We start from the raw sequence: 114,990 nt of genomic DNA on the forward strand, positions 1-114,990 counted from the left end.
TCACAAGTAATGCTGAGCTCAAATAACTGCATACTGGATGGAGACTATATTATAATGTATTCACACCATAACCACATTGTAGCTTAGCCACATAGTGATTTTTACCATTAAGGGCATTTTTCTCATTTGCTTTCATTAATACAACTACTACGCAACCCCTGCTTATAAGTATAGATAATTGGTTTTGAAAATTTCACAATAAAAACTGTAAAGCCGTTTTGTACTTGGTAATCAGGAAAGGTACCAGCAATGAAGAAGGGATGCTTTTAATAAAAATATTTTATACATCCACCTGAAAGTGCTCATGTGGCAAACATTACAACTCTTAATCATACCTAAATGTAAATCATCAGACCTGTAAATACTCTGGGTTATGTGAAAGTACTTTACACTTCTAAATGAAAATAATTTTGCCCATAAAGTAGTTATATCAAAGACATCTCTTTTAATCGATGGTTTAATAACCATTACCATTTTATGCATATCTCAGAAGTGTGTAACATTCTCTGGATCGGTGTTCCAATGTGTAACAAATTTTTCTAGGCTTATGGAATCAAAAAACTATTCCAAACAGGTTTTAATAAGCTAAAACTACTGCCAAATATGAAATTATATTTGGAAGCAAAGTCTCAAAAAAAACTAACATGTTCATTTATACCTTTACTGGAAGAACAAAATTTGACACAAAAACTAAATTACTATCAAGGGAAAACCATTCCCATTGGAAACAAATGTAAACTCGGGTTGAATTTCAAGATATATCATTCTCCTTGAGATTAATGGAGAAAGATTTTTACACATTATCTTGTCGACGAGAATGCACACTATTTTAGACTCATGCTTGGCATAACATTACATGCTGTAGAAATGTAACACAACATTTTCATAGAATGCAACTTATTTTCCAAGTTTATAAGTTAACCAAAAAAAGCACATTTAAAAATCAAGCTCTATAAACTTACAGCTCTTTTTGACCAAAACAAAACAAACGGAAGTCAAAATAATTGGGGAAAATAGATAACATGGTAAAACTTGTTTGAAAATTGAAATATTCTCTTTTTCCTTTCCTCATCTATATTCAAAGATGGCTACTTCATTTCTCACTCTTGTCACATTTTTCACAAAATATAACTATAAGAATAGTAAAATATGGTATACTCATTGGACCATTTTGTAAACAGTTAAATGAAACATAAATACAAGTTCAAATTAAAGATTTTTTTCCCCTGCAAGTTAGAGGATATTGGTCATGGAAGAAAATTCAGAAAAAAAAACAGGCACAAAAAAGCGCATGCAAAACACGTTTCTCTCGGGCTTCCCTGGTGACGCAGTGGTTGAGTCTGCTTGCCGATGCAGGGGACATGGGTTCGTGCCCTGGTCTGGGAAGATCCCACATGCCGCGGAGTGGCTGGGCCCGTGAGCCATGGCCGCTGAGCCTGCGCGTCCGGAGCCTGTGCTCCGCAATTGGAGAGGCCGCAATAGTGAGAGGCCCCCGTACCGCAAAAAAAAAAAAAACAAAAAAAAGAAACATGTTTCTCTTAGAACTTTAACATTTAAACTGCAGTGTGTATAGCTTTTAATAAAGAATTTTAAACATCCTTGAATCCTGTACATTATAAATAATGAGTTCTTTACTTCAGTCAGTTGGTAGGGTATATTAAATAAGGGCTAATTAAAAATCTAATATTTGTTTTGGCATTCTTTTCAAAGTTTCAAAACACAATATATTGGTTCCTAAAAGCTTTATTTTTCAAATTAAGAAAATTAAGGCATAAAAATTATGTACATGTTTCAAATGAGGACTTTTCATTTTCTTCTTATATCTTTAAAAATTAACTTAAGCTATTTGCCCCAGAATTTTCCCTACAGCCGTATAAACTGAATAACTGCTAATATAGAACTTAGATTAATGAATAATTTTTATCAAGTTTAATTTTTCGTTCCATGCTTTTTTTTTAAACCTTTGATGTCTGCCTCACTTTTCTAATAGGAAGTAGTAGTAACTGACAAATGAATAAATGAACAGCTAATGATACTAACAGAAAAACTTAGATGTACTGGTTTTGATTTTACATTACATTCCTTCACATAAGGTGGTTACATTTATTGATAATAAAAATGTCTTAGCATGGAAGAATTGAAAATATGAAAATGTCATGATTCTATTACATGTTCTATTACAAGCATCATGAATGACATACAGGTACTCTACCAGCTGAAAAAGTCTGAGAATCACTGACTTAGCATCTATTATGGCTGTGTCTAAATATGCAAATAAAATCCTAAACCACTAATAACAGCATTTCCATTTTCTCTGGCCTATAAACATGGTGGCATACGCAGTAGGAGATTAAAATGGTAGTCTTGGCTCTCATACTTCCAACTCCAAGGCAATCGAATATATAAGATTTATTTCATATGACTATTCCATACAGATTCTTTCTCATTATGTTCAATAAATATTAAATTGATTTATAACACAATTCCCCTTCTGAATGCTGACTGTAGCGGTACATTAATATTGCGTATGAGTGCATAGGTGCTGAAAGATTTGCTAACTTTCCTGCCCTATTTTATTATTATTTTTTTGCGGTACACGGGCCTCTCACTGTTGTGGCCTCTCCCATTTTGGAGCACAGGCTCCGGACGTGCAGGCCCAGCGGCCATGGCTCACGGGCCCAGCCGCTCTGTGGCATGTGGGATCCTCCCGGACCGGGGCACGAACTCGTGTCCCCTGCATCGGCAGGCGGACTCCCAACCACTGCGCCACCAGGGAAGCCCTCCTGACCTATTTTAAACCACAGATCAATAACCTTTCCATTTTGTACTTAAATTTCCATACCTTGTAAACAATAATCAAATAACAATAACACTAACATTACTAAATTTATTCTCTTTTCAACATCTCATCTAACTTTTATTGCTATTATAGCCCAGTTGAATTTCAAGGATAATACTGAAAATAGCACTGAACCAGGGAAACAGGGGAAATTCATTTGACCCCTGGATCTGCCCCTAAATAAACTGCATGATTAGAGCAAATCTGAGTGTCAATTTTCTCAAAAGCAAACTAGGAAAAAAAATATTTGCCTCAAAAGTTTGCCACAGTATTAAAATTAATTGATGTAAGTGAGGATTGTAAATTATAAAGTACTATTCCAATGTATGTTATTACTACTATGATTTTGAAAATCCCTCTATTCTATTATAGCACTGCTATTTTCAAAATGTGGTGGACTCCTCCTTTGGGGACAAAAACAAGCTAAGTATTTCTGGACAGAATTTGCAATATATAATCCTTCCAAGTAAAGTAACAGGCTGAGACAAACATTGTTTGGATACTCCTTTTCTGTATTGGCAATTCTCTTTTCAAAATGAAAGTTTATTAACAAATATGTAAGATTCTCATTAAAATGAATTTATGTGCCCATGAGATGCTCAAAATCTAAAATTAAAAATAGGATATTTTATACATATAAAAGAAGTATAGCCATGCTTCTTTCTTTCAACCACTGCCATTAAAAGAATTTCTTTCGTATTGAAATTATTTATCAAACTGTTAGAGGTTTTGTACACAGGTTTAGTTGACCACTAGCAATAAAGGAACATGAATTCTAGCTGTTAAATCTAAAAACCATAAATGGATAGAAATGTTACTCAAACTTCTAACTTTATCACCTTGTTTCAACCCAAACACTGCTCTTAAGTTGTCCATCCTCAAGATATGTCCCATGTTTGTTAAGAATTTCAGACACTACACATACACATTAGCAAATCTAGTATCCATTATGAAGTTACCTAGAAAATCCTGTTTTACATGTGAATTAGGCTTTCACTAGGAATTAGTATAAGCCATAATGACGAATCTTACATAATGCATTCGTTTATTTTCTTCTGAAAAGTCAGATCTTATATTTCCTTGATGCTAAAATCTTATAAAACATTTCTTGCTGTCTTTTTTTCCTCTGTGCTTAGCTTAACACAATGCATGCCCTATAAATGTCTCTGAGCCTTTAACTAAAAATTAACTTTTAAAACATGTCAAAATAAATTAGGAGGTCTCATCTTCATTTTTTATTGTTTTCAGCACCGAGTCTTCTCCCAAAATTTTACATAGTTCATTGAGTCTCTGCTGCATTTTGGGAATTCCAGCTAGCTGAGATTCTAGCTTTTGTTTTTCTTCACTTAGTGTTAAACGAATAGCAGTGTCCAATTGTTCAAAGCGCCAACCTCCTTCACCATCAAACTGTAATAAATGAGTGTGGTATTTCCTGCATAATCAAAATGAAATAATATTATTAGCAATAATTACAAAAAGCCATTTTAGTTATAGATTTATCATTCTAATTGATATCCAAAGGCAAATTTTAAGTAAGGTGCCTATTTTACATTTGATTTTCAAGAATCCCTCAAGAGGTAAAATATTGTGAATTTTTTTACTCCAAAAGTCATTAGTCTAGCCTCTAGGAAGTTCTATTGCTTGTATTAAATTTATTTTATATTGTGAATATACATGAATTGCAAAGGAAGACATACTGTTGCATTTATTTATATTCATAGCCCAGTATGAATAAATATCAAAGCACACTTAGAATGGGAATAAGGAAAGGAAGCAGAGGGAAGAAAGTAAAAATTTAAAAGGCTATTAAAAAAATAACTAAGAAAAATAAAGGAAATACAATACCAATTCATTAGTACACTATCCTTTGGGAATGAGTTAGTCAACATAAATAAAAATTTCTCAAAAATTAAAGTTTTAAAACATTAAAAAAAATGAACTGATAGAAATCTTCAGCTATCAATACTTCCATGCTTTCATATAATTTAATCTCTTTTCTCATGGCTCAAGTTCATAATTAGGAACTTCAGAGAGGTATAGAGATGACTTTATTGATGAGACAGAAGGCAGTTCACCTTCTCCTAAATGAAGGCTAAGGTCACCAATCTCTGGGAATTGTGGGGTGTGTGTAAAAAGGGTAATCTGGCAGAGCTGTCCTTGCATGGCTGAGCCACTGCATTTTGTCACTATGCTGAAGAGGCACATGTTCTTATGTGTCCTCAGTTTTTTCTCTTACAGTTTTTCTCACTTCTTGCCCTCTTTTAAGCTCTCATCAGTCATTATTTACTATGATCAGTGGGGGTATATCAAATAGCTTTTACCTCCATTTTTAAACTGAGATATGATTCATATACCATAAATTCATCCTTTTAAAATGTAAAATTCAATGATTTTTGGTATGTTTACAAGCTCATGCAACCATCAGCACTATCCAATTCCAGAATAGTTTCTTCACCCCAAAAAGAAAGCTCATACACATTAGCAGTCCCTCCCAATTTCTCCTTCTGCTCATCCCCTGCCAACCACCAATCTCCTTTATGTCTCTATGGATTTTTCTGTTCTGGACATTTCATATATATGGACTCATACAAAATGTGGCTTTTTGTGACTGACTTCTTCTACCCAACAAAATGATTTCAAAGTTCATCTAGTTGTAGTGTTAGTACTTCATTCATTTTTATGGCTGAATAATATTCCATTGTATACACATTTTATCCATTCACCAATTGATAGAAATTTGGGTTTCATCCCATTTTGTTTGGGTGGTTTCAACATGCTGTAAGATGGGGAAGCTAAACTAAGTTAAACTATGTCTAAAAGAGTAAATATCACTCTCAAGCTGAAGGCTGAAGTTCATATGTTTGATAACATATGACAGAGATTAATCTTTTCCATATGCTTTTGAGTAATTATCTTTAGGGTTTTAAGTTTTCCAAAAATTTGACCTCACAATGGGTGGGACCTGACAAAAATTAAATTGAAAACAATGTATTCCTAAATCAAGGGAAAAAATTTAAATGTGACAAAAGTGCTATTAAAATATGAGAGTTAAAACAAAAGTAATGGAAAAACAAAAGAAGGATGGTGATATAAGAGAAATAATAGTAAAAAAATCATTTTGTTTATTACATTCTCAACTTCTCTTGGGCTTTCCTAACCTTTGATCTACAACCAGGAGCAATTTTAAAACACAGTAGTTCAGATCTTGAGCAACTTCCATCTTCAATTTATATTGGAGGTTTGGCTCATCACTCTGGTCCTACAACATTATTTGGTTTTTACATGGGGGAAGAAACTGTATAGGTGTTTCATGACCTGATATTCAAAGGTGTGTTCTATATCATGGGCTAAAATAATATTTCAGAGTTTATCTTAGTCAGAGGAATTTAAAAGAAACTACTATTTTAACAGAGCCTCATTGGAAATAATCTGCAGACATTCTACACAAATAAGATAAACCACTGGATAGTGATAATTATAAAACTGTAATTCTATTCAAGAATCAGATAATTTAATAAACTTCTATAATTTTTGACCTCTTCTGATACTGGTATTGATTTTCATCTTTACAATCAACAATTACCCATTTGTTGTTATGGAGGAAAATATAATATATATTTTTCCTTTTCTGAAATCTTTTCAGGTAAAATAAGAATTTCATGTAGGAAGAAAGGATAATCAGAAATAATAGGTTTCTACAACGTAAAATGACTAAACTAGTTCATAAAGCAGAACTAATGCGCTTTTCAGTTTACGGGGAAATATACTATGGGTAGCTGCAATTAAAAACATGTTTTTCTTGTTAGAAAGTATAAAATTGATTTTATTATTTGTTTAAAAAATTGTCCACTACCTACCTATTTGAATGGACAAAATCCAGAATACTGACAACACCAAATGTAAAGCTGTGGACCCATAGGAACTCTCTTTCATTGCTGGTGGTAATGAAAAATGGTAGAGCTACTTTGGAAGAGAGTTTTGCAGTTTCTTACAAAACTAAACATACTCTTAACAGTATGATCCAGTAACTGAACGCCTTGATATTTACCCAAAGGACTTGATAGAACTCATGTCCACACAAAAACCTGCATATGAATGTTTATAACAGCTTTATTCATAATTGCTAAAACTTGGAGGCAACCAAATGTCCTTCAGTAGGTGAATGGATAAACAAACTGTGACATCAAAACAGTGGAATATCATTCAGCACTAAAAAGAAATGAGCTAGCAAGCCATGAAAAGACATGGAGGAAAATTAAATGATTATCATCACCAAGTTAAAGAAACCAATTTGAAAAGGCCACATACTGTATGGTTCCAGGTATATGACATTCTGGAAAAGGAAAAACTGTGGAAACATTAAAGATGAGTGGTTTCTAGGTGTTGCGGAGGGAGGGATAAATAAGCAGAGCACAGAGGATTTTTAGAGCAGTGAAAATATTCTATATAATACTATAATGATAGATACATGTAATTATAAATTTGTCCAAACCCACAGACTGCACAACACTAAGTGAAACCTAATGTAAATTATGGACTTTGGATGATAATGATGTGTCAGTATAGGTTCATCAATTGTAACAATTATACCACTCTGGTGGGGGATGTTGATAATGGGGGAGGCTATGCATGTTTGGGCAGAGAGTATAAGGCATATTTCTGTTCCTTTCAATTTTTTTGTGAACCTAAAACTAAAAAAAAGTCTTAAAAACAACAATACCAACAACAACAACAAAAACTTCTTTGTTCTTAAATTAAGAAAAAAATGGCTGAATATGCTTCCAATGCCTCTTTAGGCTACTTGAATAGGAACTAAATGACAGGAAGGCATAATAAACCCATTGATAAAAGTCAGAAAAACACCAAGACTAAGAGCCAGAAAGGACTCAAGAGTTCATCTGGCCTGGTTCCACAGGCATATGTCATGACTGTCTTAAACCAGTTCCTGTTGGTTTTATCCAAGGGGAAATCAGAGCAATCACACTCATTGACATGGACTCTACCTCATCCTGGACTAGATCCAGATTGCCTCTGGGGAGACTGGCAAATCAGGGTCCTATCACTCCAGATGCTAATTAATTCTTTAACAACAGAGAGACAAACTACAAAATTCTGTAGAAAGGGTCACTTCATGAAATCCTCTATTTTCAGGTAAACTATCTGAGGAAAGAAAAATATGAAAAATATGAATGTTTAAATAAAGTGTGAAATAGATTATTATCTTCTCTATAGAAGTAGAATTCAGTCAAAGAAGGTTGAACAATTAAAGCCTGATCTGCATGGAATGCTCAGCTTATTCACAATTTTAAAGTAAACATTTCTATAAGGTAGAGGGTCTGGAAAGGCTTCAAAGACCCAAAGGCTTTAACTCAAATAAAGCTTGCTACTTAGTCTAGGTTTGAAGTTGTGTATATAATGACAGATTTGGCATAAATGTGATCAGCCACATGCCAAAGAATGCTCCAGTCAGAGAGAGAGGAAGAATCCTTCCTGTCCCTTGGGAAATAGGAGGCCAAAGCATATAGAGTCCATTATATCGTTACTAACTTGTCAAAGGAAAAGATTTTGATTTATGAAATAGAAATGCGAATGTAGAGATAGAACTCAGTGTGAATGAAAAAGTGTTTTTATGATTTATGCATGAGATACATTTTGAGTTCCTTAAATACGTAGAGCAATATAGTAGAGTATAGGGAGTATGATCACAGTAAATTACTTTTCTCATTTTTCTAGCTCTCAGTTTCTTCATCTGTATAATGGGAATAATTAGACTACCTGTACTCTATAGTGTTGTTATTAGGCTTAAACAAAATGAGCTTGGAATAGAATAGGTGCTGAATCGGCATTAGCAACTATTATTATGATGATGAATCAATAAAAAAGTAGGGGAATGATAAAAATGGTATCATAATTTTTTAAAAAGGAAAAATACCATTAGGTTTTTTTTTTCTCCTGCCCATTTTTGGATTGGGTTGTTTTTTTTTTTAATATTGAGCTGCATGAGCTGTTTATATATTTGGAGATTAATCCTTTGTCCATTGATTCGTTTGCAAATTTTTTCTCCCATTCTCAGGGTTGTCTTTTTGTCTTGTTTGTAGTGTCCTTTGGTATACAAAAACTTTTAAGTTTCATTAGGTTCCCATTTGTTAATTTTTCTTTTTATTTCCATTACTCTAAAAGGTGGATCAAAAAAGAACTTGCTGTGATTTATGTCAAACAGTGTTCTTCCTATGTTTTCCTCTAAGAGTTTTACAGTGTCCGGTCTTACATTTAGGTCTCTAATCCATTTTGAGTTTATTTTTGTGTATGGTGTTAGGGAGTGTTCTAATTTCATTCTTTTACATGTAGCTGTCCAGTTTTCCCAGCACCACTTATTAAAGAGACAGTCTTTTCTCCATTGTATATCCTTGCCTCCTTTGCCATAGATTAGTTGACCATAGGTGGGTGGGTTTATCTCTGGGCTTTTTATCCTGTTCTATTGATCTATATTTCTGTTTTTCTGCCAGTACCATATTGTCTTGATTACTGTAGCTTTGAGGTATAACCTGAAGTCAGTGAGTCTGATTCCTACAGCTCTGTTTTTGACCCTCAAGACCGTTTTGGCTATTCCAGGTCTTTTGTGTCTCCATACAAATTTTAAGGTTTTTTTGTTCTAGTTCTGTTAAAAATGCCATTGTTAATTTGATAGGGATTGCATTGAATCTGTAGATTGCTATGGGTAGTAGAGTCATTTTCACAATATTGATTCTTCCACTCCAAGAACATGGTATATCTCTCCATCTGTTTGTATCATCTTTAATTTCTTTACTCAGTGTCTTATAGTTTTCTGCATACAGGTCTTTTGTCTCCCTAGGTAGGTTTATTCTTAGGTCTTTTATTCTTTTTGTTACAATGGTAAATGGGAGTGTTTCCTTAATTTCTCTTTCAGATTTTTCATCATTAGTGTATAGGAATGCAAGTGATTTCTGGGCATTAATTTTGTATCCTGCTACTTTACCAAATTCATTGATTAGCTCTAGTAATTTTCTGGTGGCACCTTTAGGATTCTCTATATATAGTATCATGTCATCTGCAAACAGTGACAGTTTTACTTCTTCTTTTCCAATTTGTATTCCTTTTATTTCTTTTTCTTCTCTGATTGCTGTGGCTAGGACTTCCAAAACTATTTTGAAAAGTACTGGTGAGAGTGGACATTCTTGTCTTGTTCCTGATCTTAGAGGAAATGTTTTCAATTTTTCACCATTGAGAATGATGTTTGCTGTGGGTTTGTCATATATGGCCTTTATTATGTTGAGGTAGGTTCCCTCTAGGCCCACTTTCTGGAGAGTTTTTATAATAAATGGGTGTTGAATTTTGTCAAAAGCTTTTTCTGCATCTATTGAGATAATTATATTGTTTTTCTTCTTCAATTTGTTAATATGGTGTATCACATTGATTGATTTGCGTATATTGAAGAATCCTTGCATCCCTGCTCATGGTGTATGATACTTTTAATGTGCTGTTGGATTCTGTTTGCTAGTATTTTGTTGAGGATTTTTGCATCTACATTCATCAGTGATATTGGTCTGTAATTTTCTTTTTTTGTAGTATCTTTATCTGGTTTTAGTATCAGGGTGATGGTGGCCTCATAGAATGAGTTTGGGAGTGTTCCTTCCTCTGCAATTTTTTGGAAGAGTTTGAGAAGGATGGGTGTTAGCTCTTCTCTAAATGTTTGATAGAATTCACCTGTGACACCATCTGGTACTGGGCTTTTGTTTTTTGGAAGATTTTTAATCACAGTCTTAATTTCAGTGCTTGTGATCGGTCTGTTCATATTTTCTATTTCTTCCTTGTTCAGTCTTGGAAGGTTATACCTTTCTAAGGATTTGTCCATTTCTTCAAGGTTGCCCATTTTATTGGCATAGAGTTGCTTGTAGTAGTCTCTTGGGATGCTTTGTATTTCTGCAGTGTCAGTTGTAACTTCTCCTTTTTCATTTCTAATTTTATTGATTTGAGTCCTCTCCCTCCTTTTCTTGATGAGTCTGGTTAATGGTTTATCAATTTTGTTTATCTTCTCAAAGAACTAGTTTTTAGTTTTATTGATTTTTGCTACTGTCTTTTGTTTCTATTTCATTTATTTCTGCTGTGATATTTATGATTTCTTTCCTTCTACTAACTTTGGGGGTTTTTTTGTTCTTCTTTCTCTAGTTGCTTTAGGTGTAAGGTTAGGTTGTTTATTTGAGATGTTTGTTGTTTCTTGAGGTAGGATTGTATTGCTATAAACTTCCGTCTTAGAACTGCTTTTGCTGCATCCCATAGGTTTTGGATCGTCATGTTTTTATTGTCATTTCGCTCTAGGTATTTTATGATTTCCTCTTTGATTTCTTCAGTGATCTCTTGGTTATTTAGTAACGTATTGTTTAGCCTCCATGTGTTTGTGTTTCTTACTTTTTTTTCCCTGTAATTGATTTCTAATCTCATACAATTGTGGTCAGAAAAGATGCGTGATATGATTTCAATTTTCTTAAATTTACTGAGGCTTGATTTGTGACCCAAGATGTGATCTATTCTGGAGAATGTTCCATGTGCACTTGAGAAGAAAGTGTAATCTGCTGTTTTTGGATGGAATGTCCTATAAATATCAATTAAATCTATCTGGTGTATTGTGTCATATAAAGCTTCTGTTTCCTTATTTATTTTCATTTTGGATAATCTATCCATTAGTGTAAGTGAGGTGTTAAAGTCCCTCACTATTATTGTGTTACTGTCCATTTCCTCTTTTAGAGCTGTTAGCATTTGCCTTATGTATTGAGGTGCTCCTATGTTGGGTGCATATATATTTATAATTGTTATATCTTCTTCTTGGATTGATCCCTTGATAATTATGTAGTGTCCTTCCTTGTGTCTTGTAACATTCTTTATTTTAAAGTCTATTTTATCTGATATGAGTATAGCTAGTCCAGCTTTCTTTTGATTTCCATTTGCATGGAATATCTTTTTCCATCCCCTCATTTCAGTCTGTACATGTCCCTCAGTCTGAAGTGGGTCTCTTGTAGACAGCATATATATGGGTCTTGTTTTTGTATCCATTCAGCGAGCCTGTGTCTTTTGGTTGGAACATTTAATTCATTCATGTTTAAGGTAATTATTGATATATAAGTTCCTATTACCATTTTCTTAATTGTTTTTGGTTGTTTTTGTAGGTCCTTTTCTTCTCTTGTGTTTCCCACTTAGAGTAGTTCCTTTAGCATTTGTTTTAGAGCTGGTTTGGTGGTGTTGAATTCTCTTAGCTTTTGCTTGTCTGTAAAGCTTTTGATTTCTCCATCGAATCTGAATGAGATCCTTGCTGGGTAGAGTAATCTTGGTTGTAGGTTATTCCCTTTCATCACTTTAAATATGTCATGCCACTCCCTTCTGGCTTGTAGAGTTTCTGTTGAGAAATCAGCTGTTAAACTTGTGGGAGTTCCCCTGTATGTTATTTGTCGTTTTTCCCTTGCTGCTTTCAATACTTTTTCTTTGTCTTTAATTTTTGCCAATTTGATTACTATGTGTCTTGGAGTCTTTCTCATTGGGTTTATCCTGTATGGGACTCTCTGCACTTCCTGGACTTGGGTGGCTATTTCCTTTCCCATGTTATAGAAGTTTTCAACTATAATCTCTTCAAATATTTTCTTGGGTCCTTTCACTCTCTCTTCTCCTACTGGGACCCCTATAATGTGAATATTTTTGCATTTAATGTTGTCCCAGAGGTCTCTTAGGCTGTCTTCATTTCTTTTCATTCTTTTTTCTTTATTCTGTTCTGCAGCAGTGAATTCCACCATTCTGTCTTCCAGGTCACTTATCTGTTCTTCTGCCTCAGATATTCTGCTATTGATTCCTTCTAGTGTATTTTTCATTTCAGTTATTGTACTGTTCATCTCTGTTTGTTTGTTCTTTAATTCTTCTAGGTCTTTGTTAAACATTTCTTGCATCTTCTCAATCTTTGCCTTCATTCTTTTTCTGAGGTCCTGGATCATCTTCACTATCATTATTCTGAATTCTTTTTCTGTAAGGTTGCCTATCTCCACTTCATTTAGTTGTTTTTCTGGGGTTTTATCTTGTTCCTTCATCTGGTACATAGCCCTCTGCTTTTTCATCTTGTCTATCTGTCCGTGAACATGGTTTTTGTTTCACAGGCTGCAGGATTATAGTTCTTCTTGCTTTTGCTGTCTGCCCTCTGGTGGATGAGGCTATCTAAGAGGCTTGTGCAAGTTTCCTGATGGGAGGGCCCATTAGTTTTATGAAATATTATTTATAAAACATTTTTGTTCATTTTTCCTTAAAACAAAGCAAAAACAACCATGCTTTATTTTCCTGTGCTTTCTCCAACTTAATCATTTGGAGGGATATCAAGTTGTGGTATTTCTTTTTCCTGGATATTTAAAAAAGAACTAAAAAGATGATGTAAATTATGTAATATATTCTTTCCCAGTGTATGCTATGGAATAATGACTGTTTCAGTTTTAAAAAATCAGTGGATTTTTCTACTTCCTTGCAGAATTATTGGAATGTGATGATAATTTTCAAAACATTTATTGTTATAATGTTAGGTTTGGTGTACCTTTTGTTCTTCCATTACTTTTATTTTAGCTCTCATATTTTAATAGCAGTATTTTCACATTTCAATTTTTCCCTTGACATAGAAATACGTTGTTTTCAATTTAATTTTGGTAAGGTCCCACCCATTGGGCAGTCAAATTTTTGGAAATCTTAAAAGCCTAAAGATAGTTACTCAGAAGTATACAGAAAAGATCACTAATCTCTGTCATATGTTATCAAATACATAAACTTCATCCTTTAGCTTGAGATTGATTTTACTCTTTTAGACATAGTTTAACGTTAAGAGAAATACAGGCAGAAAATAACTGAAATGTCTTATGCTCTATAGTAAAAACTTTGGCAAAGTTATTCTTTCAGAAATATAAAGAAAAATCATCTATCATAAATGAGCATTGGAAACACTTACCAAAGAGAAGGCCTGTGTGTTATAGAAAGTAAGGAAATTCCAGCCCCTTTCGCAGCCTGAAATATCTTTCCTTCAACATCAATGCTGACAGCGCTGGTGCATTCATCCAGCAATGCATATTTTGGTCTTAAAAATAAGCACAAATACATTAAAATTTTTCATTTTGAATTATAAATCTTTCTTTGGGCAATATGAGCTGCAAGGTTAACAATTTTAAAGGAGCAAAAGAGAAAAATGACAATATTAATGGTGATAAATAATAAAGCAAAAAAGAAGTCATTACCCCTCTTCAGACTAGAATTTCATATTTTCTTAGATTTTACTTTTTTAATTAATTTTTATTGGAGTATAGTTGCTTTACAATGTTGTGTTAGTTTCTACTGTAGAGCAAAGTGAATCAGCCATATGTATACATATATCCCCTCTTTTTTGGCTCTCCTTCCCATTTAGGTCACTACAGAGCAATGAGCAGTTTCTTGAGCTATACAGTAGGTTCTCATTAGTTATCTATTTTATTATCAATAATGAATATATGTCAATTCCAATCTCCCAATTTATCCCATCCCCCTTTTCCCCCTTGGTGTCCATATATTTGTTCTCTACATCTCTTCTTAGATTTTAAAATAGATTTTTTGATACCTGCTCATAATACAATATGCTTTATTGCAGATGGGTGAATCGTGAATATGAGGCAGAGGAAAAATAAGACAGCTTACTGAATGCACTTTCCTGCAGCATGCAGGTTCATTCTTGGTGACAAGGTTCTGACTAATTAACACAGAAAATACATTACACATAGTAGCTAACTATCAAACAGGTCACAATCCTGTTGGCAAACATTTATTGAGAAGATAATTTTATCAACAATGTGAGTACCTAATCACAATTAATGGAATTTCATTGATCGAAGACCCTACAAAAGTAAGTATGCTTAATCTGACAAATTTAGAGTAGGTATTTAACCTAGTAACTTTGAGACCATTTTCTTAAGGAAAAAAATCAGTAAATATTTTTCTGATTATACTCAACAATTTTATTTCCTAGCTCAATTTTTACTCTGGAAATGATTGTTTACTACTATCAGAGGCACCTATTATTTGCCACCATTTCCTCCTGATAACTCTCTCCCTTTCATTTTCACCCCACAGCTCTTTATCTTTTTTTCCTTTTCTCTGTTTTCTTTCAAGCCTGTCCGGGCTTATTTGGTACTCAGTAGCATGACTTAGTTTTGTTAATGGGACCAAAGGTCAACTCATGCCTGTCATTTATTGTTTATTTCAGGGTTGAAAATCAGTACCAAGTATTTACCAGGACAACTTCCTCTGAAGAAATTCTGATATTTTAGAATAAATGCCAATGAAAGTCCAGGACCAGATGGCTTCACAGGAGAATTCTACCAAACATACAAAGAAGAACTTACACTGATCCATCCCAAACTCTTCCAAAAAGTTGAAGAGGAGAGGACACTCCCAAAGATATTCTAACGAAGCCACAAGCACTGTGATACCAAAAGCAGACAAAGACACCACCAAAAAAGAAAATTACAGGCCAACAACTTTGGTGAATGTAGACACAAAAATTCTCAAAAAATTAGCAAACCTAATCCAACAACACATTAAAAAATTCATACACCACAACCACGTGGGATTCATCCCAAGTTCACAAGGATGGTTCAACATAAGCAAATCAATCAACGAAATACACCACATCAGCAAAAAAAAGATAAAACCACATGATCATCTTGAAAAATGCAGAAAAAGCATTTGACAAAATTCAACATCCATTCATGATAAAATCACCACCACTATTATTCAACATAGTTTTGGAAGTACTGGCCACAGCAATCAGAGAAGAGAAAGAAAGAAAAGGAATACAAATTGGAAAAGAAGTAAAACTGTCACTGTTTGCAGATGACATGATACTATACATAGAGAATCCTAAAGATGATACCAGAAAACTAGAAGGAGTAATCAGTAAATTTGGTAAAATAGCAGGATACAAATGAATGCACAGAAATCTCTTGCATTCCTATACACTAATGATGAAAAATCTGAAAGAGAAATTAAGGAAACACTCCCATTTACCACTGCAACAAAAAGAATAAAATACCTAGGAATAAACCTACCTAAGGAGATCAAAGACCTGTATGCAGAAAACTATAAGACACTGATGAAAGGAATTAAAGATGATACAAACAGATGGAGAGATATACCACGTTCTTGGATTGGAAGAATAAACATTGTGAAAATGACTATACTACCTAAACCAATCTAGAGATCCAAGGCAATCCCTATCGAACTACCAATGGCATTATTCACAGAACTAGAACAAAAAATTTCACAATTTGTATGGAAACACAAAAGACACCAAATAGCCAAAGCAATCTTGAGAAAGAAAAACGAAGCTGGAGGAATGAGGCTCCCTGACTTCAGACTATACTACAAAGCTACAGTAATCCAAACAGTATGGTACTGGCACAAAACTAGAACTATAGATCAATGGAACAGGATAGAAAGCCCAGAGATAAACCCATGCACATATGGTCAACTTATCTTTGATAAAGGAGGCAAGAATATAAAATGGAGAAAAGACAGCCTCTTCAATAAGTGGTGCTGGGAAAACTGGAAAGCCAAATGTAAAAGAATGAAATTAGAACACTCCCTAACACCATACACAAAAATAAAATCAAAATGGATTAAAGACCTAAATGTAAGGCTAGACACCATAAAACCCTGAGAGGAAAACATAGGCAGAGCACTCTATGCCATAAATCACAGCAAGATCCTTTTTGACTCACCACCTAGAGAAATGGAAATAAAAACAAAAATAAACAAATGGGACCTAATTAAACTTAAAAGCTGTTGCATAGCAAAGGAAACCATAAACATGACAAAAAGACAGCCCTCAGAATGGGAGAAAATATTTGCAAATGAAGCAACTGACAAAGAATTAATCTCCAAAATATACAAGCAGCTAATATAGCTCAATATCGGAAAAAAAACCAACCCCATCCACAAATGGGCAGAAGACCTAAATAGACATTTCTCCAAAGAAGATATAAAGATTGCCAACAAACATATGAAAGAATGCTCACCATCACTAATCATTAGGGAAATGCAAAATCAAAATTACAATGATGTATCACCTTACACCAGTCAGAATGGTCATCATCAAAAAATCTACAAACAGTAAGAGCTGGAGAGGGTGTGTAGAAAAGGGAACCCTCTTGCATTGTTGGTGGGAATGTAAGTTGATACAGCCACTATGGAGAACAGTATGGAGTTCTTTAAAAAACTAAAAATAGAACTACCATACTACCCAGCAATCCCACTACTGGGCATACACCCTGAGAAATCCATAATTCAAAAAGAGTCATGTACCACAATGTTCATTGCAGCACTATTTAGAATAGCCACGACATGGAAGCAATCTAAGTGTCCATTGACAGATGAATGGTTAAAGAAGATGGGCACATATATACAATGGAATATTAGCCATAAAAAGAAATGAAATTGAGTTATATGTAGCAAGGTGGATGGACCTAGAGTCTGTCATACAGAGTGAAGTAAGTCAGAAAGAGAAAAACAAGTACCGTATGCTAACACATATATATGGAATCTGAAAAAAAAAAACGTTCTGAGAAACCTAAGGGCAGGACAGGAATAAAGATGCCGATGTAGAGAATGGACTTGAGGACACAGGGAAAGGGAAGGGTAAGCTGGGATGAAGTGCAAGAGTGGTATGGACATATATACACTACCAACTGTAAAATAGATAGGTAGTGGGAAGCAGCCACATAGCACAGGGAGATCAGCTCAGTGCTTTGTGTCCACCTAGAGGAGTGGGATAAGGAAGGTGGAAGGAGACGCAAGAGGGAGGGGATATCGGGATATATGTATACATATAACTGATTCACTTTGTTATACAGCAGAAACTAGCACAACATTGTAAAGAATTATACTCCAATAAAGTTGTTAAAAAAAAGGAAAAAGTACCCCCCCAAAAATAAAAATAGTAATCCTTTAAGAAAAATTAAAATCCTCTCAAAAAGAGTACACAACTTTGATACTTAATACTCCTTGCGAAAGTTCTCCATTTTAGTTAGCTCAAGTGTTCCACATTACAACTCAAATCTTGTTATTAACCCTTTGAGAATGAGGGGAGGCACTTTCTCATTATTATACTTTTCCTTCACTCGATTTTTTAAAAATTTTACTTAAAAATTTTTATTTATTTTATTTATTTATTTTTGGGTGCATTGGGTCTTTGTTGCTGTGTGTGGGCTTTCTCATTGCGGTGGCTTCTCTTGTTGTGGAGCATGGGCTCTAGGCGTGCAGGATTCAGTAGTTGTGGCAGGTGGGCTCAGTAGTTGTGGCTTGCAGGCTCTAGAGGGCAGGCTCAGTAGTTGTAGTGCACGGGCTCAGTTGCTCCACAGCATGTGGAATCTTCCCACACCAGGGCTCAAACCCGTGTCCCCTGCATTGGCAGGTGGATTCTTAACCACTGTGCCACCAGGGAAGCCCTATTTTTACTTTTTATTGAAGTATAGTTGATTTACTATGTTGTGTTGATCATTGCTATACAGCAAAGTGATTCAGATACACACACACACACACACACACACACACACACACATTTCTTTTTTTCCCCCTCAGCCACGCTGCGTGGCATGTGGGATCTTAGTTCCCTGACCAGGGATCGAACCCGCACCCCCTGCATTGGAAGCATGGAGGCTTAACCACTGGACTGCCAGGGAAGTCCCTATACTTTTTTTTTTTTTTTTGCGGTACGTGGGCCTCTCACTGTTGTGGCCTCTCCCGTTGCAGAGCACAGGATCCAGACGTGCAGGCCCAGCAGCCATGGTTCACGGGCCCAGCCGCTCCATGGCATGTGGGATCTTCCTGGACCAGGGCACGAACCCGCGTCCCCTGCATCGGCAGGAGGATTCTTAACCACTGCACCACCAAGGAAGCCCCTATACATTCTTTTTTGATATTCTTTTTCATTATGGTTTATCACAGGATATTGAATATAGTTCTCTGTGCTATATAGTAGGACCTTGTTGTTTATCCATTCTATATATAAAGCTTACATCTGCTAATCCCAACTTCTTACTCCATCCCTCCCCCAGCCCCTCCCCCTTGGCAACTACCAGTCTGTTCTTTCTGTCTGTGAGTCTGTTTCCATTTCATAGAGGAGTTCATTTGTGTGATATTTTAGATTTCACATATAAATGACATCATATGGTATTTGTTTTTCTCTTTCTGACTTACTTCCCTTAGTATGATAATCTCTAGTTGCATTCATGTTGCTGCAAATGGCATTATTTCATTCTTTTTTATGCCTGAGTAGTATTCCACTGCATATATGTACCACATCTTCTTTATCCATTCATCTGTTGATGGGCATTTAGGTTGTTTCCATGTCTTGGCTATTGTGAATAGTGCTGCTATCAACACAGGGGTTCATGTATCTTTTTGAATTATAGTTTTGTCCAGATATATGCCCAGGAGTGGGATTGCTGAATCATATGGTAATTCTATTTTTAGTTTTCTGAGGAACCTCCATACTGTTTTCCACAGTGGCTGCACCAACTTACATTCTCACCAACAGTGCAGGTCCTTCACTGGATTTAGCAGTTCTATTTCATTTTATTTTTTTCTCAATAAATTCTGCTTTTCAACTTGCTCATCTCCCCTCATCTTTCTGTGGAGCACTAAATTCTTTCCACTGTTATAACTTTATTTTTATTCAGTACCACATTATATCCAAAATATTTTAGATACAAAAGTTTCAAGTACTTATTTTAAGTTATAGGTACTTAAAATCTATTTAGCATCTTTTATTAATGCCTGTTGTTTTTTCTTACAGAGCTTATCTTATTAACACACTGACACAGTGAGAAATTTATGGTCATACCTTACATTCCATCATATTACATTTCACCAATTATGCTGGGGATCATATTAGTGAGTATTTATGGATGAGGCTCAAACAGATTCAGGGTAATAGTGGGTAACAGCTAGTCATAAACGTCACACTGTAAAGTTTACTCTTGAATCTCACCAAATCATCTCAAAATGGTCATTCCAAAATGCACTTCACTAAAAATTCTGAGTTCACAAGTTTTGGTTCATACTTCTTTAGCTTGCCATATTCTTGAACTAACTGTGTCATTATTACAAATACCATGTTATTACACAATATTTTTTCATTAATAAAATCCAGGTATAACACAAAAATAATACATATTTGTATGATTTAATTTATATGAAATTGTAGAACAGGAGAAGTAATTTATGAGGATAGAAATCAGAACAGAAATTGTCTGCGGAGAGATTTGACTGGAAAGGGGCATGAGAGACTTTCTATGGTGATGGAAACATTCTTTATGTTAATTGGGATATTGGTTACATAATGTATATACATTTGTCAAAAGTCATAGAATTGTATACTTAAATACATTTATGTATTTGGTACATAACTGTTATAATAATAATAACACTAATGATAATACTAATAAATAAACCCTGGCTAGCTATTACATAATAGTACACATAATAGCATACAAAATAAAAAGAGAGATATAGGGAATTCCCTGGCAGTCCAGTGGTTAGGACTCTGTGCTTTCATTGCCACAGGCCTGGGTTCGATCCTTGGTCAGGGAACTAAGATCCTTCAAGCCGTGTGGTGTGGCCAAAAAAAAATAAGAGGGATACAAACTGCAATATACGTATGAAAGTAGTTACATTAAAAAATAGCAACCAACTTTTGTATACCAAAATAGAGAAAAAACTATACCAAAATTTTATGTGTTACAAGTAGTGAGACAACAGATTTTTTCTTATTTTTACTTATCATATTTTCTACTTTTATAAAATAAACATATAATTATATTTAATAAAGTTGTTTAAATTATTTTTTTAATGATAAATATTTTATGTTATATTCTTACCAAAAAGCCTGAACCTAAATATAATCAAGCTTTTAGCTCTAATTTCCAGTTTACAAGACAAATAGGAGATTGAGGAAAGAGGTAAAGGGATCTCATGAGGAAGGAATCAGACCAATCTACAAAGGACAACATTCTTACAGGACAACTGACCCAGTTTCTTTAACAAGTCAATGGCATAAAAGATGGGGGAAGGGGACAGAGGCAGGGAGAAGAAGAGACTCTTTAAAAAATAATTAAAAGATATATAACAACAAAATTCAGTATATAAAATTTGCTTGGATCTTGGTTTGAACAAACCAAGTATAAAAAAATATTTTTGAGACAATCAGGGAAAATGAATATGAACCAGGTATTAAATGATTTTAAATGATTATTATCAAATTTTTAGTTATGATTATGATATATTATGTAAGAAAATATCCTAATATTTCAGAGATTGATGCCAAAGTATTTAATGAAAAAATTCCATGATTTTGGATTTGCTTTAAAATGCTTCATAAATAAAAAATAGATAAATCAAGTGCTGTATTAAATCAGTGTGATGAGAATATGGGGTTCATCTTACAATTTTCTCTTCTTTGATGAAGTTGTAATGGTTTTTCCATAATAAAAGATTTTAAAAAAAATTGGTGGCCAACTTGTTGCTAAGTGTTTAATGAGGCTTACTTGATAATTTTTTTGTGTGTGGTTTTTATCAGCTTTTAAATGTTCCCTATGAAGATATTATTGTTTCCACTGCAGCTTCTTCAAGAGTATGGCATATGCCCCAGCTTATGGTCTATTCAGGCATTCATGTACATAACTCTTGGGCTTTTTTGCCCAAGATAAAAGTATTAAAAGTGAGTAACAACACAGGTTTTCATTGCCAGAGGCCTAATGTAAAAAAAAAGGGGGGGGAATTTATTTTTCACAGAAGAATAGGACAAAAAAGAGGAATAAATCAGAATAGCTTTAATACTTCTTTTCAATGTCTTAGGTTTGGTACCTTGAATTCAAAAGGCTATGAAGCTGGTTGCAAATAGAAAAGTTTTATCAGAGAAATTTTTTCCTGCATCTCTTTATTTCTGAGTCCATGAAGACTTAGGCTGGCTGGTTCCTTTTTCCATTGGATATGCCTCTGATTTTCAAGGAGGAGAGCACTACTAAGTTTTATAGGCTACTGAGTGGTTAGAAAGTTAATTTAGTTTGAATTTAATAATTTAATTGAGATGTATTACTGAATGTCTACCTCCTGTGTTCACACAGTATAACAGTGGTTATGTATTCTTCACATTTTAAAATTAATAATAATCCTATTTTCAAACTTAGGACATAAAAAAATTTAATTTTTTCATCTAACATTACTCAACAAAAAATTTTTTTTAAATACTTGGAGATTTCTGTCACATTAAAAAAATAACCTAGGAAATTAAAAAACTGTAAATTCTAAGCACTAGTTTTTCAGAAAAATATTTTCAGACTAAAGATGAGGGCACGGAATCCTATTCAAACATTTTTTGGTTACAACAATGGAATAGTCATTACTTGAGTATAATATACTTACCTATGGTAAAACATGCGAGCCATGCCCATTCTTTGCTTTTCCCCTCCTGACAGGACATCTTTCCAGTCCATAACAGCATCCCATCCTTTAAAATATATATAAGTATATATTTTATAAAGCATCTTTTAACTAAAGAGAGCATCTTTTACAGTTTTTATCTAGACAAGTGATTCCTAGCAAGTTTAAGTTATTAACACAAAGAACCTGATATTCCTCAGAAATGCTTGGATAAGCTAGAGAGCCTTATTTTTAAGCATTTTAATTTAGATTTGATATTTTTTACAAGTAATAATTACTTACATTGACAAAGCATCTTCTAAGAATTCCAAATACTGACACTTTGAAAATGTGTTTGTTTCTGAATATCTCCAAAGAGTTGATAGACTTATTTTGGAGGGCGGTGGGAGAAAAGATCAACAGATTTGCATAGGCTTACTGCAAAGTCTACAAAGGGTATGACAGGAGCTAACTTAAATGGTTTCCATCTGACTGGCACTGTATATGAGTTTTCTCATTATATATTTCACAACCTTATTAGGTAGCTATTATTAGTTTTATTTTATAGGTCGATAAGCTGAAATTCATGGAGAAATTGATATATCAAATTTTACACAGCTATATATTAGAGCTAGGATTTATATGCAGATCTATTTATATGCAGGACTTTCTGTTGGCTATTTATTCAAAAAGCAAGCCTTCTATTTTTTAATAAAATAGGTTAGATCAATACATACTGATATAGAAATGTACCTAGAATATTTTTTATATGGAAAACCAAATTGCAGAATTGTGTGTGTATTTGTATACAGTTGACCCTTGAACAACACAGATTGAACTGTGAAATACTTATACAGGTATTTTTTTCAATAGTAAATACTACAGTACTATACAATTTGCAGTTGGTTTAATCCACAAATGCAGAATGGCAGATACGGAGGAAACTTGGTTAAAGACAGCCTACTATAAGTTATATGCAGATTTTTCGATTGCCTGCTAAAACTTTTGAGTTTAGTGGAACAAAGGACATGATTTATATAAATATGTAAAATTAAAGTTTCCTTTGACTCAAATACTTTTCTCTTTCGCCTTCTCAGTTGGCAGGGGGAAAATTTTTTAAGCCCAGAACACTTATCTGCTGTATAGCAATCTGAATCTATTTTTCAAATCCTCACTTATGTTTCATAAATGTTATACAATTAAGTCATAGAGAAAATTTTCTTTCCATGATTTTCACTAGAAGAACACATATACATATATAAATTATGATTGCATTTCTGTAAATAAATACACATACACAATCTCTCTGGGGATAGAATTATGAGACATTTACTTTCTAAGCTATACATTTTTATAATATTTGAAAATTTTATTATTTTAAAATTATTTGTATGGTCTTTCTTAATTTTGTAATAAGAAAAAAATGTTACTTAGAAACAAAACCATGGGGCCTATTAGGAAGACAGCCATAGCAAGTATTTTTCTGAAGTGGGAATATCATAAAATGGAGCAGACTAGGCAAAACCTGATTTTCAAAGAGGAAAATGACTGTCAAAACTTCACACACACACACACACACACACACACACACACACACAAACACACACGACATTTCCAAATCCCAGAGTATTCAAGGCTTAATTTTTCCATTTGGAAAAAATCCAGGCTCTTTGCTTTCTTTATTCTTCCTCAGCTGAACTTTCATCTTTATTAAAATTTCTAAATAAACTTGGTCAAAGGGAAAGGAAATAAGAAGTAGAGTTTCATTGTTTCTTGTGCCCTGGATTGAAAATAAGACTTTCCCTGTTTCCCAGTGATACTCCCCAGTAGGGACCAGTGTTCATTCTTGGGCAAACTTCCAGGGATTTTCTATCTATTTAAAACCATAATTTTAAATTAGGAAAAAGCAATCTCTAAATGCCATGTGGTTCAAAGTTCTTGCTTCTAGTGAAAACTGTTGAAATAAAATTTTCTCTATGACTTAACTTTATAGCATTTATGAAACATAAGTGAGGATTTGACAAATAGGTTCAGATTGCTACACAGTGGAGAAAAATTCTGGACTTAAAAAAATATCCCCCCTCAACTGAGAATGCACAAGACAAAAGTATTTGGGTCAAAGGAAGCTTTAATTTTATGTATTTTAAATAAATCATGTCCTTTGTTCCACTAAACCCAAAAGTTTTAGTAGGCAATATTTCATGATCAGAGAACATATAAATCAAAACTCTAAGTCATAATATCATATTTGATGTTGAAATGGTGAGAATAAGTCAGCTAAGAAGTGAACGGTATTCCTGCTTCCTAAAGATGAACAAACTGCTTTAGTTCACGTCTATTCGTTAACACTTCTACTCCTTTCTATTTTGTAATATCTTTGATGGATAAAAACATAGTTTTAAAATTCATCTTTTACTAAAGCAAAGAATATCTCTAAGCAAAGTGTTAGCTAATCTTACTAGAACTTCAGCATGCTTCTTCCAGAGTAAGTGATGTCCTTGCAAATTTAAATGCTTTCCTGCTTTACTTTAAAACAAGTTTCAGGTTTTAAGGACTAGGCAAGTAAAGTGGGTTTCCTTAGCATTTGTTTTTTTATGTGTAAGGATATAGTAAATCTTATTAGTATCTAAGAACCTAAGATAGCATAGCGCAGTGGCATAGCCTAATATAGAATATTGACTTTCACGTCCCATCGGTGTTTGAATCCCTGTCCCACCACTTGCTGAGGGCCCTGGGGAAACTACTAAACTTCTGAATTTCATCTGTAAAAGAGAGTTGGTAAAACCCACATCATGAGGCAGTCACAAATATTAAGCAGGATGACACTGTAAATTGCTTAATATGTTATATTCTGCAGAGTAAGTACTCAATAAACCATAACAATTACTATTACATTATTAAGGTTGGAAAATTCTTAAAAACAGTTCCAGAATTTCTTTTGACTTCTAAAAGGATAGAATATCTCATGTTTACTATAAATTTCTATTCAGATTGTTCGATTTCAAACTTACCCAAAATAACTTACCCCAAATTAACAGGCAGTTGTTATTCAGCCACAGTGTTTTAAAACTGGGGAAAAGTTGACCATATGAAACAAAAAGACAACCTGCTTTCCATATTTACAGCACTTATGAATTATGATATTATAAACACAATAAAATAAATAGAATAATGCCTCTTTTGCCTAACTCATTTGCTTATTGTAAGGATCAATAAAATAATACATGTGAACTTTCTATATAAAATATCAAGTACCATCACACAAAGACAAAATATCATGGTATCAATATCAACTAGTTCTATTACCTTTAGCAACTGATTCTTGCACATTTACTATGTGCCACTGTTCTAAATACTTTACATACAGTCTAACTTAATCTTCACAGAATCTTTATAAGGTAGATATTTATCCCCACTTTATAGGTGAGGATACAGAGAACAGAGCTATTTAAGATTTTTTTTCAACATCTTTATTAGAGTATAATTGCTTTACAATGTGTTAGTTTCTGCTGTATAAGAAAGTGAATCAGCTATACGTATACATACATCTCCATATCTCCTCCCTCTTGCGTCTCCCTCCCAGCCTCCCAATCCCACCCCTCTAGGTGGACACAAAGCAGCGAGCTGATCTCACTGGGCTATGTGGCTACTTCCTACTAGCTATCTATTTTACATTTGGTAGTGTATATATGTCCCTGCCACTCTCTAACTTCATTCCCAGCTTACTCTTCCCCCTCCCTGTGGCCTTAAGACCATTCTCTACGTCTGTGTCTTTATTCCTGTCTGGCCCCTAGGTTCTTCAGAACCAATTTTTTTTTTTTTTTTGGATTCCATATATATGTGTTAGCATTCGGTATTTGTTTTTCTCTTTCTGACTTACTTCACTATGTATGACAGTTTCTAGGTCTATCCACCTCACTACAAATAACTCAATTTCATTTCTTTTTATGGCTGAGTAATATTCCGTTGTATATATGTGCCACATCTTCTTAATCCATTCATCTGTCGATGGACACTTAGGTTGCTTCCCTGTCCTGGCTATTGTAAACAGTGATGCAATGAACATTGTGGTACATGACTCTTTTTGAATTATGGTTTTCTCAGGGTATATGCCCAGTAGTGGGATTGCTGGGTCATATGGTAGTTCTATTTGTAGATATTAAAGGAACTTGCATACTGTTCTCCATAGTGGCTGTAACAAGTTACATTCCCACCAACAGTGCAAGAGGGTTCCCTTTTCTCCACACCCTCTCCAGCATTTACTGTTTATAGATATTTTGATGATGGCCATTCTGACCAGTGTGAGGTGATACCTCATTGGAGTTTTGATTTGCATTTCTCTAATGATTAGTGATGTTGAGCATCTATTCATGTGTTTGTTGGCAAACTGTATGTCTTCTTTGGAGAAATGTCTATTTGGGTATTCTGTCCATTTTTGGATTGGATTGTTTATTTTTGATATTTATTGCATGAGCTGCTTGTATATTTTGGAGATTAATCTTTGTCACTTGCTTCATTTGCAAATATTTTCCCCCATTCTGAGGGTTGTCTTATCGTCATGTTTATGGTTTCCTTTGCTGTGCAAAAGCTTTTACGTTCCATTAGGTTGCATTTGTTTATTTTTGTTTTTATTTCCATTTCTCTAGGAGGTAGGTCAAAAAAAACCTTGCTGTGATTTATGTCATAGAGTGTTCTGCCTATGTTTTCCTCTCAGAGTTTCATAGTGTCTGGCCTTACATTTAGGTCTTTAATCCATTTTGATTGTATTTTTGTGTATGGTGTTAGGAGAGTTCTAAATTCATTCTTTTACATGTAACTGTCCAGCATTCCCAGCACCACTTATTGAAGAGGCTGTCTTTTCTCCATTAGATATTCTTGCCTCCTTTATCAAAGATAAGGTGACCATATGAGTGTGGGTTTATCTCTGGGCTTTCTATCCTGTTCCGTTAATCCATATTTCTATTTTTCTGCCAGCACCATACTATATTGATTACTGTAGCTTTGTAGTATAGTCTGAAATCAGGGAGCCTGATTCCTCCAGCTCCATTTTTCTTTCTCAAGATTGCTTTGGCTATTAGGGATCTTTTATGTTTCCATAAAATTGTGAATTTTTAAATTCTAGTTCTGTAAAAAATGCCGTTGGTTTTTTGATAGGGATTGCATTGAATCTGTAGATTGCTTTGGGTAGTATAGTCATTTTCACAATGTTGGCTCTTCCAAACCAAGAACATGGTGTATCTCTCTGCCTGTTTGTATCATCTTTAACTTCTTTCCTTAGTGTGTTACAGTTTTCTGCATACAGGTCTTTACCTAGGTTTATTCCTAGGTATTTTATTCTTTTTGTTGCAATGGTAAAAGGGAGTGTTTCCTTAATTTCTCTTTCAGATTTTTCATCATTAGTGTATAGGAATGCAAGAGATTTCTGTGCATTAATTTTGTATCCTGGTACTTTACCAAATTCATTGATTAGCTCTAGTAGTTTTCTGGTAGCATCTTTAGGATTCTCTCTATATAGTATCATGTCATCTGCAAACAGTGACAGCTTTACTTCTTCTTTTCCGATTTGTATTCCTTTTATTTCTTTTTCTTCTCTGATTGCTGTAGCTAAAACTTCTAAAACTATTCTGAATAATAGTGATGAGAGTGGGCAACCTTGTCTTGTTCCTGATCTTAGTGCAAATGGTTTCAGTTTTTCACCATTGAGAACAATGTTGGCTGTGGGTCTGTCATATATGGCCTTTATTATGTTGAGGTAAGTTCCCTCTATGTCTACTTTCTGAGGGTTTTTATCATAAATGGGTGTTGAATTTTGTCAAAAGCTTTTTCTGCATCTATTGAGATGACCATATGGTTTTTCTCCTTCAATTTATTAATATGGTGTATCACACTGATTAATTGCATATATTGAAGAATCCTTGCTTTCCTGGGATAAACCCCACTTGATCATGGTGTATGATCCTTTTAATGTGCTGTAGGATTCTGTTTGCTAGTATTTTGCTGAGAATTTTGCATCTATGTTCATCAGTGATATCGGCCTGTAGTTTTCTTTCTTTGTGACATCTTTGTCTGGTTTTGGTATCAGGGTGATGGTGTCCTCCTAGAATGAGTTTCGAGTGTTCCTCCCTCTGCTATATTCTGGAAAAGTTTGAGAAGGATGGGTGTTAGCTCTTTCGTAAATGTTTGATAGAATTCACCTGTAAAGCCATCTGGTCCTGGCCTTTTGTTTGTTGGAAGATTTTTTTAAATTTTATTTTATTTATTTTTTTATATAGCAGGTTCTTATCATTTTTCTATTTTATACATATTAATGTATATATGTCAATCCCAATCTCCCAATTCATCACAACATCCCTACCCACCTCTTTCTCCCTGTGGTGTCCATACACGTTGGAAGATATTTAATCACAATTTCAATTTCAGTGCTTGTGATTGGTCTGTTTATATTTTCTATTTCTTTCTAGTTCAGTCTTGAAAGGTTGTGCTTTTCTAAGAATTTGTCCATTACTTTCAGGTTGTCCATTTTATTGGCATATAGTTGCTTGTAGTAATCTCTCCTGATCCTTTGTATTTCTGCAGTGTCAGTTGTTACTTCTCTTTTTTCATTTCCAATTCTGTTGACCTGAGTCTTATCCCTCTTTTTCTTGATGAGTCTGGCTAATGGTTTATCAGTTTTGTTTATCTTCTCCAAGAACCAGCTCTTAGTTTTATTGATCTTTGCGACTGTTTCCTTCATTTCCTTTTCACTTATTTCTGATCTGATGTGTATGATTTCTTTCCTTCTGCTAACTTGGGGTTTTTTTGTTCTTCTTTCTCTAATTTCTTTAGGTGTAAGGTTAGGTTGTTTATTTGAGATGTTTCTTGTTTCTTGAGGTAGGATTGTATTGCTATAAATTTCCCTCTTAGAACTGCTTTTGCTGCAGCCCATAGCTTTTGGGCCATCGTGTTTTCATTGTCATTTGTTTCTCAGTATTTTTTGATTTCCTCTTTGATTTCTTCAGTGATCTCTTGGTTATTTAGTAGTGCATTGTTTCGCCTCCATATGTTTGTATTTTTGACAGTTTTTCTTCCTGTAACTGATATCTAGTCTCATAGCATTGTGGTCCGAAAAAATATTTGCTATGATTTCAATTTTCTTAAATTTACAAAGGCTTGATTTGTGACCCAATATATGATCTATCCTGGAGAATGTTCCATAGCACTTGAGAAGAAAGTGTATTCTGTTGTTTTGGATGGAATCCTATAAATATCAATTAAGTCCATCTTCTTTAATGTGTCCTTTAAAGCTTATGTTTCCTTACTTATTTTCATTTTGGATGATCTGTCCAAAGGTGAAAGTGGGGTGTCAAAGTCCCCTACTAGTATTGTGTTACTGTCAATTTCCCCTTTTATTGCTGTTAGCATTTGCCTATATATTGAGGTGCTCCTATGTTGGGTACATTAATATTTACAATCATTGTATTCTTCTTGGATTGATCCCTTGATCATTATGTAGTGTCCTTCTTTGTCTCGTCTTTATTTTAAAGTCTTTTTTGTCTGTTACGAGAGTTGCCACTCCAGCTTTCTTTCGATTTCCATTTGCATGGAATATCTCTTTCCATCCCCTCAGTGTCAGTCTGTATGTGTCCCTAGGTCTCAAGTGGGTCTGTTGTACATAGCATATATACGGGTTTTGTTTCTGTTTCCATTCAACCTATCTATGTCTTTTGATTGGAGGATTTAATCCATTTACATTTAAGGTAGTTATCGATATGTATGTTCCTATTACCACTTTCTTAATTGTTTTGGGTTGGTTTTTGTAGGTCTTTTCCTTCTTTTGTGTTTCCTGCCTAGAAAATTTCCTTTAGCATTTGTTGTATAGCTGGTTTGGTGGTGCTGAATTCTCTTAGCTTTTGCTTGTCTGTAAAGCTTTTAATTCCTCTGTTGAATCTGAATGAGATCCATGCTGGGTAAAGTAATCTTGGTTGTAGGTTTTTCCCTTTCATCACTTTAAATATGTCCTGCCACTGCCTTCTGGCTTGCAGAGTTTATGCTGAAAGATCAGCTGTTAACCTTATGGGGATTCCCTTGTAATCTGTTGCTTTTCCCTTGTTTCTTTTAATAGTTTTTATTTGCATTTAATTTTTGATAGTTTGATTAATATGTATCTTGGCATGTTTCTCATTGGATTTATCCTGTATGGGACTCTCTGCACTTCCTGGACTTGATTGACAATTTCCTTTCCCATATTAGGGAAGTTTTCAACTATAATCTCTTCAAATATTTTCTGTCTCTTTTTCTCTTCTTCTTCTGGGACCCCTATAATTAGAATGCTGGTGTGTTTAACCTTGTCCCAGAGGTCTCTGATACTGTCCTCAATTCTTTTCATTCTTTTTCTTTATTCTGGTTAGCAGTCGTTATTTGCACTATTTTATATTCCAGGTCGCTTATCCGTTATTCTGTCTCAGTTATTCTGCTATTTATTCCTTCTAGAGAATTTTTGATTTCATTTATTGTGTTGTTCGTCATTGTTTGTTCGCTCTTTAGTTCTTCTAGGTCCTTGTTAAACGTTTCTTGTATTTTCTCCATTCTATTTCCAAGATTTTGGATCATCTTTACTGTCATTACTCTGAATTCTTTTTTAGGTACACTCCATATTTCCTCTTCATTTGTTTGTTCTGGTGGGTTTTTTACCTTGCTCCTTCATCTGCTGCATATTTCTCTGTCTTCTCATTTTGCTTAACTTACTGTGTTTGGGGTCTCCTTTTCACAGGCTGCTGGTTCATAGTTCCTGTTGCTTTTTATTGTCTTCCCCCAGTGGCTAAGGTTGGTTCAGTGGGTTGTGTAGGCTTCCTGGTGGAGGGGACTGGTGCCTGTGTTCTGGTGGATGAGGCTGCATCTTGTCTTTCTGGTGGGCAGGCCTGCGTCCAGTGGTGTGCTTTGGGGTGCCTGTGAACTTATGATTTTAGGCAGCCTCTCTGCTAATGGGTGGGATTATGTTCCTGTCTTGCTAGTTATTTGGCATGTGGTGTCCAGCACTGGAGCTTGCTGGTCCTTGAGTAGAGCTGAGTCTTAGCGTTTATATGGAGATCTCTGGGAGTGCTTTCACTGACTGATATTACATGGGGCCAGGAGGTCTCTGGTGGTCCAATGTCCTGAACTCGGCTCTCCCACCTCAGAGGCTCAGGCCTGACACCCAAGCGGCACACTGAGACCCTGTCAGCCACACAGCTAGGTACGTGGGGAGTTTCTTGCCTTTTTGGAAGCCTGAGGTCTTCTGCCAGCATTCAGTAGGTGTTCTGTAGGAGTTGTTCCACATGTAGATGTATTTTTGATGTATTTGTTGGGAAGAAGGTGACCTCCATGTCTTACTCCTCCACCATCTTGAAGGTCCCCCAGCTATTTAAGACTTGATTCTAGAACTCTGACTTTGAAGCTTACATTCTTAACTACTGTAGTATGCTGCTTCTTTTGATAATGTAAATGGGCTAAAAAGTAAAACATAAAACCCATGCAAAATTTAACCTAGAATTCTAGCTTGCTACTTCATTAGTTTTTCTAGGCTATCAAATTATATTTTTATCAAGTTATTTGAAAGTAATTCTGTGTTTTTGAAAGTAATTCTTTTTTGAGCTAATATGTATAACTGTTATTCCTACTCTTTCAAAAGTATGTTTTATGTTGAAATACTACAGTACAGAAGTTTCTATATTTTATCTAATTCTCTGTGTGTTGCTTTAGAGAAAAAAAAATGTATTGGTAAGACTGTGGTTCTGAAAATAAATAAGTTTGTGATACCTACTTCTCAAATTATTACATTTAATATAAGCCGAGAGCTTGACAGGAGAATATTTCTGTCATGAACTTTACATACATTTAGATTGACTATGGCCTCAGGGACACATGTACATTAAAATATGACCAAAAAAAAAAAACTGTTTTCAAATGCTAGCAGCAGACTTAGTAAAAAGCTTAGTGTGCTGCATGAAATATAACATAAGCAGAAAAGAGCATGTCAAGAATGGAAAAGCAACAAAAGCTGTAAACTCCATCTTTACTTGTGTGCTTATGTTCCAACAACAGCATACATTCAAATTAAACCCAAGTTTTCTTTTTAAAAGTTAATTTAAATACATGAAAAAAACACAAATTATAGACTTTACCTCCTTCTCTTTGAACTATATGATAGAGGTGAACATTATGTAGAATACAATCTAGATCGTGGTCTGTATAGCCTTTATCATGCATGTCATCCACTGAATCTGGATAAATGACTTGATCCCGAAGACTTCCAAGAGACATGTACGGCCTGTAAAACACCAAGAACACAAGAATCTTAGTACAAAATCAGTTTAGTTTACTCAATGTGACATCCTGGTGGTCTGAAAACTCCAGAGCAGACTTTAAATACCATATTTCTAGGATTATATTTATTACCTGGTGATGAGTATTTCTCTCTCAGGCGTGGCAGGATAAAACACTGTTATATTCATGTAAAAACATATAGAGACATAGCCACACGAAAAGTTTCTACAAGAAATACTTGTATGTTTTCAGCATAGAAATACATACTTGTTCTGTTGTATTTTATAAATGTTACTTCTGTATTTCATCTAAAACTATTTGCGTTAAACATAAAATCTGAGGTTTTGACCCAGCAATGTGAACAAACAAAACTTAAAAAGTATCATTCAAAATAAGAGAAATGCAAATTAAAACTATACTGAGTTTCTTACTTATCACATTGGCAGAAGTTCAAAAGTTTGACAACTCACCCAATTGGCAAGCCTATGGAGACACAAGGTATTTTCATACAATGTGAAAATGCAAAATGGTACAACCCTTTGGAGAGGATTCTACAAACCAATATATCATGTGGTCTTTGACCCACTTCTAGGAATTTATTTTAAAGATATACTTCCAAAAATACACCACCATCAACAAAAAAATGTGCAAAGTTATCCATTACAGCATTCTTTGTTATTGCAAAATATTGAGAACAACCTAAATGTGCATACAAAGGAGACTGACTGAATAAACTATAGAACCTGCACTATGCAGCTATAAAACAGGATGTGGAAGATCTCTATGAATTGATATAGGGTGATTTACATAATATATTGTTAAGTTGAAAAGCAAAGTGCAAAGTAGATATACAGTTGGGTTTCTCAACAGTGGTATTATGGAGTTATTAAGTCAGATAATTCTTTGTCACTGAGGTATATCCTGTGTATTATAGGATGTTTAGTGGAACACTTGATCTCTACGCACCAGATGCTACTAGCATCCACTGCAGCAGTGACAAAAAAAAAGTCTCCAAATATTATTTTGTCCCTTTAGGGGACAAAACCATCCCCATTTGATAGAACCACTAATATGTAGTATACCACTTCTATGTAAAATGAAAGCAAAATAAGAAAATATACATCTGTCTGCTTATATTTACAAAAGGAAACAGTAAACCAGAAACTAATGAAATCAGTTACCTATAGGAGATGGGAGGAACAAGGCAGAATAGATAAGGGAGGGAAAAGACCTCTTTAAGAATATTTTCTATATAGTTTTTACTCTTAGAATCATGTTAAAGTGTTATTATTTTTTTTAATTTAACCAGTAAAATGAAGGAATAAACCCTAAAATTGAGTACAAACAGAAACAAATGAACTGAAAAGTATATCAAATGAATAACATAACCACATAAAATGGGGAGGAGGGACTGATCCAAGTAACTTTCAAATTTGGTTACATAATTTCAGTTGAAAACCCTAAAGAAACCTTAAAACTAATTGTTCATGTTTCTTGTTGCTATAGGCTAGCAATTCTGAAACTATGTTGTAGGATTGATCAAATAAGTAAACATTTTAATAACGTTAGGAGGTAAGGTTCTCGCCGTGGAAGAAGGAAGATACAAATATGAAATGTGGGAAGGTGAGAAAAATATTCTGTAACGTTTAATTTGAATTAGAATATCAGCATGAATTCATAATTTTTTGAACAAAAATCTATTTCCTCGTTCTGTGTACATTTGCTGCATCCTGATACTACCCTTTGAGAAGATCACAACAGGATTTAGGAAGTATACAGGGTTGAATTGTGGACGTCAAAGATATGTCCAAGTCCTAACCCGTATTATTTGTGAATGTGACCTTATTTAGGAAAAGAAAAGGTGTTTGCAGATGTAATTAAGTTAAGGATCTTGAGATAAGATTATCCTGGATTAACCAGATGGGTCTTAAATCCAATAAATACCTTTAAAGAAGAGGAAAAACACAGGGAGGAAAGTCATGTGAAGACAGAGGCAGAGATTGGAGTTATGCTGTCACAAGCCTGGCACCACTGGAAGCTGGAAGAGGTAAGAAAAAATTCTCCCCTTGAGCTTCCAGAAGGAGGGTGGCCCTGCCAACACCTTGATTTTGGACTCCTGGCCTCTAGATCTGTGAGAAAATAAATTTCTGTTGCTTCAGACCAGCAAGTTTTTGGTTTCAGTAGATCTTGAAAACTAATGCAGGTAGTATTATTGCAAAAAAATGTGTAAACTGTATTGTTTCATTAGGAAGCTATCAGATAAACCCAAATTGTGGGATTTTATGAATATACAACAACAACAACAGTCCTGCACTCATTACAAATATCAATGTCATAAAAAACAAAGAAAGGCTAAGGAATTCTTTCACATTAAAAGAAACTAGAGCAACATGGCAACTAAAATACAATGTATGATGATGGACTGAGAAAAACAAGTTATTATAAAGAATAGTATTATGACAATTGGCAAACTTTGAACGTGGAAAGTTGTTGGAGGAGGTAATCAAGAGGACTTCACTGCCAGTTGACCTCTGAGCTGGACCCAGGCAATCTGACGCTCCAACCCTCTTCCCTGACCTTGGAATGTATGCTCAACCCACAGTTCCCACAGCTGTCAACTATTTTCAAGGACACAGACTTGAGGGAGCAATGTGGTGTTGAGACCATATGGATGGTATACATGACCGAACCCCATGAAGGCTTCTATATAAACTTTTAAGATTCTGGTGGATAGAAGTGGAGAGGCTCATCTTGAGGCTGCCCATGACAAGCCTCAAATGTAAATTTCCTTGCTTATTAAACCTGCCATCCACCAATCTGGAGTGGTCTGCCTCTTTCTTCTGTCTCTTCTTGCCCACTGTGTACAAGGGCCGGTTTGAGAACCAACAAAAGTATGTTCAGATAATATTATATCAGTGTTAATTTTCATAAATTTGATCATCATACTATGTCTATATTAGAGACTATTCTTGCTCTCTGAAAATACTGTTCCTCATTGAGCAACATGGGTTTGAATTGCATGGGTCCACTTATACATGGTTTTTTTAAAATAGGAAATATTATAGTACTTTACAATCTGTGGTTGGTTGAATCTGCAGATGTGGAACAGTAGATATAAAGGGCCGACTATAAATTATACATAAAGGGCCGACTATAAATTATACATGGATTTTCAACTGTGCTGGGGTCAGCGCCTCTAACCTCTGCATTGCTCAAGTGTCAACTGTACACCCTAAAGAAGTTGGGGGTGAAGATTTATTTATAGCAACTTAAAAAAAATGTGTGTGTGTGTGTGTGTACAGAGAGAGAGAATTAAAGGTTTTAAATACAAACTGTGTTTGTAGATCAATTCTCTACCTATTTTCCCATAACATGCAAATGATTTAGCTGAAGCACAAAAATTTATTTTATAACAGATTTAACAAATATTTGAAAATCAAAATATTTATATTTCAATTATACATATATGCATTCATGTAATAAGATTTTCAATGGAGTCTTTGCAAATATAAGGAATCTCTAGTCATATTTTTTAAATTGAGGTATAATTCACATTATAAAATTTACCCTTTTAAAGTGTAAAATTCAATGATTTTCAGTATGTTTACAAGCTCATGTAAATATCACCAGTATCTAATTCCAGAACATTTTCTTCACCCCCAAAAGAAACTCCATACCTAAGAGCAGGCACTCCTAGTTCTTCCCTCCTCCCAACAGCTGGCAATCACTAATCTACTTTCTGTATCTGTGGATTTGCCTATTCTGGAAATTTCACATATTTTCATATGTATGGAATCACACAATATGTGGTCTTCTTTCTATCAGCATAATATCTTCAGGTTCACACATGTTGTAGCATGTAGCAGTATTTCATTCCTTTTAATATCTGAATTAAATTCCATATTTTGTTAATCTGGATATTTCAGTTGTTTCCACTATTTGGCTATTATGAATAGTGGGCATACACCTAGTAGTGGGGCATATGGTAACTCTGTTTAACTTTTTGAGGAACTGACCAATTGTTTTCCCAAGTGGCCGCACCTTTCTAGTCACTTTTCTTCTACCATATTCCGTATGTGTTCTCCTGCTCTCTGATTTTTTTCCCTCTCCAGTCTAACCATATATTTTTTAAAAACAGAATTAGGACAAAAAGTTATTTGTTTATTTCCATCACTTTAAGCATTTATATAATGTGATATTATCTTAAATTAATATCTGGTAATAATAACAGTAGCATAAAATAGATACTGACCATCAGGGCCAGTGAACAAATTTTTAGTTGGTATCCTGAGACTACTAAGAAGAAATACAAGGAAATATTAGGAGTCAGTACTTTAGCTAACTTACAAAGTGATGCCAGTTCCAACTTAATGTAAATCAGAAGTATAGACAGCCTCAGCATAAACCCCAAATATAATTCAATCCACAGAACAGCCATGACACAATACATAACTGAGACTGCAATGATTAAAATACATCTGAACATTCACTTCAATGGTGTTTCTTCAGGATTCTACCATAAGACTTGATTAACTGGAAATATTTGATAAAATTGTATTTTATATCTACATTTTGGGGAAGACAGTATAGAGTCATGGTTGTGATAATAGGCTTTGGGGAGATGGTTCTGGAGTCCCAATGTCACCATTTACTAGCAATGTGACCCAAATTCTGAGCTATAGTTACGTCATTTGTAAAGTAACTCACTTTATTGCATTTGTTATGAGGATTAAATGAAGCAGTAGGTTTTTATAAAGCAATGTAGAGCACTTAGTACAGCACTACAGGCACATAGTAGGCATTCAATAAACCATTATGGAGACAAAAAAGTTCATTTCAACTTAGTTATCTACCTATGTGAAAGGGCAATATCTTAAAAAAGAGCATAAGTTTGTTTTCTATGTCTGTGTCTCTTTGTATTTTGTAAATAAATTCATCTGAAAACAAACTTATGGTTACCAAAGGGGGAAGGGGAAAGTGAGGGATAAATTAGGAGTTTGGGATTAGCAGATACAAGCTACTATATATACATAAACAGTAAGGTCCTACCATACAGTACAGGGAGCTATATTCAACATCTTGTAATAATCTATACTGGAAAAGAATATGCCACAAACCTACAGTCAATTTATCTTTGATGAAAGAGGCAAGAATATACAATGGGAAAAGGACAGTCTTTCAGCAAGTCGTATTGGGAAAGTTGGACAGCCACATGTAAATTAATGAAGTTAGGACACACCCTCTCACTGTACAAAAAAATAAAATCAAAATGGTTTAAAATCAAAATGGTTTAAAGACAATAAAACTCCTAAAAAGGAACATAGGTAAAACATTCTCTGACATAAATTGTACCAATGTTTTCTTAGGTCAGTCTCCCAAGACAATAAAAATAAAAACAAGAATAAACAAATGGGACCTAATCAAACTTACAAGCTTTGGCATAGCAAAGAAAACAATAAACAAAATGAAAAGACAACCAACAGAATGGCAGAAAATATTTGCAAATGATGTGACTGACAAGGGCTTAATTCCCAAAATATACAAACAGCTCATTGAACTCAAATACAAAACCAAACAAACCCTATCCAAAAATGGCCAGAAGACCTAAATAGACATTTCTCCAAAGAAGACATACAGATGGCCAATAGGCACATGAAAAGATGCTCAAAGTCACTAATTATTAGAGAAATGAAAATCAAAACTACAATGGGGTACCCCCTCACACCAATCAGAATAGCCATCATTAAAATATCTACAAATAACAAGTGCTGAAGAGGATGTGGAGAAAAGGGAACCCTCCTACGCTGTTGGTGAGAATGTAATTTGGTGCAGCCACTGTGGAAAACAGTAAGGACGTTCCTTAAAAAACTAAAAATAGAATTACCATATGACCCAGCAATCCCACTACTGGGCATATACCCAGAGAAAACCATAATTCAAAAAGACTCATGCACCCCAATATTCATTGCAGCACTATTTACAATAGCCAGGTCATGGAAGCAACGTAAATGCCCATCGACAGATGAATGGATAAAGAAGATGTGGTACATATATACAGTGGAATATTACTCAGCCATAAAAAGGAACAAAATTGGGTCAATAGAGACGTGGATGGATCTAGAGACTGTCATATAGAGTGAAGTAAATCAGAAAGAGAAAAACAAATATCGTATATTAACACATATATGTGGAACCTAGAAAAATGCTACAGATGAACCGGTTTGCAGGGCAGAAATAGAGACAGATTTAGAGAACAAACGTATGGACACCAATGGGGGAAAGTGGCATGGGGGGGCGTGGTGGTGGTGGTGGTGGTGGTGGTGTGATGAATTGGGAGATTGAGATTGACATATATAGAGGCTTACGGGAAGATGGCGAAGGGTAAGACGCGGAGATCACCTTCCTCCCCACAGATACACCAGAAATACATCTACACGTGGAACAACTCCTACAGAACACCTACTGAATGCTGGCAGAAGACCTCAGACCTCCCAAAAGGCAAGAAACCCCCCACGTACCTGGGTAGGGCAAAAGAAAAAAGAATAAACAGAGACAAAAGGATAGGGACGGGACCTGCACCAGTGGGAGGCAGCTGTGAAGGAGGAAAGGTTTCCACACACTAGGAAGCCCCTTCAACGGGCGGAGACTGCGGGTGGCGGAGGGGGGAAGCTTCGGAGCCGCGGAGGACAGCACAGCAACAGGGGTGCAGAGGGCAAAGCGGAGACATTCCCGCAGAAAGGATCGGTGCCGACCGACACTCACCAGCCCGAGAGGCTTGTCTGCACACCCACCGGGGCGGGCGGGGCTGGGAGTTGAGGCTCGGGCTTCGGTCTGAGCGCTGGGAGAGGACTGGGATGGGCGGCGTGAACACAGCCTGCAGGGGGTTAGTGCACCATGGCTAGACGGGAGGGAGTCCGGGGAAAAGTCTGGACCTGCTGAAGAGGCAAGAGACTTTTTCTTCCCTCTTTGTTTCCTAGTGCGTGAGGAGAGGGGATTAAGAGCGCTGCTTAAAGGAGCTCCAGAGACGGGCGTGAGCCGCGGCTAAAAGCGCAGACCCCAGAGCCGGGCATGAGATGCTAAGGCTGCTGCTGCCGCCACCAAGAAGCCTGTGTGCGAGCACAGGTTACTATCCACACCCCACTTGCGGGAACCTGTCCAACCTGCCACTGCCAGGGTCCCAGGTTCCAGGAACAACTTCCCCAGGAGAACGCATGGCACGCCTCAGGCTGGTGCAACGTCATGCCGGCCTCTGCCGCCGCAGGCTCGCCCCGCCCTCCGTGCCCCTCCCTCCCCCCGGCCTGAGTGAGCCAGAGCCCCCGAAACAGCGGCTCCCTTAACCCCGTCCTGTCTGAGCGAAGAACAGACGCCCTCTGGCGACCTACATGCAGAGGCGGGGCCAAATCCAAAGCTGAGCCCCTGGGAGCTGTGAGAACAAAGAACAGAAAGGGAAATCTCTCCCAGCATCCTCAGAAGCAGCGGATTAAAGCTCCACAATCAACTTGATGTCTGTGCAATACATGAATAGACAACGAATCATCCCAAATTGAGGAGGTGGACTTTGAGAGCAAGATTTATGCTGTATAGCTTTGCTTCCACCATTTGTCCTAGGGTTCTATCTGTCCGTTTTTGTTTTTTAAAAAAATTCTTTTCTTAATAATTATTTTTTTATTTTAATAACTTTATTATATTTTATCTAATTTTATTTTACTTTATCTTTTTTCCTTCCTTCCCTCCTTCCTTCCTTCCTCCCTCCTTTCTTTCTTTCTACTTATACTAATTCTTTCTTTCTAATTTTTCTCCCTTTTATTCTGAGCCGTGTCGATGAAAGCTCTTGGTGTTGCAGCCAGGAGTCAGTGCTGTGCCTCTGAGGTGGGATAGCCAACTTCAGGACACTGGTCCACAAGAGACCTCCCAGCTCCACATAATATCAAATGGTGAAAATCTCCCAGAGATCTCCATCTCAACACCAGCACCCAGCTTCACTCAACGACCAGCAAGCTATAGTGCTGGACATCCTATGCCAAACAACTAGCAAGACAGGAATACAAACCCACCCATTAGCAGAGAGGCTGCCTAAAATCATAATAAGTCCACAGACACCCCAAAACACACCACCAGACGTGGACCTGCCCACCAGAAAGACAAGATCCAGCCTCATCCACCAGAACACAGGCACTAGTCCCCTCCACCAGGAAGCCTACACAACCCACTGAACCAACCTTAGCCACTGGGGACAGACACCAAAAACAATGGGAACTACGAGCCTGCAGCCTGCAAAAAGGAGACCCCAAACACAGTAAGATAAGCAAAATGAGAAGACAGAAAAACACACAGCAGATGAAGGAGCAAGATAAAAATGCACCAGACCTAAAAAATGAAGAGGAAATAGGCAGTCTACCTGAAAAAGAATTCAGAATGATAGTAAAGATGATCCAAAATCTTGGAAATAGAATGGATAAAATGCAAGAAACATTTAACAAGGACCTAGAAGGACTAAAGATGAAACAAACAATGATGAACAACACAATAAATGAAATTAAAAATACTCTAGATGGGATCAATAGCAGAATAACTGGGCAGAAGAACAGATAAGTGACCTGGAAGATGAAATAGTGGAGGTTGACATATATAAATTAATATGAATAAAATGGATAACTAATAAGAAACTGCTATATAAAAAAATAAAATAAAATTCAAAAAAAAAAGATACATGAACCCCTATGTTCATAGCAGCACTATTCACAATACCCAAGACTTGGAAACACCCTAAATGTCCATTGAAAGATGAATGGATAAAGATGTGGTGTATTTATTCCATGGAATACTACTCAGCCATAAAAAAATAATGAAATAATGCCATTTGCAGCAACATGGATGCAACTAGAGATTATCATACTAAGTGAAGTCAGAAAGAGAAAGACAAATACCATATGATGTCATTTATATGTGGAATCTAAAATATGACACAAATGAACCCCTCTAGGAAATGGAAACAGACTCACAGACATAAAGAACAGGCTGGTGGTTGCCAAGGGGGAGGGGTTTGGGGGAGGGATGGAGTGGGAGGTTGGGATTAGCAGATGTAAGCTTTTACATATAGAATGGATAAACAATAAGGTCCTACTGTATAGCACAGAGAACTATATTCAATATCTTATGAAAAACCATAATGGGAAAGAATATAAGAAGAATGTATAGATATGTATGAATGTGTGTGTGTGTGTGTATACATATATATATATATACATATATATATATCTGAATCACTTCGATGTACAGCAGTAATTAACATTGTAAATCAACTATAGGTCAATTTAAAAAAGAATATGAAAAAGAATATATATGTAACTGAATCACTTTGCTATACACTAGAAACTAACATAACATTGTAAATCAACTATACTTCAATTTAAAAAAACAAAGAAAAAAAGAAGATACAAAAGAATTTCTATTTAGCCAGCTAAAAGACATGTGGTTTTATTCCCATAGTAAATTTGGATTATTCTCAACACGATTAATAAATAATAAATACATAATTACCTAGATTTTAGAGAGTATATTCTGTTAAACATTTAAGTATCTCGTTTACCTAGAAATATTTCTTTTAGTAACTGGAGCACCACTTAGTTCACTGCAGCAATTTATGGGACCTCAAAGGTATCAATATGCATAAGGCTGCCAAATGTTTTCTTTGTAAAAGGAATTTGAAGAAGCAAAACTTTGTAACTTCTAATTGGGAGATTGGGATTGACACATATACACTATTGATACTATGTATAAAATATACAACTAATGAGAACATACTGTATAGCACAGGGAATTCTATTTAATCCACTGTGGTGACCTAAATGGGAAGGAGATCCAAAAACGAGGGGATATATGCATATGTATAGCTGATTCATTTTGCTGTACAGTAGAAACTAACACAACATTGTAAAGCAACTATACTCCAATAAAAATTAATTTAAAAAACTTTGTAACTTCGAGACTTCCCTGGTGGTGCAGTGGTTAAGAATCCGCCTGCCAATGAAGGGGACATGGGTTCCAGCCCTGGTCCGGGAAGATCCCACATGCCGCAGAGCAACTAAGCCCGTGTGCCACAACTACTGAGCCTGCGCTCTACAGCCCGCGTGACACAACTACTGAAGCCCGCGCACCTAGAGCTGGTGCTCCGCAACAAGAGAAGCCACCGCACTGAGAAGCCTGCGCACCGCAACGAAGAGTAGCCCCGCTTGCCCCAACTAGAGAAAGCCCACACACAGTAGTGAAGACCCAACGCAGCCAAAAATAAATAAATAACTAAGTAAGTAAATAAACAAATAAAATTTATTTTTAAAACTTTGTAACTTCTTTAAAAGATTCATTTAATATGATTTATGACTTCTGAAATCTGTCAATTCTCTTTCATGAACAGATATGAAAATTTATCTCATAAAAACTCTTAATTATAATTGAGTTTTGCTTTGCAATGCTTAATTTCTTATTGTGTTTATAAGCCTAATAATATGTTGAATATGCATTCTCAAAATCTAAAAAAGTAAAAACAGAACTAAAAAGAAGACACTCTTAGCTACTAAGTTTTAAAAAATTCAGTCAGGATGAGATTTAAATTAAATGTCTACATAATTTGTTATTTGATTTACTGTTACTCAAAATGATTTAATAGAATATGAAAATTGCTATTTTGAAAATTTATGTGAATGGAATATTGGTGAAATTATACAAAAATATTTCGTAAAAGTATATATTCATTAAGGACCCAAAAAATATTGCTTTATTAAAGTTCCATTTTTTTCTCAATTGTTTTATGATCATGTGAAATGGTAAAAATAACACATTCTATATGTGTTTATTGAGGTACATAGCAACTAAGGATACTCTAATAATAGATTTTATTAATATAATTATTTAAAAATACTACTATAAAGTTACAACTGAATTCTCTGGAAAGGCTACATCAAGGAAATTTGGGTTGATGTTGAATCTATTTGAAAGCACAAAAAAATGGAGGACCCTATATCCCATGTTTATACGATTAGTTTGCATGTGATCCTTTTTCCTGCTCATAGGCCTGGAATTTAACATTTTAAGTTAGCTCAAGTTTCTCTAGTGCTACCACAGTTATACATAATTGATAAGGACTCAAAGTACTCTTTACTAAACTTTCCTTTCTAGATATATAGACCTATTCAGATTATCTTCTAAATATTTCAGGTAGATCAATTACCACAACACTTGCTCTGGCCCATCAGAAAGTATAAACGTAGTCCAAACAAAAGAAATAGATTGCTTACAATTAGTAGATATCAAAAAGAAACATTATCTAGTTTCAATTTACTTTCTCTAAGTAAAATCCAGAATTACCTCTATTTGTTGTGGAAAAGATATTGGAATAAAGCTACAGGTATCATACTATAATTTAGATTATCATTATTTGAGCAATTATCAAAATTTCCTTTGTAATCTGAAATTACTTTGAATGCATCTATGTTTAAAACTGTTAATTATAATAGCAAAATTAAAGTAAAATTATTAGAGATCAAATCCACTCCCAGGGATTATGGCTTTTTACAGTTATATTACAATGTCTCAGGGTACTTCTATAATTTGTATTATACTGCCTACTACTCTATATTAAATATCTGACAATATATGATTCTTGGCAAAATGTATTGACATTTATTAGGGTTTATACTATTCTCTCTTTTTCTCTTTAATAGGGACAAAGTAGGAAGAAGACAGCACTGAGAAATGTTAGCTCTGTACTTGAAGTCTTTGGAATGATCACCCAAAATGCTAAATATTTCATAGTCATCTAGAATTTAATTGTGAACAATATTGATAAAAATTTTACAGCAATACTCATGTATTTAAGGCATGAGATGTGTTAAGTTTAAGAATAAGGTACAGCTAAGTACTGCTGTGTTACCATAGTAATAAGTTAGCAATTTGAAAGCCATAAAATCTAGCTATTAATAATTCATATAAATGTACATTCTGGAACTAATCATGTCATCAGAATTTTTTCATGAACAGCAACAACTAGATTTGAGTCCTCAATGCATAAGTCACTCATAATAGTCTTAAAATAAATATGTAGCAAAAAAGAAGAAATTCCCAACTGAAAAGATATACTTACCATTCCTGAAATTACATTTCTAAGATAAGATATTTCTAGGTACCAAAGGAGATACGTGCACAGCCTTTTAAGAGCAGGGACTGTGTTTATTTCCAAGTAGTAATAAAAATACTGTTAGTGTAATAATCAAAGTACTCCCAAACTAGGAAGAATGCAAACTTTTTAAAAGTCAACTTTGTTGCATTTATCATTATATTAGATTACTGTATGAAATTCCTGATATTTGATCTTTTGACCTACAAAAATTGCAATTCCATTTGGTTTAACCTAATAATTGACTCATAAAATAATGAAAACTTTTATATGCAAAGGAAGATTTTTCCATTATCATTTTTATAAATTAGCCTATAAAAGAGTTAAATATAAAAAAAAAGTATCCTTAACATTTTTCCAAGTGATAAATAAAAATTAAAGCAAAAAAAAACTACAGGAAATCATTTTTATATTTATAGATCTCTAAAAGAGATTTTTAAAAACTGAACTGTACCAATTATTACACAGGACGTACTAAAATGTATAGTTTATCATTCTGAGCCAAGTGTCCAAAGATATTTATGCAAAGTTTACTTGATTTGAATCTAATAGTCAGAAAGCAAAGGAATAGAAGTGAATTAGCTATAGCAATACTACTGAGCCTTATTCATGGCTAAAATAATTTCTTTTAAAAAAGATATGTTGGACTTCCCTAGTGGCGCAGTGGTTGAGAGTCTGCCTGCCGATGCAGGTGACGCGGGTTCATGCTCCGGTCCAGGAAGATGCCGCAGAGCGGCTGGGCCCGTGAGCCATGGCCGCTGAGCCTGTGCGTCCGGAGCCTGTGCTCCAAAACGGGAGAGGCCACAACAGTGAGAGGCCCGCGTACCACACACACACACACACACACACACACAAAACATATATGTTAAGTGACAAATATTTATTGCCATCACAAAGAAGATTCTGTGACATATCTAGTGCAAGCAAGAAAATAAATAGTTTGCTTCCTAATTAGTATAAGAAGTCAGACCAATTTGGCAGTAGAAACCAAATCAGTGGAGATGTTCATTCACTCCTTTATTAAATCATTCATCATTCATTGCACAGTTACAGTATGCCAATAGGTATACTACAGACTTAGTAGAATACCCCAAGTGCTGTACAGAGTGCTGTACAGAGACATGCCCTTTCTAGCTTATATTCTATAAAGATTTATTCAACAGTGACTCAAAAAGGGCAAAATCTGTTCCAGTGACAACTCCCTCTCCTCAAGTCCAGATTTGTCTAATTTGGGGGCAACAAGATCAGTGTATGTATAACCTTTTAGGTATGGGGCTCCATGAATATGCCTGGATTAAGCCATATTACATTTTTCCTTTACTACAGTGCCCTTTCAGACCAACATTCCACTCAGGCTAGCCTGCATCTTACTTAAGTTAATACACTCCTTGTCCTTCAGAGGCTCTCCCTATCTCGTTTTGGCACCTAGAGATTCATCAAAAAGAATCAAAAAGTCTGAAAGCTAGAGACTCAATAGAAAACAGTCATCAAGATATCTAAAGTAGCACGACCCCATATTCTTATGTATGTCCTTTTCCAGATCACACCCTCATTTTTTAATCTGAGATCTTAGGCAAAAAGAAGAAAAGTAAGGATCACACCAAAAATTCTTTACTATGAGGGCACCCTCTCTTCCATGGAGAAAGGAGGCAAATTTGGTCTTCTAACCTCCTTTCTGGTCTCATGTGCTTTCTGGTTCCTTAATAGTCATTATCTAGTTTTAAATGTGTGGATTAAACAATGCTGTTGTATAACATAGTTCTCTTATCCCTCCAAAGAGGAAATCCTGGATTTGGAAGGCATTCATAAAGAAACAATTCAAAAGAAAGTTCATATTTTAAAATATCTACAGAACTTATTTGACACAGGCACATCTTAGCATGCAGTACAGTTGTGGCAATGCTGCTGTTACTAGTGTTATTTAAGTATTCTGTCCATTCTGCTGAACTTCCTAACACAAAACACAGTCTTTGTTGCAAAAGATAATCTCTTCTTGTGACAACTTAAAGGGTAAATAATAATTTTTTATGCCATAATGCATCATGAAAATTAAGATTTGCTTATTTTACATTTCTGCAAGAAGTCTGATTTAAAACTATGGGTATATTTTTGAGAGATTATTTTATATTTTATAGAGAAATAGATTTTAGAAGAATAGGAAAGAACAGAGAACATATTCTAATTTGAAAGTGATTTTAACATAGTTTAATTTAAACGAATTTCACTTTTACACAAGAATATAGCTTCTTTCACATTAACATAAATGAATGACAGCCAAGTATCTGTGCTAAACTTTATGCTAAAATTGGCTTGGATTGCCCTATACCCCAAGAATTATAAGGACCTCTGCTTCCAAACAATAGCTTGATATTAGTACAGATTCAGCATACCAAGCAAACAACCTTAACTGGTGATACTCACTTTCAAGGGCAGGCAGGAGAGTAGTAATTTTTCAGAAACATGTACCCTGCTGCTAGCAATAAGCAAGACAAGGTGACTTTAGAGTCAGACACACCAAAGTTCAAATGCTGGCTCCAAAAGTTATCAGTGGAATGACTTCAACCTCTCCAAGTTTTCTCATCTATAAAATAGGGATACTAACACCAACTTTATGAGTTGTCATACAGAAAAATCAGAAACATGTAATATATGTAAGCAGTGACTAATATATAGTAATTGCTTGTGTTAGTAGTAATAGACCAGTGATGCTCAGCCCTTGCTCAAGATGCCCTAGGATCCACCAATTATCTCAAGAGGTCATAAGATTGTCAAAATAAAAATCAATATTAACTCACCTTATTTAAAAAATACATAACCTATATTATTAAAGGGATGTGTGGAAATGCCATCAAAGAAAACAATGGATTACATGTTGGCACTTCTAAAAGATGAGATTTCATGTCATAAACTCTTCTAAGAGAAACAGTTGAAGAATATAGAAATTTTTGGAAGTGAATGCAAACTATAAAAGAATGATAGTTCGTTATTCCCCATACATTTGGGACAGTGTTAGAGAATCTTTTTATTTTATTAATTAAGACTGTCTGAGAAAATATTTTAAGGTCAAACAGTAGGGCTTTTTTATTTTCTACCTGAGGTAGATGTTTTTAATAAGATTATTTTATTAACCTGCAATAAGGGGCAGTGAATACAGAGGATTTGTATCCAAAGATTTGGTGAACTCTGACCCTGGCTTTAAACTGGTGTGCAACTCTAAGTACTAAAGTTTATAATCCCTTTGAACTCAAATTTAATCATTTAAAATAATCTATTTAGCATGACATGCAGAGAGTGATCAATAGGTACTGTTCATATGTTAAAAGATAGAAGTAATGTTATCTATATTTAATTCTCTGTACAATCTAATTAGTCATGCTATTATTCCTGTGTACAACCAAATTTAGGATTTTAATGTTGTATTTAATTTAAAACTCTGATTCATAACTACTTTATCTATTAAGCAGCATTTACATTTAGTCTAGAAGATTAAGTAACATGATACTTGAATATAATACCTTGTGAATGAAGTAGTTAGTAAATAAATACTGAGCTGATAATATGTTATTTATAATTTCAGAATATCTTCTGACCAAAAAAAAAAAATGAGTGTTGTAGAAACAAGTTACTGTCATCTTTTGCTATGTTTTGCAAGAAGCACTAGTAGACTAAAATTTAACCTGTTAAGACTACGTCATTTATTCAAAAAGAGGAGACGAGCTTCTTAGGTGGATACTAGGGAAAGGGCAGACCCCCAAAGCACTAGAGAACTTTAAAAAGTAATTCAAAGAAATTCAGCTGAAAGAACATCTTAGGAATGATTAAGGACCTAGGGGATGGATGCTATTATCTTCAGTATGTACCAATGACATAATATTAATAATAAATAATTGCTTTCCTCAGCTTGGTGTATTAGAAGGAGGGTGAATAGAACAGCCCTGCTTAGAAGGAAGTATCCAAAAAACAAAACCAGAAGACTCATGCTTACTTGAATCTGTGGCATTTCTGCTCTACTTAGACATTTGAGAAACATCCAATTTATGACAATTGTTAAAATTCTAACTTTCAAAACCCAGGTCAAGTGACATGCTGTTCTACAATATTTTTTCTCATTTTGAATATTTCTATAGCATTTCTTGTCTTTCTTGAGGCATTTGTTCTGGGTTTTTATAGGACATAGTTGCATGTTTTTGTTTATAACCAAATTAGACACAAACACACATTGAGAGTGACTGTGTCTTTACTCACTATCCTCTAAAGCATTTTCTAGCAGGGCATTAATAAACATTGATTTAAAAAAAAAGAGTAGAGCATTGACAAAGAATAAAGTACAGTAATTTTCCCAAGATATGAAATAAAATATCCCTACTATTCCACCCCCATTTTTTCTTTTCTTTTCTTTTTCTCTTTCTTTTAAAAAATGTTTAGTCAAATTTAATTCAATCCTTATAATCCTTTCACTTTCTTAACCTTTTACTTCTCATATTTCAAAGTCAAGTACGGGCAGAAATGTGTACAAATTATCTTTTCATGCAAATTTGTGGGAAGTCTGAATCTATTTTAGATCTGTTGGCATTAGTGTAAGTATTTGGGCATAAAGTTTACAGTAGTAAGAAGATCATGGTTAAAATTTCTGTCCCTAGATATTTCCACCAAGAAAGGATAGTGACAGCAGGAGCTTTGGGAACAGAATTACATGGTGGGTTGTTGCCAAACTGGAGACTGTTGCTGGGGAGAAATATGTGATGTATACAACTGATACCCTGGAGAGTTTTTTTAAAAAAATAGTACAAAGGAACCCAAGATTTTGCTGCCTTTTGTCAGTGAACACCTATTATCTTCTGTCTTGTTTCCTGCCCTCCCTTCCATCCTCCATCCCTTTCTTCTTTCCTTCCTTCTTCCCTCCTTCCCTTCATCTCCTTCACGCTCTGTTTCCCCAACCCCCACCAAATGTTTCAATTTCCCATTTTGGTAAGTGTTAGCATACAATAGTATTTTGTTAGCAAGTGAACTAAACAAATTAAAGATTGGGCTTCAGGGATTCCCTGGTGGTCCAGTGGTTAAGAATCCATCTTGCAATGTGGGGGACGCCAGTTTGATCCCTGGTCGGGGAATTAAGATCCCACAAGCCACGGGACAACTAAGCCCGCAAGCTGCAACTACTGAGCTCATGAGCTCTGTAGCCCGCACACAGCAACAAAGAGCCTGCGCGCCACAACTAAGACCAGACACAGCCCAAAAAAGAAAAGAAAAGAAAAAAAGATTGGGCTTCAGAGTCTTTAATGGCTGAAGACAGAGATGTACTAGGGAATTACTAAATGACTACTGAGCCATAAATTTGTGGATTAGTGAAAGCTAGAGCAGATCATAAATCAACATTTAAGTGGTTAAGACAAAGTGCACCAAGAACTGACAAAAGAAATTCAGGATCTGTATTCAAGTGTAAGAATTTTCCTGAGGGTCAGATGGCTAATACAGTAGGGAACAATAAGTTTCAACTATCAGTTTAAAGAGTATAGTCACATTGCTCAGGAAATTCAGTCTCAAACAGCCTAAGATTGCCAAAATAGTTTAAGAACTATCTGAGCAAAACTAAGAATTTTACCATCTACCATCCCAAATAACTTTTTATTTGTATTCTTGAACAAAGGCCAGGATTTTTTTTATCTGGTTCTCATTATTAACATTGCTGAAGTATCAGAAGATATTAACTGGGAAAATATTGAGGTGATTTCACAATTTCTCAGGAATTCAGGTTTCCCAACTTGAAACTGAGCCATAGCAACTCTTCAAATTCTCTGCAAATTTCATTAAAAAAATAAGCAGTGTCAATATACTTAATCAGAACATTTTTTCTCCCAGTTTACTTTTTCTTCTGTACACTACATGACATTATTAGAAATCCACTTTAACAAAACCCACTCCTTTTTCCCCATAAAAATAACAATTAATTTACATTTGATCATTGCATAAAGAGACTGATCCTCTACCAAGAAGTCTTTCAATCATGAAAAGTGAAAACGGGGATTATTATAAAGGTCTGTTTGTGACTTATGAAGTTTATTCTGTAGGTACATAAGACTCAATTCTATATTTAATTTACAGGTTTTTTTTCTGCCAAACTAGTACTTAACCTATATTCTATTGCTATAAATTAATGCAATAAGATACTAGATAATATTCATTAATAAGAATATCCTAAAAAGAAAAGTTTAAAATTACCTACTGACAAATATTTTGAAATAGGTTGTAGCAGCTTTCTTTCTTTTTTTAAAAAAACTTTTTATTTTATATTGGAGTATAGCCAATCAACAATGTTGTGATAGTTTCAGGTGCACAGCAAAGCGACTCAGCCATACCTATACATGTATCCATTCTCCCCCAAACTCCCCTCCCATCTATGTAGCAGCTTTCTTTTAAATCATAAAGACACATAAGATTATTTTCAAACTTTTTTGAAAAAATCAATAGCTTTTAGAATACTAGATGTAAATACTATATTTAGGCTCTCCTAGTTTACATATACATTTAAATAAATTTTATGCTCTTTTGCAAGATATTGGTCCTATAGGATTTTAAACAAATACAAGTTTTCATGTTTCTAGAAGCTTTATAATCAAGATAAAATGACTTTTAACATTATTAAAAAAATTAAGCCTTAAAAATAGACTTTCATTCTCATTTTTCTTAACTAAGTTGTAGTTGACCTTTTGCCTAGGCAACAGTAAATTTCATAATTAAGAAAAAGTTTCCTAGTGATTTATGTTTGTTGCAAAATAACATAGGTCTCCTGAGGGCAAAGACTAGAATTTTTGCACTTTTTTTCTTTTTTTTCCACTTTTAAAAACTGTGGTAAAATACATGTAAAATAAAATTTACCATATTAACCATTTTTAAGTGTACAGCTCAGTGATATTTTTTCCAGGTTTACTGAGATAAAATTGACATATAACATGGTGTAAGTTCAAGTTATAAACATGTTGATTTGATATACTTACATACAGCAAAATAATTATCACCGTATTGTTACCTGACACTTCTATTACTCACACAATTACCACTTTTTTTGTGTGGTGAGAACATTGGTCTACTCTCTTAACAACTACCAGTATATAATGTGTTATTAACTCTGATCACAATGGTGTGTATTAAATTCCCTGAGTTTATTCAACTTCTTACTGTAAGTTTGTACTCTGGACCAACATCTCCCCATTCCCCCCACTCTCCAGCTCCTGGTGACCACCATTCTACTCTGTTTCTACAAGTTCAGCTTTTTTAGATTCCACATAGAGGTGATATCAATACAGTATTTATCTTTCTCTGTCAGACTTATTTCACTTATGTTGTCACAAATGTCAGGATTTCCTTTTTCATGGCTTAAGAATATTCCATTGTATATACATACATACCATATCTCTTTCTATTCATCTGTTGACAGACATTTAGGTTGTTTTCATATTTTGGCTATTGTGAATCATGCCTCAATGAACATGGGAGTTTAGATCGTACAGTAGTTCTATTTTTAATTTTTTGAGGAAACTCCATACTGCTTTACATAGTGGCTCCATCAACTTACATTCTCACTAGGAGTTCATAGGCGTTCCCTTTTCTCTACGTCCTTGCCAATACCTGTTATTTCTTATCTTTTGAGATTAGCCACTCAGACAGGTGATACTTCATTGTGGTCTGACTTGCATTTCCCTGATGATTAGTGACGTTGAGCACCTCTTCATGTACCTGTTGGACAATCTGTATATCTTCTTTGGAAAAATGTCTATTAAGATCCTCTGCCCATTTTTAAACTGTACTGTTTTTTATTTCCTATTGAGTTGTATGAGCTCCTTATATATTGTGGATATTGACCTCTTATCAGATATAAGACTTGCAAATATTTCCTCCCATTCCATTAGTTGGCTTTTCATTTTGTTGATGGTTTCCTTCACTGTGTAGAAGATTTTTAGTTTGATGTAGTTCCACCTGCTGATTTTTGCTTTTATTGTTTGTGCTTTTGGTGTCATATCCAAAAAATCATTGCTCAGACCAATGTCAAGGAGTTTTTCCTATGTCTTAAGAGTTTTATGGTTTCTGGTCTTATATTTAAGTCTTTAATCCATTTCAAGTTCAGTTTTGTGAGTGGTGTAAGACAGAGGAAGTCCAATTTCATTTTTCTGCATGTGGTTATCCAATTTTGCCAATACCATTTATTGAAGAGATTATCCTTGAGTAGTCTTGACTCTCTTGGCAAATATTAATTAACCATATGCAGGCATTTATTTGTGGGCCCTCTATTCTCTTCCATTGGTTTATGTCTATTTTTATACTAGTACCATACTGTTTTGATGACTATAGCTTTGTAACAGAGTTTGAAAACAAGAAGTGTGATGCCTCCAACCATGTTCTTCTTTTTCATGATTGCTTTGACTATTCAGGGTCTTTTGTACTTCCACAAAAATTTTAGGATGGTTTTTTCTATTTCTGTGGAAAATGCCATTGAATTTTGATAAGAATTGCATTGACTCTATAGATGGCTTAGTGCAGTATGGACATTTTAATAATATTAATTATTTCAATCCATGAATATGGGATATCTTTCCAATTGTTTGTGTCTTCTTTAGTTTCTTTCCTCAAAGTCTTTCTTTCCTCAAAGTCTTATAGTTTTCAGTGTATAGGTCTTTCACTTCCTTGGTTAAATTTATTCCTAAATACTTTATTGTTTTTGATGCTATGGTAAATGGAATAGTTTTTCTTTATTTCTTTTCAGATAGTTTGTAGTTAGTGTATAGAAACACAATTGATTTCTGTATGTTGATTTTGTATCCTTCAACTTGACTGAATCATTGATTTTTTCTAAATGTTTTTGGTTAAGTCTTTAGGATTTTCTACATGAAAGATCATATTACCTGCAAAGACAATTCTACTTCTTCCCTTCTGGTTTGAATATCTTTATTTCTTTGTCTTGTCTGATTGCTCTATCTAAGATTTCCAGTACTTTGTTGAATGAGAATGTTCAGAGTGGGCACCCTTGTCTTGTTCCTGATCTTAGAGGGAGAGCTTTCATTCTTTCACCATTGAATGCGATATTAACTCTGAGTTTGTCAAATGTGGCCATTATTATGTTGAAGTATGTTCCTTCTAGATCCAGTTTGTTGAGAGTTAATATTATGAAAGGATATTGCATTTTGTCAAATGCTTTTTCAGCATCTATTGAGATGATCATATGATATTTGTTTTTCATTCTATTAATGTGGTATATCATATTTATTGATTTGCAATGTTAAACCATCTTTGCATCCCAGGGATAGGCTAAAGGCTCATCAATATTATCTTTACAAATAATCAGTTCTTAGTTTTATCAATCTTTTCTATTGGTCTTCTGGTTTCTATTTCATTTATTTCTGCTCTTCTCTTTATTATTTCCTTCCTTCTGCAAACTTTGGACTTTATTTGTTCTTCTTTTTCTAGTTCCTTTGAGATGTAAAGTTAGTTACTTGAGAGCTCTTTTTTTCTTAACTTATTGCTATAAATATCCCTTTTAGAACTGCTGTTGCCGCATCAGATAGGTTTTCATATACTGTATTTCCATTTTCATTTCTTTCAAGATATTTTAATTTCTTTTTTGATTTCTTCTTTGATCCACTGGTTGCTCAAGAGTGTGTTGTTTAATTTCCACTATTTGTAAAATTTTCAGCTTTCCTCCTGTTATTGATTGCAAGTTTCATGTTGTTACAATGGGAAAAATACTTGGTATGATTTCAATCTTCTTAAATTTGCTAAGACTTATTTTGTGTCCTATCATATAATATTCTTAGAGAATGTTCCGGGCATGATTGAGAAGAAGTGTATTCTGCTGCCATAGGATGGAATGTCTGTATATGTCTACTAAATCCATTTGGTCTAAATATTGGTTCAACTCCAATATTTCCCTGTTGATTTTCTGTCTGGATGATCTACCCACTGTTGAAAGTGGGGCAGTGAAGTCCCTGACTATTAATTTATTGCTGTCTATCTCCCTTCAGATCTGCTAGTATTTGCTTAATATATTAAGGTGCTCTGATGTTGAGTGTACATATATTACAACTGTTATGTCTTCTTGATGAATTGACCCCATTTTTATTATATAATGACCTTCTTTGTCTCTTTTTAGCAATTTTGGCTTAAAATCTAATTTTTCTGATATAAGTATAATTATCCCTGCTCTCTTTTGGTTTCCATTTAGATGGAATAACTTTTTCCATCCTTTCACTTTCAGTCTATGTGTGTCTTTAAAGCTGAAATGAGTGTCTTATAATGTCTTATAATGCAAATAAGTTGGGTCTTTTTTTTCATCCATCCAGCCATTCTATGTCTTTTGATTGGAGAAGTCAATATATTTACATTTAGACTAGTTATTGACAGGTAAGGATTTACTAATGTCATCTTATTGTTTTCTGGTTGTTTTGTCTCTTGTTCCTTTCTTCCTCTCATGTAGCCTTCCTTTGTGAATTGGTGATTTTCTGTAGTGGTATGCTCTGATTTCCTTCTCTTTATCTATTGTGAATCTACTGTAGGTTTTTGCTTTCTGGTTCCTATGAGGCGTATATAAAACTTCTTGCAAGTTTTACTCTCCCCCTTTTATGTTTTTAATGTCATAATTTTCCTCTTTTTATATTGTGTATTCATTAATAAATTGTACTAGTTATAGTTATTTTAATACTCTTGTCCTTTAACCTTTATACTAAGAGTTAGATGGTTAACACACCACCATAATACAGTATTAGAGTATTATGAATTTGACTATATATTTACATTTACCAGGGTTGTATATTTTCATATGTTTTCCTGTTACTAATTAGCAGCCTTTCATTTCAATTTGAAGAATTCCTTTCAGCATTTCTTGTAAGGCATGTCTAATGAACATGAATTCCCTCAGCTTTTATTTGTCTGGGAAAATATTTCTCCTTCATTTCTGAAGGCTAGCTTTTCTGATAATGCACTTTCTTAAGTCTGAGAAATGTCTTTTATTGCTCAGGGTATAGCTATATTTAAGAACTGTATCTATATTATAAATGAAATCTAAAATAGTGAAAAATATAAAATTTATGTATACAATTTTATCTGCATTAAAAGAGTAGATTCTATGATGTAACAGAATATTTTCCTCATGATTCTATGCTTTAAAACCTAAATAAGAAATTAAAATCGGTCTACTTAATGCATTAATGTCTGAAACTTAAACTTTGGCAGTATTATTTAGTTTTCAGATCCAGAACATTTCCCAAAAGTATTCTAAAGCACAGACAGAAAGAGACAGTGATTCTGCTGTCTGTTATCTATTTTGTGTTAAATATAAGTATTCATAGCACTGCTCACATCCAATATTTTTTTACTGCCAATACAGTTCTTCATCCTTCTACACTTCAGATAGCTTCCTACTACTCTGATAGGTCTTACTTTAAAGAAAAAACCCCACAAAGCCTCATCTGCATAATTACAACATATGATCTAAAAATTAGTCCATTGGGCAGGACTGTACAAACACTTTCTAACAAAGGAAGAAGAGGAAGAGAGATGTGATGGCATCATACTTGATGTAACTTTTATATTTGCTCTTGTAATATAATTTCAGCATAGGTGCTCTACTACGTTCCACAGAATAGTCCTCTAACACAGTAGGAGTACTTTTGTGATGTCGACCTAACCCAGGGTGATGACAGATGGAAAAATTACTGGGTCAGATGAATTTAATTTTAATTTTATTTAAATTTAATTTTCTCTCACCCACAATGAATATTCCAAATTTTCAAGTATAACTTTCTGTTTAGACATCTGTAAATTGTTATGAAGGCAGATAGTTTAAAACTTCAGAAGAAAAATGTTCCTTTTAAATATTTCTATGCTTACTTTTACCCTCATTATTAGAGTAAAATATTTTTAATTAAGGTAGTTTCAAATCATTAATTATATAACAGAATTGTGATAAAGATTATTTCACAGAGGCTCTTAAAACATAATTGAACAATTTTAGAACATATGAACATATGCAGCCTGATGGAAAGACTACTATACTATCCAAGAACTATTAATTTTTTTGTGAGAAGAGATAATCTGACATCTAAGGCAATATACTTACTCTTTGGACTAGCCTGCTACTCCTTTAGACTAACATCTATAGTCTTTGAATGTTCATTACAATGATGTGAAAATGAAAAGAATTTTTATTATCCTGGAAACTATTATAATCAAAGCAGTAATAAAACTTTCAGGATAATTTTTATTTCCTTAATTGCATCTCTCAATAAAAACATGCTTAAAGATTACCTACAGAAGAGCTTAAGGAATCAAGATAATTCAAAAGCAAAAGGAAATTGTTCATTGTGATATAAGAAACTTTACCTACCTTTGTGGAATATAGAACATATGTTGTGGAGGTGGTTTATATAGGATTCCTTCATACACAGGCCAGAGCCCACTTAAAATTCTGAAGAGAGAACTTTTCCCACAACCATTGGGACCAGTTATCAAAAGATGCATTCCTTCTTCTACCTAACATAAGAAATAAAATTAGAAATTACAATATGTAAAAATGGTTTCATTTGGCAGCATTTAAAAGGGATTTGTTTCTAAACTTTCAAACACATGATAACCTAGGATGGGCAAGGAATCAAAGAAAAATATATCGGGATTGAGACCATCAAATCTGGCTTTTGACTATGCTCTGACGCTAAAAGCATCACAAAATAATCCAATTCCAAAGAAATGGATCTTCTTCAAATGAGCACTGACTTCCCAAAATTTTCATTGAGGTCTTGCCATCACATACTACACAAATACATAGGAACATAACCACGTGGAAATAAGAAATTGGAAAAATTTAATTTAAATTAAAATAGATTGAATTTATTTTATTTATATTAATATTTGATTAAATTTACTTCAATTAAGATACAACTTTGTTGTATTTGTAAGTTGGAGTTCTACAAGTCAGCTGGGTTGTTTAATTCAGTAGTCTGAAATGTTACAGAAATTACAAAAGCCCATAATGAGAGACATAAAATGATTCTAATTTTGGTTTATTCACAGATGGAGAAAATACATTTATGAAATTAAGACAGAGACAAGCAAGAAGACTGTAATTTAGTCTTATGTCTAGGGATGAATTAAGCTATTTATTGATTGTTGATTGGATGATTCTCTTAGAATCTTTCAGCTTATTTATCATTTAAACAGTTAAATTTCATGACTTCTTATTCCACCCAATAGGATCAGGAAGTTGTCAATGTGCTATCTTAAAGGTATTGTAAGGGTCAAGAAAAAGGAACATTATTTGAAACTCTGATTTACTTCTAAGAACAAATGATATTTTATAATCAGTGACTAAATAATGAATATAGTATGAAAGTACAAGAGGCAGAAATTTACAGTATGCCTATATATATAGCTTTGTACAGTATTAGATACATATATCTAAGGTCCATGATGTAGAATACATTATGTTGAAAACTCAAAGGTGAAAGAGCATTATATTACTTGTATTATGTCAGTATAAGGAACCATATCCATGTATATCCATTACTCATTTGCCGTGTATAACATAAGCTAAAATATTTTTGCTGAAAGAAGGTGGTAGGGAGAGGAAGCGGGGGAGGGAGGAAGGGAAGGAAAAAAAGCTTGATATGAAGGTTAGATAAAAGAACTAAGAATGTATGTAATAAATATATGTAAAGCAAAAATGGTTCAGATTTATATTCTAAGTAATTAGTCATTTCCTCGGCAAACATTGATTGAATATCTAAATGTGCTTGACATTCTTCTAGGCACAGAAATTACAGTGCTGCTCAAGACAAAGTCCCTGTTCTTATGGAGCTTACATTTCAATGGCAAAGATGGCAATAAACACATGAACAAAAAATTAACTAGTCGTAAATGCTATTATGATAGCAAAAACGGAAGATGTGTTAGGGAAAGATGGTGGCATTGTGAGGTTGGCAGGGGAAGGGGGCTTCTTTTGATTAGGTGGTCAGGAAAGTCCTCTTTGAGGAGATACCATTTTGCCTTAGCCTGGTGACAAGAAGCAACAAGTAAGATCTGGTGGAATAGCATTCCAGGCAATAAAGATAGCTACCACAAGGACATAAGACAGGTGCAAGCTTGAGTCTATAAAATCTGACCACAGATATTTTTTCTCCCTAATTGTGGGCAAACTGAAATGCCATTTTAATAGAATAAAGTTAAAAAAAATCCTGGGAAGAACCCAGAAAGGGTTTTGTGATTTGCTCTGCTCTTTCAGTAGAGAGAGGATTAAGAAAGTTTAATTTTATAGAAGCATAAACACTTTTCAAATGATTTTTTAAAGGTATGTGCCATGGAAAAGGTATATAAACAAAATATTTAATAGGGTCATTCTCTACTAGGAATTCTCAGAAATTTAACACATTTTGAGTCATAATAGAAGACTTTTCTACATTCATATTATTTTTTAGCATAAGTTCTCTGATGTTTAGTAAACAGTGTGAGGCAAAAGAATTCCCACATTTACTGAAATTTTCTTCTCCAAATGGTTTTTTAATTCCAAAAGGCTAACATAAGAATGAGAATGTTTTCCTCTAGAAACCTGTTTATTTATCAATCCATGCAGAGGAAACAAAATTTTGTATTATACTTTGGGGACCTGAGACTTTAAATAAAACTCCCTGTCTGACTCAGAAATAAATAATTATCATAAAAGTATACTATATTAACATATACCTTTGTAGAACCTCAAAATTTATGACACTTTCACTAGATTAAGTATTTTAAAATTCATTTTATATAAAAATATACTGAGCTCTGAATTTTTTCACAGAAAGAGTGTTATGTGTCCACAATAATGTATTTAGTTAGTAGGTGGCAGAATTCAAGACTCTTCCTCTATTTAATAAATGGAGCAACAAGAATTGATATTATGAAACCTAACCTGATGAAAAACCTCTATACAAAATCATACATTAAAAATTGCTAAAGTATTAGCAAATAGTTAAATATCCCATGTAGGCCTCTTCAAAGGCTTTATTTTAAATCTACTTAAGATTATGCTGCATCATTAGCACCTTATTGCTACTCTACAGGTCCATTAATGGAAAAATAGAGCCCAACCAAATTGTAGTTAAAATACAATTTCTCTTACGTTTATTAACACAGAATTTCTCCCTTTTCAGTACTTCTCATCCTCTTCCAGCAGGCTTATGCATTTTCAAATATATCTTTAATAATTAAACCTAGGCTAAGGTCCATATTAAAATCATTAAATGCACATATAGGGTCATGTTTCTAATTCTGTTATCAAGTCCAATCATGTCATTGAACTAAGCACAGATAACTCCATTATACTTATCAGCAAATTATTTTGTACTTGAATTCCAAAATGTGTGTTTGAATTTTACAATACTTTAAATCAGGGTCTCAGATTTATTAGCTATTTTTGCACCTTAGTTTTTGTAATCAAGACAGAGTATTAAATAACAAATAACTATTATTCTCAACAGAATTAAAAGCTAAATTCCAATTCATGAATCTTCTGATCATTTTTTCCTAATAGAAGATGTGATTATTGAAAATATAAATTAAATTTAGAGAATATAAGCTTGCTGATAACTTCTCTCATATTTTAGTAAATATATAACAATATAGGCTTGTATTTTTTGAGTAACTCCTATAAGGAAAAAAAATAAAATGTATTTCCAGATATTAATTTCTGAAGAAATTTCCTATTGTTCCCAAAAGTTACTTTGTACAGGCTCTCAGTGTACTCTAATTTTGATTTTCAACCAGGCCATAAAGCGGTAGAAATCAAATTTTTCTTTCTCTCTGCTTTCTGAGGAAGTAACTGCTTCTGTAATTGAGCCTCTATGCATACCTTTCTCGATTTCCCCTCCTTTCCATATGCTCCTCCAAGTATTTAATATAAAGTACATGAATTCTGAGTTGTTTTGTATTATTGTGTTCGCAACAATCAGAAGATTCTTGAATATCATCTTACTTTGAACTTTAGCTTGGAAGCCACCACTTCTCCCGTTGGTGTAATTATGGGAACATTTTCACAAATAATTCCATGATCCACATCAATAACTTTTCCTATAAGTTAAGGAAGAGTTTAAGTTTCAAAAGCTATCATGTGTTATTGCTAATTAAATAACTTAAAGTATAATGTAGCATAACAGATAAATTCACTATAAAGATAATTCACATTAATGAATCATAGAAATAAATGTAAATATAGATATCTATATCTAAAGAAAGTCTAATGTAAATTTGCACATTTTGACATATCTATTTGGAAAATCTTTCTCAGAAATATTATTTTACTGTAATATGATGTTAATATCATAATGAGAGCAAAGCTAAACTCTATCTGGTATAACCCAGCCACACTGTTTATAACTACTTATTTCTCTCAATTAAACTTTCCTATAGAAAAAAACAGTTGTAAAAAGGAAATTGAGACATAGAAAACTATAATTTTTAAAACTATAATAACCAAACCAAATGACAGAATGATGGAGAACAGTATGACATTAGCTCTAATTCTGTTATTTGAATTTTAAATGCAAACAATTCATTTTGCCATATGTGCAGTTTCTAAAAATAATTCTAGACATTTTGTCCTAAATAAAAGTAGCATAATATTTTTTATGGTAACATTAGTCACTACTTCTCAAAATGCAGCACTAACTTTAGGAATAACTGTTTAAATAACTAAATGTTGGTTCCTTACATCTGTTCAAAGCTATCTTCTAAAAAACTTTGGTTCTGTTGATAAACATTTAAATATAGAAAAAATATAAAAACATTTGAGTTTAATACCTTTGATTTCCAATGTCTCACTGAGGGGTAATTCTATGTTAACTCCACTCTTGCTATGGTTTTCAGACTCTTGCAAGACAGCAGTTCTCTTATAAATGCCTCTTTTTACTTCATCAAAGACCCAAAACATGTTGTATACTCGAGCAGTATAGCCTGCTAATTCAGTTATCTAAAACCAACATAGGGAGATAAAACAGTATACTCAAGACAGACTTTTAAACAAATATGCAATCATATAAGCTTCTTGATTTAATGTTAAAGATCCTATTTTATTATACTTGAAAAGTAGATAGTACATCTGATAACTAAAGCCAGTAACACTAAAAAACTTACCAAGAAAGCAGCATAGCAAGTTGACAGCTTAAGTTTGATTGGAATTAAAAAACACATAAAAATTATTCATTCAAGTCAGGGTTCAAAGTGAAATGTAAAGACTTCAGAATATTAGTGAGACTTAAAAATCTTTCAATCAATTTTCTGATTTGGCCCCTGTTTGCAAGAAAATTTGATTTCCAGAAATTAGAAGTTTTGTGAAAAGCTTAAATCCATTCAGTGAAATAATGATTCTTTATTTTGATATCTTTTTTCAATTAAAAATAGATTTTAAATAGAAGAAAAATGCATATTTTTCTTATTATGAAATGACATTTCTTAGTCAAACTGATTGTCAAAATTCCTAAGTTTAGCCAGAGAAAATACCCATGCTAGTGGATACCAATATTGGGCGTGAGCTCAGTGAAAAGCTTTAAATCCTTTTCAGTCCAAATCCCACAAAATTCAGCTTCTTTTCAAGCCAAACATGATTTATATGCCCAAAGAAAAATATTAAATATGACTTTTTTTCTAGATGAGATAAATCTCTGCTTTAGTTCAAAAGGCTCAATAGAGTGGTATATTGCTCCTATTCTGCCAGTTGTCCAATTTAGGTTGAATCTCTGCTGCTTTTCTATTAAAAGAACACCTTGTTATCAAGGTGACTCATCTGAAAGGTGACTCATGGCCTGTCAAGACCATCTTTCTCAGTGAAAAGGAAGCAACAAAAACCATTCCCTTACAGAACTGTTTAGTAGGAAATTGGTATCAATAAGCAAGGCATGTCACTAATAAATGTCTCTTAAACAATAAACTATGGACTAATACATTACCAACATTGTGTAAGATTTTTGTGTGTGCAAAACTTAAACAGTGAATGAGCAGGTATTATTGTTAAAAGCTTTCTACCACATGTCTCTACTGTGTGAGAGGTCTATAATTAGATTAGTATTTCATTTCTATATATTAATGTTATAGCTATTATATAGGATAATTTCTAAACTGTTATCTAGAAGAATCTCTTGAGTTCCCAAGTAGAGGAAATCAGAACTAAGGATTAACAAAATATGGATCCAAAAGAAACCTAAGTAAATATAGTTGCATTAAAAAAGTCTGAAACAAATGTGGAGGTCAATTAAAGAAAGGCAAGAGGCATTGAGTTAGTAGACCAGGATGCAGGGATGAATGGGCAAAGAGTGTCAAAAAAAAAAAAGAAATGAGAATGTGACTGTGGACAAATTACTTTGGGATATAAGACAAGGGGGTTTGTCTAAAAAGAAACCTTGTTCCCTCTAGAGCTAGTGGAGAATCCATGATGCTTTCATGTGCTTTCACAGGAGTAATAAGATTCTTTAGAAGTAAAAGTTCTATGATTCAATGTACATACAGGCAAAATGAATTGAATGTGAGATATATAAAAATTTTGATTTCTCATTTAACTTTAATAATAAGTAATTTATTAGCTGAAAAAGCTATCCCCAAAACTGTGTCTCCAGATTATCAAAATTACTATTTGAAAAAAAGTTTTAATTGAGTTGTCTTGCTTTGTGGCCCTAAACAACTGGTTTTACCTTTTTTAAAAAAACCCAATTCAACAAATCAGTTGTTAAATGAGATGGAAAAGTTTTGTCAGCAAATCACAAACTTTGCAACTATCTTATATAATTTATTCAAGGATAATTTAATAGGTAGCTAAATTTATAATGATGCTCTGGCAATTTATATTGATACAAAAGCCACAAGAGTAATTAATAGTGAGAATGACTGTCCATGGGAATATTATTTAATATCTGAATTGAATAAAGTGATTTTTAATCTTAACCCTGTGCTATCTGTAGGTCTTATTACCATTCTCTCAGCAAATATTTACTGACCATATACAATATTCCAAGCATTAAAACAGATATTAGGAATGTAAAGATGAATAAGATAGTTCCTGCTTTCCACTCAGCGTCTTATGCAAAAGACAGATAATTATAATGTGGTAAATAAAGCACCAGATGTACTATGAACACAGAGGAGGAAGACCCAGACTCTGCAGGGAAGTCAGAAAGAAAGTAGAATCACAAAAGGGTTTTTTATACATGGTTGGTAAGGCTTGACTTGTCCTGAAGTATAAGTAAAAGTTTGCAAGGTATATAAGTAATATTATTGGCTAACACTTATTAAAGTGCTTACTATCAAAACAACTCTACCAAGTCATCACTATCATTATCCCCATTTTACAGATGAAGAAACAGACACAAACAGGTCAAGTTCATATAATTTGTAAATACTGCAGCAAGAATTTAGATTTAGGCACTCTGGCTCCAAAATCCATACCAAAGGACATTTTAGTAAAATTTAAGAGCAAATATGTCATACTATAGACAGAAAAAGGAGTTGACAATTGAGAGTATAAAAACTGAAAGGTATTAGCAGCAATAGACTTGGGAGTTGTTGTCCTTTATCTTGATTATACTCTTAGCAATTTTTGGTAGAGAAAAGATGTTTCCAAAATAATAAACATATGTGGTAATTTACATTTTTGCTTGATTTCCATATATCTTATTTTAATCAAATTGATAACAAGAAATGCAAGTACCTCTTTGTATGAAGACATAATCCTTTCAATAGCATCAGCTCCAGAGGCCAATAAATTTCGAGCAGTGGTAAACGCTTCTGTCCGCTCACTAACCATAGCTTGCTTTCGATCATCCTCTAGATCTAAAAGCAAATTACAAAACTGTTGAATTTTTTAAGTAACTAAATGTTTTGTTTTGTACTATGAGACTGTGACTAAAACAACCGCATGAAAATTTTTCATTAGTATTAGCAATTTCCTAGAAATTAATGAATTATTTAAAAAATAGTGTTTGTACCAGATTTTATTTAAATCTTCCTTTGTCTTATTATTTTTCTAGAAGGAGAGTCAGAAGAATTAAATCTATAGGAATTAAGACTATTTTCATTTAGCATTCTTTCAACCCTTACCAAAGTCAACGTCCTGCCCTTATTAGAGTTAGGTAATAAAATACTACTGATTCAGTCAATAAAATACCATTAACTAGAATCTAAGCAAATATTTCAAGTGTGATTTCTTTAATAGAAATGCAAAGTAGCTGACCCTCATAATCTAGCTCTGTCTACCTGTTTCAACTTTCACCCTACAGTTTAGCAACACCCCAACCATGCAATATTCTGCTTACTCTCTGGTATTTGCATATATAATATTTTCTGACTTTAATATACTTTCTTTTTTGCCAAGCTCTTTCTTAAAGAGTTAACTCTTTAGTACAGGTTTCCCTGGAAACACTTGTCTGGCTTTTCCAGTGGACTATAAGTTCTTTAAGGGGCAAGACTGTATTTTATTCATTATTCCTAGTACTCACCAGAGTGTCTAGAACACAATACTCCTTAATGTGTATTGAATGGATGGATGGATAGATAAATATCCTAAATTACTGTCAACGCAGAATTATGGTTAAAAGCCAGAAGTCAGACTAGGTTAGAGTCCAGACTCTACTACTTATTGGCAAGTAGTAAGGTTAGTAGAGCAAGCCACTAATCTTCTCCATGCTACTTCCTCACGTGTAAATGAGGGAATTAATAGTACTATCTCAAACAATTCTATCTCAGAGGGTTGTTGTGAGATTTAAAGGGGAAATGTAAACCAAGTGTTAGCCTAATCCATAGTTTATAATAATTGCTCTTAAATGTTAGGTGTTATTACTTTCTCTAAGTGTTATTGTTATTATTGTTATTATTATCTACTCCATTTAGTATTATTCTTTAAAATTATTCTTTCCAGGTCATTACTTTAATCTTGGCAGCAGTTTGATTCTCTATCCAGTCTTTCTATGGACTATCACCAAAATTCTAAATTGAAAGCTGTAAATTAATGAAGAAATTAGAATAATATAAATAGCCATGAGCCCACTTTGCTATTTATTTTGCTTGGATTTATCTCAGTGAAAAGGTTTTTTTTTTTTTTTCTCCATGACATGCAAATATTTAACATGTGCCCTGCTACAACTACTGGATACTTTCACCTTTACTTGCTCATAGACAGCTCAGCTGAGTTTGAAAGAGATCCATGCATAATATAAGGTAAAATTCACTCAGCAGATATTTACTGAACAGCAGGATTTACAAGAAATTAGGCAAGGTGTTACAGGATATGCAAGGATTAAATGTAATTTTCAGATTCTTTCCTTAGGAAGCTTACAGTTTGATAGGAGAAAGAAGACAAGTTCCCAAATAACAATGCAGGGCAGCCTATGAGGAGAGTTAATATGACACATTTGAAGGATGCAAAAATAATTTCTCTGCAAGAGACAAGAAATGCTTCATGGAGGAGTAGACTGGGAGTGAGGCCTTGAAGACTGCATACAATTTTAAAAGATCACAAGTACAGCATAAGCAATGTCTCAAAGAAGGGAAATTTCAAGCAATGCCAATTGAATAATAACCTGGTCAAGTTACAGTATGGGTTGGTGTTAAGCACTGATTTTACTTGTGTATCAGAAAAACCATGAGTTCATGGGAACCTCCCAGTTCTAGAGTTAAGTACTGCTCTAGAAAACTATCTTTAGTTCCCTTGAAGTTAGTCTGTTTCCTTGAAGAATGAAAAAAGAAAGGCTTTGACTGTTAGTATAAGTGATGAGAGAAAGACCTGAATGGCTAAAATGGCTGGGAACAGAATGTAGATATTCTTAAACACATTTAAATGTGGGATAAAATTTAGATAGCCACAAAAAATTAACAAAGGATTCTTGCAAGCTACCAAAATAGTAACTGCTGTATCAGTTAAAGTGCTAAGAATAGTTTTGGCTCAGAGAATCTGGCTGATGATCTAAAATAATTATGGGATTTTATGAATTTGGGTTAAAAGTAGTTTGAATAATAGCTTTCACTGATAGCCTCTGTTAAGAAGAAATAAAACTGATCAGAAGAAAAGAACTACAATACTGCAGCTTGTGAAACAAAAAACACACTCACAGAAAGACAGACAAAATGAAAAGGCAGACAACTATGTACCAGATGAAGGAACAAGATAAAATGCCAGAAAAACAATTAAATGAAGTGGAGATAGGCAACGTACCAGAAAAAGAATTCAGAATAATGACAGTGAAGATGATCCAGGACCTCGTAAAAAGAATGGAGGCAAAGATTGAGAAGGTACAAGAAATGTTTAACAAAGACCTAGAAGATTTAAAGAACAAACACCTAGAAGAACTAAAGAACAAACAAACAGAGATGAATAGTACAATAACTGAAATGAAAACAACACTAGAAGGAATCAATAGCAGAATAACTGAGGCAGAAGAACAGATAAGTTACCTGGAAGACAGAATGGTGGAATTCACCGCCATGGAACAGAATAAAGAAAAAAGAATGAAAAGAAATGAAGACAGCCTAAGAGACCTCTGGGATAGCATTAAACACAACAACATTCGCATTACAGGGGTCTGAGAAGGAGAAGAGAGAGAGAAAGGACCTGAGAAAATATTTGAAGAGATTATAGTTGAAAACTTCCCTAATATGGGAAAGGAAATAGCCACCTGAGTCCAGGAAGCACAGAGAGTCTCAGTCAGGATAAACCCAAGGAGAAACATGCTGAACACATAGTCACCAAATTGAAAAAAATTAAAGACAACGAAAAATTATTAAAAGCAACAAGGGAAAAATGACAACTAACATACAAGGGAACTCCCATAAGGTTAACAGCTGATTTCTCAGCAGAAACTCTACAAGCCAGAGGGAGTAGCATGATATATTTAAAGTAATGAAAGGGAAGAACCTACGACCAAGACTACTATAGCCGACAAGGATCTCATTCAGATTTAACGGAGAAAGCAAAAGCTTCACAGACAAGCAAAAGCTAAGAGAATTCAGCACCACCAAACCAGCTCTACAACAAATGCTAAAGGAATTTCTCTAAGCAGAAAACACAAGAGGAGAAAAGGACCTACAAAAACAAACCCAATATAATTAAGAAAATGGTAATAGGAACATACATATCGATAATTACCTTAAATGAGAATGGATTAAAAGTTCCAACCAAAGGACACAGGCTCACTGAATGGATACAAAAACAAGACCCATATATATGCTGTCTACAAGAGACCCACTTCAGACGTAGGGACACATACAGATGGAAAGTGAGGGGATGGAAAAAGATATCCCATGCAAATAGTAATCAAAAGAAAGTTTGAGTACCTATGCTCATATCAGATAAAATAGACTTTAAATTAAAGAGTGTTATAAGAGAAAAGGAAGGACACTACATAATGATCAAGTGACCAATCCAAAAAGAAGATAAAACAATTATAAATATAAATGCACCCAAAATAGGAGCACCTCAATACATAAGGCAAATGCTAATGGCTATAAGAGAGGAAATCAACAGTAACACAATAATAGTGGGGGATTTTAACACCTTACTTACACCAATGGACAGATCATCCATACAGAAAATTAATAAGGAAACAGAAGCTTTAAATGACACAATAGACCAGATAGCTTTAATTGATATTTATGACATTCCATCCGAAAACAGCAGATTACACTTTCTTCTCAAGTGCACACAGAACATTCTCAAGGATAGATCACACTTTGGGTCAAAAATCAAGCCTTGGTAAATCTAAGAAATTTGAAATCATATCAAGCATCTTTTCTGACCACAATGCTATGAGATTAGAAATGAATTACAGGGAAAAAATCGTAAAAAAACACGAACACAAGGAGGCAAAACAATATGTTACTAAATGATCAAGAGATCACTGAAGAAATCAAAGAGGAAATCAAAAACTACCTAGAGACAAAATACAATGGAAATACAATGATCCAAAACCTATGGGATGCAGCAAAAGCAGTTCTAAGAGGGAAGTTTATAGCTATACAAGCCTACCTCGGGAAACAAGAAAAATCTCAAATCAACAATCAGCTTTACACCTAAAGGAACTAGAGAAAGAACAAATAAAACCCAAAGTTAGGAGAAGGAAAGAAATCATAAAGATCAGATCAGAAATAAATGAAATAGAAACAAAGAAAACAATAGCAAAGATCAATAAAACTAAAAGCTGGTTCTTTGAGAAGATAAACACACTTGATAAATCTTTAGCCAGACTCATCAAGAAAAAGACTGAGAGGACTCAAATCAATAAAATTAGAAATGAAAAAGGAGAAATTACAATGGACACCGCAGAAATACAAAGCATCATAAGAGACTACTACAAGCAACCCTATGCCAATAAAATGGACAACATGGAAGAAATGGACAAATTCCTAGAAAGGTATAACCTTCCAAGACTGAACCAGGAAGGAATAGAAAATATGAACAGACAAATCACAAGTAATGAAACTGAAACTATGATTACAAATCTTCCAACAAATGAAAGTCCAGGACCAGATGGCTTTAAATGTGAATTCTATCAAATATTTAGAGAAGTGCTAACAGCATCCTTCTCAAATTCTTCCAAAAATTACAGAGGAAGGAACACTCCCAATCTCCTTCTATGAGGCTACCATCACCCTGATACCAAAACCAGACAGAGATACTACAAAAAAAGAAAATTACAGACCAATATCACTGATGAATATAGATGCAAAAATCCTCAAAAAAATACTAGCAAACAGAATATAAAAACACATTAAAAGGATCATACACCATGATCAAGTGAGATTTATCCCAGGAATGCAAGGATTCTTAAATATACACAAATCCATCAATGTGATACACCATATTAACAAACTGAAGAATAAAACCAGTATGATCATCTCAATAGATGCAGAAAAAGCTTTTGACATAATTCAACACCGATTTATGATAAAAACTCTCTAGAAAGTGGGCATAGAGGGAACCTACCTCAACATAATAAAGGCCGTATATGACAAACCCACAGCAAACATCATTCTCAATGATGAATAACTGAAAGCATTTCCACTAAGATCTGGAAAAAGACAAGGATGTCCACTATTATTCAACATAGTTTTGGAAGTCCTAGCCACAGCAATCAGAGAAGAAAAAGAAATACAAATTGGAAAAGAAGAAGTAAAACTGTCACTGTTTGCAGATGACATGATATTATACATACAGAATCCTAAAGATGCCACCAGAAAACTACTAGAGCTTATCAATGAATTTGGTAAAGTAGCAGGATACAAAATTAGCACACAGAAATCTCTTGCATTCCTATACACTAACAATGAAAGATCAGAAAGAGAAATTAAGGAAACAATCCCATTCACCATTGCAACAAAAAGAATAAAATACCTAGGAATAAACCTACCTAAGGAGGTAAAGACCTGTACTCAGAAAACTATAAGACACTGATGAAACAAATCAAAGTGGACATATATACACTACCAAATGTAAAATAGCTAGTGGGAAGCAGCCGCATAGCACAGGGAGATCAGTTCCGTGCTTTGTGACCACCTAGAGGGGTGGGATAAGGAGGGTGGGAGGTAGACACAAGAGGGAGGAGATATGGGGATATATGTATATGTGTAGATGATTCACTTTGTTATAAAGCAGAAACTAACACACCATTGTAAAGCAATTATACTCTAATAAAGGTGTTAAAAAAAAGATGACACAAACAGATGGAGAGATATATCATGTTCTTGGATTGGAAGAATCAATATTGTGAAAATGACTATACTACCCAAAGCAACCTACAGATTCAATGCAATCCCTATCAAATTACCTGTGGCATTTTTCACAGAACTAGAACAAAAAATTTCACAATTTGTATGGAAATTCAAAAGATCCCCAATAGTGAAAGCAATCTTCAGAAAGAAAAACAGAGTTGGAGGAATCAGGCTCCCTGACATCAGACTGTACTACAAAGCTACAGTAATCAAGACAATATGGTACTGGCACAAAAGCAGAAATATAGATCAATGGAACAGGATAGAAAGCCCAGAGATAAAACCACGCACCTATGGTCAACTAATCTATGACAAAGGAGGCAAGGATATACAATGGAGAAAAGACTGTCTCTTTAATAAGTGGTCCTGGAAAACTGGACAGCTACATGTAAAAGAATGAAACTAGAACACTTCCTAACACCATACACAAAAATAAACTCAAAATGGATTAAAGACGTAAATGTAAGACCGGACACTCTAAAACTCTTAGAGGAAAACATAGGAAGAACACTCTTTGACATAAATCACACAAGATCTTTTTTGACCCACCTCGTAGAGTAATGGATAAAAAACAAAAATAAACAAATGAGACCTACTGAAACTTAAAAGCTTTTGCACAGCAAAGGAAACTATAAACAAGACAAAAAGACAACCCCCAGAATAGGAGAATACATTTGCAAACAAATCAATGGACAAAGGATTAATCTCCAAAATATACAAACAGCTCATGCAGCTCAATATTAAAAAAAGAAACAACCCAATCAAAAAGTGGGCACAAGACCTAAATAGACATTTCTCTAAACAAGACATACAGATGGCCAAGAGACACATGAAAAGCTGCTCAACATCACTAATTAGAGAAATGCAAATCGAAACTACAATGAGGTATCACCACACACTGGTTAGAATGGCCATCATCAAAAAATCTACAAACAATAAATGCTGGAGAGGGTGTGGAAAAAAGGGAACCCTCTTGCACTGTTGGTGGGAATATAAATTGATACAGCCACTATGGATAATAGTATGGAGGTTCCTTAAAAAACTAAAAATAGAACTACCATACCATCCAGCAATCCCACTACTGGGCATATACCCAGAAAAAAACATAATTCAAAAAGACACATGCACCCCAATGTTCACTGCAGCACTATTTACAATAGCCAGGTCACGGAAGCAACCTAAATGCCCATTGATAGATGAATGGATAAAGAAGATGTGGTACACATATACAATGGAATATTACTCAGCCACACAAAGGAATGAAAATGGGTCATTTGTAGAGATATGGATGGACCTAGAGACTGTCATACACAGTGAAGCAAGTCAAAAAAAGAGAAACAAATATCGTATATTAATGCATGTATGTGGAATCTAGAAAAATGGTACAGACGAATCAGTTTGCAAGGCAGAAATAGAGACACAGGTGTAGAGAACAAACGTATGAGCAACATGGGGGGAAAGCCCAGGGGTTGTGGTGGGATGAATTGGGAGATTAGGATTGAAATGTATACACTGATATGTATAAAACAGATAACTAATAAGAACCTACTGTATAAAAATAAATAAATAAAATAAAATTCAAAAAAGAAATAACACTAGCACAGATGGACTGGTGTTTGGTATGGCATGGTAATTTCTATGTTGCTTTGGCAGACTATTATCTACTGGGTTTTCTCCATGCTTTCAAAATTACAAATTTGTAACAAAATTACAAATAGCTCTGGAAAGACTTCATTTGACTTATTCTACTGGTTTTTCTTTGGCAGGTAGTTTGAGAGCAGTGCAAGAGTATTTTGTCATGTACACATTAAGCAAATAACTTCTATGACAAGGCCAGATTCCTTAGTGTCAGAGATATAAATTCATGACCTAAAGCACTCGCCTATTTTGTATCCTAGGTAAACATATTTCATTTTCCTCACCAAATATTTAAAATATTTTTTCAAAAGTTCCACATTTAAGGATTTAATAGTTAACATATCTGCTCATTTTACTGCTACTTTTCATCACTGCTAATAATAAGTATGTACTGAAACAGTCACATCTGTTGCTATTTCACTGAAAAGATGAGAAAGAATTTTATAACTCAGGTTTAAGTCTATTAATTTTTAAAAGTTAAAAAAGTAGGCTATTCTTTTGTACTTTTATCCTTTGCTTTTCTAATCTGAGTTTATTTAATTTCATTTACATTTTACCTTTGTCATCTTGACAAATCTCAGCAAAAACTATAGCCTTACCCTACTTCATACCATATATAAATATCAACTCTAAATAGATTGATGATATCAATGTGAAAAGAAAAACCAATAAATTTCTAAAAGATAAAATTGGAGAGTACCTTTATGACCTTGGGTTAGACAAATGTTTCTTAAACAGGACATAAAACCATTAACCACAAAGAAAATGATTGATAAATTGAACTATATTAAAATGATAACTTCTCTTGGACACTGTTAGGAGACTGAAAAAGGAAGAATCAAGTGGGAAAAGATATTTGAGATTTTGTGTGTGTGTGTCTGACAAAAGACTTATTACAGAATACATAACAGCTTTCACAAATCAATAAGAAAAAAACAGATAAGCTAATTTAAAATTAATTTTAAAAATTATCAGCACTTCATAAGAACAGCTATCCAAATGGCCAATAAATGAATAAAAAGTGCTTAATCTTATTAGTCATCAAAGAAGTTAAAACTAAGACCACAGTAAAGTACCACTATACACTCACCATATGCCTAAGCTGAAAAAAATGCCTAAATGAAAAAGACTGACGTCAAACATTGACAAAGATGTGGAGCGACTAGAATGCTCATGCATACTATACGATACTATTTATAGAAGATTCAAAAACCAGTAAATATTAATGAATGGTCAGTAAAATAATTATCTTTGCTGTGGCATGGCAAGGGCAGGAGTAAGTGGAGTTGGGGTGGGGGGCTAATGATGAGGATAGGACTGGGAAGGGGTATGGAGGCTTCTGGGATGAAGGTAAGGTTCTATTTCTTCTGAGTTGTGATTATGTATATGTCTTAACTTTGTGACAATTGGTTGAGTGGTACACTAATGATTGTGTCTTGTTGAGATATGTGTTATACTTTAAAATCATAACTACATATATGCATAGCTACTTACAATTAAAAGTATGTCTTTGATATATATTGATAATTACTGTTATTGGTCGACAGGAGAGTAATCATATCTAAACTGACCTATAATATAACATTTTATTCGAATAATTTGACATAGGAATATGAGACATACTAATGCAGCAGGAGCTATGGATAGAATCTTGTTGCAGGTACATTTTGAGAATACAAACATCACCCATGTTACTAGGGTGATGGGTAGAATATAGTTCTATTCCTAAGAACAGTATCTCTCAGTTGCTACTTCTGATGTGCCACCTCACACTAGCAGATTACCAACACTGGCAGTGCCAGTGGCTTAGCTGCTCTCTTCCCTACTCGTTAGGTGTCTGTAATAAGGTCTGGCAGGAGAGACCTATAAGTAGCTTTCCCTGGCCTTGCCCAGAACTGCTCTTGACATAAAGAGAAGAAAAGTGGAAGTGGCCTATAACATTAAACAACTGAGATTATAGCTCCCAAGTAACTATTTTCTTCACATAATTTCAGTCTTTCTCTTAATATGAAGCAAATAAAGGGGTAATGTTCTCTATACAGATAATAGAGATGATACAAAATCAACTATTTCAATGCCTTTTTCAACCGTTTGCTCCCATGATTACTTGGTCTCAAATAAGTTAAGTCCCTTATAGAATAAGTTCTAATATAGCTAATATAGAGGCAGCATAGTGAAGGGGAAAAAAGCAAAGCACAAGGAACTACATAATGTCTTCTATCCTTAGTGCTTCCACTAACCATTTGTGTGATCTTAGGCATGCCTGGGGCTCCAGACTAGATCACCTGTAAGCTCCGCTTCTGACATGAAAATGACATGATACTATATGCAGTTTTGTAATGTGAAGTTGAATATAAACATAATCCTGTCCTTACCACAAGATTTTACTTAAAGTTGTAGCTAGATGGTGTAACCAATCTACTCCAGAACTGTTTTTCTTTTCTCCTCTCAAACAATTTATGTAGGCTATTCCTATTTGCATCTTTACCTCCAACTTCCTAATCACTTTCAAATGCCTTGCTCTTTTAACAATGATCAGGCCAGCAAACATCTATTGAGCATTTCCTATGATGCAGGCATTGCTATAAATTTTACACATGGAATCTTCCTTAATCTTCATAGCAACCCTGCTATAATTTCCCCCATCTTGGAAATGGGGAAACTGAAGCACAAAAAGGTTAAATGATTTGTCCAAAGTCACAGCCCAATAAGCAAAAGAGCCAGCATTTGAACCCAGGCAATCTGATACCAGAGCCCGCATAGTAAGAATGTAATAAATATTAACCGTTGCTTCCACCTAAATTCTTACTATTTGCCATGGACTGTTTCAAGGCACATGAAATACATTATTTATAATTTCATAACAATTCTGTAAAATATATATTATTATTCCAATAGTTAAGAAAGGAAAACTGAGGCATATAAAGTTTCTGTAACTTTCTTAAGGATGGATAACTACTAAATAGCAGAGTCAAGATTTGAACAGTGGCCTGTTTCTTCCTTTACTCTTCTCTTTCTTTCCTCTTTTCTGCTTTTTCTCCCTTTCCTCTTTGCCATCCCTCTTATTCATCCATTTTTTCCCATCTATTTTTGCATTAAAATATGTACTATCATGCGCTTAATTTATCTCTAATGTAAGAGACAACTCAGGGCATAAGTATAAATTAAGATTGAAGACTAGATTAGGATAGATAGTATTTAATTCCAAGACCTAAAGCCTCAAAGATAATATCATTATCTAAAAAAAAACTTAATTATTTTGTCTGAGTAAAATGATAACTTAGTGTTTTCATGTGGTATGTCATCATAAGTCAAATATATTTCATAAATACATACATACGAACATTATAAGCATACACACAGTAACCTTAGAAATTATAGAAGATATCAAGACACACTCTCTTAATATTATCATATGAATTCATTTTATTCTTCTATGAAATTCTTACATTGCTTTTCTTTTTATAAAATTTTCTTTTGAAAAGAAGCTTTAAGAATTATTTTCTTTCACTTGCATCAATGTGATTATTATCACAATTTCAATCTAAAATTTTAACGCTGTTTCTTTAATTTACTATTGTATTTTCAAGATTTGTAGGATTTATTTTAAAATATCTTATTACATCACCTACAGAAGATTGTTAGATTGTTTGCATACATTGTTTACTTCTTACTGGTCTCTGTGGGGTTAATTTGTCACCATTAATAGCTGCATTTTCTCTGTTCTATGTTGAATACTCCAGGGTTTTCTAATAAGACCGGTTCTTCCAAAGGCTAACAGAACACCACCATAATTTTGTCACTGGGGTAGTTTCTAATATACATTATACATGAAACTTTTAAAATATCCATACACTGATGGATAGATATTCACTATGAATATCTGACAATTTTGTTAAATTTCTTAGTAAAACTAATCTTAAGACCATACATTTTTGTGTTTTTTTCTCTAATACTCTTTTGAAAAAGCAATTTATTTTATTTCATTATGAAAGGATTAAATCTAAAAATACTAACAATGCCTTTTTCAATAGAAGCTTTTAAAAATGATTAAAACAAATTTTGAAAACATTAAATAAACAGATAAAATTCAGTTTTCCTAGTGGTCTAAATACACTATTAGACACTTGAGTTGCACAGTACATTTGGTATATGTATAGCACTTACCACAAGGGATTGACAAATCCTACTTTACCAAAATGAACAATTTTAGGTTAAGAATGACTCAAATTTGACAGGTGTTTTTGTGAGAATTGGTAAAGCATTAAAGCACTGTTTTAAAATATTAAAGCATATGTAATTTTTTACTTGTTTTTATTGGATGACTTCAAACAAATAACTATTAATACTTAGTTCTACACCAAAAATAACTGTAAAATAGTGTGAATTCTGTTACATTTTTCTTAGTGTTGCCTTTTGTTTTCTAGGCAATAATTGTCACCATGTCAATATTCTTGATACATGCTCTTGATACATTATTTTACTAAATCCTCACCACCCCACTCTGAAGTAGCCTTTCTGATTCTCATTTTACAGATGAGGAAACTGAGGTTTAGACAGTTTAATTAACATGACTAAAAGGACACAGACAGAAAGAGGGAAAGCAAAGACTTGAGCAAAGCTGTCTCACCACAAAGTCCATGTTTTTGTCTAGCTCTTTCAACACTAAGACCAATTTTGGTCAAGTGGTTTTTAAAGAGGAGGGGGAATATTTTACTTTGGAAAAAGAGAGGAAAATGCTGCTTCTTTAATTAATCCCCTTTTGTCCTGCCAATTAAGACCCAAACTCCCATCTCAAGTATTACATAACATTTTAATATTGTCCTCCTTGTCTTTATCTTTCTTAGTTGTTCCAAAGGATGAAAAATGTTGATTAAAAAAAACACTGGGACAGTGGTAGGATAGAATTAGACCCCTGAAACTTGACAATCCCTATCCCCACAATACCACCAAATAGGAGGTTTTCTATATTACCTACAAGTAGAGGAGACCTTGTTCCATGGCATGAAGCTCTCCCTGAAACAGTATTATTAGTTGTCCTATGTAGTCAACCAACTATTCAAATCACAAATCAGGGCAGATCTAATTATAGAATATTTATAGACTAAATGCATGCTATGTGCAGAACTGAAATTTACAACACATGGGGAGACTTTCTATTATACTCCTTTTGAAGGTATTAATTTGTGTTGAGTTGAACTGTAAACTAGAGAATCATTCTATATTAGGCAGTATAATTAAAATTGCTCAAGATCATCTCCCAAAAACACTAAATCAGAGGTTTCTGAAATATCACAGAACTGGAAAGGTCTTTTGAGTCACTTCTTTCATATTGCTGGTCTTATTACTGGATGTTGCAAAGTCTGCCATTGTTTCTGACCATTAAGGACTATAGAATGATGACTACACAATTCACTGACATAACTCCAGCAGTGACACCTTAAAGAGAAATAATCAGAAACATATATTTAATATTAAGCATAAATGCCATTACCACCATCTGCAAAGCCAGTTGCAGTGATAATAGGTAGAGCCACCATAATTAGTCCACTGCTGCTCCAAACATACTTCATCAAGAACTGCTCTATCATAATGTACCACAAACGTTTGGATAAAATGAGGTTCATCTGATTTGCTAAAGCTTTGTAACTTTTCTGGAGTTGCTTCATTTCTACCTATGGAGACAAAAAGAGATAAGAATTAACCTAGTATGAACTATAAAAATAAATAACGTATGTTTGAGGACTTTCTTTAAAGATAATTACATATTATTTTGTTTTACTTAGTATACTATTATCTGTGATTCTAACAACCAATAAATACAGATTAATGTCAGAATTAGTCATTACTTAGTTGTAATCACACCTATATTATTTTTTAAATGTCGATATTCAGTAAATATAATGTTAAATATAAATATATACAAGTGATTTATACTTATGTTTTCAAATTTATATGTATAAGATGTTAAAATTAAATGATATGCCATAAGACATGAATAAACAGTTAGAACCTTATCCTTTTTGATTATAGCAAAAATATCTGAAAATAAACACAAGACATGTATATGTGTAATTAGACTCCACTTTTGAATTAACTCAATTTACTGGGTTTTGTCTTAAATGCAAGAAGCCTACAACATGCTATAATTTATATCACTGAGCTCAGTGATTCAAGAATGACATAAATATGATTACTACAACATATAAGCCAATTTTCAAGTGGGAATAGAAGTCCTAAATTTGCTTTAAATTTTCTTCTTCAGATTGGTACTACTATAAAATTTTTTGTTGTTGTTATTGATGATGTTTCAAAATTAAATAATTCTGCTTTTTAATTATAATACCATTTCAACTTTAGAATAACTTACTATTTCATTTGCCAAGTCATTTGTATTAAGATTTCAGATGCATCACCTTAAAAAGTCTTTAATGTACTGCAAGTTTATGTAATCAGGTTAACTATTTAAGGGACCTGCTTAATGTTGAAAATCTTTAATATTTAAAAATAACATTCTGGAGCTCCTTTTTGCCTCTTCATCTCTAATCTTAGCTTTTCCCTCTAAGCTAGACAAAATTTCATTTCACTACCTTTTTTAATTTGTGTCAAAACATGGTACTGAACATTAAGAGTAATGGAAATGCCATTTGTAAGCCACTCTCCTGCACTTCTTAGAACTGAGGAACTCCATCATGGACCAGGCATGCAAAACTGTCACACCTGTCTTTCATATGAAAGCACTTTTTTTTTCTCTTGATAAACAAACAAACAAACAATACCATCCTAAATTTTCCATCTCAGTGGAAGTATGTTTACTTAGTTTCTAAACATATATTTTCTTCAATGTTCTAGGACCATCTACTTAGGATTTCAGTTTTAAGAAAATGCTTTAGAGATAATTCTGAGCATATTTGGATAACTGAGACTAAGTAGACTGTTTTAGAATGCTGAAAATGTTATTTTCATGAAACTTTAGAAAAGTTTGCACTCTACATATAATTCTTTAACAGCTTGTGATTAAAAAGGGTAATGAAGCATATATTTTAATACAGGTTTGAATGTCATAAGAATCTAAAACCCTAAAGAAGTGGGTCCATCAACAGTACAACAGATGGTATCTAGCACTGCAGTGGCAGCTTGAACAGTCTCACATTTCACCCGTCACCTTAATTTCTTTCTTACCTTATGTCCTCTGTAGAAGGCAATTTCTTCAACATTGGCTATAATTCTGGAGTGCACATACCGCAAATAGCCTTTCCTATGAGCTTCTTCAGCCACCAATTTACCAAATTTGGGAGAGCAGGCTTTTAACACTTTAGCAGTGGCATATACCACAAGCCCTGCTAAAAGGGTGGGCCCAATTGGGCTTGCTCCTCTGGATGTAGCAGTCTTGATGAGCGTATAGGAAGTCAGGATTACATCTAAAATAGGTTTGGTCAGATTGGAATACAAGTGAGCCACAGATTGAGAGAACATCATAATATCCTCAGTAAGAGACTGGTCAGGGTTTGCCAGCCTCCCATCCATATTGATCACCTTATAATAAGTCTGATTTGTAAAATAGGTTTCATAGGCATGGTCGACTAGGCGAGTTCTGAAGGCCAAGGCCAATTTGCCCTCTAGGTACCTTATTGCACTGTTGACAAAGGTGGCAGGGATGGCAATCATAAGCCACTTGATTAATTTGATGATGAAAGTCCGAGGCTTCTTTTCCACAATGCTTTTCACGATTTTTCCATCCAAACCAGCTACATAGATAGACAGAAAGGTTCTTGAGATTAGAGCTACCGAGTGGAGGCAGAGCCATCCTGTCTCAGTGGTCACAAGTTTAGGGAAGAGAATTTTCCGAAGTTCTAGTAGCTGTTTGAAAAAATCTGCATTCACTCCAGGCGAAGGTTTTTTACAAGTGGCCTCGGTGCAATGCAGTATTTCTCTATTCTCTGCAGCCGGGTAAGCTTCTTTTTTCTTCCAGTGGTCAGATTGCTTTAAACGCTTGCCAATGATGGGACAGAGGGTTTTCAGAGCATATGCTGCAGCCACCACGCAGGCAGCCCTTTTAGCAGTCCTCGATCTGGTCCATTTCACTCGATCAGCTGCTGCATTTAGCATATGTATCATTTTCCCAGTTACCCAAACCGGCTTCAGAAAGAATTGGTTTTAAAAGATCATGCTCCCTGGGAATCCCAAGCAAATGTTTCAGAAAGTTCTATAGCGTTCCATACTCTGCAGCGTTTCTCCTCTTCTGTTTTTTGTTTTTATTTTTTAAGATTTTGTTCTGTGACATGCAGCACAGCTCAGACTCCACTGCGTCTAGTGAGGATGATTCCCTCAGAAGCTCAAGCTGCACCAAGCAGCCCCAAGCTCCTCCCTCTCAGGCCCCTCATTGGCTGTAGGGGCGACGGGACCCCTGGAATCCTCGCCGCTTTCCTTTGAACCTTGAAAATGAAGAGAGAGCAAAACGAATTACATCCTTAAACAGTTCAGAGAGTTAAATGTCTATTTTTGGAGAGGTCGAATCAGGGCAGCTGCTGGCGACAAAACCTGCCCTAGCGACTGAGCATGCTCAGCGTCACTTAGAAACCCACAGAAGTTTCAGAAAATACATCACTTCTCTAAGGTTTCAGCAGATACCACAAAGGAAGAGCAAAAAGAAAGGGAGATTTCTAAGAGCTTAAAAACGAATGAGGGAGGAGGAACTGGGGAGATGAGGGAAGAGAGACAAGAGGATCAACATATAATGAAAAGAGTATGGAATGAATCTGAAAGGGAGAGAGATGAAAGTGACAAATGGGAGGGGCACTGGAAAAAAACAAAGTATCAAGTACTTGGATCTGTTTTTCTGCACTCCTCCCTCCCCCATTAATTTTTTTTTTCCGTCTCTGTAATTTCACATGAAGTCCCAGAACCTATCAGACAAGTTGAGCCTATTTTTTGGTAAATAAATAGGAGATAAGTCTTCTGTATAATAGAAAATAATTCTTTGCTATGCGTCCATTCCAAAGTTTACTTGTCCTTATAATGAAAATCTTCCAGCCCCATAACTGCTATTTTTAGCAATAGAGATCTGATGCATTGGTGATTATTTACAAGGTGACTATTAAATAAATGAGAGCAGTGTTTCACTTCTACCAGCCCCTTGGGGCCTTTAGAGTTGTTACTTAGAGGTATGTTACTTTATAATCAAAAGTTAACCATTTGGGAATCAAACAGGAGTTAGATGGTAGAAATAGCTTCTCCAGGATCTTACCTCATTTTGCAAGAGTTTTTGACTTTTGTAAGCTTTTGCTTTGTTTAGGTTTACAGATAATCTACTGGCTACTTCCCATTTCCATTTTGATTATTTGATAAAAATCAAAAGTGTTTTAAAAAATTCTCTACATCCCTAATGGAGAACTTAGCTGCTAAACAGTCAAGCAAAATTTTGATATTTTTAAAAATGTAAAAGGCATGTTTTTAGGCAAAGATGAGTTATTCTCAAAAATGCAAAAACATTTTTGTTTCTCCACTGCCCCTGTTCCCCCATACACAACATACACACACATATCTAGTCAGTTGGAAGGCTGGGAAGATATGCATTAAACTAGAACAGAGGTTGGCAAATTACAACCCAACCAGTGGGCCACATTTGTCCCACCACCTATTTTTATATAGCCCATGAGCTAAGAATAGTTTTTATATTTAAAAAATGGCTGAAAATATATCAAAAGAAGAATAATATTTTGTGACGTGAAAATTATATGAAATTTTTATACCAGGGTCCATAAATGAAGTTTTATTGGAACATAGCCATACCCACTTATTTACTTATTGTTTTTCAAGCCACGCCCATTTATTTACTTCTTGGCTTTCAAGCCACAGTGGCAGAACTGGGTAGATGAAATAGAGCCCAGAGTATTCATTATCTGGCCCTCTAGAGAAGTTTGCCAAACCCTGTGCTAGAATATAAAACTTGCCTCAGTGTTGTGATCTTCATTATTCAGTTTATGGTGAATAAAGAACTATCCTCACTTTTATTAGTAACCGTATTTTTAAACTTTCCAAACTCCTCCTTTTCCAGGTACCTATATGAGTTCCAAGAATCATCACAGATCTCTTTTCATTTGTTTGCATTCAATTCAGCAGATTTACTAATACATGAGTAGCAAATTCATGCAAGATTCTTTGATAGCTGGCCATATTAGCACAGTAATCTATCATTCCATTAAGACTTTCTAAGTCTGTACATAGAGATCATAGTGTCATAGTGATTATTTTCAAAAAATTTTTTGTTCCTAATCTCATGCTTTTCATGTGTCAAAATAAGGCTGCCTTACATTTATAAATTTTAATTCTTTATGTCACATCTCCTGACTATGATAGGACATGTGGAGGGTCAGGATAAACTTAACTGGGGGTGATAGGAGGATGTTCAGCTGGCAGAACATGATACACAGAGGGATGCATGGGTCAGAAAGCAGCTGGCAGTCAAGGGAAGTGGCCTGCATCACTGGCATAGGACAACAAGATCAGGGGAGGAGCAGGGCAGTGGGAAATCTAGAAGCAAAGAAAATTAGAGACCTAAATATGCAGGCCTAAATATGTAGGCAGGTCAGTTTACCAACTGGTAATGAAGCTGGGGTACAGGAAAAAGCTTTTAAAGCCTGGAGTGAAAGCCTTGTTAGACTGAGGAACTGGGTATAAAGAAAATGATCAAGAAGAGAAATTTGTTTGCCAGAAATGTGGTACAAGGAAGGTTGAAGTCCAGTTACTAGAACTAGGGAAAAGGTCAATATAAGATTTAACTTGTTAAGCCACTAAAGTACAGGCCTAACTATCACCACTTAAATTCCACTCCCACCCTTTATCCCACCCTGCCCCCAAAGGCCAGGATTGATTTGAGCATCTGAGACTAGGCTCAAGCCTTCAGGAAAGGCAGAGATGACAGAAAACCAGATAGGTAATTCCAGTTGGAAATATATGCCATTTAAATAAGAAACTACGAATGTCAAAGTACTTCTTTCATTTTTTTATACTGGCATGATGCAATTAAAGCAGCGATAATGTTAATTTAAGTTGAGTTCCAAACTAGAGAAAAGGGAGGTGGAAGAAAAAATCACTGCTTACTATAGTAAACATAGTTCAGTCTAATTTCCACTCAAGCTTGTCAAGTTTACATGTTTTTATATGGGGAAGTATTAAAATTTTCTTAAGAGGGAAGAAATAATCTTAGACAAAGATATTGAAAGTAAATAAAAATTAAAAATAGGGCTTCCCTGGTGGCGCAGTGGTTGAGAGTCCGCCTGCCGATGCAGGGGACACAGGTTCGTGCCCCGGTCCGGGAAGATCCCACATGCCGCAGAGCGCCTGGGCCCGTGAGCCATGGCCGCTGAGCCTGAGCATCCGGAGCCTGTGCTCCGCAACGGGAGAGGCCGCAACAGTGAGAGGCCCGTGTACCGCAAAAAAAAAAAATAATAATAATAAAAAAAATAATAATAATAAAATTAAGCAATAATTATTAAATTACTCTGTTCTCAAGTGAGATACTCTCAATGTCCATGTCAAAGTGGATACTACCAATGTCCATGGAAGAGCAGGATTAAATACATTTTATATATGTTAGAGAACATATACACATATTTACACATATTAGGAAAACTATATGATTTATAAACTGTAAAATGTAATTTTTTATAATAAAGAGATCTACATATACAGGTATGTAAATAAAAATATATATCATGTAGATAATATATGCTTATGTGTTTAGATAGTAAATCATCAGAAAGTAAATAATTTTTAGTAATAAAGATAAATTAAGGTTTAAGAATTTTGGATGGATTTCCTTTCCAACAAATGCTAAATATTTTATCAGTGCTGTATTTCTTTCTTGAACAGTTTCCTGACCCAAGAGGTTACCTAATTGCCCTCTGACCCTAAAACAGCTCAGTCTTTGACTCTTACTATCTATCAGTCATGCTAGCCTTATTCATGTGAGGCATAACATTGATGATATCTTAAGTCAACATTTCAGCTGTTACAAATAACTACCTAATAACTAGTCTAATTTTTTTTTTTTTTTTCGGTACGTGGGCCTCTCACTGTTGTGGCCTCTCCAGTTGTGGAGCACAGGCTCTGGACGTGCAGGCTCTGCGGCCATGGCTCACGGGCCCAGGCGCTCTGCGGCATGTGGGATCTTCCCAGACCGGGGCACGAACCCATGTCCCCTGCATCAGCAGGCGGACTCTCAACCACTGCGCCACCAGGGAAGCCCAACTAGTCTAATTTTTTAGTTCACTGAATTTTTGTTATAAAAATCAGTATTTATATGATTACACAAGATGTATATCCTGGGAGATAATCCTATTTTAGGTACTATTTCCTAAGGACAACAGAAAACGTATTATATTTGAAATTATGAGATATTCCCCAGGTTAAAATGTGGAAAACAATCATGACAATTGGGAAAAAAAAAAGTATTTTGTGCGTTTGTTTGGGATAAGAGATTCCTAGTTTCTAACCAAAATATCATAGAACACTTTGTAATATAAATTTTTGTAAGGACATACAAACATAACACAGATATGAACAGCTAAACCCAATTTTTGTTTTGAGGTTTTTTTTCAGTAAGGAGTTTAAAGTCTTTGGGCCTTTACAGCTAAATTAAGTTTTGATGAAGTTCTCTCAAAAAATAATAAAATATACAGAATAATCAATTACTATGGTGCAATGTTTCTAACAGACAACTGTTTACTGAATATTAAAACTACAAGTGAAAGATTTTAAAGGATTTGGAGAAAGAGTGGTAAGTGGGAAAGGAAATATTATCTTTAGGATTATGGATCTATAACTTTTGTCCTCTCTTTTTCTCCACCAAGTCTGGTCTTTGACCTGGAAGAAAAGTCTGAAACCAATACAGAACTAAATAAAATTATGGTGCAGGTGGTTTGAAACACTAACCCTGTGGCCACAATCCAATATTTCATTTACTTAGGTTTCCCTTGCCTGAGCTGTTAAATCTGTGTTCTTCCTCCTTGAGGCGGGCTGACTGCTTTCCCAGAGCTTCGCTTGCGGCTCTGTCAGGATATGTTCTCCGCAGAAACCGCAGAGGCTGTCGGGAGGCCCGGAAGCAGCCTACCCGAGGCCACAGAGGCTGTTGGGAGGCTGCGCCATACTCCCTGGAGCCGAGAAGGGGCTGTCTGAGGCCTAAGAACGTGTCGCTCATCCCAAAACGAAGAAGTCAGAGCAACAGCCTGTCGCGACCCCGGTGTCTTCTTGCTCCGAAGTTCTGAGGAGATGAATTGGGTCGGGGGGTCCCGGTGAGTTGTGCTACTGGAGCCTGAGACTGTAGCATTTGAGTCCCATTCCCATAATGGCGCCTCTTCCGTTAGCCCTGGTGGGGAGTGCAGAGACTTAGCTGGAAAGAACTTGTCAGGAGTGCGGCTTTCAATCGTTATCTGAGATGGGAGATCCTAGCACCAAGTCTCTATTCCTAAACCAGAAGCAATCCAGCTTTTCCCCGCTGTGTTTCCAAAGGCTTCACGGGTGGTGCTACTTTCCATGCGGTTCTCTGCTCACCTAGTGTCCCGCGTCCTCCTCTAATGAGGCCTCTGAGCACCTAAGCCCTTTTCTGCCTTCTTCCCGCCCTGCCCCTCTTTCTTGGGAGCGGTTTCTTTTAGGTCAATATATAATCTTTGCATGAATTTGCAAAGTATTATGGAAGAGGACATTCCTTGCGGCCCTTAAATATATTGATGGGGGGGCACTATCAACCATAAAAATCCAATATTGTTTGTTTTAAAGTGAGATAAAATAAATAGTTTTTACTTTAATAACTTACAGAGAATTTACAATGTACTTTGTATTTAGGAGTAATCACATAAAACATAATGGGTTGACAATTTAGTTTTATATAACCTATTCATTGCTATTGACCTTGAAGTCCACTAGGATGGAAATCATGTGGGTCTATAATTTCATTTGATCAAATTCCTTGATGAAAAAAATTGTTTTGATTGAAACTCTAAGCCATTAAATACAATTTTTTTCACAAGTAGACCCAGGAGAGTGGTATATGGTTAGAATATAACACATTTAAATTCTAACGAATTTGTAAGAGGAAAGACAGTTTTTGTATTCACCAAATATTGTAACTGTGCCCAATAATTTTAGCAGGCACATTTATCCTGTTGAAGAATATGTTAGCATTTTATTTTAGAAATTTATCTTGATTATTCCTGGCTAGTGTTCTACCATCAAACTTCCACTTTGGAGAAAAGTGAAAATTCATTTACAGGCTTCACAAGATTTAGTTGATATATGATTATAATTTCATACAATTTGATTATAATATTTTCTAAAATGTGAATATTAAATGAGATATGAAGTCATTTTACAAATGCTTAAGCATTTAATATGCTACTTTTTTTTTTTTTTTTTTTTTTTTGCGGTACGCGGGCCTCTCACTGTTGTGGCCTCTCCCGTTGTGGAGCACAGGCTCCGGACGCGCAGACTCAGTGGCCATGGCTCACGGGCCGCTCCGTGGCATGTGGGATCCTCCCGGACCGGGGCGCGAACCCGTGTCCCCTGCATCAGCAGGCGGACTCTCAACCACTGCGCCACCAGGGAAGCCCAAGTGTGTTACATTTTAAGCATGAAAATGTAAAAGTGCTATTCTTATTCTGTTATATATCTCAAACTTCTGGTTATTCAGGGAGTAATATTTTAGTTGCTATTGGGAGGATGTAAAAGCAGTAAACTACAGGAAACGTGTAGTCAAAGACTGTGTTTCTCAAAGTGAGGTAGTGCTGTACCTGGAGGTATTAGGTACCAGGGGGCTTAAGAAACCACAGAAGAAACATGACACATCTCCTTGGAGCATCAGATCTCCTCGGAGATCAGAGAAAAATATATTTTAAAATTTAAACTAACATGGATACATTATAGAGCAAAATACAAAACTCCTGTGAAATTTTAAGGTATAATATGTAATTTAAAATAAATTTTCTTGTGCATGGTGGGGGTGCAGGGAGGTGAAGGGGCTCCTTAGGGTCAAACCGCAGATTTGTAATGAAAAGATGAGTACCTCCACTTTCTACTATAACAGTTGACAAGATTAGTTGATCATGGCATCTGATCATGAGACCCTAAAGGGCCTCAGAATCCCAGACAATGCTTAGTAATCACTAGCAGCTGATTGGAGCTACTATAGAATAGAAATTTTAATTCTTATCCCAGACCATCCTGGAGTACTTGTTTCTTCCCCTCTGACGTTAGGATGGTTTTGTGGTTGAAAATTTTGGGAACTGTTAGGAACTTAAAATATAGACAAGTGAAATAACTGGAGAACATTTACAGAGTCCCCTCAGAACAACTGCTCCCTTATAACATTCAACATTAAGTATTCAACAAGTATATTTTTACATGCCTACATGTTTAGGACATTGTTAGGCTGTATGGGGGTGTTAAGCTGTAAGGGCTCAGAAGTGAAAAGATATAATTTTGGCCCACAAAAAGAATATATGGTAGAATGGTGAGATTAGAATTAGGTAAATGACTGTAATACTAGATACATAGCACTTAATATATAACAAGCACTGTTCTAAGTGCTTTTTGTATATTAGCTCATTTACTCTTAACAAGAACCCTATGAGGTATGTACAGATGTTATCCCCATTTTACTGATGGGGAAACCATTAACGTTAAGTGACTCACCCAAGGTCACCTAGCTAATCAGTGACAAGAGTTAGGATTAGAGAACAATGTGCTTGACCACTACACAGTGCTATATAGAAACATGTGTATTGTAAAAGTGGCCTGTGGATAAATAAAGGGCTGCGGATATTTAGAGAATTGAGAAACAGGAAATTATGTTAAGCCTTGAAGGATAGCAGAACAAACACCACAGAGAAGCAATGAAATACAGGTTCTTAAAAGTTGAAAAGGATGTGAGATAAATAATTGATCAAGTTGGAGACCTAATCTTTAGCAAGAGTTCTTAGAAGAGATGGATTGGGAGGGGAGGTATTAAAGAACTTGAAAGGATTATTTTGCAGTGTGTGTGTGTGTGTGGGGGGGGGGGTCTGCATAAGGACAGGAAAACACTTAAGGGACTATATATTTTTGTCAAGGGAATGAATGAAGCAGGCTATAGCAAGTTTATGTTTTGGTCATAACAACTTGATTGTATACATTAAACTGAGGGAGAGTATTCTTGTATATTATAGAAATCTGATATATGTTAAGTGTAATTACAGAATCATCTAATAGGAGCATCTTTATAGTTGCAAAGGTCTTTACAGTTTTTCTTGGTATTTGACTTTTTGCTGCTCTTCAGTTCAGGGACTCTACCAGTTATACATAAAATGTCTTCTTTTGTGAGGGAAAGGGCTAAGCTTCCCTTATTTTCCTTTTTAAATTACTTAACTTGGTTTGCCTTTAGTGTTATGGTTTGTGGACATCTTTGCAAGATGTCATAACATTTCATTTCAAACGAAGTCTCATTTAGGGTAAAGATATTTGATCTAAGCTGAAACTAATTTATACATCTCTGATAGCAGTTCCCAATCTACTGTCCCTGAAACTTGCTAATCAGTGATAATGTCAGGTTTTTCAATTTAAGGACTGTTCTAAAATTATATTCCTCTTACTTTTTTTTTCTCTTACTTTTTTTGATTTTAAAGTACCTCTCCCCCTTTAAGTCCTCTCTTGACAAAATTAAAATATCAGTAATTTGTCAGTCTTACCAATTAAAAAAATTATTTTTATTTGGGAATCATTGACCTAGAACTCTAATTTTTGTTTTATACTTTTTACAAGTCACCGCTGAGACCCTGTATTTTCCTAGTCAGGTTAAGGTATAAATTTGAGAGAGGTCAGGTATAAGCAACTGATTTTTTTAAATTTGGAAAAGTTTCTCTTTTATTTTCCTTATTTATTGATTGGTGACTTGTTTCACCAAATTCATAGCCACTTCAGAAATGAGGGTGGTAGGATAGAGGAGAGGAAGTAGAATATAAAGATGTAACCAGTCTTTGGGCCAGAATATGCTATTCAGAATGAGATCGCCTTTTTATAACTTAGATTGAAGAATGTGACCAGTGTCATAAGAAAAACACAGATTAAAATCTTGTTTAAATTTAGGTGAGGTAGAGGTTTGCCTTTGTAAATGTAGGCCTAAAATGTTCACCTGTTCAAAACATTTGTTGAATGCTATGCACCAGGTGCTGTGCCAGGTTGGGGTACAAAATAACCGAAATTTAGTCTCTTTCTGATAGATTTATAGTTTATCGGGGGGAGGGGGAATATGACATGCTATTAAGCTTGAAAATGTTTAAGGTCAGAGGCCAAAATATGTGGTTTAAAAAATAGATACTGTGAATAATAGTAGAACATGGGGTAGTTTTAGATAGGGCTTGGCAAATCAGAAACAAGGATGAAAGAAAGTTCAGATGGAGAAAGACAAAGAAGAAAATAAACATTACATAACTAATTGGAGATAAGATTATATATTTAAATATTTTACAGTGTGTGTGGTATTTGCTTGACAGGTTGAAAGACAGACTGAGAAGTTGAAATTTGATCTGTTATTGAAGACTCATTCAAATTCAGAAGTAACGCAATGAAAGTGGTATTTTATGACTCTTTGTGATGTTAGTGGTGTGTAGGTTGGAATATAGCAGGGAAAGACTCCAGGATAGCAATACTAGTTAGGATTCTGCTTGGGGGGGGAAAAAACAACTAATACTATTTTTTCATTTTCTGATATGACTGTATATTCTCCAAATCAAATCAATACCAGTGCTAACTCCTTTTTAGGTACTGTGGGCTATGTGAATTTGGGTTAATTATTAAACCTCTGTACAGGGGCAGATCCAGGTTGTAAGGAGCCCTCTTTATGGAAAAAGAATACAAAATTGTGACTACAAAATTATGTACAGGGCTTGGAAAGGGCATACATATTCAGGTGAAGTGCCCTGAAGCTTAAGCTTTACAATAAATTGTCTTCACAATAAATTAACCTCTGTCTCTATACATCTCTTTCTTCATCTGTTAAATGGGGATAATACTTAAATGTACAGTGAACATCATTTCAGTTGCTTGGGACAGTCATGGTTTATGCCTGTGGTCCTAGTGGCATGCCCAGTTCAGCTTTGTTCTTGGAGGTTTTTTGTTTTGTTTTTATTTTTAATTGAAGTATAGTTAATTTACAATGTTGTGTTAGTTTCTGGTATACAGCAAAGTGATGATTCAGTTACACACATATATACACACACGCACATACTCTTTTTCATTGTGGTTTATTATAGGATATTGAATATAGTTCCCTGTGCTATACAGTAGGACCTTGCTGTTTATTTTATCAGCACTTGCTGATAAAATTAAGTGTGCTGGGACATGAGCAGCTTGGGGCAACTAACTTGCATTGGGTGGGAAGTATTTAATGCTGCTATCCTTGCTGGCCGCTTGTTGTACCAGCTAGTTGTACCATTGCATGCTAAGGTCGGAGAGATTTGTCCAGCCACCATGGCTGGGGTTGGGAAATTTTATATTAGGTGTCAGTGAAGTATCTATAAGGAATTGGGGCCTTTCAGTCCTGTGATAGAACATACAAAGAGTAGTAGGACTGTTGCTGCTGTAGTGGTTTTGCCAACAATTATTTTCTTTTTTTATATTTTTTGATAATGCTTTTGTAATCTTTTTTGCAGCCTGGAGCTCAAATAAAGAAGAATAAATACTTAATGATAAATTAAGTTCTGATATTTTGTTTTTCAGTCAAGTTGATGTGAATCTGTAACTTGTGTACAAGATGTGTGCCAACATTTATCATCTCTCATGGTTATGTCGTTGACCACATGACAATCTGAAGCCACAAACCTACTGAAAAGCATCAGGATTTACTTTCAGATATAGTAGTTATTTTAAGGCGATTATAGCTGCAGACAGTAATTTGACACATGGAACTGAAGAACATTAAAGGTAAAATTACTTCTGCAATAATAATATGAATACAAATTTGATGGATCATAGCATCATGGGTAAAACAGGGTTCTTACTAAATTATGTACCTATGTAGCCAAGATATATCTGGAATTGGTTGTGGTTTACATATATTTCATAGTTGCATCCAAAGAGGCTTTATATTTTACCAAACAGAAGCCGTACTTGTCACAGTTTCAAACAATTTTATATATGCACAGTTAATGTAACTGAATTACAGTGTTTTTGAGACAATACTAATGTTGAATACAAAAAGAATACTTTGGCATGTCATTAAAAGCTTTTTCTCTTTGCTGCCTTTCCTTAATTGAATTTCATGAACGTTTGAGTCCTTTAAGAATTACTTTATAAATCAGTCTGTTTGTCCTACATTGTTATTGAACATTTTTATAAGCAAGTCCTCTAAATTTTGATGACATTTTGTTCAAACAGTTGGAAATTTTTATTCAAAGTAGTGCCTAAATGGAGGGAAAAAACTTCAACTTTTGAAGGTTTTAGTGAATTATAATTATTGGAAATAATGTTTTTAAAACTTAATTGTGAAATATACACCTATGTTGGGGTATCATTCACATTCTAAAATCTCTTCCACTGTGTGACTCAAGAGATGGCGGCTCATGTTTATCATTACAGCCTGTAACTGTGAAACATTGTTTTCTGTGTGAAAATACTATAATAATTCAGTCTCTTAAGAACTTACTTTTAATTAACCTCTGTATTCTGAGTATTAGATGGATTTCTGCCTATTGATTTGCCAAATTTTTTTCACAATACTTTACCTTTTGTAATTCATACATCTAAAAACTTTTTTCTTGTATTACAAGAGAAGAATTTATTTAAAGCTATAATATTCTAAAATATATCATTACTATTCTTAACGCATCAGGTAGACCTGCTTTAGTTTTGTGGAAAGCCAATGTAAGTACTTTTTCTAGGCTAGTTACTGCCCTGAATCTTAATAAGTCTGCTAGCTAACAGTGCTAGATTATGATGTTTTAGGTTAATATTAATTTCGGTGTAACACGAACCATAAAATATTATTTTTCATTTTTAGTTATTGCTCTATTAATTTTATTTACATTTTCCACTTTTAATTATACGTAAGGTATTATAAAATTTTAACAATCTAGAACAGTTTCTCTTGCATGATATCATGCCACTGAAAAAAATAAGCAACAAACTAAAAAGCAAAACAAAATGAAAGAAACAAAAAAGAACAATTTAAGACTAACTGACAATTAAGGCATAAGACACCCATAGTTTTTAATCCCTAATGTAGTTTAAATATATGCTGCATATTCCATGTAAAATGTACTTCAGTATTCTTTTTGATATTACGTTGACAACCTTATTACTTTTGTCTTTTTTTTTTTTAAAGAAAGTATTTCTTTAACATTTCCTTTAAAGCTTTTCCTATTAGAAAGAATAGCAAGGGGCAGAATGCCTTGATACATTTCTGTAGTCAGCATGGTTCACTTTTTTTTTTAACATCTTTATTGGGGTATAATTGCTTTACAATGGTATGTTAGTTTCTGCTGTATAACAAAGTGAATCAGCTATACATATATCCCCATATCTCCTCCCTCTTGCCTCTCCCTCCCACCCTACCTATCCCACCCCTCCCTGTGCTATGCAGCTGCTTCCCACTAGCTATCTGTTTTACATGGTAGTGTATATATGTCCATGCCACTCTCTCACTTCGTCCCATCTTACCCTTTCCCCCCCCATGTACTCAAGTCCATTCTCTGTGTCTGCATCTTTATTCCTGTCCTGCGCCTAGGTTCTCCAGAACATTTTTTTTCTTACATTCTATACATATGTGTCAGCATGTGGTATTTGTTTTTCTCTTTCTGACTTCACTCTGTATGACAGTCTCTAGGTCCATCCACCTCATTACAAATAACTCAATTTCGTTTCCTTTTATGGCTGAGTAATATTCCATTGTATATATGTGCCACATCTTCTTTATCCATTCATCTGTTGATGGACACTTAGGTTGCTTCCATGTCCTAGCTATTGAAAATAGAGCTACAATGAATATTGAGGTATGTGACACTTTTTGAATTATGGTTCTCTTAGAGTGTATGCCCAGTAGTGGGATTGCTGGGTCGTATGGTAGTTCTATTTTTAGTTTTTTAAGGAACCTCCATACTGTTCTCCATAGTGGTTGTATCAATTTACATTCCAACCAACAGTGCAAGAGGGTTCCATTTTCTCCACACCCTCTCCAGCATTTGTTGTTTGTGGATTTTTTGTTGATGGCCATTCTGACTGGTGTGAGGTGATACCCCATTGCAGTTTTGATTTGTATTTCTCTAATGATTAGTGATGTTGAACATCCTTTCATGTGTTTGTTGGCAATCTGTATATCTTCTTTGGAGAAATGTCTGTTTAGGTCTTCTGCCCATTTTTGGATTGGGTTGTTTCTTTTTTAAATATTGAGCTGCATGAGCTGATTGTAAATTTAGGAGATTAATCCTTTGTCAGTTGCTTCATTTGCAAATATTTTCTCCCATTCTGAGGGTTGTCTTTTCATCTTATGGTTTCCTTTGCTGTGCAAAAGCTTTTAAGTTTCATTAGGTTCCATTTGTTTATTTTTGTTTTTATTTCCATTTCTCTAGGAGGTGGGTCGAAAAGGATCTTGCTGTGATTGATTTATGTCATAGAGTGTTCTGCCTATGTTTTCCTCTAAGAGTTTTATAGTGTCTGGCCTTACATTTAGGTCTTTAATCCATTTTGAGTTTATTTCTGTGTATTGTGTTAGGGAGTGTTCTAATTTCATTCTTTTACATGTAGCTGTCCAGTTTTCCCAGCACCACTTATTGAAGAGGCTGTCTTTTCTCCATTGTATATTCTTGCCTTCTTTATCAAAGATAAGGTGACCATATGTGCGTGTGTTCATTTCTGGACTTTCTATCCTATTCCATTGATCTGTATTTCTGTTTTTGTGCCAGTACCATACTGTCTTGATTACTGTAGCTTTGTAGTATTGTCTGAAGTCAGGGAGTATGATTTTTCCAGCTCTGTTTTTCTTTCTCAAGATTGCTTTCGCTATTGGGGATCTTTTGTGTTTCCATACAAATTGTGAAATTTTTTGTTCTAGTTCTGTGAAAAATGCCATTGATAGTTAGAGATGGATTGCATTGAATCTGTAGATTGCTTTGGGTAGTATAGTCATTTTCACAATGTTGATTCTTCCAATCCAAGAACATGGTATATCTCTCCATCTTTTGTATCATCTTTAATTATTTTCATTAGTGTCATAGTTTTCTGCATACAGGTTTTTTGTCTCCTTAGGTGGGTTTATTCCTAGGTATTTTATTCTTTTTGTTGCAATGGTAAATGGGAGTATTTCCTTAATTTCTCTTTCAGATTTTTCATCATGAGTGTATAGGAATGTGAGAGATTTCTGTGGATTAATTTTGTATCCTGCTACTTTACCAAATTCACTGATTAGTCCTAGTAGTTTTCTGGTAGCATCATTAGGATTCTCTATGTAGAGTATCATGTCATCTGAAAACAGTGACAGTTTTACTTCTTTTCTGATTTGGATTCCTTTTATTTCTTCTTCTTCTCTGACTGCTGTGGCTAACACTTCCAAAACTATGTTGAATAATAGTGGTGAGAGTGTGCAACCTTGTCTTGTTACTGATCTTAGTGGAAATGGTTTCAGTTTTTCACCGTTGAGAATGATGTTGGCTGTGGGTTTGTCATATATGGCCTTTATTACGTTGAGGTAAGTTCCCTTATGCCTACGTTCTGGAGGGTTTTTTTCATAAATGGGTGTTGAATTTTGTTGAAAGCTTTATCTGCATCTATTGAGATGATCATACGGTTTTTCTGCTTCAATTTGTTAATATTGTGTATCGCATTGATTCATTGCATATATTGAAGAATCCTTTCATTCCTGGGATAAACCCCACTTGATCATGGTCTATGATCCTTTTAATGTGCTGTTGGATTCTGTTTGCTAGTATTTTGTTGAGGATTTTTGCATCTATGTTGATCAGTGATACTGTAGTTTTCTTTTTATGTGACATCTTTTTCTGGTTTTGGTATCAGGGTGAGGTGGCCTCATAGAATGAGTTTGGGAGTGTTCCTCCCTCTGCTGTATTTTGGAAGAGTTTTGAGATGGATCAGTGTTAGCTCTTTTGTAAATGTTTGATAGAATTTGCTTGTGAATCCATCTGGTCCTGGGCTTTTGTTCGTTGGAAGATCTTTAATCACGGTTTCAATTATGTTACTTGTGGTTGGTCTGTTTATATTTTGTATTTTTCCTGGTTCAGGTTGTGCTTTTCTAAGAATTTCTCCATTTTTTCCAGGTTGTCCATTTTATTGGCATATAGTTGCTTATAGTAATCTCTCATGATCCTTTGTATTTCTGCAGTGTCAGTTGTTACTTCTCCTTTTTGATTTCCAATTCTGTTGATTTGAGTCTTATCCCTTTTTTTCTTGATGAGTCTGGCTAATGGTTTATCAATTTTGTTTACCTTCTCCAAGAACCAGCTTTTAGTTTTATTTATTGATCTTTGCTATTGTTTCCATCATTTCTTTTTCATTTATTTCTAATCTGATTTTTATGATTTGTTTCCTTCTGCTAACTTTGGGGTTTTTTTGTTCTTCTTTCTCTAATTGCTTTAGGTGTAAGGTTAGGTTGTTTATTTGAGATGTTCCTTGTTTCTTGAGGTAGGATTGTATTGCTATAAACCTTTCTCTTAGAACTGCTTTTGCTGCATCCCATAGGTTTTGGGCCATCGTGTTTTCATTGTCATTTGTTTCTAGGTATTTTTTGATTTCCTCTTTGATTTCTTTGGTGAACTGTTGTTTATTTAGTAGTGTATTGTTTAGCCTCCATGTGTATGTATATTTTACTGTTTTTTTCCTGTAATTGATATCTGCTCTCATAGTGTTGTGGTCGGAAAAGATACTTGATATGATTTCAATTTTATTAAATTTACCAAGGTTAGATTTGTCACCCAGGATATGATCTATCGTGGAGAAAGTTCCATGAGCCCTTGAGAAGAAAGTGTATTCTGTTGTTTTTGTATGGAATGTCCTGTAAATATCAATTAAGTCCATCTTGTTTAATCTCTCATTTAAAGCTTTTGTTTACTTATTTATTTTCATTTTGGATGATCTGTCCATAGGTGAAAGTGGGGTGTCAAAGTCCCCTACTATTATTGTGTTACTGTTGATTTCCCGTTTTATGGCTGTTAGCATTTGCCTTATGTATTGAGGTGCTCCTATATTGGGTGCATAAATATTTAAAATTGTTATATCTTCTCCTTGGATTGATCCCTTGATCATTATATAGTGTCCTTCTTTGTCTCTTGTAATAGTCTTTTTTTTTCTTTTTTTAATTTTATTTTTTTTAAATCTATATTGGAATATAATTGCTTTACAATGGTGTGTTAGTTTCTGCTTTATAACATAGTGAATCAGCTCTCTATATACATATATCCCCATATCTCCTCCCTCTTATGTCTCCCTCCCACCCTCCCCATCCCACCTCTTGTAATAGTCTTTATTTTAAAGTCTATTTTGTCTGATATGAGAATTGCTACTCCAGCTTTCTTTTGATTTCCATTTGCATGGAATATATCTTTCCATCCTCTCACTTGCAGTCTGTATGTGTTCCTAGGTCTGAAGTGGGTCTGTTGTACACAGCATACATACGGGGTTTGTTTTTGTATTCATTCTACCAGTCTATGTCTTTTGGTTGGATCATTTAATACATTTACATTTAAGGTAGTTACTGATATGTATGTTCCTATTACCATTTTTTAATTGTTTTGGGTTTGTTCTTGTAGGTCTTTTCCTTCTCTTGTGTTTCCTGCCTAGAGAAGCTCCTTTAGCATTTGTTGTAAAGCTGGTTTGGTGGTGCTGAATTCTCTTAGTTTTTGCTTGCCTGTAAAGCTTTTAATTTCTCCTTTCAATCTGAATGAGATCCTTGCTGGGTAGAATAATGTTGGTTGTAGGTTTTCCTCTTTCATCACTTAAATATGTCCTTCCACTCCCTTCTGGCTTGCAGAGTTTCTGCTGAAAGATCAGCTGTTGGCCTTATGGGGATTCCCTTGTATATTATTTGTTGCTTTTCCCCTACTGCTTTTAATATTTTTTCTTTGTTTTAATTTTTGATAGTTTGTTTAAAATATGTCTTGGCATGTTTCTCCTTGGATTTATCCTTTTGGGACTCACTGTACTTCCTGACTTGATTGACAATTTCCTTTCCCATGTTAGGGAAGTTTTCAACTATAATCTCTTCAAATATTTTCTCAGTCTCTTTTTTTTTTCTCTTCTTCTTCTGGGACTCCTATAATTTGAATGTTGGTGTGTTTAATGTTGTCCCAGAGGTCTCTGAGACTGTCCTCAATTCTTTTCATTCTTTTTTCTGCTCTGCAGTAGTTATTTCTACTATTTTATATTCTAGATAACTTATACATTCCTCTGCCTCAGTTATTCTGCTATTGATTCCTTCTAGAGAATTTTTGATTTCATTTATTGTGTTGTTCATCATTGTTTGTGTGCTCTTTAGTTCTTCTCGGTCCTTGTTAAACGTGTCTTGTATTTTCTCCATTCTATTTCCAGGATTTTGGATCATCTTTACTACATTACTCTGAATTCTTTTTCAGGTAGACTGCCTATTTCCTCTTCATTTGTTTGTTCTGGTGGGTTATTACCTTGCTTTTTCATCTGCTGTGTATTTCTCTGTTTTCTCATTTTGCTTAACTTACTGTGCTTGGGGTCTCCTTTTCACAGGCTGAAGGTTCATAGTTCCCGTTATTTTTGGTGTCTGCCTCCAGTGGGTAAGGTTTTCTCATTGTGTTGTGTAGGCTTCCTGGTGGAGGGGACTGGTGCCTGTGTTCTGGGAGATGAGGCTGGATCTTGTCTCTCTGGTGGGCAGGACCACATCCGGTGGTGTGTTATGGGGTGTTTGTGAACTTACTATGATTTTAGGCAGCCTCTCTGCTACTGGGTGGGGTTGTGTTCCTGTCTTCCTAGTTGTTTGACATAGGGTGTCCAGCACTGTAGCTTGCTGGTCATTGAGTGGAGCTGGGTCTTAGCATTGAGATGGAGATCTCTGGGATAGCTTTCGCCATTTGATATTATGTGGGGCTGGGAGGTCTCTGGTGGACCAATGTCCTGAACTTGGGTCTCCCACCTCAGAGGCTCAGGCCTGACACCCGGCCGGAGCACCAAGACCCTGTCAGCCACACAGCTCAGAAGAAAAAGGAGAAAAAAAAAAGAAAGAAAAAAGTAAATAAAATAACATAATTTAAATATATATGTTATTGAAGATTAAAAGAAATAGAAAAGTAATTTAAAAAAGAAAGAAAAAAGAAGAGAGCAACCGAACCAAAAAACAATCCACCAATGATACCAAGCGCTAAAAACTATACTAAAAAAAAACCCAAAACGGATAGACAGAGCCCTAGGACAAATGGTAAAAGCAAAGCTATACAGACAAAATCACACAAAGAAGCATACGCATACATACTCACAAAAAGAGGAAAAGGAAAAAATATATATACATTTATATATATAAGAAAAAAGGGAAGAGAACAACCAAATCAATAAACGGATCTACCAATGATAAGCTCTAAATACTAAATTAAGATAAATATAAAACCAGAAACAAATTAGATGCAGAAAGCAAACCCCAAGTCTACAGTTGCTCCCAAAGTTCACCGCCTCAATTTTGGGATGATTCGTTATGTATTCAGGTATTCCGCAGATGCAGGGTACATCAAGTTGATTGTGGAGATTTAATCCACTGCTACTGAGGCTGCTGGGAGAAATTTCCCTTTCTCTTCTTTGTTCTCACAGCTCTTGGGGTTCAGGTTTGGTATTGGCTCTGCTTCTGTGTGTAGGTTGCCTGAGGGCATCTGTTCCCTGCCCAGACAGGATGGGGTTAAAGTAGCAGCTGATTAGGGGGCTCTGGCTCACTCAGGCTGGGGTACAGAATGCGTGGTGAGCCTGCAGCAGGCAGAGGCCGGCGTAATGTTGCAATAGCCTGAGGCACACCGTGTGTTCTCCCGAGGATGTTGTCCCTGGATAACAGGAACCTGGCAGTGGCGGGCCGCACAGGTTCCCGGGAGGGGAGGTCTGGATAGTGACCTGTGCTTGCACACAGGCTTCTTGGTGGCTACAGCAGTACCGTTAGTGTTTCATGCCTATCCCTGGTGTCTGCGCTGATAACCGTGCCTCACGCCTGTCTCGGGAGCTTGTTTAGGCGGTGCTCTGAATTCCCCCTCCTTGCGCACCCTGAAACAATGGTCTCTTGCCTCTTAGGCAGGTCCAGATTTTTTCCCGGGCTCCCTCCTGGCTAGCTGTGGCACACTAGCCCCCTTCAGGCTGTGTTCACGCAGCCAACCCCAGTCCTTTCCCTGGGATCTGACCTCTGAAGCCCGAGCCTCATCTCCCAGCCCCACCCGCCTTGGCAGGTGAGCAGACAAGCCTCTCAGGTTGGTGAGTGCTGGTTGGCACCGATCCTCTGTGCGGGAATCTCTGCACTTTGCCCCCTGCACTCCTGTTGCTGCGCTCTCCTCTCTGGCTCCGAAGCTTCCCCCCGCCCACTCCCCCCCGTCTCCACCAGTGAAGGGACTTTCTAGTGTGTGGAAACTTTTCCTCCTTCAAAGCTCCCTCCCAGAGGGGTAGGTCCCGTACCTATTCTTTTGTTTCTGTTTTTTCTTTTTTCTTTTGCCCTGCCCAGGTATGTGGGGAGTCTCTTGCCTTTTGGGAAGTCTGAGGTCTTCTGCCAGCATTCAGTAGGTGTTCTGTAGGAGTTATTCCACATGTAGATGTATTTCTGATGTATTTGTGAGGAGGAAGCTGATCTCCATGTCTCACTCCTCTGCCATCTTGAAGATCCCTCCCAGCATGGTTTTATTTCTTTCTGTATCTGTCTCTCTCTGCACCTCCCTCACTCTCTCCCTTACTATTTTCCCCTTTATTCCCTACCTTCCCTCAATTAACCTTTTTTACACCTCTCTGTTTTACTTTATTCTTTTTGCTTAACAAAAAATAATGTAACAAATATCTATATTCTTTCTTCATATAATTGATAACTTGTAGTGTTTTATGAAGAGGTTATGACCTACTGATTTTCTTTTTAGTATGTAGCTATAATGGCAACTAATAGTGTTCATTCAGACTTTTATTGAAAGAGATGGTTGCGGTATGTGACTTTAAAAATCCATTTTCTAGAATGAAATAATAATTGTTAAAAGGCTGAGCCTCATTCCCATTTCCCCACTCCCAATTCTCTGGTAGTTAAAATTTCAAGGCAATATTAGAAAAACTCTTAAAGTTATTTTTTATAAAGTACATATAAATTTCGTGAAGAAACTGGCTTTTGAACGGGGTCTTGAAGGTACTGAAAGTTCTGAATAAAAAAATGTGGTGGAAGAAGTATCTATATATGAAGAAGAGTAGCATATATTTTATTTTTTTAAACATCTTTACTGGAGTATAATTACAGTGTGTTAATTTCTGCTGTATAACAAAGTGAATCAGCTATATGTATACATATATCCCCATATCCCCTCCCTCTTGCTTCTCCCTCCTACCCTCTCTATCCCATCCCTCTAGGTGGTCACAAAGCACCAAGCTGATCTCCCTGTGCTATGCAGCTGCTTCCCACTAGCTATGTATTTTACATTTGGTAGTGTATATACGTCAGTGCTACTCTCTCACTTCGTCCCAGCTTACACTTCCCCACCGAGTCCTCAAGTCCATTCTATGCATCTGTGTCTTTATTCTGTCTTGTCCCTAGTTTCTTCAGAACCATTTTTTTTTTAGATTCCATGTATATGTGTTAGCATACGGCATTTGTTTTTCCCTTTCTGACTTAGAGAAGCATATATCTTAATTTGGTTGGGTGTTGGAATACATGAAGTGGAAGAATGGAAAACAAGGTTGAAATCTAAGGGATGGTCAGGCTATGGAAGTCCTGTCCCTAAGTAATAATCAGTGCCGCATTTTATTGTGCTTACCATTATAGTAAAATATATTGGAGAATATTTGCATAAAATCCAGGAGACTTCAAAATATAAATCTGGTAGTTAGGCATATATTTAATATTGCAGTAGACAAAGTAGCTAATGACTTCTGGGGATTCATATTTTATATATGGCAAGGTGTTTTAATTATGTGGACTTTTTCTTTTTTGTTAGACATAAAATTCCACATAGTTTCCCACATTATATAGGGGTATTGTTCTCCCATTGTTACTATCTTTATTTTTCTCTAGCTTTATTGAGTTAATAATTGACAAATAAAAAATATAAGATATTTAAAGTGTACAACATGATGATTTCATATATGTGTACATTGTGAAAGTAATCCCCTCATCAAGTTAATAACCATATCCATCACCTCACAGAATTTTTTTTTGAATTTTATTATATTTATTTTTTATACAGCAGGTTCTTATTAGTTATCTATTTTGTACATGTTAGTGTGTATATGTCAATCGTCAATCCCAATCTCCCAATTCGTCCCACTACCACCAACCCCCACCACCACCTTCCCCCCTTGGTGTCCATACGTTTGTTCTCTACATCTGTGTATCTATTTCTGCCCTGCACACTGGTTCATCTGTACCATTTTTCTATGTTCCACATATATGCATTAATATATGATATTTGTTTTTTATATTTTTGCCTTAATTCACTCTTTATGACAGTCTCTAGATCCATCCACGCCTCTACAAATGACCCAATTTGATTCCTTATTATGGTTGAATAATATTCCATTGTATATATGTACCACATCTTTATCCATTCATCTGTCAGTGGGCATTTAGGTTATTTCCATGACCTGGCTATTGTAAATAGTGCTGCAGTGAACATTCAGTGCATGTGTCTTTCTGAATTATGGTTTTTATTGGGTATATGCCCAGTAGTGGGATTGCTGGGTCATATGGTAGTTCTATTTTTAGTTTTCTAAGGAAACTCCATACTGTTCTCCATAGTGGCTGTATCAACTTATATTCCCACCAACAGTGCAGGAGGGTTCCCTTTTCTCCACACCCTCTCCAGCATTTGTTGTTCATAGATTTTCTGATGATGCCCATTCTAACTGGTGTGATGTGATTCCTCATTGTAGTTTTGATTTGCATTTCTTTAATAGTTAGTGATGTTGAGCAGCTTTTCTTGTGCCAGTTGGCCATCTGTATGTCTTTGGAAAAATATCTGTTTAGGTCTTCTTCCCATTTTTTGATTGGGTTGTTTCTTTTTTTAATATTGAGCTGCATGAGCTATTTATATATTTTGGAGATTAATTCTTTGTCTGTTGCTTCATTTGCAAATATTTTCTCCCATTCTGAGGGTTGTCTTATCATCATGTTTATGGTTTCCTTTGCTGTGCAAAAGCTTTTAAGTTTTATTAGGTCCCATTTGTTTATTTTTGTTTTTATTTCCATTACTCTAGGAGGTGGATCAAAAAAGATCTTGCTGTGATTTTCGTCAAAGAGTGTTCTTCCTATGTTTTCCTCTAAGAGTTTTATACTGGCGGGTCTTTCATTTAGGTCTTTAACCCATTTTGAATTTATTTTTGTGTATGGTGTTAGGGAGTGTTCTAATTTCATTCTCTTACATGTAGCTGTCCAGTTATCCCAGCACCACTTAGTTAAGAGGCTGTCTTTTCTCCATTGTATATCCTTGCCTCCTTTGTCATAGATTAGTTGACCATAGGTGTGTGGGTTTATCTGTGGGCTTTCTATCCTGTTCCATTGATCTATATTTCTTCTTTTGTGCCAGTACAATATTGGCCTGATTACTGTAGCTTTGTAGTATAGTCTGATCAGGGAGTCTGATTCCTCCAGCTCCTTTTTTTTTTAACCTCAAGACTTCATTGGCTATTCGGGTCTTTTGTGTCTCCATACAAATTTTAAGATTTTTTGTTCCAGTTCTGTAAAAAATGCCACTGGTAATTTGATAGGGACTGCATTGAATTTGTAGATTGCTTTGGGTAGTATAGTCATTTTCACAATATTGATTCTTCCAATCCAAGAACATGGTATATCTCTCCATCTGTTTGTGTCATCTTTGGTTTCTTTCATTAGTGTCTTATAGTTTTCTGAATACAGGTCTTTTACCTCCTTAGGTAGGTTTATTCCTAGGTATTTTATTCTTTTTGTTGCAATGGTAAATGGGATTGTTTCCTTAATTTCTCTTTCTGATCTTTCATTGTTAGTGTATAGGAATTCAAATGTTTTCTCTGCATTAATTTTGTACCCTGCAGATTTACCAAATTCATTGATTAGCTCTAGAAGTTTTCTGGTGACATCTTTGGGATTCTCTATGTATAGAATCATGTCATGTACAAACAGTGACAGTTTTACTTCTTTTCCAATTTGTATTCCTTTTATTTCTTTTCTTCTCTGATTGCCATGGCTAAGACTTCCAAAACTATGTTGAATAATAGTGGACATCCTTGGGCTTCCCTGGTGGTGCAGTGGTTGAGAGTCCGCCTGCCGATGCAGGGGGCACGGGTTCGTGCCCTGGTCCGGAAAGATCCCACATGCCGCAGAGCAGCTGGGCCCATGAGCCATGGCCGCTGAGCCTGCGCGTCTGGAGCCTGTGCTCCCCAACGGGAGAGGCCACAACAGTGAGAGGCCCGCGTACCACACACACACACACACACACACACACACACACACAAACAAAAAAATACTGGACATCCTTGTCTTGTTCCAGATCTTAGTGGAAATGCTTTCAGTTCTTCACCTTTTTTATTTTTGTTTTTGCAGTACGCATGCCTCTCACTGTTGTGGCCTCTCCCGTTGTGGAGCACAGGCTCCTGATGCGCAGGCTCAGCAGCCGTGGCTCATGGGCCTAGCTGCTCCGTGGCATGTGGAATCTTCCCAGACCGGGGCACGAACCTGTGTCCCCTGCATCGGCAGGCAGACTCTCAACCACTGCGCCACAAGGGAAGCCCCAGTTTTTCACCTTTGAGAACGATGTTTGCTGTTCGTTTGTGGTATATGACCTTTATTATGTTGAGGTAGGTTCCCTCTCTGCCCACTTTCTGTAGAGTTTTTATCATAAATGGGTGTTGAATTATGTCAAAAGCTTTTTCTGCATCTATTGAGATGATCATACTGGTTTTATTCTTCAATTTGTTAATATGGTGTATCACATTAATTGATTTGCATATATTTAAGAGTCCTTGCATCCCTGTGATAAATCCCACTTGATCATGGTGTATGATCCTTTTAATGAGCTGTTGTATTGTTTGCTAGTATTTTGTTGCAGATTTTTGCATCTATATACATCAGTGATATTGGTCTGTAATTTTCTTTTTTTGTAGTATCTCTGTCTGGTTTTGGTGTCGGGGTGATGGTGGCCTCATAGAATGAGTTTGGGAGTGTTCCTTCCTCTGCAATTTTTGGAAGAGTTTGAGAAGCATAGGTGCTAGCTATTCTCTAAAAGTTTGATAGAATTCACATTTGAAGCCACCTGGTCCTGGACTTTTGTTTGTTGGAAGATTTGTAATCACAGTTTCAATTTCATTACTTGTGATTGGTCTGTTCACATTTTCTATTTCTTCCTCGTTCAGTCTTGGAAGGTTATACCTTTCTAAGAACTTGTCCATTTCTTCCAGGTTGTCCATTTTATTGGCATAGAGTTGCTTGTAGCAGTCTCTTATGATGCTTTGTATTTCTGTGTTGTCCATTGTAACTTCTCCTTTTTCATTTCTAATTTTATTGATTTGAGTCCTCTCAGTCTTTTTCTTGATGAGTCTGGCTAAAGGTTTATCAAGTTTATTTATCTTCTCAAAGAACCAACTTTTAGTTTTATTGATGTTTGCTTTTGTTTACTTTCTTTCTATTTCATTTATTGCTGATATGATATTTATTATTTCTTTCCTTCTACTAACTTTGGGTTTTGTTTGTTCTTTCTCTAGTTCCTTTAGGTGTAAGGTTCGATTGTTTACTTGAGATTTTTCTTGTTTCTTGAGGTAATCTTCTATTACTATAAACTTCCCTCTTAGGACTGCTTTTGCTGCATCCCATAGGTTTTGGATCGTCATATTTCTGTTGTAATTTGTCTCTAGGTATTTTCTGATGTCCTCTTTGATTTCTTCAGTGATCTCTTGGTTATTTAGTAATGTATTGCTTAGCCTCCATGTGTTTGTGTTTTTTACGGTTTTTTCCCTGTAATTGATTTCTAATCTCATAGCGTTGTGGTCAGAAAAGATGCTTGATATGATTTCAATTTTCTTAAATTTACTGAAGCTTGATTTGTGACCCAAGATGTGATCTATTCTGGAGAATGTTCCGTGCGCACTTGAGAAGAAAGTGTAATCAGCTGTTTTTGGATGGAATGTCCTATAAATATCTATTAAATCTATCTAGTGTATTGTGTCATTTAAAGTGTCTGTTTCCTTATTTATTTTCATTTTGGATGATCTGTCCATTGGTATAAGGAAGGTGTTAAAGTCCCCTACTATTATTGTGTTACTGTCGATTTCCTCTTTTATAGCTCTTAGCATTTGCCTTATGTATTGAGGTGCTCCTATGTTGGGTACATATATGTTTATAATTGTTTTATCTTCTTCTTGGATTGATCCCTTGATCATTATGTAGTGTCCTTCCTTGTCTCTTGTAACATTCTTTATTTTAAAGTCTATTTTATCTGATATGAGTATTGCTACTCCAGATTTCTTTTGATTTCCGTTTGCATGGAATATCTTTTTCCATCCCCTCACTTTCAGTCTGTATGTGTCCCTAGGTCTGAAGTGGATCTCTTGTATACAGCATATATATGGGTCTTGTTTTTGTATCCATTCAGTGAGCCTGTGTCTTTTGGTTGGAGCATTTAATCCATTCATGTTTAAGGTAATTATTGATATGTATGTTCCTATGACCATTTTCTTAATTTTGGGGGGTTCGTTTTTGTAGGTCCTTTTCTTCTCTTGTGTTTCCCGCTTATAGAAGTTCCTTTTGCATTTGTTTTAGAGCTGGTTTGATGTTGCTGAATTCTCTTAACTTTTGCTTGTCTGTAAAGCTTTTGATTTCTCCATCGAATCTTAATGAGATCCTTGCAGGGTAGGGTATTCTTGGTTGTAGTTTTTTCCCTTTCATCACTTTAAATGTATCATGCTACTCCCTTCTGACTTGTAGAGTTTCTGCTGAGAAATCAGCTGTTAACCTTGTGGGAGTTCCCTTGTATGTTATTTGTCCTTTTTCCCTTGCTCCTTTCAATAATTTTTCTTTGTCTTTAATTTTTGTCAGTTTGATTACTATGTGTCTCAGCATGTTTTTCCTGGGTTTATTCTGCCTGGGACTCTCTGCACTTCCTGGACTTGGTTGGCTATTTCCTTTCCCATGTTCGGAAAGTTTTTGACTATAATCTTTTCAAATATTTTCTCGGGTCCTTTCTCTCTCTCTTCTTTCTGGGACCTCTATAATGTGAATGTTGTTATGTTTAATGTTGTCCCAGAGGTCTCCTAGGCTGTCTTCATTTCTTTTCATTCTTTTTTTTTTTTATTCTGTTCCTCAGCAGTGAATTCCACCATTCTGTCTTCCAGATCACTTATCTGTTCTTCTGCCTCAGTTATTCTGCTATTGATTCCTTCTAGTGTATTTTTCATTTCAATTATTGTATTCATTTCTGTTTGTTAATTCTTTAATTCTTCTATGTGTTTGTTCTTTAATTCTTCTAGGTCTTTGTTAAACATTTCTTGCATCTTCTCAATCTTTGCCTCCATATTTTTTGTGTGTGTGTGTGTGGTACGTGGGGCTCTCACTGTTGTGGGCTCTCCCGTTGTGGAGCACAGCCTCCGGATGCGCAAGCTCAGCAGCCATGGCTCACGGGCCCAGCCGCTCTGCGGCTTGTGGGATCTTCCTGGACCGGGGCACGAACCCATGTCCCCTGCATCAGCAGGCAGACTCTCAACCACTGCACCACCAGGGAAGCCCTGCCTCCATTCTTTTTCCGAGGTCCTGGATCATCTTCATGATCATTATTCTGAATTCTTTTTCTGGAAAGGTGCCTATCTCCACTTCTTTTAGTTGTTTTTCTGGGGTTTTATCTTGTTCCTTTATTTCGTACACAGTCCTCCACATTTTCATTTTTGCTCTCTGTGAATGTGGTTTTCCTTCCACAGCCTGCAGAATTGTAATTCTTCTTGCTTCTGCTATCTGCCCTCTGGTGGATGAGGCTATGTAAGAGGCTTGTGCAAGCTTCCTGATGGGAGGGACTGGTGGTAGGTAGAGCTGCGTGTTTCTCTGGTGAGCAGAGCTCAGTAAAACTTCAGTCTGCTTGTCTGCTGATGGGTGGGGTTGGGTTCCTTCCCTGTTGGTTGTTTGGCCTGAGGCAACCCAGCAATGGAGCCTACCGGCTCTTTGGTGGGGTTAATTGCAGACTCTGGGAGGGCTCATGCTAAGGAGTACTTCCCAGAACTTCTGCTGCCAGTGTCCTTGTCCCCACGTTGAGCCACAGTCACCCCCCCGCCTCTGCAGAAGACCCTCCTACACTAGCAGGTAGGTCTGGTTCAGTCTCCTATGGGGCCACTGTTCCTTTTCCTGGGTCCCAACGTGCACACTACTTTGTGTGTGCCCTCCAAGAGTGGAATCTCTATTTTCCCCAGTCCTGTTGAAGTCATACAGTCAAATCCTGCTAGCCTTCAAAGTCTGATTCTCTAGGAATTCCTCCTCCTGTTGCTGGACCCCCAGGTTGGGAAGCCTGACATGCGGCTCAGAACCTTCACTCCAGTTGGTGAACTTCTGTGGTATAAGTGTTCTCCAGTTTGTGAGTCGCCCACGCAGCAGTTATGGGATTCAATTTTATTGTGATTGCGCCCCTCCTACCATCTCATTGCAGCTTCTTCTTTGTCTTTGGATGTGGGGTATCTTTTTTGGTGAGTTCCAGTGTCTTCCTGTCGATGATTGTTCAGCAGTTAGTTGTTCTTCTGGTGTTCTCGCAAGAAGGAGTGAGCACATGTCCTTCTAATCCGCCATCTTGAACCAATCTTTTTTTTTTTTTTGGTGAAAGCATTTAAGTTCTCCTCTCTTAGCAAATTTCAGTTATACAGTACAATGTTATCAACTATAGATACCATGGTATACATTAGATCCTCAGACTGTAGTCATCTTGTAACTGAAAATCTGTACCATTTTTACAGAGCTTTCCCTATTTCCGCCACCCTTCAGCAACCACTTTCCTATTCTCTGTTTCTGAGTTTGACTTTTTTGTTTAGATTCCACATATAAGTGTTACCATGTGGTATTTGTCTTTCTCTGGATTATTTTACTTATGCTAATGCTCCCAAGTTCATCCATATTATTGCAAATGACATGATTTCATTCTTTTTAAAGGCTGAATGACTTTCCATTGTGTATATATATACCACATTTTCTTGATCCATTCTTTCATTGATGAACAATTAGGTTGTTTTTGTATCTTGGCTATAGTTAATAATGCTGCTATGAACATGTGACTAGAGCTATCGCTTTGAGATATGGATACATATCTTTGGATACATACCCAGAAGTAGTATTGCTGGATCATGTGGTAGTTCTATTTTTAATTTCTTGAGGAAACTCCGTACTGTTTTCCATAGTGGCTGCATCAATTTACATTCCTACCAACAGTTTGCAGGAGTTCCTTTTTCTCCACATCCTCCCCAGCATTTATCTTTTTTATTTTTGATAAAAGTAATCCTAAGTGTTGTGTGGTGATAAATCATTGTGGTTTTGATTTGCATTTTCTTGATAATTGGTGATATTGAGCACTCTTTCACGTACCTGTTGGCCATTTGTATGTCTTCTTTGGAAAAATGTCTATTTAGGTCCTTTGCCAATTTTTAAGTTGGGTCATTTGGTCTTTTGCTATTGAATAGTATGAGCTCCTTACATATTTTAGATATTGACCCCTTATCAGATATAAGCTTTGCAAATATATCTTCGCATTCCATAGGTTGCCTTTTCATTTTGTTGATGCTTTCCTTTACTGCGCAGAAGCTTTCTAGTTTGATGTAGTCTTACTTACTGATTTTTGCTTTTTTTCCTTATCCTTTTGGTGCCATATCCAAAAAATCACTACCAACACCAATATCAAGGAGTTTTTTTCTCTGTTTTCTTCTAGGAATCTTATGATTTCAGGTCTCACATTCCAGTGTTTAATTCATATTGAGTTAATTTTTGTGTATGGTGTAAGATAGTAGTTTAATTTTATTCTTTTGCACATGGCTGTGCAGTTTTCCCAACACCATTTATTGAAGAGACTATCCTTTCCTTATTGTATATTCTTGATTGTCATAAATTAATTGACCATATGTATGTACGTTTATCTCTGGGCTGTCTTTTCTGTTCCATTGGTCTATGTGCCTGTTTTTATGCCAGTACCATACTGTTTGATTACCATAGCTTTGTAATGTTGTTTGAAATCAAGCAGTGTAATGCCTCCAGCTTTGTTCTTTCTCAAGATTGCCTTGGCTATTTGGGGTCTTTTGTGGTTCCATACAAATTTTAGGATTATTAGTTCCATTTCTGTAAAATCTTTCACTGGAATTTTGATGGGGATTGCATTGAATCTGAAGATCACTTTGAGTAGTATGGACATTTAAATGATATTAATTATTTTAATCCATGAGCACTGAATATCTTCCTATTTAGCTGTGTCTTCTGCAATTTCTGTCATCAGTGTCTAATAGTTTTTAGTATACAGATGTTTCATCTCCTTGGTTAAATTTATTAAGTATTTTATTCTCTTTGCTGCCATTGTTAATGGGATTGTTTTCTTAATTTCTCTTTCTGATAGATCGTTGTTAATGCTTACAAATACAAGTGATTTTTGTACATTGATATTGTATCCTGAAACATTACTGAATTTTTTAGTTGTAACAGTTTCTGGTGGAATCTTTAGGGTTTTCTATCTATAATATCATGTTATCTGCAAATAAAGACAATTTTACTTGTTCCTTTCTAGTTTGGATGCCTTTTATTTCTTTTTCTTACCCAACTGCTCTGGCTAGGATTTCCTTACTGTGTTGAATGAAAGTGGTGTGATTGGGCATCCTTGTTCCTGATCTTAGAGGAAAAGGTTTTAGTGTTTCACCATTGAATATTAGCTGTGGATTGGAGTGGTAGATATGGAGTCCAAACCCTTTGCTCCTCAGGGAGAAGCTAGGAGTTGGGGGTTCTCTCCCAACTGTATGGCATTGTGCTAGGGTAGGGTTTATGGTAACAGTGTGTCTCAGCCTTTCCTATTCATTTTAATGCGGAAATTTTATCATTTGTCCAATGTGCAGGAGTCACTCACCTAGTTTCTGTATCTCTTTCATAGGGAATGCTCCAAGTGTAGCTGTACACTGGGTGTGTCTGTGCGAAGAGGGAAGCTTAGGAACCTCTTATATTGCCACTGTAAGGGAGCAAAATCTTCCACCCCAAAATATCTCTTTGGCATGCGGATTATTTCAAGCTGAAAACATTCTAGGCCCAAAAGACTCAGGAAGAAACATTGACCTTTCTCCTAATTGCCTAAAAGAATTCAGATAGACAGCCTGTTCCCAGAACAGAGCTATCATCAGAGATATCAGCAAATATCGTCTAGGTGTGGTGTGGGAAAATTGGCAGGGCCTACAGATCAGAGTCCACTCTGTGTCCCATTGTCTACATGGCCCAGCAAACATTTATGTACCAAACATTTGCTTTTCCATCTCCATATGAATTGCCTTTCTTCCCTTTGAAGTCCCAAACCACTACTCCCAACATCTTCTTTTGTCTTTAGCTGAAGATGGTATTAAAGGTGAGGACTGCACCCTGGTGGCGCAGTGGTTGAGAGTCGCCTGCTGATGCAGGGGACATGGGTTCGTGCCCTGGTCCGGGAAGATCCTACATGCCATGGAGTGGCTGGGCCTGTGAGCCATGGCCACTGAGCCTGCAAGTCTGGAGCCTGTGCTCCGCAATGGGAGAGGCCACAACAGTGAGAGGCCCACGTACTGGGGAAAAAAAAAAAAAATAGGTGAGGACTTCAGCCATTTTGGTGAGTTACTCAGTTTTCCTGGATCTCTCTCATGTATACATGTTATTAAACTTGTTTGGTTTTCTCCTGTTAACGTGTCTCATGTCAATTTAATTCTTAGACCAGTTATAAGACCCTGGAAGGGCAGAGGAAAATTTCTTCTTCTCTGACACAATCTTGGTTAACCCTTGGGGGCAAAACCCAACTTTGCTCTCTTATTTTAATGTTAATCTAAGCAAAACCATTAGAAGCAACTATTAGGAATATATATATATATACCTCCAACATGCACACACATAAATATATACATACAAATCCATACCTGACATAGCCAAATAAAAAATCACTTTTTGAATGTCAACTATTTTAACTTTATTGTACAACATCTCTTCAGTGGACTTTGTACCCTTCGGCAGCCCAACATCTGAATCTGAGCACCTTGTCTACGCCTTAGGTATTTCTCACTTTATGAATTTTGATGATAGGCACAGCCCACCTACCTCCATAGAATCTGGAAAAAAAAAAAAAACCCAGATACCTGTTTCACCCTGTTTTGCTGCTAGTGAATGGGCATATGATCTAAGCTCAGACTTTGATGTACTTGTCCTGTACCTTGAATCAGAGGTTAGTGACCCAAAGAAATAAGACCTACAGGGCACCTATTGTAGTTGCAGGCAGTTGTAGGATCTGCAACAGCATTGAGTTTTCAGGGTTAGTAACGCCAGTGATGCCAGAAGAGGTTGTTGTTCATTGTCCAGGTGTAGAAATGGTGCAGTCAGTGGTGTCCAGTGTTTGCCAGTGCCAGCAGTGGTGTCTTTATGAGACTAATCATGGCATAATTTTGACTGTGACCCCACAGCTGTCTCGACTTCCTTGTTCTTGCCAGTTGCCAAATCTGCTTCCTCAGCCCTCTTTGCAGGTCTATTAGCTATCCAATTTCCCTTTTTATATATATATATATCAATACTCAAAGAGAATTCATTTATTTTTTATTTTTATTTTTTAAACATCTTTATTGGAGTATAATTGCTTTACAATGGTGTGTTAGTTTCTGCTTTATAACAAAGTGAATCAGTTATACATATGCATATATCTCCATATCTCTTCCCTCTTGTGTCTCCCTCCCTCCCACCCTCCCTATCCCAGCCCTCTAGGTGGTCATAAAGCACTGAGCTGCTCTCCCTGTGCTATGCAGCTGCTTCCCACTAGCTAGCTATTTTACATTTGGTAGTGTATATATGTCCATGCCACTCTCTCACTTTGTCCCAGCTTACCCTTCCCCCTCCCCGTGTCCTCAAGTCCATTCTCTAGTAGGTCTGTGTCTTTATTCCCGTCTTGCCCCTAGGTTCTCATGACATTTTTTTAGTTTCCATATATAGTGTTAGCATAAGGTATTTGTTTTTCTCTTTCTGACTTACTTCACTATGTATGACAGTTTCTAGGTCTATCCACCTCACTACAAATAACTCAATTTAGTTTCTTTTTATGGTTGAGTAATATTCCATTTTATATATGTGCCACATCTTCTTTATCCATTCATCTATTGATGGACACTTAGGTTGCTTCCCTGTCCTGGTTATTGTAAATAGAGCTGCAGTGAACATTGTGGTATATGACTCTTTTTGAATAATTGTTTTCTCAGGGTATATGCCCAGTAGCAGGATTGCTGAGTCATATGGTAGTTCTATTTTTAGTTTTTTAAGGAACCTCCATACTGTTCTCCATAGTGGCTGTATCAGTTTACATTCCCACCAACAGTGCAACAGGGTTCCCTTTTTTCCACACCCTCTCTAGCATTTATTGTTTGTAGATTTTTTGATGATGGCCATTCTGACCAGTGTGAGATAATATCTCATTGTAGTTTTATCCAATTTCCTTTTAATTTATTTTCTGTTTAAATTAACCAAAGATGCTTTCATTTCTTTTAACTAAGAATCCTAACTGATGCAATATTCTTCTTTAATATAGGTAATTGAAAGTGACTATATCCAGTAAAACATTTAGACATAGAGTACTTACTGTTTACTAGCATTGGGTACCTTAATAATAGTTTAAAAAGATTACCTTTGACTTATACATCAGGATCCTTTTTTACTTTCACTGTAGTTTAGTGATTAGTAAGCTGATCTAGCAATTGGTCTTGAATTCCTAATTAATTTTTTCTTAGGCAAATAGGAACAGGGATTATGTAGTACATAGAATTTGGTGAAAGTCATAAGATGATGTCCTGGATAATGGAAAATCAGCCTGGAATAAATTCAGTTGGTTTATGCATATATTAAGACTGTATTTAGACTTTGACTTATCCCTAATTCTATTGATCTTTATAATGTGGGAACTGCTTATACAATTGATATTTCTTTTTTCTCTTTATAATCTGGATTGTTTAGTGTTATTGCAGCCTCTATCATACTTCTTATATTTCTGACTTTGAAAAGTCACTTTTCTCTCTGTGCCAAAGTTTTTTAAGTTTTGAAATGATGGAGAATAAACTAATCCCAAAGGTCCTCTCTAGCCTTAGCATTTAATGAGTTAATGAAGTGTAATTTGTTTCCTTTTTCTTTTCTAAAGTTTGAATGCCAACAGTACACTTATGCTGCATGGAGCAGAATAGTTTGGATTTATTGTTCAGTGACCTCAAAATGGTCAATTTAAGACATACTATTGGGAAATATGTTAAAGAACAAGTTCAGTAAGTGGCAGAGGACTTCCCTGGTGGTGCAGTGGTTAAGAATCCACTTGCCAATGCAGGGGACATGGGTATGATCCCTGGTGCAGGAAGATATGACATGCAACAGAGCAACTTAAGCCCATACACCACAACTACGGAGCCTGTGCTCTAGAGCCCGTGAGCAACAACTACTGAGCCCGTGTGCCACAACTACTGAAGCCCACCCGCCCTAGAGCCCATGCTCTAGCCCATGCTCTAGCCCATGCTCTAGCCCATGCAAGGAAAGCCACCGCAATGAGAAGCCTGCGTACCACAACGCGGAGTAGCCCCCGCTCACTGCAAATAGAGAAAAGCCTGCGCACAGCAACGAAGACCCAACACAGCCAAAAATAAATAAATTTATTAAAAAAAATAAAGTGGCAGAGTCTGGGGATATTCAGTAACTGTCATTCATGTAGTTTATGAAAATCATTTGGAAAAATGAACAGCTTTGTATATTCACAGTTGGCATACTTGGCAGGCAGTAAAAGAAACTGGTTAAAAATTTTAAAGCTAGATTTCTTGGATTTGAATCCAGGTTCTACCACTTATTAGCAGTATGACCTTGGGCAAATTACTTAACTTCTCTGTGTCTTAGTTTCTTCATCAGTAAAATGGGGATAAAAATAGAACTTACCTTATAGATTTGCTATGAAGATTAAATGAGTTTATACATGTAAAGATTCTGGAGTATCTAGAATGGTACAAGATTTATGGTACTCATTTTTAGCAATTTTATTTTCATTTTATTATTACATAATCTCACATAGCTAAAATACATTTTGTTATTTTACTTATAATTCTTGCACAAATCTTGAATTTGAGAGTATAGTTTCATGTATATCCAAAAGATATATTGTGTAGATGTGACTCTATTATCAATGTTTTATAGTGTTCTGCTATTATTAATAGAGCAAATATTTTATAACTGTTAAATACTGCATTACCATTGGGATTCAGTGCAGTTTTTGGCACAAAGATTATGTGGTTTGAAGCACATCCATAATGAATAGCTGTTTTTTAAAGAAGTCGTGAGGTTTCAGGTACACGTAGCTGATATATTAATGTAACTGAAGTTGCTCTAATAATAAACTTAACATTTCCTTAGATCCTATATAGATTTTGATCTTCTCTCTATTCCATGTTGATTTCAGTAGAATAT

The 114,990-nt window shown here is 35.2% G+C and overlaps 1 protein-coding gene across 1 annotated transcript; it reads right to left on the minus strand.

Annotated features, from left to right (window-relative positions):
- Window positions 1-250: 250 nt before the first annotated feature.
- On the minus strand, window positions 251-80,686 carry ABCD2 (ATP binding cassette subfamily D member 2). The gene is made up of 10 exons (XM_067696178.1): window positions 79,353-80,686; window positions 77,665-77,845; window positions 64,483-64,604; window positions 61,587-61,755; window positions 60,763-60,857; window positions 57,145-57,290; window positions 32,458-32,603; window positions 22,322-22,406; window positions 13,824-13,949; window positions 251-4,271 (listed from the first exon to the last, which is right to left on the minus strand). Exons 1-10 carry the CDS (start codon window positions 80,286-80,288, stop codon window positions 4,052-4,054), a joined length of 2,226 nt encoding a protein of 741 aa, XP_067552279.1. The 5' UTR covers window positions 80,289-80,686; the 3' UTR covers window positions 251-4,051.
- Window positions 80,687-114,990: the final 34,304 nt, after the last annotated feature.

Source organism: Pseudorca crassidens, chromosome 11 (assembly GCF_039906515.1).
Source record: "Pseudorca crassidens isolate mPseCra1 chromosome 11, mPseCra1.hap1, whole genome shotgun sequence".
Lineage (NCBI taxonomy): Eukaryota > Metazoa > Chordata > Mammalia > Artiodactyla > Delphinidae > Pseudorca > Pseudorca crassidens.

Coding starts and splice junctions, on each gene's coding strand:
- ABCD2 (XM_067696178.1), bottom strand. CDS start 80,288: ATGATACATATGCTAAATGCAGCAGCTGATCGAGTGAAATGGACCAGA. Junction 64,605..77,664: donor AACTGGCTTTGCAGATGGTG/GTAATGGCATTT, acceptor ATTTGCTTTTAG/ATCTAGAGGATGATCGAAAG. Junction 22,407..32,457: donor TATAGTTCAAAGAGAAGGAG/GTAAAGTCTATA, acceptor TATATTTTAAAG/GATGGGATGCTGTTATGGAC.